The sequence below is a fragment of the Vidua chalybeata genome, chromosome 4, assembly GCF_026979565.1.
Source record: "Vidua chalybeata isolate OUT-0048 chromosome 4, bVidCha1 merged haplotype, whole genome shotgun sequence".
Taxonomy (NCBI): Eukaryota; Metazoa; Chordata; class Aves; order Passeriformes; family Viduidae; genus Vidua; species Vidua chalybeata.
In genome coordinates this window covers 26,648,147-26,792,325 of record NC_071533.1, presented here as the reverse complement: position 1 = coordinate 26,792,325, position 144,179 = coordinate 26,648,147, and the positions used below count along the sequence as shown (strand labels likewise).

General features: G+C 41.6%; 1 protein-coding gene across 1 annotated transcript; it reads left to right on the top strand.

Annotated features, from left to right (window-relative positions):
* The first annotated feature begins 69,282 nt into the window (after positions 1-69,282).
* ELOVL6 (ELOVL fatty acid elongase 6) lies at positions 69,283-143,681 on the top strand. The gene is made up of 4 exons (XM_053941100.1): positions 69,283-69,539; positions 118,387-118,518; positions 139,237-139,388; positions 141,275-143,681. The coding sequence occupies exons 1-4, from the start codon at positions 69,451-69,453 to the stop codon at positions 141,697-141,699; spliced, it is 798 nt and encodes a 265-aa protein (XP_053797075.1). The 5' UTR covers positions 69,283-69,450; the 3' UTR covers positions 141,700-143,681.
* The last annotated feature ends 498 nt before the right edge of the window (positions 143,682-144,179 follow it).

Below are 144,179 nucleotides of genomic sequence, written 5' to 3'. Positions count from 1 at the left end.
GGCCCCCTACCAAAAAATTCTTTGGGACATTAATTTGAGAAATATGAAACTGGTTAGAGTGTTGTTCCACCAGGTCAGAAACAAATATTGTCAGAAATTATTCCCTTGTCTAGTGTTTTCCTGTGTCTGTAATGACTGATTTTGTCTCTATCTTTTGGCTTTGACTCCTCCATTAGTCATTAATCCCCTAGAGTTCACAAGTCTTAGTAATTACTGGCTTGCAGTGATACTTGTTCCACTCACAATCTTTTCTATGACAGTTTTTATCTCCAAAACAAGTTCTTTTGGTTTCCTGTTGTTTTGAAGTGCAAATATTTTGAACTGACTTGAGAAAGTCAGGATTTGTTTGGCCATAATTGTTTTCCCATTCAGATCTTTAAAATCTGGACTCAGTTTGTGGGATGCTGTTGGATGCAGTGCTTTGGGAGGACTGCATTATTTCCTGCTGCAGACTGGCAAGTTCTGTCTGTAACACACCAGTTGAAGTGCAGTGCAGCCCCACAGTGCTAGAAGTATTTATCACTAGGGTTGAAGCTAAGGGGAGTTACCTCAAAGCCTGTTCTCAGTGAAGTACTATGAGTTACTGTTAGCAGAGGCTCTGCCTCCTTCCTCTCTTCTTTTCATGTTTCAAGTTCCTGGATGCAGATTCTATGCCTTGAAATGTGAATGCTGTCTCTTATACTATTTATGTAAATAAAGCAAGTCAAATTGCAATCACTTGGTTTGCTCTATCATATGTTCATGATAAGATATCATGTATCTTACTAAACGAACTTACCATAAAATCATAGGATGGCTTGGGTTAGAGGGGACCTTAAGGATTATTCCCAACCCTCCTGCCACGACCAGGGACATTTTCCACTATGTCAGGTTGCTCAAAGCCCCATCCCACCTGGCCTTGAACACTCCCAGGGACAGGGCATGTCTCACCAACCTCACAGTGAAGAGTTTCTAATATCTAGTCTCAGCCTACACTGCCAGTTCAAAGCCATTACCTCTTATCCTATCCCTACCTGCCCTTTTAAGAAGTTCTTCTGCAACTTAATCATGGTTATATGGTTTGATGTGTTATTTTATCATATTCTATTATACAACTTCATTTTCCACTGCATTGCTACCAAGATGAGATTCCTTGTGTTCTTCCATTCTAATCATTAGCCTTTAATAAAAAACCAGAATAGTCTGGATGCGGTGAATACAGTTCCAACTTCCCAATTCTACCATGTTTTGTGATTTTTACAATTTTGTACCCTTTTTCTTGTCAACATTAGCCATTAAAATAGTTACAGTTCACGGCTGTGCACTCTTCACCTTCCAATATCTTTAAAAACATACCTGAGGAGAATTCTACTGTATCAACAAAATATGATTTAAATCATACAGACAATTTTTCCAAATCACTCAACACATATCTTGTTTGACAAATTCCTAAACAAAAGTGAGAAACAAGCTATTACAGTGTAACTTCCAGGATACGTTGGCATACCAGCAGATCCATGGGAAAATGAAATACTGCATTTTAGAAATTCCTTCATGAACTTTTGGAGGCATTTTATCCTCTAGAATGAGAAACCTGCTTTCCACTCTCTTCACTTTATTTTGTGAGTGAGGGTGATGTCTTACAAGACCTCCTCTCTCCACTTGCAATTCAAGACACTACTTTTAATTTCCCTCATATGAGCTGCAGTTCCTTGAGATGCCGCCTCTGCCTTCAAGCACGGCTGTGTCACTCAGTATGCACTTGTATTGATGCATTTCTATGTCTAGAAAGCAGAGCAGAAGAAGGAAAGCATTTTGATGGAGGAGACGTTTAAGATTTCCTTCCTACCTTGACTGGCCCCAGCCTGAAACCGTTAACCTTCAGAGCAAACTTATTTGTACTTGCTTTCTCCTTTGAAAGTCAGGGGAAGATCAGAGCCAAAGGAGTGAAAACGAATCATCAGTCAGCCCAGTAGTGGTGTCTGCTCAGCATGGAACAGTCAGTACTAAATCCAAGTGTGATACTGTCTTCATTGAGCAGGTAATGGAGATTACTGTGGAAAAGTGTTTTCAGTTGAATGCATGTTTTCACTTACAGTAAATTGTGGGTTTCTCATCTTACTAGAAAAGACACAGTGGAAATAAGAGACATCATCAAACTAACTGGTAAGACAGAATAGAAGAATCAATCATCCTTTTAATCACTAAAAGAGATTAAAAGACTGAACCTTTTACTCTTACAACTGTATGCACCAGGGGCAAGTCCATAACAGTCAATAGCAAACTATTTGAGAAACTGAAAAAGAGCAGTAGTATATTCTAACAGTGTAAAAATAATGTGTAGTTTAGGTTAAGATAGCTTGACTAGTAAATTTGGCACAAATTAGAAGGAAACCTTTCAAGTTATTCTGACATCTATCTCATTCATGGTAGCATTCATAGTGAAGGGTCATAGATGCTGTTATGAAGCATCTTATGCCAGCCACTTAGAAGCAGAACAGCAGACTGAGAAGATTTCTGATCTCTTCTGCTGTGTAAATTCACGTGATCCTTTGCTGCCGAAGCTGCACCAGAGGTTATTCCAATTTGCAGAATAAATAATTGCTCATGTGATTTCCAGCACTAGGAAAGTCTCTTAAATGAAACCAAGTTAGTGAAAGAGGATACAACAGTTTAACATTTTTGCTTGATTGGAGATGTAATCTAAGGAGAATTGTCTGCCAACATATATTTACTTCCAAGTCTGTTACCTGTTTCATTTTCTTGGCCAGGGTGATGAAGCTGATGAAAAAGAAAACAATTGCAGTTGCATAAACTGTTTAATTTACTATTATATTTAAAAAATCCTCTTTTCCCCATTTTACAACAGGATTGTGGTTGTATTAAGGCATTTCAAAATAAATCAAGAGATTGGAGGATTAAAGAAAGTCAAAAATTATAGATATGGCTCTCTTCCCTTCCTCCGTCCCAGTTGAATCTCTTTGAATGCAAAATGGAAATAGAACAAGCTATGTCTTTGGGACTTCCACCACATTTTCTTCATCTGTTTTGCCCTACATACAGTATGTCTCCCTCTCTTGGACTAGCTCTATTTTCATCAGTCCTTACCTCCCCATACCCACCAGCAACAGGTGCTGCAGTGGCTGGGGAGAGCAGGAGATAGACAGAGATCAGTGGACTGATTCCCAGGCAAGTTCCTAAATTGCTCCTCACACACGCTTTCACAAACGGGTGTATATGAGGCATGGTGAGGTGTATGCACTGGGAGTGCCAGATAGCACGTTTGCCTGAAAGAGGTGTCACATGAGGAAGAGGGCTCTGAAATGAACAATATTTATTTGATGTAATTTGGGAGTCATATCCTTCACTGCAGGGCTGTCTAATGCTTCTTTTCTGTTTTAGCAAACCCAAGCTGATCTGGGAGTACATTTTTTTGGCCAACAGTAAGTCCTCATATTTAAATTATTTTTTTTTATGACCAGCAGCATTTAAAATAGGTGTTCCTACACAAAGATAAGGTCATCTTTACTCTTCAGGTATATAACTGATTACCTTGAGCTTGTGTGCAGCAGAGAAGGTTGCCAAGGACATAAATAAACAGACCAGCAAACATTAGCACTTGACCAAGATTGCACTGAAGAAAAAGAGGCACAGCAAAATCAAAGAAACACAGGAATCTGAGATCTTACAGATGATGAGTATTTAGTCTTCTTTCTAAAACCAAATAAGGACTTGCATCCTTTATATCCAAAACCAAGTGAAGCGAAGGAAGCTTACCATTGAGGAAATTATTAGTGTCTTGGGCTATCTGGATTCTATTTGAGGTTTTAACCTCTTGTACAAGACCTTCTCCACTGATAATTCAGATGCCAAATGAGATTGGATCATATGCACCAATTCACTTTTAATTATGGAGGATTGCTGCCTCTGCTGTCCATGGAGAAGTTTAAATGCTGGTGTTTTACAGGATAAACTACAGGATGTACAGCCAGGTATTTCCTGCAGAACCTTCTTTCCTTTCTTACTATAACTTATGGTTTTATTTTCCTTTTCCTCAAATGCCAAAGATAGACTTTAACAGGAACCTACCTTTACTTCCTTCCAAGATCTTCTGGCAATACAAACCGCAAAAAAATAGCAAGAAACAGAAATGATACATCAAAATAATAGAAATTGTGGATACATGTCCATCATTTATATCCATGGTATATATGAATAACGCCATATTTTCAGCCTTTGTCCTAATGTCTTTTACAAACACAGAACACAGTTTGTATATGCTGTTTTTAGGCTGTTTCTGATTCTTTCTGAAGTTGAGAATATAATTTCTATTCACTGCAGAGAGACCAAGAAGTAAAGCAGAGAATTGCAGGCCTCCATTTATTACTAGATTTAAGGGCTACGTTTAGACATAGAATGTTTGATGCTTCTTCCTCACAGAACTTTTTATGTATGTACATTCAAGAGCAGCCTAATGGTTTTAGACAGAGCAGAGGCTTGGTCCTTGCCCAGAGACTGTATCTGCTGGTTTTAGAGAAAAGTAGGACACTGAAAAATGAAAGGGGGAGTATGAAATGAAGTGTAAGGACACTTACATCAGCATAGCCATGTGGGCAGGTAGGTATGTGCTATTCATCGTGCTTATTTGTAATCCAATACATGTAATTTGGATTACACATAATTCATATTACTTGACAGATTCTCATTCTGTTGGCTTCCTTCTCATAATGACACAACTTTAAATGAAGTTCTTTTAAATTAAATAATTCCATTAAAATGTCTGCTGAGCCGAGAAGAGTGCTTCTTGGACTCTCAGACAAAGCAGTCGCCAACTGAACTATCAGAACTCATATCTATGCAGTCGACAATGTTTTTCAATATTGAAGAATCTGTCTAAAGATTAAAAAGTCAAGGGACAAACAGTTCAGCATAGTTTTACAATGACCATATCTTACTTCTCCAAGATTAGAAGATTATTTCTGAAGCATTTACTTAGGATAACAGTAAAGCAAAGTGCAATCTATTGAAAGCCTTCTCACACCTTTAAGTTCAACATGACTTTTAAAATTGGAAATAAGTTTTTTGAGGAAGATACACTACTGCAGTGGTATATGTCAACAAAAACCTATCTCAGAGAAAAAACTGTAATAATTTTCTTAATTTTATATAAAATTTGTACATCAAGTTGACTATAAGGGCATCTCTGTACAAGATCTGAGTCTGTCTACTCCAGTTGGAGGGTCAACTATTTTCTTCCTAAAGCTATGCCACCCTCTTCTTTTCATGTATTTTGGTCTGTAATATCTCTGTTACTGACTTGGATGTTCATATCTTCACATGTGGACCATAGGAGAGAAAAATGGGAGAAGAAAGTAAAGCTAACTACAAGTTATGTAGTGGCTCAAAACAAAGCTGTCTTTGTACTGTCTTTGTAACAAAGTTGTTAATGTAAAGGAACAGTGAAGTTTATTTTCATTCCCTAGTCCTTCCTTTTTAATTTTCCAATTGTCCATTGTCTCAGTGCATCTGAATTGTCGATATTCTGGGAATATTTTACCTAGATTGCAAAGGCATGCTGCTGACTATGTTGAACATTTTAATAGTGCTGTTTTATCTATACCAGGTAAAAACCTCTCGATGTTCTAGATGGAGAAATAGAAAGGCCTTTTTCTGCTTTGCCAAAATGGAGTTTGGCTTTCTTATCTTCCTGTAACAGACAGCGGCACATTTAGTACTGCAGAGAAAGCAGAGTTCAGAGCTTTGCCTTCAGGCAGGCTCACTGGAGTTTAACATGCTGCACAAGCTGTTCCCTATTGTCCTGTGGCACTATTTTGGCACACACTCATCTGAGACTCCCAGATTCACATGAACCATTTTAACAAGCAGCCCTGTTTTTCAAGTGCTTCCTAGTGAACTCAAGCATCCAATTCAGCACTGAATCTCCAGAAAAAAAAAAAAATTAAATAATGACTCCCCCAACAAACAAACAAACAAACAAAAAAAAAAAAAAACCCAAACCCCCAAAAAAACCCCAAAAAACCAACCAAAACCAAAACCTCCAACCATCAAAATAATGAAATTGTAATTTAATTTACAAGAAAATGTAAGTAGTGGAAAGAAAAATCAGTACATGCTGATTCCAGTAGATACATTTCAGGGTTATCCTGAAGGCTTGTATGTAGTACATGTTGCAGCTTTGCACTCCTGGAATCCTATGAAACACAGTGTTGCTCCCTTGACTAGATCTAGGCTTACAGCCTTGCAGCCTCATTTTAACAGAAATACTCTGGTTATGCTTCTCTGATCATTTGGATTACTGCCATTGCCACATTTAGCTAGGTGTCTGCATTCACCTTGTGTCAGTCCTTTACTGCAGTATAGTAAGGCTCAGGACTTTTTGTCTCCTGAGATATACTGAAATAGTCCTGAAGAAAAAGAGTTGTTATTTTACTTTAGGTCATGCACGTGACCAGCAGTGGTGTCCAAGCAAATTCTCTCGATGCCCGTGTGCCTTTTACCTGATGACTGTAAATGCGGGGCTCCATCATTCCTCCAGAAAATAAAATTTAGCACTAATCCCACAGCCTCACCCAGGGCAGAGCAGCCAGTGTAGCAGGGATTAGAGCAGTTCTTTCAGGCAGTGCTGATTCTACATTCAGCCCTGTATCCCAGGCCCTCTGATTAGCTAAATGGGGTACTGTCTGTGCCAGTAAGCAATACTGTCTGGTCATACTCTTTGCTAATCAAGTGCTTGGGAACTAGCTCAATTCAGACAGACCATTGTTTCTACTATCTCTGATTTGTTTCTGCAACACTAAATATAATGTCTTCTCAAAGCATTTGCATTCCTCTTTTGTGGTCAGTAAAGCCCCTCACACATCAGTGCCTTTATTAGGGGAAAATTTATAAAATTCACCCTCTCAGGTGTTTTCCAGCACAGGTTCACAGCTTCAGTAGTGTCAGAAATCACTGTAGCAAGGGAAAGAAAGTGCTTTTATTCAGCAAATCACTAAAGCCCCCTTCCGCCTGGGAACAGCATGAACTAGTCTCTTAAATGCAGTTCTAAATCCCTTGATCTGCTAGGATTTACAGAAAGAAAGAGGTGAAGTCAGGCAATGACCAGGGAGCAGAGGAAATGGCCTCAACTGCTCTGAATAAAAGTGCTGGGAAGAGAGTGGTCAAAGGAGGTGATGGCTAAAGGAACTTGCTTTCTAAGGTCACTAAGATTTCTATATATATGCACTGGATGATGGATATATGTAAAAATACTTCCCTGTTTAGGCAGTTAATGAAGAAATCTGGTTGGTTTTGGTTAGTTTATTTTTGGCAACTTCATGACTCAATGACAGATGTGTAACACTTCTGATTCAATTTCCTCTTGCACGTGCAGCCTCTCATGTCCATCTCCCATTAACGTAAGAGCAGCCAGGACCAGACCTGTGTTTATGCCTGTCCCAGAGCTGTGTGATTATTTCTACGCCTTATATCAAATTCCAAAAGTTGTGAATTAAGTAAGCAGCATTGGAAATATGGCTCTGAGGGATTTTTATATCAGATTATGATTTACCTTCCTGTTCCAGAATGTGGCATTCCATGCTGCTTTTGTGAGCTGCCTATCTTGTAAAGGTACTTTTACTATTCTCATGAGGACAAACTTCCATTGTCTTACTTTGTGGCAGCTTCATTGCTCATTTATAAATAGGAACAGATGTTTCACTTTCATGCCAATGAAGAACAGGTGTGGAGAACAAAATTATTTCCTCCTGATTTAGTATAATTTCTCTTTCTTCACACTAGCTTCACAGTGAATATAATCTGCTCCACTGTTGGCCAATCACTCAGACTGGAGTGGAAAAGCCAGGCTGTGCTCCTCCCATCCATGCTGCCTGAGGACAGATGGACTTAACTCTCCCGTTCTCTTCTCCTGCCCAGAAGTATGGAACAAATGAGTTTGCAGCTGTATGAAGGTGGCAGTGAGGGAATCCTAATCAATGTGCCTAGTTATGCAAATTATGTCAAGGTACTGTCCTGTTTTAGACTTGGGCTGATAGATTTGCTGTATTTTGCTGGCTCTAAGTGCAGAACATTGCTTAAATGGAAACTGTGTATTCATTTTCAAGGGGGTGTCTGTACTATAATATTGCAAGTAGTTTTCCAGATAAACAGGTTAATAGTTTACTCAGGATTCAGCAGTACATTTTGAAATGTTAGAAATGGTTCTATCATATTACATCTAGTTGGACTTTATTCTTTCATGAGGAGTGGCTTTAATGGTTGTTAAATTGCACAGAAAGAGCATTAGTGTTCTCACATATGGAAAAGGGAGCTACAATAAAAAATAGACTAATATAAATGTTTATTACCACAAAAAGATTTTGAAAAGTGTCCTTAAGCTAAATAACCTCAAAGTTGTAGGAATGAGGCCCCAAGTTTCAAATGCTGTTTTGTTTGGGAGATTGCCCAGCACGTGCCTGATAACTTCTGTGGGTTTAGGTACATCCTTCAGTGCTGTTTTTTTGGGGTTTTTTTGGTTTTTTTTTTTTTTTTGTTTTTTGTTTTTTAAAAAAAAAAAAAAAAAAAAGCAGCACCAACAGGCTAAAATGACAAGCTCTTTCAATACATCTATGTGACCTCTCCTGTTCATATGAGAACTTGTGTTCTCATATGAACAGCAGAATGATGATGTTTCCCTGCCATCCCATTCTGAATTTAGGTGTTTTAATGGTGCTAATACTTAAGTGCACTCAGCTCAGTCATTCTGGTCCCCAAATGTACTTTTGTATGAATTGATCTATGGTGCTTCTTTTTACGTAGCTGTTTTTAGAGCCAGACTGCAACATTTCATTACTACATAACTTGAACTGTGCCACTGCTTGTGCCTGATATCAGTAAGTTACTTCTCTGTAATTTAAAAGGGCACATGTCTATTGTTCACAAAAACCTGATGTACAGAGAGATCATTTACAAGACTATATATAGGCACCCAAAGTTTAGCTGTTCAGGGCCTCACTATTTATTCTGGTGCTCTCTAAGAGAAGAGCTGCACTATCCAGTACAGGACTGTAAGGTTCCATTTCACCCTTTGCTGACTCTGCTCATTTTTCTCACCGCAGTGAGACTTACACTTACTCAGTTGCTTTCTTACATCATCTGAAGCTGTTTTCCTCAATTCTGTTATGCCATGACTGCCTTTGTTCAATCTCTGAGCCCTCATCAACAATATACCTGTACAGGACTTATTGTCAAAGCCTTAATTTTGTCTTATTTTTTGTGTTTTCCAGTGGGCAGTGTTAATGCTTCTTACATGAGCTTTCAGGAAGGAGCACTTGCAGAAGCAAGTTGTTTAGTGGAGATGCTTAGAAGCATTTGTCCATGCCCAGGGCTAAAGTATTGTCTTTAGTGGCAGCTTCTGGCTGGTGGGCAGTACAATGATTAAACTCTCATTCATTTGGGAGCAGTTAATAGGAAGAGCCTGCAGGCTTTTTTTGTCAGACAACACATAAGGTAGTACAGCTTGCCCTGTCATGAAATGCTGGGTTCCAAGCTGGCAAAGCATGCTGTTCCTCCGGGTTAGCAAATCAGAAATATTGTAAGTAGATTAATTTTCTACTGGAAGAAGATGGATTTCAAATAAAAAAAGATTCATGTTCAAACTGACCAGCTAAGAGGGTACTGAATGAGAGTATAGCCTGAGCAATGAGCAGAAGGAAGGAGTGCCATGAATAATGGCAATGTACATTTTATAGAAGCAACATGTCTTGCACTCTTTCAAAGAAGTAATGAAATGACTTGATGAGCCATTTTTTTTTCTAAAATCATGCTAATGGTGGTTAGAACAGTGCTTATTTTTCATATTCTTGAAAAATATTCTTCAGTGAAAAAAAGAATCAGTTTGCCATAAGTTTATTGACAGTTATTAGAAAAACATTCACAATTCAGGAGACCTGGATACTGTAACCTCTTAACAAAAATTAAATCCAGTGCTCCCATAAGATATTCTCCTGTTATTGCTATGCTTGGGTGCAAGGCAGATGTTACAAGGCTTCATTTTCCATGACCAGAAAGTTACTGGATTAGTATTTAACCTCATCTCAATATCCTTCACTGGATAACTCTCTGTCAAAAAGGGCATGAGAGCTCCCATTAATATTATAAACAGAGGAATCAACATCCTTTGAGCCATTTGTAAAATTGGTGCAGCATGTGACTTTTGAATTACTATGTTCTTCCATGGTATGTATGTGGCAGCCTCACTGTTACTGGCATCTTACAGCTCAGAATATGAAAGCTTGTGCTGAGATTAGGTACTTCTATGCAAGGCACTTAAAAACAAGCAAGCCAATGAGAACTTCAAATTCTTAAGTAGTGTCAACTGAAGACGAGGCATTAAAATGTTATATTGTGGAATAAAACAGAGCATAGCCTTGGAGTTTGACTACATGTTAAATATTCCTGGAAATATTTCTTCATCCTGGAAGCATCTTAGATTTAAGATTGAAATCTCGGTCCCTACTCCATCTCTAATGGAAGGTTTGCAAAACTTTGTGTGGCCACAGAACAGATATTTAGCACACTTCAGGACTAGCAGTTTTTCCTCAAACCCTAATTATTTCCTTTGCCACAGTTTTGTACTTCAGAGTAGGCTGGTTTTGATGTCAAGGAAGAAGCTGCCATTCCTCAAAAGGAAAGTCATAGACTTCCTGGTTATAGGGCTAAAAACTTATCATCCCTTGAGGAATGTCCCCACCCTTAAAAGGGAGATTTCTGAGAGAGCACCAGAATACCACCTGGGTGCTAACAGTAGTGAGGCAGGGCTAAGATCTGGCTGGGAAGTCCATCCAGAGTTTGAGAGTCCTTGGCCAGGGACAGGCTATGACAGAGCTTGAAGAAGGGAATAGGGGAAAAGCCCAACCTGACCCTAAATAGGGCCCCAAGAGATGTGGATGGGGATCTGAGGTGGGCTGGTCAGGGCCTCAAAGGCCAGGTAGTACACTCAAGGCCTGACACAGAGGTGGAGAAAAGGTTTTTGTTTCTTGCAGAGTATTGAAATGGCTAATGTGTGTTATAGCATGTCATGGTGATGCAGGTGAGATTCAACATTTCTAACATTGCTAAGAGGTCTTGAATGAGAATTGTATTTGAGGAGCAATAAAAAGAGAAGCTTTGCTAAAATGCTGATTACTATGATCAGCAACAATGATTTCAAAGCAAGGATGGTAAAAATGAAGTTGCAAATAGAAATGTGCTTAGCAAGAGATTCCCTTAAGGAAGTCAAAGTACCTTTAGCCTGGCAGCACCTGCGAAGATCTAAATTACAGATGAGACACACACCAAAGATAAGAAAAAGCAAGGACAGTAAAAGATGTGATATGCAAATTACTTAGATAAGCGTTTGAAAAAGATATGATAGTTATAGCATGGTTATTGCATATATGGAACAGCATAGCAAGAGAATTGAACTCATTACCGATACCAATACCGTAGCTTGGGAACCAGCACTCCCCCTTTAGTGATAATTTGTGGGGGGTTGGACACAGCTGCATTGGGACACTCAAGCCAGTTCTGAATAATGTGGTGGTCAAAGTCACCTACTTAGTATGCTTTACTAGTTAACCATTATATTATTATTATTATTATTATTATTATTACGGAATTCATTAAAACATAAATATCTTTCAAATTAACTACTCTATCATGGCATAACAATGCAGCCAGGAGAGAGATGTCCGAGTGAGAATAAGAATTCAGAATTCCTGCTTTGTAGCCTTGTGATCTTCGTAGATCTAGAAATCAATATGAAGTGTGCTTTGGCTTTGATTCTGTAAGAAAGTTCAAAGAGTTGGATACAGCAGCTGAGCAACTGACTTGCCAGCTTTGGTACCCAGCTCTGCTTTTCCTATCAGTGAAGCTGAAAGAGTGTGTGAATTCACAGTGCAGTTTCTGTTGGGGTGCAGAAGTGGCTCAATTGGCTCACAGGAATAGCTGCTCATCAGGGAGCCTTGGAAGCTGCAAGGATGTTGAAAGCATGTGGAAGACATAGCTACTGCAGAGCTTCTGCGAGTACACCACATAACTAGAGACATCTGTTCTGGGGAGGAAAACACTTTTTAATCTCTAGGGTATGTTAAAACCTCAAGGCCACAGGAAGAAAAGCTGCACAGGTGCAGTAGGACCTGTTGAATTCTATGTGTGGGGGACATCTTTGGGGGAACTGTGCTGCACACACTGTGTTAGCAACATGACTTGGAGAAGAGGGAATTACTCAGCTCTTGGTATGTGCAGGAAGAAATGACTATATGGATCATTTGTTTCAAAGGAGCTCTCTGAGGGCTGTGATTCTGACACCCAAATGCAGTAGCCGAGGGAAGAAGAGGAAAACAGATCCTGCATGATCCTAAGGGTATTTATTTGACCTCTGCTGTCTGCCTAAGAGTTGAATTCACTGAAAATCTGAGCACTCAGAAGAGTGCTGAGTTTGTGTGGCTGGGAAGGGGCTGAGGAGACTCTTTGCTGGTGCAGGTCACTATCCAAATGGGAAGATGATCTCTGAACAGAGGTGAGTGCCACAGAGATACAGGAGCTTTTTGCTTCTTGCCGACAAAACTGAGCTGCTGATTATTTAGTATGGCTGTGGAGTAGCACTGAATGTGCTCCTTTGGAAAAGGTAAAACTGGGGGTCCCTCAAGAGATCAGAATAACCCATTGCCCTTGTCTATATGTTGTGTTCCTCTTGAATGCTACCCTCTCTCTTACACTAGACCAGCTGAGGGAAGTGTTAACCCTGAATCCAAATGGGTAGCAAGAAAATCTGTGGAGTCACAGCTTTGAATTTTTACAGTTGTTGCCATACTAAGGCTTATCGTTAGATTCTTTAGACACAGCACAATAAATACAGAGATATTTGCAGATGCAGAAGGATATTTTCTGTATGGTAGGAGGTTAGATATATACTCATAGCATCAAGTAAATTTTTCCGTACTGTCTAAACCAAGATGTATTCTAGGCTGAGAGGATGCAGTGATGTTTGATTCAGATAGAATATGTCCTGTTTCTTAGATATTCTTGTGTTAAAGATCATTATTATTGGTAATACAGGTTAGTCTTACAAAATTTAAATGCAGTTATAAAAACTTTAACAGAAGTGCAGGAAGTTCATCTTAGGAATAGCCTGTACTATTGTAAAACTATGAAATAAAGAGGGAATGTTGAGACCAGATCAGAAATTAGAGATTTCATCTGTAGTGTAATTTGCTGCTGACATCAACTGGCAGGGAGGTAATCATTGACAGGATGAATGCAGTAAAGATTATATGATTTATATGATATTTTATTGCTCTTCCTGTAGTGTGACAACCTTTGACCAACTTCCCCTGGTGAAAACCAATTTAGATAAAAGAGGATTGCAGCAAAGTTTCTGAGGCAAGTGTCTATTTCTTTTTCAATCCACTTTCTTCTTTTCAGTCTCTGATTTTGCAGCCTAAGGGCTTGCACAAGTTTCATTCACATCACTCATTTTATAGCCACTTTCTTTGTGGTCATGGCCTGGTGTAGAGGCCAGCCTTTTTATCATCAGTCATGGGTTAATCTAAAAACCTGGAATCCTGATAACAGTGGTATGAAAGGGTCAGAAAAGGAATTACAGGTATATTTTTGCTTTTGTTTCCACAGACCTCAATAAAAATTATTCTCCTTATATTCAGAGGGGTTATTAGCACCTCCTAGGCTTCCACATCTTTAGTAGGTATTCCAGATGGACTCATAGGGGTATCTCCCTAAAATAGGCAGCACTGTGACCTTGTTAAGAGATCCAGGTCCTTTAAATACTGAAGAGGAGCCAACAACTGATGGTGCATTGTCAAGAAGCTACATTTTAAAATTGTCGAAATGCCAGGAATTCTTCATTCTGCCAAGAGTCCCTTGTCACAAAGGACTGAGCAGAAATCTTGTGTATCCCCAGATACTGCCAGTTGAAGATACTGGGTTTCCCAGCAGTGCAGAGACAGAAGTGGTTAATGCTGTACCCGGTGCCAGTCTAGACCTGGCGGTCATGTAAGATATGAACTTCTAAAAGAGTGAGGCTAAAGGCCTACTGTTACAATAGCAAAAATGTTACAATTCTAATACTGGACGGAATGGATTTCATCACCCTCCATAGCGAAACTTTATATATGGAATTCCCTTGCTGCTAATCTGCAGACATATAAATGAGGTGAGAATTTCCCCGAGAACTCTGAAAGACCCAGTAAAAAGAAAAATGCTTTTGTCACAGATAATGCCTCTTCCATCAGGTTATGACAGCAAGCATGTCCTAAAGCAACCTCTATGGCATACAGTGGTCCGGACATAATGGCATATTCTGGCAGTCTACGCGGCAGTGCATACTTAGCTGTTGGATCTCTTGTGGGTGGACTACACAGCCATACCACTGGAGGCAGACTAACAAGAATGATTCGTAATACTTATTGTGACCACAAGTATGTAGGGTGGCACTGAACATTCCTTACTGTTCATGAAGAATAGAGCTATCATAGTCATTTGTTGGTCAGTACACTTTGAATATTATGTATCTCCTATAATAAGAAATATTCCCACATGAATATTTTAAGAAACTGTTTTCCTTTGGTATTGTATGACATTTGCATAATTTTCACTGAAATTTGTGGCAGATTCAAACTGTCAAGCCTATTTACATTGCAGTGGAAAAGTATTTACTGATCCATACAAATGTTACATTTGCATCTGTAACAGAAAATGCATACCTCTTCAATTTGCTAATGAGAAGAATTATACATCTGGTTAAAACTTTGTCAGAGGCAGTACCAGAATTTTCCATATCCCATTAATGTATGGGAACACTTTTTTTTTCACTTGGAATTTCAGCTAACTCTGAGAACATGTTGTTGAGAAAATTGAGTGGTGCCAGGATTTATATGAAGTATTAAACCCCAGGCTTCCGAGCCGTTGACTTATAATAGTCACGGTCTTATTTGGCTGGCCAAGTAACAAGTACAGCATTAATACAGGATTTAAAACTAGAGGAACAAAATAAATGGGACACTGTCCTGTTCTTTAAAGAGCTAAACATTTGAGGCCTCAAAAACAGTGTCTGAGAGAGGAGGTGCTGAGTACCTGACTGAATTTAGTACCAGGACACTCAGCTCTCCATTGCAGTTGCTAAACCTGTGACTGATAAATGAGATGCAAACCTGCACAGAGCATCTCAGGTCCTGTCAGGCATATTAGCTGAGCCTCAACAGAGATCAAATGAAGCAGCATTGGTGCAAAGCTGGCTTTGAGGGACCATAATCTCAAACCTGGAGGAGCATGGTGGAGCTATACCCAAAGGGCTCTTCAGAAGCCTGAAAAAGTCCGGATAGATTTGGTACATGTAGGTTGGAGCTAGGATGCCAGCTGTCAGCAGAGAGATTCAGCCTTTGGCTTGTGCTCTTGTGCTAACTGCACAGGAGAAGAAATCCGAGGACTTAGTTCCCTGTCAGTCCAAAGAGAGAAGCAGTGGGACACTAGCTGCAAATGAGTCCTTGGTTCTGCTGGCTGCAGAATGAAAACAATCCATTCTGTAATTTAAAAAAGAGACTGAATTACAAGAATTAGCCTGAAGAGGCAAATGTTCAAATCTCAGGGTTCAAGTTGCAACCAACATGGGTCTGGCTTAGAAAAGATTAGTGTTTTGAGGTATGTTAGGTTCTCTTTGTCTTTGGAAACTTCCAGGTGTACTTGAATTCCAGACTCACTCCTTAAACTAGGAAGGCTAAAGGTTCAGTCATACAACTGAACTTGACATTCTTGTTATCAGGAACTGGTGTGCTAAGTAATGCATCAGTATCTATGAGACTTGAAATAAAACCAACACCACATCCTTCTGAACTGACAGCCCTGCATAGTCCTAGACTTCATGCTCTGCTTCATGCTCTGGTTGCCTTTAAATGTCTATATGATGCCTTTAACTGGATAGGTCAAAGATAGTTATCAAAATGCCCTCGTCAATTAATAAAAAAGTTGTGATATAATCAGAAATACTTCTTTGGTATTAAACTACTTCAGAAAATATTCTTGTTAAGGAGTTTTATTTTGTACCAACCTCTATGCTAAACTGAGATGTTTGATCATTTCACCTTAGCTCTCTTAACATTTAAAATTACACCTTAGGTATTTTCCTTAGTGGTCTTCAAAGTAAAAATTAACTCAAAATGTCCAAGAAGTAGATAACTAAATTGTGGAAAATGTCTTTGTAATAAATACATAGAAGGATGAAGCTACTTCTTGGCCCCAAACACCTAATAAGCTCCTTTCTTTCATTACTCTTATTTTTTAATAAATGCAGCTACATCATTCTAGCCTTTCTAGCCAAGTCCAAGTGAAGCATTAGTTTTTTTCTATACAAGAATATATACTCAAACAGTTATTTCTGTTACCTGTGAAAAATCCTAAAATTTCATTCTTTCTCTCATGGCTAATAGGGCTTTTAAGTGTTCTTGTCACTTGCACACTACACCACTATATTTTTATCTTTAAATGGTGCCTATAAAATTGCATATCATTCATAAAAATTAGAACCATAGGGTCTGGGTTGTAAGGGATGTTAAAGATCATCTAGTTCCAAGCCCCCTGCCACGGGCAGGTAACATTTCACTAGAACCAGGTTACTGAGAGTCCCAAGCTCCAGCCTGTTCCTGAAATGGATGATTCCTGGGTCCAAGTTTTCATCTCTTTCATGTCCCAGACAAGAATCTTGAGCAGTTGGAACAGATCAGTGTTTCTATAGATGTCCAAAGGAGGCTATGTGACAACTGTGACTTGAACATGAATGAAGAAATATCAATATTTCTGGGGGTTCAGCTTATTTTTACAGCAATGTGCCTTAGGCCTTCAGGAAAGGCTTCTGACAAAACCTGTCTAATAAATAAATTACTTTGTGCAGAGACTTTTCTTCAGATTCTTTAGTCAGTAGCAGCTCTCCCCTCATGGCCCAAAAATTCAGTGAAACTTAAACTCACAAAAAGAACCTCTGGCTTCTCTGGCCTTCAGGGTGTTGGGCCACTGAAGCAGAATTATAACACACATAATGCAGCATGCTAAGCTACAGATGAAGAATGAATGGCATGAAAGAAGAAAGTGTGAGGATGAGCTATGCACAGTGGGCCACGAAGGTTAACAATGGACTCTTGCACAGTGGGGGTGTGCAACTGAGAGTGTGACCTGAGCATGTATGAAATGGGACAGGACACTGTCTTAGGTGCCTACAGTACCCTTTTCAAAAAGGTGTGGTAACTGCTGTCCAAAACCAGAAGGAAGTCTCCTATGATTCAATTGTGCTTTTATTTGTATTAGCAACCAAAGGGCCTGACTGAAGAATTCCAGGTGTTTAGAGCTTTTCTGATTATCCTAAAACTTCCTCAATAGCTTTTTATTGTAGGGGTCAAAATCCTTGATTTTTTTTTTTTTTTTTTTTCTTGGAAAGTATTTCTTTTGGTTCATTTCTAGGGTCAGTATTAAAGCCACCAAATATGTAGACCCTAAACCAGAAGATATGGAAAGGAGCTAGCTTCTGCAACAATGCAAGTGGAAAGCTATTTCATCAAATGTAGGTTCTAGAGAATTAAATGGTTCAGCCATGCTCTGAGAAAGCAAATTTATGGTCAGGTTGCAGAACAAGGTTTGGTTTAATTGACTGTTGTGATTTTCCCACACCCTTTGGTCACCAAAATCAGACACGGTTCTCTGATGCCTGTGACATCACACCAGACATGGTCTGAGCTATCTGAGAGCAGTTGAAGCTCATTAGTGGAACTTTGTGGTGTGCTTGTGTTGCCTATATCCCTCTTAACCAAAGAGTTACATTTAGCACTTCAGGAGAAATGCTGAGGGTGTGGCTTATCTCTCCAAATTGCCTGAGTGACAGGTGTCTATACTTTGAGGACCTGACTGACCTGGAAGCTGAAGCAAGGTTAGCTTGAAAACATACAGATTTTTAAATTCAAATATCCTTTTCCTCTATGCTTGCAGGACTTTTTAAGAAATAGTTAAATACATTTATTGCAAGTAGACATCAAGTTTGTATTTGTTCTGGGAAGTCTAAAGGTAGAAAATGAGGAAGTGCCCAAATACAGAATATTAGTACACTTTTAGTTTTCCTAGGATGCTGCTGTGTTTGTTCTAATATAGACTTGCCAAAATTTGACATTTAAATGCTGTACTACAGTCATAATAGACAAACAAAATAAATCTGGAGGTACACAATGCTTAATGTTTTATGCATGTACTTGTTGCACATTTTCTTTTTAAAAGTAATTTCAGACCTTTTCAGCAGAATTTTAACTCATGTTATAAATCAGCAAGTTTCTACCAAAATTTTTCAGGGAGAATCCTATACAAATATATAGTATATGTATATTTTAAACTGCTATAGAATGCTTAAAACAAAATATTGCAAAAATGTAAACATCTGAAAATAGTAAATAATTAGTTTGAACTTAGGTTCTATGATTATTATCTATCTGTCAATGAAATGTTTATAATCTACCACTAAAATAGAGCAATTAAATTTCCCATCAAGAAGTATGTTCCATTAACTCCACAGCATTTTTTTTTTACTTCCACTTAATTTGATGGATACCATTATTTAATTTTCCCTTCTAAGCAAAGCTTCTCATCTATTGCTAATGCTTCATGGAAACAGTTCAGTAAACTGACCTTGCACCTAAAAACCAAACCCAAGAAGGTTCAGTCACCTTTTCAACAAGATCAAAAAATTCTCTTGCCCACTTGTCTGAGCGGGTCAGAGTCCAGCAGCGTATGAGCCAGAGCACAAATCCCAGGTTGTCTTCTCTTGCTGAACTGCTCCATCACCCTACTGACTGGAAAGTGATCAGTATTTCCATAATCTCTCACTTCTTTCTACTTTTGCTTTTTGTATCAGCCCAGCTTGTGGCTAGGAAGTTACTGTAATGATATCATGCAGGCACAATAAGGATGTGCCAGAATATGATATTTAGGGTATAATTGCAGTGCCTTTGGCAAATCACTGATTTTAAATGTCAGCAGGAATGTATCTCTGCTGTGAGATGAGGCCCACCTCTTACATATGTGTTGAACTCATTTTTCTCCACTTCCTGCCTTCTCCAAGCTCAACAGAAAATCTTTGAATCCCCTTCCCTTCAAATGCAAATTAAGATGTAGACCCAGAGGCCAACATTCCTGTATTTCATTTTTCAAAACTTGCAGAGCACAGGTGCCCTGGAGGGGGTGCTGCTCAAATGCAGAGAGCAGCTTTAAAGTGCCACCTGAGGTGGAATTGTACTGGACCTCAGCCTGGGGAGCTTGCCAAGTGGAACACACTGAACTAGTGTCACCCTGACTGTGCTGCCCTCCAGCCCTTCTGCCTGCTTCCGAGGCTCCAGGAACCATGGTGTGCAGGGAATGGCAGGTCTGCTGCCCTCCATCCCCTCCTGACTCTTGGTTCTCCCTTGATTCCTCTGTACATGGTGTCTGGACAGTTCTGCAGCCTGAACTGCTATTTTTTTTCTCCAGTTGAGGAGTCAAGCCCTGTCATGAGTAGCCTCACAGGCATCTTTTTTTACAGAAAAGTAACTCATGGCCACAGAAACCTAAATGATCAAATCTACACTTCTCTCGCAGCAAAGGGGAAGAATAGGGCACAACCCCTTGCCAGCAGAGCCACCCCACAGGGAATGATGCTTCAGTGCAGTGAAGACCTGTCCCAGGTCAGCATGGACTGGCATCAGGGGCCAGAGGAACCCTGAGGAGCAATTAAGATGGTTTAAAAGCACGAGTGTCTTTCCCCAAGGCCAGGACTCACCCTAGTACAGTCCTAAGCTGACCACATCATTTCTGTCGTCCAAGAGCATTTACTCAACATGCTGATGTTTCTGTACACTTATGTCTGTGTTGGGAAAACCAGGACATCCTGCTGTGCTGCCAGTCACCTGAACATGCAATCCTGGTTCCTCTCAGATAAATGCCTGCTGCTAAGATCTTTCTCCTTGGTGACAAAGCCAACATTGTTCAAACTTGCCCTCTCCCAAGAATGTCAAATAAATTCTTCCAGAGCGCCTCTACCAAATCTCTCACTGAAGCTCTGTATTACAAGGAATTTGGGTGCTTCTATCCTTGCTTTATATAGCTGTCATAGACTCTGTTTGACCTGTAAGTGGCAGTGTGTGGCTTAAAATGCTTCCTTCTTCTATGGCTCTTTATCATCCAGCTCAGTGACTTTGAGAGGGAAGGATAATTGAAGAGCTGACTGAATTCCCCTGACTAGGAGCTTACTTAAAACAGTCTGCTTGTCTGAATGGTGTCACACTGCTTCCTATTATTCCTAATACTGCTCAAGCATAGGAAAAGATTTTGAATTGCTTACTTTTCTCAAGCTTTTAAAGCTGCTTTTTACAGTAGTCAAAAGATTTCTTTCCCTGTGCGTTTTGAAAGCTTATATTTCCTATGTTAATTTTAGAATAGCCCTGCGTGGCTCATTTCTACATAATATTTGGGTGTCATCTTAAGTATATGTAGAGAAATAAGTTCATTCAGTCAAAAAGAAAACTTAACTTGTACACACGATTTCCTTTGCAAAGCTGGTGTTAAAATTCTCAGCAGGGATCAATTCTGCTAAAGGTTTCCTGGGTTTTATGCCAATAAAGTGGTTCAAGCTTAACCGATCAAGAAGAGAAAAATAGACTCCTCTGCTTTCTTTTGAGAGTCATCAGCCTGATTTGTTTATTTTTGGTTGTCACCTAAACTTGAAAATAATATGAGTGACACCTTGCAAACCTCTGTTGTGCAGATGGAGTAAGAAAGCAGAATTTATACATTCTGGGTTTTATTCTGCAATCTCAGCCATGAGTCAGCCCTCTTGAGGACTTGAATGATAATCATAAATGATGCTCTTCTCTCTGCTTCCCATCCTCCCTCTGCTTTATGCGTAAAGGTGCTATGCTTATGCCTTGTCAGCTGCAAGTCTGGTGCTTTTTCACAGGCTTTAAAAATGAATCTTAAAAGAAACTATTCTGTTCTGTTTGGCTATAAAGGACACTGAAAGTTTCATATATAGCATATCAAGCATAAAAATAATTGCTGGAAGTGCAATGTACAAGTACTTATTGTTCCCAAGTAAAATCAAGAAATGCCACAACTAAAAAATATTACTCTGGAAAAAAAAGTCCTTGCTTTAAAAAGTAGAGAAAAACAGCTGTATCAGGGGAAATACAGAACACAGAGAGGGTTTTGTTTATAAGTCAGCCCTTTTATGGTACTCATCAGAATCCCTTTAGTACCTCATAAATATTAGTTAATTTATGCTCATAACTCTTCTATGAAACAAGGAAATACTCTTTTCTTCAGTTTAGAGAAGGGAAAATGGGCCAAGGAACAATTAAATGCATAGCCCAACATCATAAGGATCACCTGTAGTAGAGCAGAATACAAATGCAAATGCAGGTTTCCAGAGTCCAGGCCACACTTTTAACCATTGAACAAGCTTTCTCTCAAAGATGGTTTTTGGTATCTATCACGGGGGAAAAATATCAGCCCCACTTTCAGGAAAATAAAAATATGGGGACATAGATGAAGTGTTTTATCTGGAAGTCTCTTGAGATTCAGAAGCATTTAAATGCTAGTTAAGTTTCCAAAGACTGACTTTAGATTCAGCTATGCTCATAAGATTTATAAAAATAAATTAAAACAGTCCGTAAACAATGGGAATTACAGATCAAGAGGGGAAATCATGAGCTCAGCTATTTTTTGGCTTTTCAAATGTACATGAATATCCTATTTTTAACACCATGGATTTCCCTCTCCTGTCAGTTTCATAATCCTCGGTTTCAGAGATGATGTAAAACACACTCTTCACTAAGTACACTGATGGTTTCATTCCCCTGCTAGGGCCGCCTAAACCCCAGTGTTGTGAACTCAGCAAAACCAGACCTGAAGTCTGGAGAATTATACATATTTCTGGTTCATTTTCTCCAGTAATACCAGGAGTTCTCAAGTAAGAAAAGGCCTGCATCATGCTGGATAGAAAGCAGCTGACGCGAGACAAAGTCATGGATCCTTTTCCTCAGTGCTCTCTGGCTGCAATTAGACAGTTGTGACATTAGGAAAGGTACAGGGAGGCGTCAGGGGTAACACTGTGACAACTTCAAAGACAGCAGAACATCCCAGAACTTTACCTCACTTAATAGATCATGACTGCATTGCACTGTAAATACTGCTAATGTGTTTTGTTTGTCTTTAACGACAAGTAACCACCTGGCAACAGCATGCAAAGAGTTTGGAAGGAGTTAGGTGTGCCTCCATCTGCATGACACTATATCTAGTAACATATATCTCAGTATGCCTAAGGTGGGAATGGCTTTAAAACAGGAAGATGTATTTTCTGGCCTGTGCCCTGAGCTCTTCTTTCACTTTTAACTTTTCCTGCCCTTTCCCTGCACAATATTGTTTTCAACTCTTGGACTTTTGCAGTTGCCTACTGACTTGAAAGTTTGGTTTGAGACGCTACATAGGACTTTTAGACTGGTTACTTTCATCTCAGTGGTTTAATATTGGACATAACAAAATTTTAGCTTTAAGACGACTTCTGCACCTGAAATATGAGGAATGACTATGAATCGGAAGTCTCCACATTGATATTAGTGGGGAAATTAAGTAGAATGCAAGGTGGAAGAGAACACGTAAAATCTACATAAAAAGCAGCCAGTGATGTATGTGATGGAAGCAGAGGGGGAGAATGTTATACCAGAAGAGTTGCATTGCCACTAACAAAATGCTTCCTGCTATGCATTGCATGGGATGTGGTGGCTGTCCCTTGCTGAGTGCTGCAGGAATTTGCCTGACTGACCAATCACAGGGGTCACCAGTAATCTCTGCAGCTACATCTAACTGCATTGCTCTGCTGACCTCTCTGCTCTGCCACTTCAACTGAAACGAGTTTCAATACCAAAACGTTCCTTACTCTAATCTCTTATCCCAGGCATGTGTATGGTGTCACAATGTCCAACAGTCCAAGCATAAATTTGCCTTTGTGTTACCAGGAATGATGGCAGCCTACAGATATTTCTCATGTGTGTCTGTGTGTGGCAAGAGAGACTAATAGATTAGGAAGTCTGTTCAAAAAAAGCTGTTTGTTCTTTCACAACAGCTCAGTACAAAGCCACTCAATGCCTGCTTGTTTTGCTTGTTTCTGCACCTACCTCTGCAAAATGCTGTTACCTGACAGTCTAGGAGGCAGAAAAGGGACTTTTAAAGTATTTTATTCCTCTGAAACCTGACAAGTCAGACTCCTGCTTGAAGATGAAGTTGTGCTCAGCACTCAAGCGGAAACTCTTTTGGAAGCAAAAGACTCTTTTGGAGGCAAGAGGTCATGTGGCTGATTTCTTGCAGCACCAACTGCTCAAATCTTAAAATAATTAAGTAAGAAGCAGTAGATTTAATCCTACTGTGGTTTGTTTTTTTTCCCCTCTGACCATCTGTGAACCGAAGTGTTTCTTCCTCAATGCTGGAACAAGGGAAGATTTACCAGCAGTAGAGACTACAAAAGGAATGACAAGGACTTGGGTCCTGCTGGGATGCTCATCACTTCGGGAGAAGCAGAGGTATCTGAAGAAACACAAGCAGTACCTGTTAGCTCACGCTCTCTCTTTCAAAAAAGAGTCAACCTGTATTGCCTCTCCTCTGAAGGGGAATAAGAAAAGAGCCACAATGTTCTGCACCTGTGGGGAAAGTGGGAGGATAAGAAAATGCATCTTGTCTTAGAGAAGAATGATCACAGACACTTTGAACTGCCAGGTCTAACACAGCAGCCTGGAAGAATAAACCCGCAAGGAGTCTTAAGGACATTTAAAAATGCAAGCACAAAGTGGAAATAAAAGAATAAAAACTAGATTAATAATAAGGGGAAATTATGTCGAATAATAGGGGGAAATGATATAAAATCATATGGGGCTTAGCAGTAAAATTAATGGTGGAAAGAGGTAATTACTGAAAGACATGCAAATAAGCAAGAAAGAAGAGATTCATTATAAGCCTTGAAAGAAGATTAGGAACAGAAAGTCAGTGTCTCCCACAAATATTTTTGGAAGCTTTTTTCCTTAATTCAGTTCCATATCCTAAGACCTGACCCCATCTTTAGAGTTGATGGGTTATGCCTTTTTATCAAGCATATTTTCTCAGCTGTGCTAACAAGTTTTTGAGCAGGAATGCAGTGCTGTGTTTAAGATGGAAAATAGAAAAGCCTGCTTTAAGACTTTTAAGCTTCCTGAAACTCCTGCTTTTTGAAAAGCCATTTGTTCCCAGATACAATCTCTTGAAGAATAAACTAAGGCCAATTGCTTGCTGTTCCTCACTGTTTTTATAGTCAGGAGTTGTGTATGGGCCTATTTGCTGAGAAGTGTTAAATGTTGCTCAGACTCTTTTTTTGGCAAAAATAGGACTTCTTGCAATTTGTGCATTAGCACTTCAATGCCAAAAGCATAAATAAAAACCACGTAGTAATATATAAAATCTATATATTTGAAAGCAATGATCTTAGACTCTGCTTTAAAGCAGCTCTGAGAACCTGTTACAGCAAAGCAGATTTCTCCAAATTGATACCTCTCTCACCACAGGTAATATTCTTTAAAAGGGTCTTCAGCAAGTTATTCCCAGTGCATTTGCAAAAGAGAATTTGCAGTTCATATCCACTGCTGTTCAGAGAACTTTTAGGGCATGAGGTGTACAGGGATGATAAGCAGCATTAGCTGTCACCAGAAAACTGACTACAAGAAACCCAAGACTTCAGCTTTATCACAGATATAGATGTGGGTATTTTTGCAAGTGATAGGATGAATATTGCATCACTGCAGCGAGCTCTGTTCCCAGTTAGCAGGTGTTGAAGCTGACAGTGTGTGCCTTGCTCGCTCCCATGCTCAGGGAGCAGGAGCTCTGCCAGCTGCACTATCCTGCCAGCTCGCCAGATCACAGCCTGCAGGGACTGGAGGGATGGCACAGCACAAGAAACTCATTTACAAATGCCTGAGTTTCAGCTGCCTGGCTGAGGAATCAAGAACTTCTCAAGATATTTCAGGGTCTTTTCTGAACTGGGGACTCAGACAACCTTTACAAATAGAAGGGAAGCACTTTAAATGCAACATACTAAAGTGAGCTGCAACTAGGGCTGACATCAGATTTAAGTTGGTACCTTCTAATTCAGAATATTTTATGATTCTAAAATATATTATAGCAGCATGTCTGCTGCCAATTTTGCATGTGCTGATGTATTTTTCTCTGATTTTTCCTTTCTTATTATGAGCTCACAGCCATTTCTCCTCCACATTGAGACAGCTTCAACGAACACAGAGGATTCTGTCTGTGCTCCTCAGGAAGCAAAGGCCTTGTTCATAGAATCATGAAATATTATAGAATATCCTGAGGTGGAAGATTCATCAAGTCAGCTCCTAGCCCTGTGCAGGACAACCCCCAAAAATCCCACCACCATTTCCAAAAGCTTCTTGAACTCTGTCAGATTCAGTGCTGTGACCACTTCCCTGGGGAACCTGCTCCAGTGCCCAGTCCCCCTTTGGGTGAAGAGCTTTTTCCTAATCTGCAGTTTAAGCCTCCCCTGACACAGCTTCAGGCCATTCCCTCAGGTCCTGTCGCTGGTCACCAGAGAGAAGAGATCAGTGCCTGTCTCTTCAGTAGCTCCCAGAATATTCTCTATAATTTTGCCAGTCACTGAAATGAGACTGACAGGCCTGTAGTTTCCAGGGCCATCCCTTCTGGCTTTCTTGAAAATTGGGAAAATGTTTGCTAGGTTCCAGTCCACTGGGATGTGTCCAGATTCCTAAGACTTCAAAAATCATTGAGAAAGGTCTTGTGATGACATCAGCCTGCTCTTTGCATACCCTTGGATGAATCTGATCAGGCCCCAGAGACTTACAGAGAGGCAACTGGAGTTGCAGATCCCACACAAGTTTGGGATTGACTAGGAGTTGATAATTTCACAATGTGTTTCTTTCTGTATTGTTGCTAAGTTCAGTGGGATATATTTCAGAAGAGGATAGCTCTTGCAGCTGCAGACTGCAATCTGACTCCATGAAAAGCTTTGGTATCAAACCTGATCTCAGTGAACTATGAGCAACCTGAGTACCTGAGTTACTGGGTGACTTTGGCTCTGAGAGTGCAGGGTGGGATTATTGGCTGGTTGGATATAAGCATATGAGTTTTCAAAGAAGCAGATGAAAGTGTGATGTAAAGAAAAAAAAACAGTCTGGCAAGTCAGCTGTTTTGCAGTGTTTAGGGTTAAATCCTCCTATCCTTGCTTCTGCTGAGTAGTTAATTAGCTTCCTTAATATGCCTCCAGGAGTATTTAAATAATAGGAGAATATAAAGATGTCAAAAACCCTTCTCTGGGTTTTTGCATTGTCTTGCACCAGGAGTGCTTGTTCAACACCAAAGGTGATTGCAAGTTATAAAATCTTGTGTCCCTTCTGACGCTGGGAACCTCGAGACAGACGTGGCTTCAGAGTGACCTATGGTCAGGGCATGGCTCCCTGTGCAGACTTCCCTTCAGGTGTGAGACTCACTGGCATGGAGGTCTTCAGGTTTTGATAGGACTTTCTTAGAAGTAAAATAAGCTGCTTCCTTTCAAGATAAAGACAAGGACATGTTGAGGCATCATGACTGGTTCCAGGTGATAGTGACCATCAAGCTTTTCCATTATGATTAACCAGTTGAGTTTAGGTTTATGGGATATGTAGAGCACAGCACAATCCAGAAGGCAAAGAAATATGTGTAGCACAGTGTGGCACAGCTCAGCATGTGCCTGTGCATGCTCTGGCTAACCAGTGCATGGAACACAAGCTCCTCAGAATACAATAGTCTAGTCAGAATAACTACATATTTTCTATAGCCTTAAAGTGGATGTGACATGTCCTAGGAGGAGAACACACAGAGTTCTGGCAAAATTTGTAAATGGCTTAGTTTTCATGGCTGATTTTTCCTGGGGGGAAATGTATGAGTAGTATCAGCTTTTCCAGTGCTTTCTGTGTGGAAGTGCTTATATCACAGTAATTAAAAGGCCTGTAATTGCATGGGGAGGAGCATTTCCACATCATTTACACGAGTTGTGTGTTGGTGAGAAGTCACAAACAGGAACAGGACTCAGGCAGCTGTGCTGGTAATTCCCAAAAGAAACTACATGAGATCCATCTTCTCTGCATTGCTTAACCCTAGCAGAGCAGAAACAGCTTTCAGGGATGAGAGGACTGTTTTCCCTGTTCACTTCAGTGATCTTAATCAGTATGGACACTGCCAAGGAACAACACTCAACTGGTGCCAAATCTGGGCTGTGAGAAACAGACCTCAGCCCACTTGGAAAGCTCCACAGCCTGCCACTTCTAGGCTTGTAGATGCCTGGGATGAACTGTCTGGTCTGACAATGCCTCCTTTCTCCCACTTTTGGTAGAGTGTACTGCCCTCTTCACACCCTGAAGGGGCCCTTGCAGCAGCTGCTCCCAGGAAGGCAATGCTTTTCCTACGCTGCTGGAGCTTTCCTGAGCTACAGAGGATCTCCCTTTGTAGCCCAAGCCACAGGGGACCAAACTAGGCCAGACTGAAAAACTGGCAGTGTCTAATAGAGGCTTCTTCTTCAAGTTCTGACCATTTCAGCCAAGAGTATGAAAAAAAAAAATATATGGATGCCTATTTTGCCTCTTTTTCTCTGCTGTGCAAGCCCACATCATAAGGAAAAGTCTGGGCTGTGCAGAAGCAGGTGGTAAAATTCCTATTGATTTCAAGAGAGCCTAGGTTTTACTTCAGCAATAAACTGCAGAGCTGTGCAATAAATTAATTCAGCATCCCAGATGCAAACTCATACATTTTACTGTTTAAATTGTGCTACTCTGAGTGTATAGTGGTGCTATGGGAGTGTAAATTATTCCAGTGCTTGCCACGTGTTATTGAAAATCAGATGCCAGACTTAATCTGCCTAAACTCCCAAACTAGTGACACATAATTCAACTACAAATTGTGTGCAAAAATGTGCAAGCTGACTGAAAGTAGGTTCAATCAAATACATGCCTGGGGGCTCAGTAATGGATACCACGTTACACTTGCTAGTTCATTGCTGTCTGTGCTTTCTCCATGCATACATCCTTGACTTACATTTTAACCTAATGGTAGGCCCATTCCTTTCTTCCCAAAATACTGAGAAGGGAACTGAAATGAAAAATTAAAATCATTGTCTAATTTTGTACCGGCAGGAGGTTCTTTGGCACAGATTTGCAGTGAAACAGGCATTATTGACAGCTTTGTCAAGTTTCCCATATGGACAGTTTATGCTGATTTCCAGGCAGTTACAAATAATCGAAGTTAAAGATCTCTGTAGCTTGTCTGACAAGGCTGAAACAAGAAACATGTATATGTTTGATTTTGGAAAGTTTATCATTTATGGTACTGCTGGTTTGCTTCTCCAAGGAGCTAGCAGGTTATCTTCCATCACCAAACAGCAGAGACTTATTTGGCACTGCCAGAAATGATCACAAAGTGACTTTCATAAAAAATCAGACAGTGCAGCCTGAAGAAAGCTGGGAATGTCAGGAAAAATGGAGCAAACCCTTCTGTTCAGTATGTGTTGAGCAAGAGTCCATTTCACCTGTCTTTGCTGGCTATGATCACATTTTCAATATGCAATAAAAACAGTTGTAATGAAAGAAAAGCTTGCCAGCCTGACAGCTAGACATCTTTTTTTTATGGTGAAGATGTCTGTGGCAGTAAAAATCCATTTATTAAAGTCTCTGAATATGTGTAATTATAGGGTACTGTGTGATAAATAAAGATGAAGTTAGGCATGAAATAAATGGTATTTTAGATGCTTGTGGTAGTTGTTAGATGCCTTGAAAGCATCTTAGATCTTGATGACAAAAATTGGCAAAATTACCAATGATCAAATCCAACAAGCAGAATCACCAGAGTCATTATTCCTGAATTTTTGTGTGTATGACAAGATTTGCATTGTATATTTTATATGTTTGCCCTACTAAAACAGTCAATAGGGGCAGGACCAAGAATCTACTGATAACTGGTGTGTGTTGTAATTATGCTGGGTCTGGTTTATGTCTAGTGATAAGATTCCTGTGTTTATATAATTTAGACACCTGAAAAGAAAAATGGGAGTTTGGAACCTCAGGAACCGAGGGAGTTTCTCTTTCTGCTGATTCATGGAAAATAATAGTGCTGAAGGTTGAGAGGTTATCTAGTCCATCCTCCTAAATCAGTGTAAGCCAGTGCCTTTTGTGAAGCCTCTGAGGAACCAGGAGCTGATGAGGAGCATTTACATATTCCGAGGCTACTCTCATGCCCATTCTTCAGTGCTCTTTTTTTAGATTGCTGCTCTAGTCTTTTCTACACCAGTGCTCCTGACCTTTTCTTCTTCCTCCATAAGGTTTATTAGAGGAGAAATAAAACTCCAGAAGCACCTACTGTTCTTGAAAAAAAAGAACTCACAGTTGATCTTTTCAGTGAAAATGAACACAGAATCTTGGGTTTATTCACCTTCAGTCAATAGGTTTGCCCACACGTCACAATGATGCATTTATGGAATGTCATAACTTGTTGCCCTTGTTAGAGGCCTTTAGGATTAGCTGGTTTTCTGCAAGAAATAGGAACTTTTCATCTTCATTGATCTATATAAGCAGTCAGTGAAGTTCAGGCTCATACCTCACAGGAAAATTTTAATGGGAGTCCATACTAGAAAAGTCCACCTCCCAGTTGTACCAGTATGGTGCATTTGCTGACTTTGGGAATGTTCTATCTGAAAGAAAATCTCTGAAGTATTTATGGTTGCTGCTTAACTTCAGGAAGATGTAGAACAATGTGTAGGTCAGGTATTGAAAAATGTGATGGGATATTCTTCTGCATTTCTATCTAGCTAGAGACATGTTACCTTTTGTTTGTTCTGTTTGTTCTGATAGAAACACTGAAAATCATGAAACTGAGAAAAATACTATGCCATTTGCCAGGTTTCTGTTTCCCTTCTCAACCCCTTACTATTGTACTGACTCAATTGAGCTGATGTAATTTAAGAAGTTGAAATTACCTCTGAGTTTTGATACTGCTCGGTTCTTTGCTTCATTAAAAAAAAAAAAAAGTTGGAGTTTAATGAATGTGTTACAGATGTATGGTACCTCCAGCAGGAATTGCTTCAACTAGCACTACGTAGGATTTACTTTGGACAGGAAATTCTAAGAGATTCTGTACAATCTAAGACTAGGTGTAGTAAATAATAGTAATATTTCTTTTTATGCCTACAGTCAGGATCTCCCTCCCCTTCTTGTTGCAAACCTTGGCCTGGAGATTTTCTTCCAGCAAATTTTGATCATGACTTACTGAAACCAGGGAAAAGTTTATTTCAATGACACAGCAAAGATGTGGTACAATTGTCTTTAAACTACTCTTGTTTTGTGTCTCCTTGTTGTTGTGCTTAGCATTCTCAGTGTCACCTCCTAAGCTTACATAGAGTTCTCTTTTGGCAACAAAAGTACTGATTTCCACTAGGATTCCCAGGGCTGAATTTGGCCCATTACTTCAGAGTGTTCTGAGAGTGAGAGTGATTTCCTTCTGAAAATTTTGATTGTCCTAAAAATATTGTTCAATTATCTACAAGCCTATTTGTCAGACTCTTAAAAGACAAGCAGTGATGTAGATCTCCAGAGTTCATCCACTGGTTGCTGCCTGAGTTCAACACCCAAACACCCTGATCAGCTGTACCAGATTGATGTTTGTATGTGGACATTTGTATGTGGACATTTATAGCACCAGCACACAAAATATCACACTGCATCTTTTCCTCTTCCTCACAAGTACAAATAGTTTAGAATATTTTAAAAGTATTAAAGATGCAGAGAACTAACAGACCCAGTTTTAATTTTAAAAATAATGGTCATTTTAAAAAGTTCCCTTTGCAAATCTATTAGCTCAAATCCTCCAGTCTCACACTTCTGCATCCCAACATTTCATCTTAGTGTCATCACTTTCCACATAAATAGCTACAACCAAGTGTGTAATCCTTAATAGTTATGAGGAATTTCTCCCTTTCTGACTCTGAATTTTACTTGTGAGGAGCTGGAATTAAATTCTCATCCACCAAGTGTTCTGTCTTTCAAAATAACTACGTTTTCATTTACCCACAGATTACCTCCATGAGTATATCATCCTCAGGACAGATAAGTCTTTGATGTCAAAGAATTAAAACATTAATCTCTCGTGCAAAGTCAGTGCGCATTTCTAGAACTCTTTGGGGTTTTCCTAATTTTTTATCAATTTATGTCTGCATTTTACATTTAATGTGTCCTTTTTTTTCTCTTCTCTAAAACTTTGTACTTCTTTGTCTGCTGAGTGTAATTTCTTTCTTGTCTTTTCTTCACTTTTTGCTTCTTTGAGGAAATCAATTCTCAAATTTTTAATTAATTACCCTAGAACTGTCTTTATATTGGGCATGACCTTTGAGATTTTACAGTTTTGGCTGATTTAATTGGCCAAGTGACACCCTCCTCCTGTTTACTGAATTCCTCTCCTTGCTGTAGAATCCCATTTGTTACATCTGGGTGACAGAGTTCTCTCAGCTGCAACACTTGAAACTATGTCAGAAGAGCTTTTTCTTTCTTATCATTCTGTTCTTTCTTTCAAAATAAATTCTATTAATTAGTTTTTAAATCATAAGTTTGAGGATCTCTGTGTAGTCTCATTCTTATCTCTCAGTCCTTTACAGTGAGGCTGTCCTCAATTAGGTTGTGATGGCTATTTATATCACTCCGGAATGTTCATCTCCAATTATAAATCTGTACAAAAGGCCAAGTCTGAATTTACACGGAGCATACTTCACCAGTTCTCATAATATAACTGACTGAAGTGTGATCAAAGAAACTAAGAGAGACTTGTGAAGACAATTTAAGGTTCTCTTGGAGTCATTTAAGTTACTGAGGCCTCTTAAAGTGATGAAATCAGGATTTGATGCCAGAATGGAAATTTTACATTAGATTTGGTATCCTATCTGTCAAGCTGTGAATTTCTTTTCTATTATACAGAACAGAAATAAAAGCAGATCTCTTAACATCATTGCAACTAGTTTACAAAAATATTTTTGTTCCTCTATACAGATATAAATTTTAATATTTGTCTTGGGATTGTTTTTTTTTTATAGCTATCTAAGCTGGAAAAAAAAAAAAAAAACCACCTTTCTCTTTTGTCCCAGCTGAATATCCATTAACTTCAGGTGAATTTCATATAGTCTGTCTTTCTCATAAAACATTTATTTTTAATTGTAAATCTTGTTTTTAAATACAGTACAAGGGAATGGCATACTACATTTAGTGTAATAAGCCTCTGGGTAAAAGGTAGATGCAATCAATAGATTGAACACATGTGAAATCTAGGTAAAGACATGTGGGGATATTTTTCTACTGTTATCCTTTCTTTGTCTTTCCTTCTTCCTCTCTGTCTTCTTCTAACTTCTCCTCCAAATATATTGTAAGCCAGACTAAAAGATCCCAGTCAATGCCTCAGTAAGTGCCTTGTGTATGAATAAGTTAAAGTTAGATAAGTTTACATTTGCTAAGTTAAAGTTCATGAAGTACCTTACTTTGTCTATATGTTGTTTTAAAACTTGCCAAGTATATCATTCTACCGTAGTGTTCTAAAGTTTGCAAGTAAAAATTTGTCACTGAAGCTTCTGAGAATATTGTTGTTTCTCCCACACATCACCCAGAGTGAATCAAACAACCTTCCCTTAAACCCACTGAACAGACCAGGGCATAACAAGTTGTTCAAAGCCTGTCATTCACCTCTATGATCCACCCACAGATGCTTTTTTCCTGCTCTTTTAATGGGTTGGAATATATTCTTCAGTCAGATTCTGTTATGAAGGCTGATTTTAGGATTTCTACAGCAATCTAGAAATATCTACTGCACTGAATTTTAGCTAGAAAACTGCTTATTCCTGAACCCTTATTTCACTTGGGCACTCTGTAGAGTTGGTTTTCTCATCTGTGTCAAGACCAGGGGTGAAATATCTATGCAAAAGCAGTGCCTCCAACACTAAGTCCATTTTATCCATTCTTTTCCCTCTTTGAGACCTGTGTGCTTCCTTGATTAGTCTCAGGGTGAGGAAATTAGTCTAACTTAAGTTGTAGTAACTGGAAAGCCCCAAGCAGTGGTTGATTTTAGTGCCTAATGTCATTGGGATTACACCACTGATGAATTTAATGCAAGTTTAACAAACACAGTCCAACTATAAAAATGTCTTGTATAAAGCTGAAAATCCCTTCACCCAGTTCATTAAACAACCTTCGTATTGGAGAGTAGTTCAGTGACACTTTTTTCCCGTTTGTAAACATTTGCTTCTTGCTTTAAAATTCCCAGTTATAATGCATCCAGTTGTAGATCTTATCTACAGTCTAGGGAGAACTGTACAATAACACCCTTTAAACACTGCAGTGTCTTCCGTCTAAGCACTACTCTCTGGACTGGTTCTATTGTGAAAGCTCCTGCAAGGGCTGGGACTGTTTTCTTCAATACTTTTCACTAGATCACAGAATCTCTCTCCTGCTTTCCTGCTCACCAGGACCCTGTCTGGGCTAGCATTGGCACGGAAGATAACTGATTCCTGCTAATGAGGGATCATAAATTTGTGTAGAATTCTTCCAACAGCAAAACTCTCTGGGAGTTCAGGCTTCTTCATAGTAGCCCCAAAAATATTTGACTTTCTAAAGGCTTATTGTTCTTGAAATTATAGACTTCATGTGAAAAATATTGTTCTATGAATGGCAGAAAAAAAAAACCAGCAGCTGCACTAATAACCCTCCTATTTCTTATTTTCCAAGTCAATATTTTTCAGGCAGTATGTTGTGGTCACTGGGGATCAAAGAAGAGGAGTCAGAAATCTTCACAATTGAGTCTAATATCCACCTTGGTGTGACTGATGTCCTGTCAGCAGTTAAAAGTAGCTCTTATCCTGCCTTGTGTAAACTGCAAAAGGAGATGCATCTTCAAAGGGTTTAAGGAATACTGCTTTAGAGTTTGTATAGAAAATGACTGTTTCCTGAAAACTGGTGAAGTGTTCACAGTCTAAACTTAAAGTCTCAAATAGGATTCATGGAGATGAAGAATCTGATGTTAATTGTGAATCCTCAGGTTCTATCTGAAACATCCTGTTTGAAAATGTCTATTTTGAAGGAACTACACATGTATTTTCCTTTTCTCTGTGAAGACCTATAATATTTTGACTCAGTATAGTTGACTAGATCGACACACTCTTGCAAGTTGCCTTGCAAGCTTTTCATGTCTTTTCATCCTTTCACTAGTTTACAAATCAAGCAGGAAACTTTCATCAATAGTTGCCAGCATTTTAATTCTGATTCCCACATCAAAACTAATGACAAAACCCTTTGTTTTCCTGTCAGCAGATAGGACAACAGAGCTGAGGGAAATAAATTTAAACAGACCTGAGGGAAAGAAGTTCAGTGTGAGTGATTATTATGTCTTTCTTTCCATTGTCCTTGTTTCTGTCCTTTGCATGGAAAAGCAAATGGATTGTGAGACTGGGAGGAACTGAGAAGAAAAGTTGTCCCTTTTTGCTTGGTGAAGGACAGAGTAGCAGGTGTGAAGCAAGATATATCCAGCCTACTGATAGCAGTTCCCATTTACCAGCACACTTTGGCTTGGAATGCACTGTGTTCATTTTGTACTTACATCTGCAATTGATGCACAGATCCTGTAGAGCACTGCCTTGAGAAAATAAATCATCCTATATTCCTTTAATGGTGTATTTGATTTCCTTTATTTGGGCTCTGTTTATTTAAAGCTTTCTGAGCATTGAATCTCTAGTATGTAAATAACCTCAGGCAGTCCAATCTATTGGGAAGAACATCTCCAGTTATTTATTGTTTTTCTAAAATGGCACATATGCAAAAGCAGACTGTGAAAAATATCACTGCATAATAACATTATATAGTTTTGTATATCATAAAGAGGGCAATGTGCTATCTACTCTTAATTGCCACTTCCACTGTAGTATTTTGAGGCACAGATCTCTTCTTTTAGTAGTATACTTATTTATGGAAGCAGTAACTCCCTGCTGGATAAATGGTGCTGTCATCATTATAACAACTTCATAGTCACGTCCTATGTGCAGTATTGGGGCAGGATTTCAAATTGCTTTGTTTATCCACATGTGTTTCCCTTGTTGTGGATATCTGTGTTTCTGGGAATAGCTAATTGAAAGTGATTGGCAGCATTTTGATAGTTTTTGCACTGACCTCCCTTCAGTTTTGCAGAGGTCTGCCTATGGGTGGCTCAGTGCAAAGTAAAAGCTGACCATAGGTGTTAAATATTACTTACTCTGTATTTTTAGTAGTATATGCACAGTGTGATCATCTGACTGAAAGAGGCAAAAGAAAAATGAATTCCAAGGAAGCAAAGAGCAAACTGTGCCATGTAGGAGGCCATTCCAAATCAATTTTCTCTAAAGACAAATACAGTAAAATTCTTCTTTTCGTACTTGTGTGAAACAGAAGGTGAGCCTGCATACTGCTGAGCTTTTTTGCTTTTCCACATCCAGCTCTCTATTGGCAAATATAGTTTAAGTGTTTGGTGCAGTGGACTAAGCTCTGTCAGTACCTCTCAACAGAATCACAGAATTACTAAGGTTGGAAGAGACCTCTATGCTCATGAAGTCCAGCCATTAATCTAGTACCACTATGTTCACCATTAAAGCATATTGAGTGCTACATAGAGCCAAGCTGCCCTGTCCCAAAGGCAACAAATTTCAAGCATACCTAGAGTTTCAAGGGGTCCCAGGGAGTGCTGATAGTGTGTTGTCTTCCCTCTGTAGATGTTATGTTTGCAGGGAAGTTTGATTTTCTTTACCTACTTACCTCCTTTTGGTACCTAGTGAAGTGTATTGGGAGGCTGAAACAAGACCCCAGAAAAAAATCATTCTATTAGCTGAGCACCCTAGCTCTGTTGAGGAGGAAAAGATGTTTTGAATGAAGATTCCTACATGAGACAGGTCAGAAGCAGAGAAGATAGAAGATCAGGTAGAATCTGCAGGATGGGCAGCTATAGCCCTGAGCACTGAGATCTTAGTTTTGTCTGACCTGTATTCCATTAAGAGAAGTTTTGAGGCATTTCAGAGTTCATAGCTGATCCTAGCCATGGGGACAACTGAGAGGGAGGAGGTCATTGCTGTTGTGCAGAAGGATATTGGCAGGGATAGCTCCTGCTTGTTTAGTGAGAACATCTGTGTCTGCTTCAACTCTCAGCCTGTATTTATAGGAGAGGTACTTCAGCCATCTGATCAGCTCTCTGGCCTCCTCAGAACTCCCTCCAACAGGTCCATGTCCTCCCTGTGCTGGGCACCCCAGAGCTGATGCAGCCCTGCAAGTGGGGTCTCACCAGAGCAGAGCAGAGCAGAGGAGCAGAATCCCCTCTCTGTCCCTGCTGCCCACGCTGCTCTGGAGGCAGCCCAGGACAGGTTTGGCTCCCTGAGTGCCCACTGCTGGGTCATGTCCATCCTGTCACCACCAGCAGCCCAAATCCTTCTCGGCAGGGCTGCTCTGATCTGTTCCTCCCCCAGCCTGGGTTGGTACTGGGGGTTGCCTCAGCCCAGGGGCAGCACCTTGCTCTTGGCCTTGTTGAATCTCACGAAGTTCGTATGGGTCCAGGTCCCTCTGGATGATATCTCATCCTTCAGGCATGTCAACCATACCAGTAAACTTGTTGCTGGGAATTTTAATTTAATTCCGTTTCTTGAATAGTAATTTATTCAGCTGAGACTAGATCTCATTAAAATACCTAAAAAGATATTGACTGTACTTTTGCCCATAAAGAACTGTTATATTTCTCTTAAAATTTGACAGTACAGTGCATGTTTTCAAATGGAATTTAAGCTTCTTTCTAAGCTGGATTCTTTTGGACAGACACAGAGAGATTTGGGATTTCTTCAAATGGAATAAAACTGTACATGAAAATATCATCTCATGCTAGAACACAAGTTGAGTTAGAAAAATAGTATATTTTACAAATAGTGGGAATTAAACTTTAATTGAATAAAACAAAGAAGGACTTGCCAAGTGTAATATACGTCATTAAATTCGCAATATGTCTGGCAAGGATACAGTATATTCTGGAATATCTTTGCAATTGTCAACTATTTTCATTGTTGTTTCATTAGCAGCAAGGTCAAGAGAAGTAACATTTGATCAAAGAGTAAGGGTGAAAAGAGGTAGGAGAAAAAAGTGAGTTATGCAGCAGCAAAAGAAAGGAAGGAGGCTTCCACCCATTCAGCTGATTACACAGCAGCTTGAAAAAATAAATTCAAGCTGTGAAAGGCCGCCTGTTACTGGCATCATCAGTGGCCTTTGAAGACATGAGGGAGAAAGCAGAAAAGCTGTTGTTCATCATCCTGTGCTGTACCAATTCATATCTGCTGCTGAGGACAACCCAGCTGGCAGTGGCAGCTGCCTTGGTGGTGAGGAGGTGCTGCTGTGCCTTATGCCTCTGCCCCTCAAGGCTGGCAAAAGGAGCTGTACAACAGTATCTGTGTGACCCTGGGTGTGCTGGAACAAGGAACTTCCTTTTCACTGAGTGCAAAGTTACCTTCTCATGCGTTTAACCAGGCTCATGCCGGGGGGGCTTTTGAAGCTTGTGGCAAAAATAGGTCATTGTAGAAAACAGCTACTATGTCAATTCTGTGATACTATTTTTGGATACCAAAACTCTCAGAGTTACTTTTCAAAAAGGAGATGAGAGAAGAAGAGCATCCTGCTCCTGCAGGATATGATCAATTTTGCCATCACACAACTTTTTTCTTATTAATGTTTTTGATAAACTCATTTACAAAGTAGTAGTAAAAGTGAATGTTCAATGTATGGTTTGAATTGCAGTACAGTCAAACCACTACTTTTTTTAGCAGACTTGCAGCTACTTTTCAAGTGTTAGCATCAAAAGTTCAAGTCAAGTGCCAGAAAGCAGATATTCAAAACATGTATTGGGGTCTTTTGTAGGCTCTGCAAAAGCAGATGTAGCAATATCAGGCAGAGGTGACCAGAGAAGCTCCTGCTAGCATGCTCTGAAGCCTTTCTTGAGCAGGTCTGCCAGCTGGACTTCCCATCCACTCTGTCCTGCCTCCTTTGGGGAAGTGTCTGTCCTTTGTCATGTGCTTCTGGTGTCCTGTGGCATCCCAGAATCACAGAGGCTTAGAATATCCTGAGTTGGAAGGGACCCACAAGGATCATTGAGTCCAGCTCCTGGCCCTGCACAGGACACGCCAAGAGTCACACCATATGTCTGAGTGTATTGTCCAAGAGCTTCTTGAACTCTGTCAGCCTTGCTGCTGTGACCACTTCCCTGGGGAGCCTGTTCCAGTGCCTAAAGAGCCTCTGGGGGAAGCACCTTTTTCTGCTATCCAATAACATTTTTTCTAATTTTCTAATTTTCAATTTCAATTTTCTGGTATCTAATAACCTAAACCTCTCCTGACGCAACTTCAGGCCATTCCCTCAGGTCCTGTCACTGGTCAGCACAGAGAAGAGATCAGTGTCTGCTCCCCTTCTTCCCCTCATGAGGGAATTGTAGACTGCAATGAGGTCTCCCCTCCGTCTCCTCTTCTTCAGTCTGAACAAACCAAGTGACCTCAGCTGTTCTTCATACAGCTTCCCCTCAAGGCCCTTCATCATCTTCACTGCCATCCTTTGAATGCTCTGTAACAGCTCAGTGTCTTTTTTTTATACTGTGGTGCCCAAAACTGCCCCCAGCACTCGAGGTGAGGCCACTGCAGAGCAGGGGGGACAATCCCCTCCCTTGCCCAGCTGGCCGTGCTGTGCCTGATGTCCTCCAGGACAGGGCATCCTGGCACCCAGGGCACTGCTGACTCATATTCAATTTGGCATCCAGCAGGACCCCCAGATCCCTTTCCACAGTGCTGCCTTCTATCATCTCATTGTCCAGTCTGTCCATACACTCAGGGTTGCCCCATCCCAGGATGCAGAATCCAGCACTTTCCCTTGTTGAACTTCATACCATGGGGTATAGAGATATAACTGTGCTTCATCTGGAGTTTTGGAGGAAGTCAGGGTAGGTAAGCAAACTTCAACTCCAGCACTTTCATTTAGGGGTATTATCACCTCTTATCTCTAAACTATATTAAATCTAAGGGCCCCTCTGCGTTATCTGCTACCAAATAAAAAGGGAGTCCAGATATTCTGACAAGGTTTATAGGCAGGCTGTCGGATAAAATCTGAAGAAATACAGGCATAAAAAGACTACAGACATCATATTACTAGCCCTTCTTTTTATTAAGTGGCTTTACTGGAGAAAATGGTTTCTTTTAGGTAATAGACCATCTTTTCTCTGTCTCTGTATACTGCAGGCAGACAGTGGTAGCTGTAAATGCCATCCTCTTCCTTCCAGTGACTTAGCAGAATGGCAGCATGTCTGCCAGGCAAGTACAACAGAAGAAATTGCTAAGATGGTTTTAAAACATTGAGTGAGGTTGCAGAACCTCAATCAATGCTGGAATGTCAATGCTTCTGCAGGTCCTTTAGCACTACCTTCCTGCTTCACTCAAATAAATTCATACATTCAAGTCTGCTCCTGTATACTGTGCCCAGTGATTGTACCAGAAAGTCTTTGCTACCTGCCTACATCCATTTTTAGCAGGAGTACCTTTCTATTTTGGGTTGGTTTTTCAAGTGGGAAACAGTCTCATGAGAAGCTACAGCAATGTGAAAGAGCAGTAAGTTAGTTAGCAGTCATGAGATGCTGCTGGGAAGAAATGTAATCCCCACAATTTAAATATGCAAAACACAGCCCTGCCTTTTTGATCAGAAAATAATCTTTCAATTCTGATTATGCTCCATTCAGACAGCAGGTCTCCAGGCAGAGCTGCAGTTTTGTGTTAGCAGAAGGCAGAAAGAAACAAAGCCGAATATTTTACCACACTATTCCCATTGCTTTTTTAACAGGTCTCCATAGGTTTGCTATAGTATGGTTGCTGGAGCCACCCATGCATTTAAGCCAGTCCTATAAACCTGTTCAAGGAAACAGAGTAGACCAGATGTATTTTTTCATACCTTTTGCACTTAGTTGCCTAATAGCAAATAGGATTTGCCACCTATTTTTATCTGATTGTATAAACTGAGCTTGGTAGTACTGCTAGGCACTGATTTAAAGCTGAGATAGTCAAGGTCACAAATCCACCATTTACTTGTGAGGTCTGTCAAGTGTTGAGGCATATTTATGGGAAAGTGTGGGAGGAAGTTTGTGCATTTCCAGTGACTTGCTCAGACTGTCGGTCAAGGTGCTTTGAGCACAAAATTAATTTTATGTTACTTTTTATCCCATTCATTTCTGCCACGGCAGAAGGGTTTGTTTCTCAGATAAGGTTTTGAAACAAGCAGTTATACCAAGGGGAAAACATGTGAGGTGTTTGCATTTTTTCTGAGACCATTGACCTCCCAGGCTCCCTGTCAGTCACACCAATGGAAGTGTGCAAGGAATTAACCCTGGTTCAAATTTCCATCATACTTTGTCGACTTTTTTTTTTTTAATGAAACCTGGAAGCTGCTTAGCCTCAAATATCTTAATGACCTGGAAAAAGAAAATGCACCTTCTAACTGATTATGGATAAAATGTTATGATAAGCATCTCTGGGTTTTTTTTTTTTTTTTTTTTAAAGAGTAAGATTGATGGTCAACTTTTAAATGGAAAGAGTTGGCTGAGTCAGACCAGCTTTGATGCCAAGTTCTATAATGGAAAGAGAAGATACTCTCAGTTCCAAAGTATTACTACTTTATTCCTAAATTGACAACACCATGCACATGGGTGAAATCCATGTTTCCCATCAGGACTATATAATAGGAGTCAAGATGTGGTTTTGTCAGGACAGTGGAGTAGGAATTATAGGAGCAAAAGGGTTCTTTGCACACTTGAATAAATAGTAAATATACAACTGACCTAAAGCAAAGAAGGTACTCACTCATACCACAGAGCATGTTCACTCTGGGAGAAGAAGTGTAATTGATTTAATTTCAACTAAAAATATTTAACTAACCAATAGTTAATAGTTAATTACAGCCCACTTAAAACACTGTAGAAGACATTGGCATGAAACTGCATTTAGCTATACTTGATCTAATGTACAGTGATCTAATACAATATCCTTCAGCTGTATACAGCATCCAGCCACAAATTGGGATTTTTTAATTTCAGTGTTCAGTTTGGTAGGAGAAAAGTGGTCAGCAATTTTAGAAATGTAATTTCCCTTTCATTACATGAAAAGGAGTCAGGCATAACCAGTACTAGCACTCTCAGAGACAGATATGAGCAGCTAATTCCATTCCAGCCCCAGTTCTGACTGTTAAGTTCAGCTGTCAGCATTAACTGGGAAAAAAACCCATAATTTTGGAGTGGAAGTTGGAGCACAATATACACCCTTTGATATTAATTTTAATTTTTTTTCCAGAAATTGGAATCAATCTGGGCCAATAACAGCAAAAATCAGCTTTTTGTTTAAGAAATTGCTATAAATGGAGGTGTAAAGTATTGGGTATATACATTTTTAAATAGATAAGGAGCTGTGCTTGAAAGAGCATGTAAGAAGGGGCTGGGATCTCCCTTGGCATACTGCTCTTGGCAAAGCACAGATGGAGCTCCATGACTCAGCTTCCTTGTTCTGCTGAAAAGATAGGACAAATCCTTGGTAGATCCAAGGTGTTATCCTTCCTGTGCCTAGACAGCTCCAAAGACAAATTCAGTTTGGTGGTACATGCAGCCTTCTGCCCAGACTACAGTTCTCTCTCCCTACCTGCTAGCACAGCAGATGGAATGCTGTTGGCATTATGTTGTATAACTGTCAACATATTTTTCCCATACAGCTACTGCCAAGGTAAAATTGCGTCTTATCCAGAGGCTAAAACTCTAACTCATAGATCTTCATGTCCCTTAAACTCCTTAAACTGCTTGCTGAAAATGAAATATACAGTCTGTATGGACACAGGCATTTATGACTGTCTGGTGATACCAAGTCTTCAGAGAGAAACATTATGCAAGCAGATGGTAGCTGCTTTCAGCTGCCTTTAACCAGGAGACGAAGGGACCAGCTGGAGTCCTACTAGTGCTTGAAAAGCAAAGGCAGCCACTCATTGACATTTCCCTCAGCCACCCAGTTTCCAGAAAAATGATTTTTAATGTCTTTTCTGCAGTGCAGTGCAGAGTTCTAGCCAAGAGTTACAGCTCAGCAAGTAGAAAAGGAAGAAGAGGTTTTATCAGCTGGGACTGATACTGATGTTGTCACTGGCTGTGAGAGCAGAAGTTGATTGCCATGCAGGCATATGAGAGGGAGCCATCTAAATCAGGAATGAATTCTTAGCCAGGCAACCCACTGACAATGGTAAAGTGCTAATGGGGTTTCTACACTGAAATGTGCAGTAGTTTAAATGTGGACAGCATGTGCACCCTGAAATCTAAATTTCCCTAGTGTATGATTGCTTTCTGGTTTTTCAGACTGAAAACTGGAATCAGCCTGTTTATTTTATATGTTACTCAGGAGTTTCAAAATTTCTCTGATATAAATGTTTAGTGCTGATTGCAAACTATGCTATGCTGCATATAAATGGCTGGTTACCATATGAAAAAAATACAAGGAAACTTGGATTGCTTGGAATTAAACCACACAGGTTATTTCAATTATACATACATATATATATATATATATATAGAGAGAGAGAGAGAGAGAGAGAGAGAGAGAGAGAGTGTGTTTTTCTCCTTTCAATTTGGACAGTCCTCTCTCTTATCCAAGCATCATGGATGCCAGGGCCAGCCTAGGAGCAAATCCCAGGCCCTTTCCTTTCTGCTTGCAATCCTTCGAATGACTGCAGGCAGGATTTTGGCTTCCGTTGAAGCACAAATTTTCAAGTAATAGAATGGATAATTTTGGAAAACAGCTGACTGAAGTTCATATGTATGCATGCAAGGGCAGTGAGCAGATATTGCTGGTTTGGAAATATTGCCAGCATCCTCTTCACTGCTGCCTGGGGAGCAGACTTCTGCTCTACTCTCTCAGAAGCTGTGTAGCAGGGGCTGGAGGAGCTCTGCTGAAATGCTGTGCTTGTCTCAAAAGCCTGTAGTGTGTGCACTTCATCACTTGCATAACCAGTGCCCAGTTGACCACCAGATGGCCTTTGCAGAAACACGAAGTTAAGGTCAAGATTTTTATTTCTGATTTGCGGGTAGACGCTGTTTCCAGACATGCATAATCAGATTCTCTGTGCACCAGCTAATTTCCTAAGGCATAATGTATTTAGATGGGTAGAAAATTGCTTACATTTTCCCAAAGCACTACAAAGGTAAGCAACAATCCTCAGTATCCTTCTTGCAGGGAGGCAGGATAGAGACATGAATTGTTAATCACACATGTTCTCCATTCACTCCCAACAGGTATTGCAGGGTTGTGGTGCCTCCAGCTGGCTCAGGAGGGCCTAGTTTGCAACAGAGTGGGTAACATCTGTCTGTTGAAAATGTTGAAATGTCTGCAGAAAATGTTCAAAATGGGTTGGAGAAACTGAATGAGCAGTAGGGTGGGTGTTTCAACACTGAGTTTTACAGCTGCAGCAGTAGCTAAGGAGTTTTTAACCTAGGTACATCTGCTGTATTCTGTCATTGTGGCAGCAGAGTCACTGTCAGGAAGCTAAACACTGAGCTGTGCATTGGTAACGATAATGAATCTGCACCTCAACCTTTACCTCTGGCGTAAATGGAAAATAGGAGTGTATACAGGACTGCACTGGAAGAAGTGATGTCTGTTTTCTGGGAATTGGATGCTGAAAAGCATTTCCAGGTGATTTCAGTCCCAGTTAGAAATTGCCCTTCCTGTGCCAAACTGACACAAAGCTCCCACTCCTCCTTCCACATGTCCCCTCAGATCTACGGAATCCCAAATCATGCTCTATTCCCATCTCACTTTTGCTTCTGCTGCAGCTCCAAGCCATCAGTCTGTGTGTGTCTGTGTGTATGGTGTGTGAGTGTGCAGTATTGCCTCTCACAGCAGTCCAAGGTAGTCTAGATGAATAGGTGGGCTATTTCATTATTCAGTTTTCTCAAGGACTGTTTCCTTCTTTCTCATTCCAGGTGAGGCAAAGGATGCTTGTGACTCTGTGTTTGTATTGCACCGGGTGCTGCTGAGGGAGGGACATGGCATTTCTGGTTAGGAAAAAATGAGGATGCCTAGAGTTCCCAGAACTATCTCCCCCTTGTTTGTCTTTTTCCTCAATGCTGATGGGTTAGCAGTCACCTTAAAGTCTTCAGAGATCCATAGCAAAGGGTGGGCTTGAAAATACACTAAGGAATTAGATTCAATTGTTGTTTTTAAATTAGATGGCTGGAATAGTCTTCATATCCTCTTTCAGGTTCAAGGAAAAGTCCAGCCAAAATACTGATGAATTTGCCTTTCACCATCAATATAGATTTATGAAATGCTCTTGTATGTCCTGTGACTGTGAATTTATTGAAGTAAATCACCACCTATTTCTTGTCATTACCAGACATATGCCACGAAGTGTGAATGATTAGGACTGCTTGTGAACTTCTACATATAGAATCATGGAAGCATTAGGGTTGGAAAAGATATCCAAGACCAAGTCTTGGCCTAAATACCACCATATCAATCAGACCATAGCACTAAATGCCATATCCAGATGTTTCTTGAACAGTTCCAGTGGTGATCAGTCCCACATTTCCCTAGGCAATTTCCGTTCCAAAACTTAACCACCCTTTCAGGGGAAAAAATTCTTTCTGACATCCAGTATGAACCTCCCCTGGTGCAGCTTGAGGCCATTTCCTCTCATCCTATCACTGGTTGCCTGGGAGAAGAGACCAACACCCACCTGGCCACAACATCCTCTCAGGCAGTTGTAGAGAACAATAAGGTCTCCCCTGAGCCTCCTTTTCTCCAGGCTGAACAACTCCAACTCCCTCAGCTGCTCCTCATGTAAGTTATTCTCTAGATCCTTCACCAGCTCCATTGCCCTTCCCTGGACATACTCCAGCACCCCAATGTTTTTCTTGTTGTGAGGGGCCCAGAACTGAACAGAGCATTCGAGGTGTGGCCTCACCAGTGCCCAGAACAGGGGGACAATCACTGCCCTGGTCCTGCTGGCCACACTATTGGTGTGGGATACAGGGTGGGATGGCATTGGCCTTCTTGGTCACCTGGGCACAGCTGGCTCCTGTTCAGCCACTGTCAGCCTGCAATCCCTTTTCCTCTAGGCAGATTTCCAGCTACTCTGTTCCCAGCCTGTAGCACTGCCTGGGGTTGTTGTGACTCAAGTGTAGGATAGGGCACTTTGCCTTATTGAACCACAAACTGCTGGCCTCAGCCCATGGATCCAGCCTGTTCAGATCCCTCTGCAGAGCCTTACTAGCCTTCAGCAGATCAACACTCCCACACAACTTGGTGTCATCTGTGAACTGACTGAGGATGCCCTCAATCCCTTTGTCCAAATCATTGATAAAGATTAAACAGAACTGGCCCCAGCACTTAGACCTGAGGAAGCCCCCTAGTCACCAGCCACCAACTGCATGAAATCCATTCTCCCCCACTCTGGTTGCAACCATTTGGCCAGTTTTTAACTCAGAAAAGAGTGCACCTGTGTAAGCCATGGCCTGCCAGCTCCTACAGGAAAATGCCATGAGAGACAGTATCAAAGGCTTTTCTAAGTCCAGCTAGATACATCCACAGCCTTTCCCTCATTTACTAGGTGGGTCACCTGGTCACAAAAGAGCAGGTTGGCCAAGCAGGACCTGCCTTTTCTAAACCTCTGCTGGCTGAGCTCAATCCCCCGGTTGTCCAGTACCTGCTGTATGATCCCACTCAAGATGATCTGTTCCATAACTTTTACTGGCACTGAGGTCAGGCTGACAAACCCATAGTTCTCCAGATCCTCTTTCTGACCATTCTTGTAGCTGGGTGTCACCTGGTCAACCTCCAGTCATCTGGCACTGCCACAGTTGGCCAGGACTGATGATAAATGATGGAGAGTGGCCTGGCCAGCTCTTCCACCAGCTCCCTCAGTACTTTCATGTGAACCCCGTCTGGCCCCAGAGATGTGTGAGTTTCTAAGTGGCACAGCAGATCAAGTAAGGATGTCATGGGTAGTGTTCTCATTGAATATACCCTCCAAAAAAAAGGGAGGGCAGAAGGCTATGGAGGAGTTGCCAGTGGACTCCCACAGAACCAGGAAGAGTGCAAGAAATTCTTCTCCTAGATATACCACTGTCACAGAAAAGGAGAGGATTGTGGTGCATCTTTTGAGTGAAAGTGTTTTTACAGTTTTCCTTACCACAGAGGTTAAGATGTCAAACCAAAATCACAACTATTAAATGGATAAAAGTGGGAATCCAGAGCAGAAGCTATTATAATGGCTGAATTCAAAGATCAAATCTGCTTAATTCTGTGCCATCACTAATTGTTGCTTCATAGGGTGCAATCAAGCTTTGGATGAACAAAGCCACGAACAGGGGTCTTACTTGTATAAGCTATTCATGTGCTTTTTGCTGGGTGGCAGACGAAAACTGTGGGAGATGTTTACATTTTTCTCCAGCTCAACTTGGAGCTCTGTTTTGGCACAAAACCAGGACATACCTCATTCAGCCAGAAAAATTCACCTTTTTGGCCAGCCAGGAAAATTCACCTTTGGTTTCTGACCTGCCACAGTTCTCATTTCGTTTCCTTCTCAAAGCCAAGTTTCAATTAGTGCATTGAGAGCAAAGACTCAGGCCCCACATGACAGTGTTTACCTCAGTGTGGAAACCACAGGAGATTGCTGAGCAACCAGGACTGCTAAATAGTTCTTGGGAACTAGTGCAGAAAGAATAATTGAGGAGCAGATGAGGAGTTTGTGTGGAGCCCGTTCACACAGGCATACACAAGCCTGCTCTCAGTTGCAGTAGCTGAAGTTGTGCCTACTAACAAGTCTCAGCTGAAACCATCGGTTTTATACTTGACAAAGGGTGTTTGTGCAGTGTCAAATAGTTGAAACATAACAGGTTTGGGGTTTTTCTCCCCCATTTTTATTGTACTATATGTTTTGTGAAAGCAATCACTTAGAAATCTCCATTATGTAAGGCTGTTTTAAAATGTTCTTAAGCTACATGAAAAAAAAATCTCTTTTAATTACATGATCAATTTCTTCCTTTAGCGTGCCTTTTCTGCATGCTACATGCCTTTCTTTCTACCACATTATCTTCATGGGAGGATAAAGAATAGCACTATTTACTGTTCTAGGATTACATTTTCATAAATAAAACATATTGTGAGAATTACCACATCTAAATAGGATTAGTATTATTTTTCTACTTATTTTTAGGTGGATTATTTTTATACAATTTATTCACATCCATCTTTTGTGTAGCAAAACAGCTTTAAGTGTCTAACTCTCTTCTTCCCTTCTTCTGCCTGCTGAATGTTTTCTTAACATAGAAGTTGCTGAATAAAGCTGGAGGCCAGGTCATGTATGAAACAGGATCTGAACCCTTTTTTTTTTTTTTTCTTAACTGGAGATATAAACTTAGAAATCTATATCTGTCTTTCATCGTTCACTTCTCAACAGAAAGCATCTACTAAATGGGGCAGTTCAGGAGGGGAAATGTACCTTCCCTGACGTTGAATTTCTAAGAGGTGTTTTATGGGTTCTGCCTAGAGAATGCTGCTGGCAGGGCTCCACACACCCTTAGCTGTGGGGACAGCTGGGTCATAAGCAACTCCTGGAAGAGTGTCCTTGCTAGACCTTGGCCCCAGCTGTGTGGACAAATGCTTTAAGGAGTGTTGCTTGAAGCCTTCACCTCATTTTAAATCCAGGCTGGTGGTAATCTGCTAGGGACACTCCAAGTAGGAATGTCCTCTGAGGATAAGGGCAACAGCTAGCTCCCATCTCCTCAAATCAAACTGAAAAGCCCCCAGGAGCAGGTGTCTCTGCCTTTCACCCTGCAAGTCACCTCCTGGAAAGGGCATATGGGAGCTCAGAGTCCCCACTGAGCTTTGTGCAAGAAGCAGGCTCAAGGGGCTGCTAGGAGATGCCTGGAGTGTTTACCAAGATGACACCTGTGAGAGCTGCTTTTGCAAGTATGATACCCAAGCAAAAGTACCAGTTTGACTGTTCAGAAGGGATTCGTAGGGATTCAGAAGGGATAGTAGTGCTTACAGGGGTAGGTGGCAACTGAGAGAAATCTTGAGGGCACCTGCCTGAAACATGGAGCCATCACTGATAGTTTTGTTAGACAGTCTGACTGTGTTCTCAGAGAAGTCTGGGACGCATTGGACAAAAACTTTGTTGAAATATCAATTAAAATGAGAGAAAGAGAGTATTTTGCTTTCTCAACAGCCAGGAGTTTTAAATGAGCTGGTTGAGGACCTCAGTATTTCTAGGATGAATTTAAATAACTATTTAGAGACAGAGGCATCTTCAGCTCTATGCCAATGTTTACAGTCAGAAGATGGCATGATTCAGATGCTTTTAACTGCTATTTCTCATTCTAACATTAATTTTGTGTAAAATATTTTAAATGGGATGTAATAATAAAATAGAGGAGAGAATTAATGAGTTTATAATTATTACTTCTTGCTATTTATTAAAGAGCTTAAATGGATGCTTCATATTTGAAATAGATTGCTAGATAAAAGGATAAATTTGGCTAGCATTGGGGGATATAATGTGCTCAAACATCTGGTAAGAGTTTGAGTAGATCTTACATAATATTTTGATACTAAATAAGACTGCCACAAAACTACCAAAGCATATCTTAAAAAATAAGATGGGTGACAAGTCTTCAGTACATATAAGCAGGTAACCATGAGCAAGCATATGTTCTTCCAGAGTGGTCAGCTGGTGGCTGCTTCTTGATCATTGACTAACTGCCAGAAACCAAAGAGGTTTACAATGATAGCAATGCTGAGCTAAAAAGCCACACAGAATAACCTGGTACTCTGAATAAACTGAGAATAAGCGAAACAGTGTAGGTCTTAAACTGAAGTTTTTTGCTCAAATACATGGTCTGGGTGCAATTTATAATAATAAAAATCAGGGAGGAAATCTTCCTGCATCCCAAAGAGCAGCATCTCTGTAAAGGATGGGAAGGGTAATTCGAGCTGCTGGGGTAATAAGCTTCTCCTTGACAGGATAGGGTCTAATGCAGCCCTTGGGTGTATAAGCAGAGGTAGTTCAAATAGCAATGGAGCAATGATATTTGTGTTTGGCACTGGAGAGAGCACTAATGGAATCTGTGTCCAGTTCTGTCATTTAAGAAGAATATTGGCAAACTGATATGGGTTCAGAGAAGAGTTAGAGAACAATTAAGAAGCTGGAAAATACTTATTATGGGCAGAAAAGTCACAAACCAGGAGCTATTTTATGTGTATTTTATAAAAAGAAAGTTAAAGGGTGCCTGATCCGCAATCCATGAGTTTACAAAGCTTTGGTGATGGTTTCCTGCAGCCTTGAAGCCAGAAAAAATGGGACTAGAAGCATGGCACAGGATCTAACAGTAAGGCTCTCATTAAAAGTTATGGTAGAAATTGTAAAACTTTTTCTTGTTTTTTTTTCTTACAGCTACACTTTAATGAGAGTCAACACAGGGCTTCAAGAGTCATCCCTGTTGGCTTTGGGAGCCACAAATCTAAGAAAACTACTGAGAGTATCTCAAACAATAAGTGAATTTAAATTGCATGAGCATCCACATAGAGCCATAAATACAAGCATGAGGTCAGGGTCTTACCTGAAACCAAATGCTTTGAATATTGAGAAAATTGTTCCAGACTGTTCACATGTACAAAGAAAACAATCACCTTATGTCACACTGGCTGTCAAGAGAGAGGTAAGAAAGTTCCAGTGTTTGAGGCTGAAAAAGGAATCCAATATTGCAAGGGAAAAGGGTTGGTTGGGCAAATAACATGCGTAAGGTGTGGAGCAATGAGAGCAGCAGAGAAGCCAAGTAACTCCCTGCCATGAAAGGAGGTCTGAGAAGAGTGGGGTTTTATACAAACACATGAGGGTGAAATTAATCCTGAAAGGTATTATGGATGAGGTAGGGATTTGTGTTAGGCTCAGTTTTTATGCCGGTGTTCTCATTAATGTGAGAGTAAGAGGTACTGCAGATGATGTGAAAGAACAAGTAACTGCCCTGGAGGAAATATAAAAGATACAAAAAAGTGGTAGAGGATAATAACACAGGCACAGAATAACAGTGTGAGATTCAGAGTGAAAATATGTAAATTAACTCATTGAGGCAGAGGAAAAGATGGAATTAATCCAAGGGAAGGGAAAACTGTACAGAGCAGCTATGCTGAAAGATAAGAAATGTGCAAAGATGGAAATACAGAGCCAGTGAAATGAGTCTGCAGTGTGATATGGTAGCTTAAAAGACAGCATTAGTTCTGGATTTCACATGTAAAAACACAAATTCAGAGTGTAGACCTGTAGGAAGATCTGCTGCCAGGCCCTAAGCACAGCACAAGGTGAAGATGTCTTCCTAATGTTGCTTTCTTGGGAAGAAAAATACCATGCTGTGAGTGGAAATATCAATAATACAGGGCAATTTTGGAGTAACTGAAAATAGCTCAAGCAGGATCCAGACATGGGTCAAAGGGCATTTGGATCAAAATTTAGCTGAGGTATTTTGATATTGACAGGCTCTAGCCAAACTCCCATTTTCACACTGAAAAGTGACACCGATTGGATTGAGGTATGTTGCTCAGGAAGCTACAGGCTGAAACTTGGAGAAAATTAGTTCTGAAACTGACCTGGAAATCTGAGTCTTCCTGGGTTGTCAGACAGGGCATTTCCGTAGAAAACTTCTATCAACATTTTCACCATCTTAAATACAGCACTTGCAAAACTGTTCCATAAAGAAAAATGTTTCAGAGGCAAGGAGATGGATTAGAATGCCCACTGGGTTTTTCCCACCTTTGTGATGACTTTATGAAAGCACTTTGCCAGCTCTTCACTAACTACTGTGTACTTAGCTCTGTCCTGTCAGTCTATGGTTTGGGAAGTTAGATTTAGCTATAAATTCCAATCTGTCTCTCTGAAATCTAAAAATAGAATAGTTGAGAATGTATGGGCTGAATTATGGATCAAATGTGTCACTGCAGAAATCAAGGACAAAATGTGTGGCATTAAACTGATGTAAAAGAAAAACTCTTTACTTGACTATTTCTGTACTCATAGAGTACATTTTTCATACACAGAGCTCTGTGAAGACATTAGCTAATTAATCTTCACAAGATGTCAGGGATCATTACTCACACTTTCATTTTTTAGGCAGAAGATAAAGTTTAGAGAATCTTTCCATCTTCCAACTGGAATCAGCAATATGAATATCTTGCCCGTTGCCCCATGCTGAAGCCTCCAGCCCATGCTGCCACCTAATGCCTGTCTAATACATGTGAGAAAATGCAGCCTTGACAAAACAAATTAAGTAGACATTTTCAAACTATTCACAATTTTTAGTATTTAAAAAAAATTATATGATACACAAATTGGCTCGAAGGAGGGAAAAGCAGGAGAATTTGAAATATGAGGCTGAGGGTAACTGCACAGGGAAGCATTGTTTCCTCTTGTGAGAGGTTGCAGGCTACCTTCCTGTGCTGGTTTGGTACAAATGGGATCCATAGCAGCACAGGCACAGCTTCTGAACATCACTAGTGTATCACTCTGATAACTCCTGGCTGGGGCCAGCAGTGACTGGAAGGTGTTTCCTCATCACTTATGGGGCTTCAGGATGGATATAACCTTCTATTGCTGAGGCAAGCCTTGCTGTATGAATTCCACCTTTCTGGTAGAGGGAGAAACTAGGCCAGTCTGTGATTGCAAGTCTTCCAGAGACCTCAGGAGCTCAGGAATCCCCAGCCATCATTTGTGATTACAGCAGCTGCTTTGCCCTACATACTGATGAGGCCAAAACTTATCATGGGACCACAACGCTGAATTGCTGCTCCCTCCACAGCAGTAACATCTACCACATCATCAGTCACAATTTCTTCAGTTTTCAGATCTGCCATTATTATTCACAGATCCATCCCCAGCACAGTAATATTCATAGCCACACAGGCCTCTGTGTGCTGCCCCTGGATTGTTTTTAGCTGCTGAGGCACACATGGACACGTCCGCCCTGGCACTGGACCAGGGCCACGCCGTTTACGCAGCCATCCACTGCAAGATGCCATCGTCCTTGAAACAGAAAGAGGTGGCACACTTGTTGTGCTGAGTTAACATTCCTGATGTACCTTGCTAAAAAGATATGCTTGTCACTACAGCATGCAAGTAGCCATAGCCCAGAGGCAGTATCAAGCAATTGTAAATCTTCTTTCTCAAATTCTCCAACAGTTAGAATGTTCCATTAACAATAATATTTGCATGGTCTTTCTACTCACTGAGCAATTTTCCTGTAACTATTAGGTTTAGTACTGGTTTAATGAACCCTGATGTTTTATTGTCCCAGCAATGCTGACAGCATTGCCACCGGAAGACAATAACAAGACAAGCAAGGGAAGCATTCATAGTGAAAGCCAAGCTTTTTCCATTGGAGAACATTTCTGTCTTTCTGACCATCATTCAGAAATCCCTTTTTAATCTAATGAGTGACTTGTCCAAAGGTACAAACCTATGCACAGAAATGTAATGCTATGCCTTTGAGGATTTAGAGATTACACTGTTTGCTTTTGTCCTAATTCAAGTGGAAAAGCAAAATGTTTTGAGTCCTTTATGGCAGCACTTGAAGGCATCCTTACTCTTGACTTATGTTGACTGCATAGCAGACATTGCTAGAGCCTTCAGTGCTAAAAGTACCCAAAATTTGTGCCTGCCAGAGATCTGTGCACCAGGCAGACTAGATTACCTGGCATATTTTCCTTTTGAAGAGAGCTGCCAACTGACTGGGAAATGGGACAGGCAAGAAACCTGCTGAAGAGACCTTGTTTGTTTTCTTTCTCTCTAGATTTCACTGGCACAGACACACATTTGCAAAGCATTTCAGGTTCAGTTAATTCAGCAACTTGTAGTGAAAAGAGAGTTTTCTCTGTTCTGCCCTCCCCACAGTGGTTCAAATCTTACCAGAAGATAGCTAAAATTACTAAGTATTAACTTTCATTAGAAACTGTCAAAGAGAAAAATTCATAGACTGATTTTTAAAAGGTAATGACTGCAAACTTTTCCACTGGAGTGCACGTGCTTGAAGAAATTAGGTTATTTTCCTGTTTCACTATCTTTCAAAATAAGCCAAATTCACCTTGGGAGGAAGTAATTTTATTTATTACAGGAGAACTCAGTTTTCTGGGAAGTCAGTGGTTTTTGTCCAGGAAAACTTCTGTTGTTGTTACTATTATTGGCAGTGGTGTTTTTTCTGTTAATTCTGTATGGCAGTCCCGTTATGTTATGTAATATAAAAGAAAAAATACTCCCTACCTCAAAGAAAATAGATCTCAGGAAGAAAAGAGCAAAGCAAGGAAAAGAAAGGAAAGGAGAGAGGAAAATTGCAGTTTCCCCATAGGATCACATGTATAGGCCTTACTGTTTCTTATCATTTTCTAACTTTCCCCCACTGCCACTAGAGTTTAAAAAGGAAATGTTTTTGATGGCACCCACCCCCATCTCAGCACCACAGTGTCAGTGCTCTGTGCTGGGCTTCCAAGTGCATTCCCAAGCAGCCAATTAAAGCAGACAAGATAGGTACCAAAGGAAAAAATAAATATTCGTCAGCTGCCACCTCGTTATGGAATGCAAGTGCCTGTCTCCTGTCAGAATCACTGGAAGGTTTTTGCAAATGCATAAGTGCATAAATTGTGTCTGGGAAATTGCAGCTACCATTGCTCCCGGAGAAGTGCATCTTGTTAGCTTGCTTTTTAGATAATATAATTAAAGACATAAGTGAGGCTTCTGCAAAATTCAGACATCCTGAACATGGACTTTTGCAATATTAATAGGGCTTCCATTCTCCACATACCTTGGCAGATATCCTCCTTTGCCAAATATTTCCATTCTGCTGTTTACTAGACATGGGACAGGCTGAATTCAGGAAGATGCAAAGCCCTGGTTTTGCCTAAGAGGGCAGACACAATTTCTTGCCTGCAGTCAGGTACATGTAGTAGCCACTCAAATGTTGAGACTTAGTATGTTAAGATACACAGAATTATCCTTCAGAAGAATAATATGCCTAAGAGGCAGCAGACATCAATTTAGATTATTTATCATGGATCAGCCATAATTAGCCTAAGGAGCATATGCTAGGCTTGAGCATTTTAGTGCCAAAGTTATGTGGGTACAGTATTTGTATAACAGGAATGCTATGATTTTTGTTTTGTTGTTGCTAAAATCAGCACATTACAGTGTTATAGGTACTGAAATAGTGGCTGTGGAGAGTAGACCTCCCCTCTTCCCTTTGAGCAGAGGGTGGGACAGAGGGCATTTTGGACTGTGAATTCTACCTTTAATTGCTACTGTTTTGTCCTTAGAGGTAGGTTAGATAGAATATGTATTTCTGAGCCTGATAAAAGAAGCTGAGATCAAAGTGTTGATCTTTTTCTTCTTAGTGGATTGCTGTAACTAACTAAATTACTTGGGAATGGAAAGATAATGAATACAGAAAATGGATTGGAAATTTTACCAGAATATCTTAATGAATTAAAATTTTAAAAAAGCAATTCAGCAACACACTGATTGTCCCTTACAAAGTCACACATAACAGTTAGTGCACAGTGCAAAGTACAGGAGGAGGAATGGCCTCCCTCACTGACCAGCTTCCATTAAGTAATAACATCTAATGATGAAGGTTTTGTCCTTGACTTCACCTTTGATGAGCCTTGGTATTCTCCCTGACTTAACTTATGAAACTTTAGGTTTTTCAGGTCATTTTAGGGGACAACAGGAGTGAAAATCTTGCCATTGTAAGTTGTTGGTTTAAATATAATCCCAGTTGCTAGTGTCCAGAATTCATCACTGTGTGACAGCTGCTTGCTGGCACACATGACCATTGCTGGCATCCAGGCTCTGGTAAGATAAATGTCCAGGTCCCAGAAATCACCATGACTGGCTTTACTTGCATTTGCAAGGAAGGGATGTAGCTGGAAATAGATCTGCATTTCCACTTCTGGAGGCCACCATGATCATGCATACTATACTGCTTTTGATATTTCTTTTCTGGAGGCAGATGATTTGCCTTCAGTCCTATTTGAGGCTCTCAAAGACACCTCACTGCCTTGCTGGAAGGGAATGGCTCATGCAATAGAAAAGCATGTTTTCCCACCCACACTTTTAACTGTCTGACTCCACATAAACATAACCCTTACAGACTGAGTACCTCGTAATAATGCAGTAGGAGTAGAACAGGACTTCAACTCTGTCAGTTCCCAGGTGTGTTCAAGTAGCTCTTAAAAGCCTGGCACCTTCAGAAATAAAACCCTGCTTTGTAAAATCTGAGTTGCTGTGTTTCTGGTGGAGCTGAGGAAGTTGCTGGCATCCAAGCTGCACAGAACACCTTATTGTTCTGCTTGTCAGCTACGATGCCGGGATCATTGCCTGCACGCTTCAGTGCACATCTCACAAATTATAGCTGTACCTGTATGCAGGCTCAATTAGGTTCGTTTGTGTACAGGGGAGCTGAGACATTTCAGTGCTGGCTCTGCCAGTGCCTATTCCCAACACTCTGATGTGGAAAGAAAGAATAAAAAGACTCCTTTTCACGAGAGAGCAGAAAAAACAGAAAGGAGACCTGCAGTAACACCAGTCACTGCTTCCCATTGTCTATTATCTACAGAACAGGCTGAAAGATCCAGGGTAGTAGCAAGGGCCTGAGATGTGCACAGGCAACTGGGAAAGCAGGGAAGGAGCACCAGTGATATTGTGGGGAACCCAGGCCAGACCTTTAGAGCCAGAGAGAGATCGGGAATAGAAGCAATAAGCTTGAAGTTGATTTATAATCATCTGTCTGGGTTTTTTTTTTTTCCTTACCTCTCCTCCCCAGTTAAAGAATGGGACACCAAATTAATATTTATCTAGTTTTCTGGTAACTGAGGTGTTTAATTTTGCTCATAAGCTGAAAAAACAATTAAAAAAAATAATTTTCAGAATGAAAATTTGAACCTTTAGGTTTCAAAAGCATTGAGATGAAGTTTTGGCTTATCCTAAAATATGTTATCGGGGCAGAGGAAAACATGGGATCCAACCTAATTCAGCTGAATTCGTATGTGATCATCTGAGACTGAATTCTCTATTACACTTAGCTGTATTTGCTAATAAAGTTTAATCCAGTCTTGTTTTTTCTTTTTTGTTTAATAATTAAAGTTTATGGTACAACTATGCTCATGCTGTAACCTAGAGAGTTTCCACATGTGGATGTCTGGCTGTAATGCTATTTCTAATAAATTTGGACTCCTTTTTATTTTTTGTTTCTTACTATTTAAATTAAAATTATTTCTGATATGAAATAGTTCTAGATGTTAAAGAAAAGGTGCTAAAAATGACATATTGAATGTTTGAAGATTTGATTTCAGTAAATACATGTGGCTTTGGACAAATTAAACATATCTTGCCAGAAGATCCATGAAATATTTTTTATCTAGGTGGTGAGAGATGCTTATAATTTATATAGTAGGACTTGCCCTTAAAATGTCTTTTACAGTTAAGGTTCTTATGTCACCTGTATTTATGAATTATTTGAATGAAAGGGAAATCAGCCAGTTCCTTAACATGTGACTGAGGGGAGGATTTGTCCGCCAGGCTCTGAAAATGTGAAGATAGTGAAGAAACAGATGTTGGAGCAAGGAGGTGATTATTATGGCCAGCAGGAGGACAGGGGCCACAGATGTGCTACTAGGCCTGAAACCTGCATTTTCATCATCATGCTTGTACTTTGACTCATTCTTCCCTGCTGCTTGAGCTACAGTGCAGCTTTTTGCAGACAGAGTTTGTTCTGTTAGAAAAAGAGGGTGGTGACCTTCCAGGCTGGAATTACAGATGAATGCCTTTGAAAAGGCAGCAGGAAAACTGTCCTTAGTTTCAGCTGTCAAAAACAAAAGGCATGTATATGTCAGTCATGCTACATATAGGCACACACGGTTCTGACTTGATCTCTGGTCCTACTTAAAAGTTACAAACAGGTTAAAATACACAACATGCTATTTTGTTGCATGTTACATTGCATTTTACAAAATACCTAGGAGATATTTTACATTGGGGGTTAATGTTGTTTACCTTCAATAATGTGTATGGTAAAGAAAGGTGCATAGTAGCTTAAAACACAGGCATAAAAAAGAAATTTATTTTTGCATTATTTCTATAAAAAAAAAAAAAAAAAACAGTGCTGACAAAGTTGAATGTGTATAATTATCTAACACTTTCCCAAAAATAGTTCCCCTTCTACTTCAGTTTCCTTTCTCCCCACTCTTTGTAGACCCTCAGTAGTTTTTGTCCCTGCTATTTTTCTTCTAGTTCAAAGCATGGCTTCCCTGCAGAGAAAACAAATGAAAGGAGTTTTGCCATTGATTTGAAAAGGGACTTGATTTGACTCCAGATCGTCTTCCTGGCCCTCACAAAAAAGAGTGAGAGCTGAAACACACAGCCTAGGAGCTTTGATGGAAATTCAGGGGTTTATTCTGAATGCACTCAGGTGCAGCGTTTCACAGGAAATTTCCAAAGGTTCAGCCAGATGATAGAAATCAAAAGTACAGTCTCACAGCCAGTCTGACCACTTTGCCTGAGACTGAAAATCATGAGGATCTCCTTTGAGCAGCACTGATCCCAAAAAGTGCATCAGGCCTTTGAGGTTAAATGTATTGAAAGGCAGTCATTAATGTCACTGGAGTTAAAGCAGGGATGTATTTATCCTGAGAGAAATCTGTGGTGTAGAAGTACAAAATGCCAAGCTCAGTTGAAAGGTTTTGGGGCATGTGTGTGCAGATGGGTAGAAAGATGTGATTTCTTTCTGCTCTGCTTGGTATTTGGTTTTTTATTTTATTAAATTTTTTGAGTAGTAATTTATTCTATGCAGCATGTAGTGCTATTTGTTATCCTTATTCCTTCAACTATTCAAAAATCAAGGCTTACTAGTTTTAGGTGGCACATTTCAGGTCACTAAATCGGGAAATGAAATGAAACTGGAAAGCCTGTAGAAGTAATCCACCAGGAAAAACTCCTAAAGGACTGCTATTAACAGAGCACTGAAGAACAAATATGGAAAAAACATGCCTGTGTTTCCTATTTATCTGAGCAAAACAGTGACTGTGACCTACATAAGTTGTGGACAGGACAAGGTCTGTTTGTCTAGACCCCAGCCACAACATGGACACATACAGCACTTTCTTCAGGGCTCCTGAGGGAACACCTTAGCCTGTCCACAGCAAGTCTGTCTAGAAGCTTTCATTTATAGATGCCAGAATGACAGCAATGTGGGAAGGTTTTCCAGTTTTGCTCTGCAATTGGAGAAAATCTCTCCCATCACTATGCAGAGACTATAGTGACTCTGTGGGTGCATGAATATTAGCTTTATTGGAGCACAATCTCCCTACCAAGGAGTGCTTCAAAAATGCCTTATTATTCTAAGGTAAATTACAGGTGAACCCACAACCCTTCTTGAATGTGAGGGCAGAAACTATCTCCAAAATGCAGATCAATGAAAGTGTCAATGAAGGCATCTCAGAAAGAATAAGTTGCATTTTATCATTCATTTTGATCTCTCAGGGGTCTTTGCAAAATAATTTAATGAAAATGTGATTTGGGATGTTTGCACTGGAGGCTATATAGAGTCCTTCTCTACATTGCTGCTGGCAGAGGAAAAAGCTGTGATGGAATACATAGTAGACTTGAACCAGCTGATGTCAACAGCCCTACCTCCACTGACTTCTACACAGCTAAAACGGTTGACCCTCATTAAAAATCTGCCCCAGTAATTCTGGTCCTTCTCTAAATCTGTCTCTTATTAGCAAATGAGTTTCCTGAAGTACCTTCATCCATCTTGTGCCCCTCTTCCTATCTAGTATTTTCCAGAGTAAGACATCCTTCGATAGAATACATTTCACTAGGTTAATTCCCCTGAGGTTTATAAATAATAAGTCACATAAGCACAGCATCTTATTTGCTGTATCTGCTTCATTTATTTCAATACAATTCAGTTGTATTTCCCTACATGGAAACAGCAGGAAATAGCCTGCAAGTACCTAACAATACACAGGACAGTACAAAAGATGGTACTGAGTAACAAGCTCAGCACAGCTCAAACATCCAGTGAAGCTGTGACAAAAGCCTCTCACAGACCACAACTTACAAAGCCAACCTCCAAATTACCTCTTGGTGCAAGAGTCTTGATTCTCCCTGCAAAATAGAGAAGGAAGCAACACTAAAAGCTAGTTCAGCAGCTGGACCCACTTATCAGGGTTTCTCAGTCCTAAGGCTGGTGCTTGCCATCCCTCATTCAGTGGAGAGAAATGGAGCTGGCAGTGGGGAAGAAAGCCTGCTAACATGCTGGAAATTGCTGTATAGACTGCAGGAATTAATTAAACTTCCACTGGAGCAGAGAGGAACCAATAGTGTGAGCTCTTGTGCTCTGCAACCAAAATTTACCTGGGAGCAGAACACCAGAGCTCAGGTGCCTGGCTCTAGGGTTTATTCGGTGTCTATCCCAAATCCAAGGGACACCATTGCAACCAACAGGACTTTAAAACCAACAGGGGAGAACTGTTACTGGCCCCATCCCTTGAATCAGCAGCCTGGGAAAGCCATCAGGGGCACATGCTGCTGGGAGGGGGGGCTGTGGAGGGCTTACTTGGATTTTAGCACTGACTGACCCTTTTGCCCAAGCCTGGTCATTACCCAGTAGTGTCCAAAACGCAGGCTCCAGCAGAGGGCACAGCCACCCAGCAGAAGCAGGGAGCTGGGCCAGCAGCAGAGGCAGCACCAGCAGCAGGATGTTCCTGGGAGCAGATATCACAGAATCACAGTATCTGCTGAGTTGGAAGACACCCACAAGGATCATTGAGACCAACTCCCAGCTCTGCACAGGGCCATCCCCAAGAATCACACCATGTGCCTAAGAGCATTGTCCAAACACTTCTTGAACTCTGTCAGGCTTGGTGCTGTGGCCACTTCCCTGGGGAGTCTCTTCCAGTGCCCAAACACCCTCTGGGTGAAGAACATTTTCCTAGCATCCAACATAAACCTCTCCTGACACAACTTCAGGCCATTCCCTCAGGCCCTGTCATTGGTCACCACAGAGAAGACATCACTGCCTGCCCCTGCTCTTCCCCTCATGACGAAGCCGGAGACTGCAATGAGGTCTCCCCTCACTGTCCTTTTCTCCAGGCTGAACAGACCAAGTCTGTTCCTTCTAAGGCTTCCCCTGAAGGTCCCACACCATTTCCATTGCCATCCTCTAGACACTCTCTAACAGCTAAATGTCTTCCTTATGTTGTGGCACCCAGAACTGCCCCCAGCACTCGAGGTGAGGCTGCCCCAGTGCAGAGCAGAGCAGGACAATCCCCTCCCTTGTCTGGCTGTGCCTGATGTCCCCCAGGACAGGGTTGGCCCTCCTGGCTGCCAGGGCAATAACTCACATTCAATTGCCATGGACCAGGACCCCCATCTTCCTTTCTAGTAGTAGCAGTGCTGCTCCCCAGCCTCTCGTTCCCCTGCCTGTATGTGCATCCCAAGTGTCAAATCCGGCACTTTCCCTTGTTGAATTTCATATGGCTGGTGAAATCTCAATGCTTAGCAGAACTGTCTCCTGCTGACTCCACATGCACCCTAAGAGGACAGCATCTGCTTTTAGCACCAGAGCATAGTGCACTTGGTCTGGGCAGGTTAAAGGTTAAAAGAAGGTATCACAGCCAGAAAAGAAAGGGGTTTTTTTGGTTGTTTTTTTTTTGTTTTTTTTTGGTTTTTTTTTTTTTGTTTGTTTGTTTTTTGTTTTGTTTTGTTTTTGTTTTGTTTTGTTTTTTTTTGAGGTTTTTTTTTTTTTTTTTGGATATGTACATCAGGTAGGCTTCCTAAGCTGGCAGCTGAGGTTTACCATTTCTAGATTCAGGGGTATTTGACAGTTACCTGGTTAGAAATGTACTTATCTTGCAAGAAACAGAAAACCCACCAGCTCTAACCTGTAACTAGCTTTTCTGCCTAGTTCAACAGGGAGCCATGGGCCTGAGGTGAAGTGGGATATGGAGACCCTTCCTCTCTGAGCTGGGACAACTCTGCTTCCTTTCCCCTCTATTAACCTGTTCAGCATTTCAAAGGGACCAAAGCAAAGGGAGGGCATTCCTCCTTTTCAGCCAATATGTGAGGAGAAAGTGATAAAGGTGCTTCAGGGAGTTACAAATCAGAAGATGTGCCTTCCTTGTTCAAGGGAGAGCTCAGGGACCACTTCTTCCTGTGATGCCTCCCAGTGCTCATTTTAGCTCTGTATTCTCCCCAGTCAGGGCTCTCCCTCTGCGGCATGATTAAAAGCACACTTGAGTTTTCTGTTTGTCTCAGTAGAGCATCATGGCAAGTGCAATTGTCATATTATACAACATGGCAGCAATTAACACCTAGCTACAGCACTATGGCATCTAGGTCTTTCTTCACTGATGACCACAAATCACAGCCAAGCATTTACACTATGAACAGTATGAATAGGGTACATTTTAATTATGTGAACAATGTATGTAACAGATATGCAATGTAACATTTATGCTTTGTACATAAAATAACACTTTCCTTCTAAGGCTCTCCCTACATTTAAAACTCGGTAATGAATTTAGCCTTCTGTATCAGCTGTGATGGGAGGGTTTTGCTCTTTAGGAAGAAAATGAAGCACAGAAGTGACTTGTCAGAAGCATCTTGGAAACTCTGCCATTGACCCATTTAGTCTTAGTGAATAAAACCCATCAAGTTCACAGGTTTGGAGTGTAACCATAAATTGTGTTTGCACTTGCCTGCTTCTGCAGCCTGACTGAAGCCCAACAAATATTCTGTTGATTCCTGTAATAAAAATCAGCTTTTTGACCTTCAGAGATCATGCCATGACACAAGTTATAAGAAACAAGTGATGAAATTTCCGGTCTTCTGGGTGTTCATTTGAGCAGATGAGGGGTTCAGATAGGAATTACATTGATTTGCTGTCCATCCTAAGGAAGCTAGTGAAGAGCCCCATATGGAAATGCAAAGAATCTTCCTCTGGTCAGTTCCTTGTGCTGATCAGTGCTCATATCAGATGTATCCGTATTCAAACCTTCATCCAATAGTCATACAAACATGTTGGAAAATCCATCTCTCTTCTTTGGACTGTCCTGGACAAGGTAGAGAAAAATGACAGGAAAAAGGATCTTGGGATCAAAGATAGTGATATATTTCTGTATCTTCCTATGCAAAGGCAATTCTTATCCCTGGAAGGATCTTTCCCAATATCTGTATTTTTGAAAATGCTGGAGAAAAATCCCATTGCTGTAAGCTTGCAATGCTGTGGGCTTATCCTTGGACAGCACCTGGCTGTAGCAATACGCATTTCCCAGTTTACAGATAGGTAGAAAGATGACCACTGAAGCAGTAAAACAAGTTTAAAACAAGCAGATAGCTGGAACTGAAGAACAACCTGTCTGCTCAGTAATGTATAAAACCCAGAGACAACTGACACTTCACACTTTAGCACCCTTGCCATACTTAGCAGGTGGTCTTTCTTCCCTGCCCATCCCACAGCCCCTGGAGATGTTTCGAGGGTTGGCCACTACAACTTGCTGGCTCACTCGGCCCCTTTAGAAGAGTGCAAGGGAGCATCCCAATTCCAGCTGCACCACCAAGCACAGTACTCACCTTTTCTATGGGCCAGACCTGACCTTTCAGGGAGCCAACGCAATTCATTGCACAAGCTATTTACCTTTCTTTTTTTAGATGAATTACCCACCCACTGTAGTGAGCAGCATCAGCTGATGGAGGGGCCAAGGGAATGCCAGGGTTGCAGAAGCAGGGGGAATGCATGACCAACAGGAGAGCAAGGAGCAGAAACTCCCCTTCTGTGGCAACCAGGCTGGTTCAGCCCTTCCACCCAGGCCTTCCTGCCAGTGTGGCAATCGGTTGGAGTGCAGAGAGCAAGATGACATGTTATTTTGGAACACTCACCAAATAGCATTCATCCTCCAAACAACTGTAATTCCTGTGGCTCTTCTGTTGGAATGCAAACAGCTTGAGGCACACAGGCCTGGTTATGTGCCCAACTGCAGGTGATTGTGTCCACAGGTAGGTAGGCTAGGGTATCTAGCACATTTCTGGGGCTGGTACAGAGGACATGAAATTTAGGGGAACAGCTGCTGGAGCCCAAGGAGAATACTGGAGAATATCTCAAATAGCAGTACCAGACACCTATCTCTCTGAAAATGAGTTGAGACTGAAGCAACTTATGTTAAGGGTCCTCAGCTATAATGTAACATAGCTCCAGCTATACTGATGAAACTGCTGGGATATAGGATACTCCAAGGTTTGAGTAGCAGGGGCAGAGCCTGCCCACAGACTTCCCCAAACCTCTGAAATAATGACAGCAGATTTAACATACAGCTGGGTACAAAAACTTACCCTTGACCCCACTGACTTCCTACAAAAATCCTTGTAGTTTTATTAGCATCATAATTTGTTCTTCTTTCTTGATGTAATCAATTTAATGCTATCATAGACCACTTTTTTAAAGACAAGAAAAAGCACTTATGGATCAAAAAATACATGTGCAGAAGATGTTCAAAGATGTGTTTAAAAATTAAAAGAAGTCCTTTAAAAACAGCTTATCTGTGCAACTGTGCAACTGTTTCTATAAAGCTTTTCTTTCTTGTACTTTAAAGTGCATGCATCTCTAAAATGCAAGTAAAGTTCTTTTCTATACTATTTTTGCACAGATTCCAGATGGCACAGAGCAAGTGACTTTGCTATTGAGAACTAAAGGTTTTAGAGGAGGTGACTATAAAGATTTCTTCATCTTTTGCACCCCCTTCCTCATTGACTGCAGGGTTTAGTCTGACTGATGACATTGAAAGAACAAGACAAAAGCTCAGCAATCATTTCCCATTTTCAGTCTTGAAGATTCAGCCTAAGCATTATTTGAGGCACCATTACTTTTTTGATAATTCCCTAAAAGTGAATATGATCAAATATTTGTATGGTTAAATGTCTCATTATTACATGGAAGAACGAGACCTTCTTTTTCCTCTTTCTAATCAGTGGGCCTTTGTGCATACCTGTATGATCTCATCAGCAGCAGGAAGGTTATGCAGCATACCTATGATTTAGTTCTGTCCTTCATTTTGGTAATCTCTACATGGCACTTGTGTAGCACATTCACATTTGAGCTAATAACAGCAGTAAGTAATCATGACCTTAACAGTTAAGCAATAATTAATAGGAATTAATCCTGTTCCTGCTGTGAAGGAGCCCGAGTGATAATTTTCATCTTCAAATAGGAAGCAAGTGGGCACCGTTTCCAAATCCCAGCAAGTGTGCCACCACATCTAATCCCTGCTGAGACCAGCAGGTCTTTCCAGAGCCACTGCAAGATACAGCACAAAACTCTGCAGCAGAATTGCAATCTGTTTGTACTGCAAGCTGAAACAGTTGGGATAGAGCCTGTAAGCCATTTGGCAATGCCACTGTTGCATTATCAGGGTTTTTTTACGGAAGGGAGTGAACTGATTTGTTCAGGAGTGATAGCAGTATCAGTTGTGTTGGCTCTGGAAGCGGTTAAACCTGAACAGAGCAGAAGCAGGTGAAAAGTCCAGGCCTGTTTGATGACACTTTCCTAATCACAGCTGGCAGGCAATCTCACTGCTTGAGGGTGAAATCATGAAGGAAAAAACCCAACCACAAGATTTTCAGGGTGCCCACTATTTTGCTCTGTGGCCACTTTATCAAAGCACCTGTCAGCTTTTTGCTCACTTTCCAAGATCGTGAAATATGCAGAAACAGGCTTTCAAGAAATCCAAACTATAAAAAAGCATGGAAAGTAAAGGTTGAAGTACACATACTTGTTGCTACGTTTACATCTTTTCACTCTTTACCCAAAATACAGGTGTACCTACCCAGACACCCGTAATAACAGCACTAGGAATCTGAAGCCATATTTTCTGCTTCTATCTCTTTTGTACTGTAATGTAAAATTAAAATAGTCTGTAGAATGTGATTGCACAGACCCCATTACTTCAACCATATTTCCCATTTTAAATTTAGTTCAATTAAAAAGTAATACATAGGAATGTCAAGAAAATACATGGATTAACATCAAATACCATAAGTCAGTTCCTATTCCAGTCTCTGCCATAGACCTTTATCATGGCCTTAGCATGGAAACAGGTAGTTCAGCACAGCCATCCAGCTCCAAAATTATGTGCCCATATTTGAACTTTTTCTCCTTTTGTTTCTGCATCTTGCCTCCCTGCCTTACAAAACAGATTCTTTTTGTGAGTTCTGCACAATGAAAGTCAATTTATTTTCTCTCCCATTTACTGATACCATCCTACCCAAGGTTGAAGGGAAGGAAGGACACTGTTGGTGTTGTGCTTTCCCCAGCTTGTATGGATGAAGCACTCCACAGGTCTGCAGATGTACTGGCAGATAATGCAGAAAAAGACTCGTGTCTTTTGCCTATGAATGAATACCATCTGGGATATGCTGAGAACTGCTACTAGTGTGTGCAAAGATAGCGAATACAAATTTGGTGATTTATATGGAAATGGCTGTAAGGAGGGAGATCTTGCTGTTGGATTGTGTTTTATATACAAGTTGTCATGTGATCTAAACCCACAGATATTTTCCACTTCTTGCCACAAACCACGGGCTAGAGCTTCAGCTCAAACTGAAGAATGCTTCTGGTTCTTATGGCTGTGAAGGAAATACTGAGAGGGGCTGAGGAGGTGAACCATGTGAAGACAAAGATAAAATTACCTCACTTTCAACAGTAAGCTTTTATCGAGCCAGTCTAAACCATAGTCCTGACAATGAGGAGGGGCAGATTTCCCTCTGAGCTACCCACAAGGCCTGCACCCTGGAGCTGCTGTCCAGGCCTAGCACGCACTCTGCAGCTTGTTCCTGCCCATCATCTTGTCTGTGGTAACTGGCATGAGCTGCACTAAAAATATTTCAGAAGAGTTCAGATCTAGGTGGCTTCTAAGCCACCTTAGAAGGCTTCTAAGCCTTAGAAGTCACACAGGTGACTATAAAAAAGCATGGAAGTCACACAGGTGACTTCTAAGCATGTGATCAAGCTGAAGTCCGTGGGTTCTGTAGCATGACAGAAGGGAGTATATTGAGACATAGGCTATTTTACAGACCTTAAAGATGACACAATAACCGTAACATTTTAATTTAAATTTCCTTGTAACATTGTAATTCAGGTTAATGTTTACTATTAATTTATTATGTGCTAACTCTTCCTGTGTACAACAGCTGGTTCATAGGGTTACTTAGACTTAGCATGGAATCCATTCAAGCACCTTCCCAGTTGCCCATGGTTGAGATCAGGAGAAATGTACTGGCACAAACAATTTGCAGGCCTGAGTTGCCAGGTAGACTTGGGCTGGACATACATGCCCTTTGTCCATTTTTGGTTCATTGCCTGGCACTTGATGAAATCTTTCTCTTTGTTAGGACCATTCATTCTTGATGTTAACTCCCATAACCTTATCCAAGAGCATCACCGAGTTGTTTTTAAATTATGGGGTATATAGAAGAACCCAGTTTTCCATGGCCTCCATTATTGCATGTCAAATCACAGACAGAGAGATTAAATCCTTTGATGCATTAATTGATACAGCTGGAAATAAGCTCTTGAGCACACAGGCCTCCTTCAAGTCTTTGTGTGTTTTAGTAATTGATGTCACATTTAAATCACAATGTCAACTCTCATTGCCACTTACTATACCTTATGTTGACTTGTCATCAGTATAGCATCTCATTTCCCAGCAGCTGCTAAGAGTTTAGTTGAGACCTAGCAAGACAAACTATTCAAAATTACTTCTCACAGCAATAGAAGCCTAATGGTTTTTGCAATAAATTAACTCTATGACACAGAGGGAAAAGTATTTGCTTAGTAGCAGAAATTATAATGGTAAGGTGCCCAACCTGATTAGAGAGTTATCTGTAAATCCTGAATGAAACTGCTTGCATTATTCAACCAAAAGGTCTTGGGTAAACGGAAATGGTATAAACATATATCATGTAGAAAATGTATCTTTTACCTGCTATGCCTTCTAGACAGCCTTAAGAGACACACTAAATAAAGGGAATAAAAAGTATTGCTCAATAACTATCCACTTGCTGAACGAGATGAGCATCCCATGAAAAAACACGAGATGGGCACATAAATAAGCACAGAGGGATTAACGTTGTTCTCCCTATCTCTTGAGACCACATCATTCTCCCCACATCGCTTCCCCTGAGAGACATTTCCTACTTTCACTTCAAGTTTGTCCTTTTGTGTGAGAACTAATTAAAATACCTCAAAAATGGTTACATAAAAGTTATTTTCCTTTAAAATGGACTATATGCTCTATATGTTTTTGTTCACTGTTCTTGACTGTGATCAGTATAATCAACCAGAAGCAGGTCTTACAAACTTCTCAAGGCTAAGAAGGCTTTTATGCTCTTCTTCCCCTGTTCACACAGATTTTGCAAGTGACCCCAAGCTTGAGGATTAACTTGTAGAGAGTAACATGCTGGGGGAAATTTTCAGGTTGAGCAGGACAGGAAAGGAAGTAAGATTCACTACAGATTGTTTGACCTATGCAGAAGTGCTGAGAGCTACAGAAAACTTGTAAAAGTCCCCAGTGAGTTTTTGAGACTCACATGAATCTCAGTAAGGTTTAGTATTTCTGTGCTGTTAATGTATTTCCTGAAACTGTTACAGTAAATTTTCAAGTGTTGCAGTGATTTTACCTGATATCTTGCACTCTGCAGTGAAGGCTGAATGCCACACGAATGTTTTGCAAGATCAGCTGGCAGCTGAGCTCTCAGGTAGACAGAAACCCTGTGGGGGCAATAGTCAACCTCATCTGAAGCCCCATGGCCATCCTAACCATAAAGGAGCCCTTGTGATAACATTTCGTAACCTTCAGCTTCATCCTGTGCACTCCACCAGCTCTGACACCAACTTTAGGGAGCTGCCAGTGTAAGGGAGCAGGTCTTCAGACCTTTGGGCTAATGTGCTGAAAAACATGACTCTGAAGAGCATGGTAGTCCAATTGCAAGCAGGATAATCAGACTGGTTAGCTGTTGATGTCTCATTACTTGAGGGGTCTCTTTTTTCATTTTCTCAGTGCTTGGGTTTAATGATACTATAGACTTCCAATGTCAATGAGAACTGAAGTCCAGGGAAGTCAAGAGCGTGCTGACCTTGCTGGACCTGCTTGCTTATGTTGGCTTCTTTGACCCTGTTTTCCTTCTGCCTTAAGACTGCAAGTTCAGTGGGGGCTGGGACCACTCTTTTAGCTCGACTCATACTGTGATGCACATCCAGGATGCTGCTGGAGTTGGAAGAGCTCAGCTGGAAACATCAGCAAGTGGCAGATGAGACGGGAAGGAAAATTAAGGCTACATAAACACCGTGTGACCCCACTGCGAGAGCAGCTCAGCAGGTGATGGTTAGACTTAGGGTCTCTGCCTCATGCTCCATCAACCCCATGCATACTGTAACACCCAAAAGCGTGTCTGTGCACAGCAGGGAGCTCGGGGCAGCCTGACTGCAGGACGGTGCCCCTGCATGGGGTCACCCAGCTGCAGCCCCTGTTCCCGCAGCAAGCTGGACCCGCTGGGCAGGGGGGCAGAGAGCCCACTGCCGCGGGATGGAGGCACTCGCAGCAGGTGCGCTGGGATCTAAATGTAAAAAAGGACATGTAGGGGGTCTGTAGGCTTCTTCTGGGGGAGGGTACGTTTCTGCCCTTCTGGCTAAATCCTAGCTTGTGCTTTTTAGTTCCCGGCTGGCCGGCAAGGGCACGCAGGGCGCTGCGGCATGGATTCAGCACAGGGGTGGGGGCTTCCTATTTTTGTAGCTATTTTTGACAGCCTGTGGTGTGTGGGGGGGTTCCTCCCTGCCAAGATCGCAGCCCCAGCGCGGTCCACCGAGGAGCGCCAGGGCTGTGCGAGGGGCGGCGGGGGGCGGGTGTCCCGGGCGGCGGCGGCGGGCGGGCACTAAGACCGCGCCGCCCCCGGGCGCTGCGCGGCGGCCGCAGAAGAGGAGGAGACCGGCGGGCCCGGGAGGAGAGGCGCGGAGGGGAGCGGAGCTATGTTAAACCCGGGGTACCGCTGAGGCGGGGCGGGCCAGGCCAGAGGCGGGGGCTCTCCGGCGGCGGGCGCGCAGGGCCCCGGCTCCCGAGGCGGCGGCAGGCAGCATCTCGGCGCGGGGAGCGGCTCCGCAGCCACCGGGCCAATGAACATGTCAGTGTTGACTTTGCAGGAATACGAATTCGAGAAGCAGTTCAACGAGCATGCGGCCATCCAGTGGATGCAGGAAAACTGGTGAGTGCCGCGCTCGGGCCCCGCCGCCCGCCCGGAGCGGGGAGGTGCTGAGCCCATCCGGGTGCGCGGGTTGCGCCCGGCCGGCGCGGTGCGGCTCGGCTCGGCTTGCCTCGGCTCTGCGCCGCCGTGCACGGGCACACGGGCGCTGCCGCCGGGGCTACCTGCGCGCCCGGGCGGGGTCCAGCCCCCCGGGTTACACAAGGCCGGAGCATCCCGCCGCGGGCGCGGTGCGGTGCGCTGCGGGGCCCGAGCCCCGCCGCGCCCCGGCCCTCCGGCTGGCCCGGCAGCACAGAGCCGCACACGTGCCCCGGCTCTGCCCTCGGCCTTCCTTGCCTCCATCCTTGCCCGACCCTACCGCTCCCCGCGCTGCAGCCTCGTTCAAACAAGTTGCGCGTTTGCCCGCGCTCCCCGCGGAGCCCATTTGCCTTCCCCCTCCCCTCCCCCAGCTCGTATTAAACTTCGTTTGCAGCCATGCGGTTATTAACTTCGCCGACGTGTGCGTGCGGCCGGGGAGCCGGGGCGAGCCGAGCCGCGGCGGGACCGGGGCTGCGCATGGACCCGTCGGGGCTTCCCGGATCGCGGCGAGCCGGAGCCTGACGGCCCCGCAAAGGCACACACGCTCACAGCCTGGCCCGCCGAAGGGGAGTGGCTGTGCCGGGAGGCTGCTCTCTGCCAGGCACTGCCCGGGGGCATCCCTGGGCCTTGGCCGGTAGCAGGGAGACGAGGATGGAGAGAGCGCCCCAGCTGCCCTTCCCCCCTCCGCGGGGCCCTCTAAGCTGTCCTCGGGGCCGGGATCCCTCTCTCGATGACACTTGCCCACCATGCCCCAGCCCTTGTCCTGGCTTTGTCCATCTGCACGGGCCTTGTGTTCACAGTCTGCCCCTACTCACCTGTGCCTTGCTGGTGCACTGTCCCTGACCACCCTCTCCCAGTGCCCAGTCTTGCCCTTTCTGCTGTTCCTGTGGTCTCTCTCTCCAGCTAGCCCCCAGCTTTCACATTGCCTGCATGCCCTCCCGTGGCTGTGTGCCCTTTTGAGCTCCTGAGTGAAGACTTTCTCCATGCTACCCTCATGGGACAGTGGTAGTGTAGGACTGCCTCTGGGCCCAGGCTTTGGTGTCTACATTTGTACGGCAGAATGGTCCAGGATCCTAGGTGGATCTCAGCCAAGGATTTGCTAGAAGCCTTTAGTGATTTGTCTAGGGAATTTTAAGGGCAGTATAATTAAAATGACCATTTAAGTGCATGTATGTCTCCCTCTGTTCTGCAGGTGAGCTCATCACCTCTTGAAGGGTGCCTGGTGTCACTCATGTTTCAGGAGAAGGGAGACCACATAGATGTTCTTGGGCTGGGAGTATTGGATGCTTCCCATTCTGTCCATGTTCCAGGAGAAAATTGGCATCAGAATAGGATATGCTGCTGAAAGAGGATAGAGGGGGTGATACATGAGTATATATAATAATCAAATAACCCAGGAGAGATACAGTTTATTTTAAAGAACATGCCTAGCAACTAGCACTCCTGCATCTTCTTCTTGACTCTCCTGTGCTTCATGATGTGACCTTGGGAACATTACATAACCCCTCCTAGGCCTCAGTTTCCCCAGCAAAGAAAGACCAGGGGAGTGGGGCAAAGTAATGCTGAAATGTTCCTAAGAGGTGCTGTAATGACTTAAGTAATGTTTACCGCGTGCCTTGAAGATGTCAGGTACTGCATAAATACTGAGCAGTGTTATTGAAATCTCTCTGGCAGTTTCATGTGCTGCAGAGGTCGTCAGCTGGGATTCTGTAACGCTGGGCTCCCACTTGCCAGGTTCAGAGGAGGAGACTGTCGGCGTTACACTGCTGCTGTACAGCTAAAGAGGCACAGTCATACAGGTCCACATGCTTTTCAGTCTAGTTTCACCTTCTCTGAGGAAACTGATGAATTAATGTCTTTGATGATCTTCCTGTGCCCTGGGAATGTTTTTTTGAAATTAAGTAGAGCTGTGGCCTCTGAGGTATCTGCTGTGGCAGGCTTTTCCTAAAAATGCTATGAAGACTCTTCCAAGTTTCAGGTTAAATTGTGCATTTTTATCTTGAAGAAACACTCTTGCTTAATGAAACAGGTCCTGTTCAAGTGTTTGGGTTTTGCAGGGAGCTGAACTGGTAAAATATAGCAGCTTTTTTTACTTCCTATCAGGATGACTCAATAGATTTGTGTATGCAGACATCAATGGCAGAGTACATGGCTCCTGCACTTTGTAGGTGTAGCCTTAATGTACACATCCTTAACATAAAAGCCATCCAAGATGAAGTCGTCAAGTAGTAGTATGTAAGGATAAACATGTTCCTTCTCTCTTTGAGCAGGAAGACAGACTAGGGGGACTTGCTTAAGCAAAGATTGTGCCAGGATTTTATACTGTAATTGTTATTTAAATTAGGGTGTGATACTATTACAATGTCTAACATGAAGGTAAACAAATTCTATAGGTGTGGCATTTACTATTTTACCTCATCTCAGAACTATGTCTTGTTGCCTTACAACATGCACACACAAAATAAAGGCTGTAGGGTGTTAGGGTGCATGAATTGGCTCTAAGGAGTTGACTCTGACTTTTGGATTTTGAAATGTCTGACTAGGTTGTATATGAAGGTGTAGCCTAGTTTGAGGATGGATGTGAATCCTTTTACATATCCTTTAAGTTCTGAGCTGGTTAAAGCACCATCATGCCCTTTTAATTAAAACTGTGTAAGCCTAAAGCTGGAAAAGCTTGAACACAAAGCCTAGGGGTAGTGGCATACACCCCTAGGTACTGGTATGGTTGGTTGGGAAGGATCATGGTGCAAGGTCTGGTTCTGTTCAGCTGTGGCTTGCTCCTCTTTGCCTTGGTCCTTTGAGCCTGCTCCAAGCTTCATCACTCCCTGGGCATGTCCTCTGCTCTTACCAGCAGCTGGCACCCAGTCTTTTCTTTCCCATCCCAGGGCTTGTTTCCTTACTGCCATTTGCCCCTGAAAATCCCATCTGAGGGCATATTGGTCTAATGGCAGTGAATGAGCTCTTCCTTGCTTCATTCCAGATGTTCCTGCTTCACTATATGGAGGACCCCATCCTGAAACATGCATGGCACTGAGACCTCTTTAAAGCTTGGGCCTGGATTAGCAGTGCTGTAAAGATGGTGCTGTCTTTGAGGAGAAATGAATAGTCTGTTGCCTGATACTTATGAGGGGATGGGTTTCCTGCCTCCCAGGATGCCTGGTGCTATATTTATGCACACCTTTATGGTATAGCCCCCAGACTGCCTGGTTCTCCTTCAGGGAGGCAGGAGTGGCAGAGCAAGGTTGGAAACTGCAAAGATGGACCTGCAGTCTGCTGGTCTCTGATGATAAGAGCTGCCAATTAGTGGACTTCCCTAAAATAACAATGGCAGGATTTCAGGAGGTTAAAGAACAGCAGGTCCATTTACTCTCATGAAACTCCTTACACTTTATGTTGTGAAAAGCTGTTGTTGATACATGTTTAAGTATAGTGCCATCGAGTAGCTTTGTGTATAAAATACAGTATCACTTTAAGATACTGTCATGTTGTGCTCAAATCATGAGAGGTGTGATTTCAGTATGTTCAGGATTAAGTCAAATGTTTATTAAAATAATTGCTTAAAATGATTTCTCAAATCAAACTCTCTCAGCAGCCCCCCCAAACTTCTTCAAAGAGGGAAGTGATATGAAGTAAATAGTCTGCAAAGGATTTTTTTTTCTGTAAACTGCTGCGTGAGAATTAATGCAACTCTAATCCTTTATTTCTTATGGGTATGTATATTAATATTTGTGGAGAAAATTCACAAATGTTCTGCCAGACAGGCAGCAAAAAGTGTTGTAGCACTGAGATCCTGATTCCCAGCTGCCGCCAGTGAGGCAGCAAAAAGCTGGCCGGTGCTCAGGAAAGGCAAAGTGACAGAAATGCCTGGATGGAGTAATGACCACCAGAGTCCTTCTCCATCATGCTGCAGAGCACCAGGTTCAGGCATCAGCACGAAGTGACAGTCGTTCCTGTTATAATTGTCTGGCCAATAATAATTATCTTCAGATGTCTGCTGACGAGGGGCTCGCCAATGGGGAGGCAGGACGCCTGTGCTGACTGCGCTGAGATTATCTGGGAGAGCTGACGTCACACCAGGGCTTGCCTAAAATCACAGAAACTTTTCCTCTGCTGCTCCGCCGGCTGCTGCAGCGCTCCGGACATCCCTGCACCAGTCTGATGCCCCTCTGCCAGCTGCTGCCCTGCACAGGCTCTCCTCACTCCTCTCACTCTCATTCCTCTCCTGTTTTGCTTCCTAAAAAGCCAAGGTTTAACCCTTGACATGCTCTCAGGTAGTACTGGGAGGAGGACGAGCAGGATGAAAATGAAACTCGCTATTCCCTAAGTATGCTGTTGGGTTCTGCCGCAGAAACTGGCTAGTTTTGTTATTGTTACCTGAAGGAATGATTCAGTAAAGAGAGAGGGACTGCATAAGGACTGCTGGGAATTTTTTGGTTTTAAGGGGATCTGACAACTCAATTCTGAAATCAACTTAGTGGACCTTAGATGAGGATAACTGTTTATGTATTTGAAAGAAAACATCTGTGCAGGAAGTTATTTTTAACCTTTTGTTACCAAAACTTTTATGTGACAGAGGCAGAAAATGGAGCCATTGCTGGGAGAAATTTGTCCTTTGGTGCGATTTTTTTTCGAGTCAAAACTAGAGATAAATGTGGAAGGGCAGAGGGTCAGCTAATTTGGATTTGTAAATGCACTTGCCTTTTAATAATTCACACAAGCACCATTGTCCTAGACAGGTTTGTTTCCTAAATGCAGAACAAGCTCTCCTCATCCACTTAAGCTACACTTACCTCATGCAGAAATCAAGAGTGAGAGGCTGTGAGTGTATCTCTCCAGGCATATGTGCGTAGCAGCCAAAAACTGATGTAAATTACTCACCCCCACCCCCCTCCAAGCTCTTGCTAGATGCCAAGTGAAGGGTGTAGAGAGGGATGCTGCAGTCACCCTTTACTTTCCTCTGTGCTGCAGCAAGGACTCAAAGGGAAGATGTGAACTGGTTCTTTTCAACAGAGAGACTGTTTTACTTGAGCAGAATTCAGTTGGCCCAAAAATTTAGCCTACCTCCTCCACATGTCATTCTCCAGATGGGATTTTTCCTGCTCTCTTGTGCAAACTGGCCATAAAGCTGACAGGGCCACCAGTGCATGGCAGAGATTTCAAGGATCCCACTTTTTTGCCTTTCTTTCATCCTGCAGGCCTTTCTGAGCCAAAGACTGAGGCTTTGGAGGGTTTTAAACTCTTTGAAAATAAAAGGATGGAATCTATGAGGAATAACAGTAGATGTCCTTTCAGAGTTCAGGTGTTTTCTGTCTGTGTGGGTCTGGGGAAGAAAAATTTTTAAAATATGGTAGACACCAAAATGTCATCCTGAAGGTAAAAACATCAGTGTCTTCTTGATTCAGCCTACCACTGAAACATAGGCATTGGCCTTTTGTTTACTCTTGTTACTTTTGTTCCTAGAGTATGAATGTATCAGTCATCATGTTGCTTCCGTGATTTTAAACCTCTTGAGAGTGACGGCTTCTCTTCTACTTTGTGAAACACCACATACTTCTGAGAATACTGAGCTTATAGGAGTGGAGCAAGGAGTAATTTAGGAGCTTGCCATCATCTTCAGAAGTGAATATGACATTTGGGATCGTGGACATTCCAAAACACTTTTTGGAAAGCTTTGTTAAGAATTTAAGTGCTTTTTCTTTTAATGGAAAAGAGCAGAGATTAAAACACTATTTGTAACTGTAAATTCGTCTGAAATATAAAATTAATTTTTCACTGGCTTAGGCTATACCAACATGTGAGATGTTTGTGTAACCACATTACCTGTGTAAGCTACCCAGTAAATTTTTTCTTGCCAACAGTTTTGTCAGCCCACTTGGGCCTTACCCTGGGTTGGAATGGTAGGGTTTTGTCTTCAGCTGTGCTGCCCCATCATTGACCAAGGTGTCCCAGACTGCTGCTACTACAAGCCTTGCTGTTCCTGTGTGCATCCCAGCATCACGTCTCCTGGGGCTTCCTGGATTCACTGGGGAAGGCTGGCGCAGCCCCATGGGGAGCTCTGCAGGGGCAGCCAGGTTAACATTTCGCAAGCTGTCAACAGAGCAGGAAACAGTGAGGCTGTGGCTGCACCCAGGGTAATAGAAGGAGAAAATTGTATCAGTTTGTGTGCAAGGTTTGCAAATATTATGATTGCTTTCAGAGCCAAAGTAGCAATAGTACCTGATACTGCCCTTCACGGTGTGCCTTGTACTATGTGCTCTGTTGCAAACTGTCAGTTGCAATACTTATTGACTTTTGTGAGGACACAATTTTTATTTTTGCTGTGAATTTTGTTTACATACTAGGAGCAAGGTGGAAGGACTCCAAAACCAACATGACCTCAGTTTGCCTAGAGAAGGGACACAGGTCCCACAGAGCAGACATGCCATGAAATGATGGGCAGAGCTTGCATCTGCTGAGCAGTCTTTGACCTCCTGTGGGAAGAGTTGATATTCAGAGTGGGGAGGAAGAGGGGGAGATGCAAGTCAGTGGTTTAGCTCATGCCAGGGGAGTTGGGACCTTGCAGAGCACATTCAGTGGTTTATGGGGTGCATGGCATGCAGGAGAATGATATCTCTGAGGATGTAGGGAGCCTGATTTCAAACTGAAGGTAGCCATAGCCACTTTTTAAAATTTGGACATCAGTCAGGTGCCCATCATTTCTATGGAAATCAAGGACCTGTGTCATGTCTGAAAATTTCTCTTTGTGCCTTAGTTCCTCTGCTGTAAAATAGGGAACAGTTCCTTTCTGGGCGTATTCAAAGTTGGTTTTCTGCTGTGTCGCAAAGGTGATCCTGAGGTAGTAAGACCTGTATATACAGTGTAAGACCATTATGTTTTCTGTACTGTACAGAAAACATAGTGGTCTTACACTATTGCTGTGCACCTTTACACTTGTACTAGCAGCAAAGAATACTTCATTCTTGCCAAGAATGTGGGGCAAAGTTTGTCTCCTTGATTGTGGTAACCAAGGACTGAGAAGAGCTGCTGTAATATTAGAGGCAAGACAGTTTAGTGTTGGTGTCATGGAATTAAACTGCAAAAATCCAGACCATTTTTAATTGCAAATTTATGAAAGGAATTGTCCTTCAAATAGTCCAATAAAACTTCAGACATCAACATCTGATGATAACTTTTAAATATAATTTTTAAAATTTGTTGATAATTAGTTTCAGTATGTGAAGTCTGCAAACTGAGTAAAAAATGAATTGTATGTCATCCAGGTTGGAGCTCGTCAGATTGAATGTGTTGATTTTGATATCTGATGGCCTCAGCTACCCCTGGACATAAAACTTAAGGTCAGTCAAGAGTGTTATTAAGGCCAAATGTCTGCTCTATATGTCTTGAGCCATAAGTAATATAAATACATCTGGAAAGAGCAATCCCAGGGAGTGCCAATTAAGGGTAAGAAACAATGGGCCAAGTTAATTTTTGAAAAAAGAGGAGTCTTATCTTCTGACTAATAAAATTTCCTGGGTTTTAGTTTTTTTCTGAAAAAGAGTTTTTTCCTTTTTTAAAAAATTTATTTAGAGCCATTAAGAGCTACTTAAGATAGCAGTAAAATCCCCTAAGTATAAACACAAGTGGGATGCCAAAGTTGTTGCACTGTGCCATTCAGATAGTGGGTTTATTAACAAATGCTTAGAAAGTCTGTCTTTTTCCTTATGTGATTTTCCTTTTAGCTTTAATTTGGAATTTACCCTCTAGATCTCCTCATGTGATTCTTCGGAATGCGGGTCTTCTGTAAACAAAATTGGGAATTTTGTTGTTGCCAACATACATCATCTCCAGTAAGCTGAAAGCTGTGGCTTTTCTTCCTTTTTGTTCTCCCTGGAGGAGCTGGCTGTCCAGCTCCTTTTCCATGTCTTTGCAGGTCACAAGCAGAATAAATGTTAGTTATTAGCAGGAAATTATGTAGATACCTTGCATTTCAATTCCTTCTTGTTTCCTCACTCACCTTGGCTTGACAGCCAAGCAGAAAACTCCAAGCTGTTTTGTCCACCACATGGATGTCTAGATGCCCTTGTCTAACTCAAGTTTCACAAAGACTTTTGCTCTGCTGGCACATTAGCTCTGGGGCTGCCAGCTGCCCTGGACCCTGTTGCACCTCAGCCCCGGTCCCGGCTGTGGATAAGGATCCATCCTGTTCCATGCTCACGAGCATCCAGCCCAAACCCAGCCAAACCCGTGGGTGATTTCACTGCCTTTCCTAGGTAAAAGCAGGAGCTGTGCTAAGTGGAACTCCTGATGAGAGTGTGCAGCAGACATTTCAGACTCATGATGAAACATGTTGTTCAGCAGGTAGAATTATTTCAGGATGCATAATGTTGTCTTTGCATTATTTTGTGAGTGCATTTAGTTTTTCATAAAATATTGCTGTTGGCATTGTCTGAAATAAGATGCTGCCTAATTCAACCTTTGGTTTGACCTGGCTGCTCCTCTGTGCTTAAATATCCTATTTTGATCACATGCCTGATAAAGAAAATACTATTTTTGGTCACACGACAACTGTCTGGAAGTGACATTGCCTCTTGAAATGGCAGTGTACACAGACGATCAGATTATTTTATTACGCCATTATTTGTTGTTTTAGAACTCTGTAAATACTGTGGAGTTAAATACACTTTATTTAAAATCTTGCTTGGGAATCTCACACTAGGCAAGATTCCTTCTGGGCAAGGCACTGCCCATGGATTCAAATGAAAAACTCTTGTCTTGCTCCTTTGGGTTTAGTTTAAGACTAGTACCCCAAGCAGACAAAACTCACTATTTTTTAAAAGTTAGGTAAATTATTGCTTGGACTATGACAGCCAGATCTGTGCAGCTACATTGCCACTATCTCTGTGACCCAGTGGGGAGTTTTGCTTCTGTTCCATTGGAGAGAGAATGGCTCCAAACAGCCAAAAACCATGAAGAAAAGTAATGTTATAGCGCTGAAAGGAATCCTCAGTGTCCTTGCTCGCTAACTTCTAAAATCAGGACTGAAATGCATATTTTTCATTTTTAAGAAATTCACATAAGCTTTCCAGCATTTTCCAAGAGCTCCTCTCCTATATCAGTGCTTAGATCATGGACAAATTTCAAAATTTTGTTTGAAAGATAGGATCAATACCAGCTATTCCTATTGCAACACTTGGAGCCTGATTGTCTCAAGGCTGTTGTACCCAGGATGCTCACACTTGTTAGGAAATAAAGGAAAACATTCCTGGTTTTTGTGAGAGGTGGTCCTTTTGTAATGGTGCCCCTACATAAAGATGGTAGTTACAGTGGATGCACTTCCCAGATCCTTCCACATGTGACATCTTTTGATCCTGCTCGGGATGTTCACTCAGGATATTTTTATTACTGTCCGAGATTCTGGTATTTGATGATTACAGACAGTTTATATTACTGTTCAGTCAGTCAGGTCCTAGGAGAACCTTGCAGGCACTGGTGATGGCATTTGTCTGACCACAGATGCATGCTGTGTAAGATGTCTGAGTCATCAGGAAGTGGGCAACTGAGAGAAGTAAGTTTTGTTGTAAAAGCGCTCCCTCTCTTACCAAATGTAGAGACTCAGGGAACAAACTAGACCATCATTATTTCTCCTGATCCTTCTTCCTTCTTCTCCCTCATAATGCATTTTTTTCTTTTTTCAGGTACCTATTTGGTTTTTACTTTCTCCTACTCTTTTCTCATTCCTCTTTCATTTTCTGTATATCTTTTTTCCCCTTTAGGAGCAGTTAAGTCAGCAGCACAGGTGGCTGGGGAAGCCCTGGATGTTTCTGTAGAACACCCTCCATGGTGGGAAACCGGTGGCGCATATTTTGGTGTTGGGCTGGTGGAGCTGGGCAGCACAGGCCTGGCCTGGAGCTGTCTCTGGCTGAACAGAAAAAGCCCTGCATCAGGGTAGTCCCACTGCCATCTTCTGATAAAATCACTTGGTTTCTGGAATAAGGCAATAGTAACCAAGGAGGAGTGCTTGCTTGTACCTTTCCACAGCCCCATTGTATACTGATGTAAAAGGGCTCTCTCTTTTAAAAGCCACTTCCCAGTCACTAAGTGGAAAAATCCTAAAGTCAGTCCACGGTAAAACGGCAGTTGGCTTCAGTGTAAAAGATTTAGTTCCTAAACTTATGTGTGTTGGCTAAATGTAATGTAGCATCTGGTATGTAAAACAATTATGACAATTCACATATTTTGAAATGGTCATTACTGTAAATGGAATAATTAGAAAAGATGTTAGTAGAAAATGAAGAGAAAAGAAGTTGTGCCTACATTTAGAAAAAAATACACCAGGCTGATAATATGGGCAATCCGGAGATTAGAGAGAAATCGTAACTGGAAGAGCTACCACAGTTTTTTATTGTGGGGTGAACCAGCAGAGCCCCTTCCTCTGCTTTCTTTAGTGACATGCCATTGATAGAGAGGAAAATGGGACAAGGGTAACAAAACAGGATCTGTTCACATCTCTCATGTATCGGCATTAAAGCTGGGAATGCAGATTTTGACCTCAGGCTTTCCGTATGTTCTTGGCTTAGCAGTCCTTGTGACTTCAGCTCTTGGGGTGCCATGGAGCATTTTCCCATATGAATTCTGGTGGCTCCAGGGTAGGCATGCTAAGTGTGTAAGATACTGAGGATGGTCCTTTGATGTGCCTCAGTGAACTGTTGCAACTACTGTGAGCAGTTTTCATTGCTTCCAATAAAATTGCATATACGATTGAGGGACATTTTTGACCGACCACAGGTATCTTGCCTGTGCTTTTATGACTGTGGTCCAGCATTTTGTCTTTACAGGCTGTGTCCTGATGACCTTAGTTACAATCCATATTTATTGCTGGCAGAGTTAGACTCCTTTCCATTAAACTAGATAGTGTTGTATCTGTTTACAGGGGATACGAATTTGGCTTCAGACGTCTTTAACCCGCTTACCTTGTTTAAATTTTCAAGAATGAGTCTTGACTCGATGGAGTTTCAGGTAGTCTTGTGTTGTAAAATAGCTGTACATCTTGAAAGAGGGACACTTGTGTTCACTGTATTGCCATGAAGAGTTATGGTATTTTAAGATTCCATTTTCCCTTTGCTAAGATCAAGACAGAATCCCACAGTCACATTCCTGGTGAGTTAGTTGCTTTAATGACAGAAGGTTCTATAATGTAGCATTTCTAAGAACAGGAAGGATGCCTTGAAAGTGGTGGATCGGCACAGCCATGAGGGCTGCTCTGAGAGCTGCCTGAAGCTATTGCAGCTGGAAGTCTTACCAAATGAAAACGACCATTTCCACTGCCTTTCAGCAGAGGTCTCTCATCTTAGCTCCCAAGTCCTGTGTGACATTAGAAGAAAGCAAGACTTTGGTTCCCAAAACTTTGGAGAGTCTCCCATTGCATGTACAGACATAAACTTGGTACCATCATGCATTTTGCCTGGCTGCTGGATCAAATGCTCCCTCTTGAATGTCAACCAGTCTGTGAGGCAACAGGGACAGTGTCCCAGTCAGCCAGGTTGCGCAAGGGGATGATATCAGGGTGGGGTGCCTTGGGTTTGCTGGCAGTGGAGTAGCTTCCCAGGGCTGAACTTTGGCCCCATGCTGCACACGTGGAAGCACTGCCACAGCTGGGTAAACTGAGCTGCCTTTCATGGCTCCTTCTGGGACTGTGATCTCCTGTGGCAGAGTGGAAGGGACCAGCAGAGGCAGTAAAGTATCACACTGCTCCAGCTGCCTTGCCTGGAGGCTGCCTGTGTAGCTGTTCTGAAAGCAGTCCTGGAGGAAGCACAGCATGGAGGTGATGTGTCCTAGGTAGTACCCATGGTGGCATCTCTGCTCAGATGCTCATGTGCCCAAACGTTGCACCCATGCAGTCTGATTTGTTTCGTTATGGCTGCATGAGTGGGGGTAAGCACTCTTAGGTTGTGAACTGAACAAACATCCCTCTCTAACTGAATCCCATGGTCTGCTGTGATAATGCCCTGTGGTGTGGTTCCTAGACTATCCTGCTCGACCTGCTTCATTCAAAGAGTGGGTAAGGCACCCTTCTGGAGACCTAGAGACTGCCAAGGACCTTCATTATTTAAAACTGGGGCCTGGGATTCATCCAGGTCAGTGGGAGACATATCCATGATGGGAATGGGAAGAGGATGTAAATTTTTGTGGATGAGTAATGACATGACTCTACCATTACCTGTAGCTTTGGTGCAGACAGAAATCTGAGTGCTGCTGAAGTTGGACTAAGCCACCACCCCACTACAGGCTTCCTGCAAAAATACCAATGAAGAGTTTTAAATGCAGGATCTGGCTGTGAAGTAAATGGTTACATATGGGAGATCACTAGGAAGCATGAAGACTAAACTGAAAAGGGCTTGTTTCCCAGAGACAGGCTTAGATACAATCCTCTCTGTGCAAGTGCTCCTCCTCCAGCTCCTCCAAAACTACCCAGTGTTGAACGAGTTAATATGTGCAGTGGCTTAGGCTGTCTTCTGCTGTGCTGTGGGGTAGTGGCTATACACTGCAGAAAGCCTTACAGAACAGAAAGGGGAAAGATGTCGTTTTAAGTCAGGCTGTGTTGACTCATAGGAGACATTCTGAAGGTTATGGATATATGTTAAGCAGGTATTAAATAGCTCTTGCTTTATAAATATCATTTACAAAAGCAAGTATCCTTCAGGCACCAGAGTATATAAGCATGTGAGTTAATTAGAGCCTGCATTTTCAAAGTGGCAGAACAGAAGGATTTAGATCAGAAAAACTGCAAGTAAGTTTGCTGATGATGTGAAATCCAGTGACTTCTGTAAAACTTCCTGGCTTTGTGCCTTACTTTTTCTTCTCCCTCACTGCTTTCTGCAGCTGTGTCCCTTGGACTCTGTGCAGTGGGTTGTGATGTGTATAGCCCCAGAGAGGAGCAGTGCAGTCCCATTCCCCATGGCTGTTGCACAGGTTCAGTGCTGATGGGGACGTCTCAGCAGTACTCTGAAGAACTCAGTCACTTTTTTGCAGAGAAAGCAGGCTGGCAGGAGGAAGAGCCAAGCCACAGGCTAAACAGGCTCAGTGGAGCATTTCATGGCCTGCAAAGTGACCTGGCTAATCCTGGAAACCTGCAGCCTTTATCACGACACCTGATACAGCAGCACAGCCAGCCTCCTCTGCTTTACCAGATTTCCATGCTCACATCTCTGTCTTTCTAAACATGGCACAGATTTTTTTCCTTTCTCAGGCTTAAGGATGGAGGGAGGGTGGGGGCAATGGAAAAAATTTACATTAAAGCCTTCCCAAAACCAGTATGAAAATTTAGAGGTCCCCCTGCAAAAGGATGGGGGCCCTCACACCAGGATGGTCTTCCAGGTTATCAGGGATGTGACTTTGCAGCGTGAGCAGCCTGGTGGTGCATTCAGAAATGCTTGCCTGACTAACATATTGCTTACATTTGCTGACTCACTCTTGCACTGCCTTTTCTTTCTTGTTCCCTGGATGTGTTGATTTTTATCTCTGTTACTAGGGCTGTGTCCCAGACACTGTATAATTATCGTGTTTGTGTTTGGCTCCTGTGTCGGTGGGAGGTATTTACTTTTGGATACAAACGTTAATATCATTCACCCACAAGTGAATAACAGCAATGAAATACAGGGGTCTGAAGACCCCTGGAATGGGAAGGAGGGCAGGGACATTCTGCTTTTGGGCAGGGCCATCCTCAGCATCACTGTCTGGCATTTCACACCACTAGCTGCATTTGGTTTTGCTGTCTCTTCAAGCCCTGCTTGCCCAAACTGTTTTGGACAATGAATTTAAATTCAGAATCACAGAATATTCTGGGCTGGAATGGAACCACAAGAGTCATCAAGTCCAACTCTTCAGTGAATGGCCTATAGGCAGCTTTGTGTTTTCACCTGCAGGGGACTCTAACACAGGCAGCCTGTGTCTGAAAGCACTTTCTAAGTGGGAGCTGTACACGGGCATGGCTAAGAACCTCGGCAGAGCTTCTGGGTCCCTACTGTTCTGCTTTTCTAGGATAAGTATGGGTGATCAGAGGCCCTTCCCTGGTTGTAGCTTGCCCCTGAAATGGCTTCATCTGGCTGCTCTTCACCAGCTGTGCTGCAGCAGCCCTGCATCCTCACAGCCCAGCATGCTTTCCCACTTTGATCTCTTACCCAGTGCCATTAAGTGTCCTTGTCTCTTGCCACTTCAAAGAATGCCTGTTCTTGATATGCAGTGTCCATATGCTTCTGGAGGTACAGCTCATTTCTGACATGTCTTTTCAAATACTAGTGATCCTAAGTGATGATCCTAAAATATTTGAGGGTCCAGGTTAGTATGCAAGGACATTATGTCTTCAAGTTCTTTCCCTTTAAATCCCAGGCTCCTAAACTTTTTGTTTGAGTAGCACAGACGATTGCAACTATCTTGTCTTCTCAATGGCTTCTAATCAAGCCACTATTTATTTTTCTTGTCCAGTTTGTTTAGGTCTAGTTTGAAGCCCATGTCATTAAGTTGCCATCACATGATGCTCCTTTCTCTTGTTTTAATCAGATGATGTCCGGTGTATTCACAGTAGTCCTCATGCAAGGACACTGCATGGCCAATTACCAGGGAACTAATTAGCAGCTTCTTCCTCATGCTTCAAAGAGCATTATGTATGCATTCCCGTGAGATCATACCACACAGCATCACCTTGCAGCAGCATTGCTGTAAACAAAACATGCTGTTTCCTTCTGTGCCTTCTCCTTCCTGCTCACCACTTTTGTGTCAGTCTAGGTGCAGACAGACAGCGCTCTCCAACATCACCAAGAGGAATCCAGCTTCCATGGTGCCTTTGAAACCCTCCCTGAGTTGAAACTACAGCCTCTCTGTGTTGGTTCTGCACATCAGTAGCTGAACAGAACCAGGCTTCGGAGTGCCTGGACACTTTGAGGAGCTTTAGCCTGGACAGGGCTGCCTTTTTGTTTTTTCTTAGGCATGATTGTTTTTCTCAAGTTAAACAGTATTTATAGGATTTCTTATTGCAGGTTTCAGTATTCCAGATTCAGTGACATCAGTGATATTTAGCATTTGCAAACAGAAACTTCAGAAAAATCTTGGCATTTTTGACTGTGACTTTTGTAAGTGCTGGAGGGAGTTAAACACGCAGCTTCTCTGGTGTCTTCTGTTATCTCTTTATTCATAGTGGAAATGATTCTCAGCTTCTTGAATCAAGCTCTGAAAGCCCTCTAGGCATTTCAGTGGCAATGCTAAGGACTTGTGCCCAGCTTTACTCACTTTAGCATTTACATTTTTGTCATTGATTCTGAATACATAATGGACCAAGTATATATTCAAACAATATCAGAACAATGTGTGCTTGTACACATACTTTTGTATACTTGTTAATGCATTTTTCTCAATCCCTTTGACAGCAGAATGCGGGCTACAGTCTGCTTTCACTTGGAGGGGCATGCAGTACACCTGAAATCCACCCCAGTAGTAGAAATACAGCCCTACCATCTGCCATGGACTTACCCAGACTACACCAGAGTGGGATAAAGCTCTGGAACACCTGCAGTACATTGATGTTATCATTGTCTGGGGCAATAAAGTAGAAATTTTTGAAAAAGGGAAGAAAATTGTCCAAATCCTTCTGAAAGCCACTTGTTTTTACTGAGTCTCAAAAGCAGTGCTGGTACCTTGAACCCATATGATGAGAAATAAATGATGAGCAGAGCTTTTGTTTTACATTAAATTAGCCCATCTTCTCTATCCCAGCTTCCTCTGAATTTGTGTTATACTTACTGGCAAAGAGTACCTGGCATGACCTATTTCTAAGTCATATATTTAGATTTATTTTGCCCAAGTGAACAGAAGCCAGTTTCAGAACAGACAATAATATGAGGGCTTTAGTAAAGATGTCTTATCTATATCAGTTAGTGGTAGTACGTGTTCTGGTGAGGTCTGCTCTACTGAAATATTTCTTCATTTCTGTTGCCTAAGGTGAGCAGTAAACTTTTTCTTCAGTGTAACACACTCTTAAAGGACCAGGTGAGCAGTGGTGCTGGAACAGATGAACTCTTCTCCACCTCCAAACTGCAGCATCTGCTCCCAGTAATGTTTTATGTTCCTTTGGGCAGCTGGACGAAGAATTTCTGGGATGAAAAGCTGCTTCAATGCAGAGTTTAAAATGGAAACCAGGACTTTGCCACCCAGCTTTCAAATCCACACCCCCCCACCCCTCCCCGTAGGGACTTGAGGAGAAGGCTTTTTTGCCTTACCAGAGTACCCAGTAGCCTGGAAACCCTAAGTGTGCTCCTACCCTGATGGGCCTCTAAACTGCTGACTCTTCAGCTTTGTGCCATATACCTTCCCCAGCCCAAAGCTGGCCACTTGACTTTTTCTGTAAGATAAAGGAGGAGGTTTGCACCTCTGGAAGGAGATTTAGGCTGCAGGCAGAGTCAAGGAAATATCCATATATTAGTTATATGGATAGTTAGATCAGATTTTCCAGCTGTTTATTTTACAAGCCTGTTGCGACATCATAATGCAGTTAGAGGTTATTAAGTCCAAGTTGTTAATTTTAATGATTTTAATAGACCTGTAGCATTCCTGTTTAATCCAGTTCTACTTATTGGCATATGTTGTATGTTGATACTTTTTGAAGTGCCAGATTTGGCAGCTTTCTGAAAGAGTACCTGTATTTCCCAGATACTTGGATTAATTTCTTTCTGCTGCTGTTAACATAGACTTTGTAGCTGCATTGGGACTAAAATTTTAAGCCACCTGCAGAATGAAGCCTGATGCTGTTATAAGGAGCATCACTAGCTGATTTTGAAAATGTGTCTGCCAGGCAGAGGCATTGGGTAGAAGTCTGATTGAGAGAGAAAGAAAAAGATTTGGTTTGGTTCAAATGAGGCATAAAATATTGTACCAGCCAAGGAGGCCTAAGAAGCTGCCCAACAGACCATGCAACCTTGTTCACTGAAGTGAAGCCCAGCACAAGATGCTTTCAGCCCTCTTCAGTTTCCCTGGGAGAAACATCCAGCTGGCTATAGCACAACAGAATAAGTATCAACCACCACTTTTTTCTGTGATAGTTAAATGTCTTTTCTTTAGACTTAAAGTTTCAAAGTTTCTAGACTACATTAGCATTTAATCTGCCTTCTACTAGCTAGCAATTTCTATCCTGATTTGCAGTGATTAAAAAGTAATCTAGGTAGGATTTGGTGGTACTCCAGGATTCAGGCATTTTGATCTTTTAAGTCAGATTTTAACCTAAATGTACATTACATGTACACCTTATTTAAAAAAAAATAGAATCAGAGTTTCATTTTTAATGTAAGGACTATTGATGATTTTCTGATTTACTCAGAATTGTATACCTGTAGCCACACAATGAGAGAGTACTTTTCATTTGACTGGTGACATCTTTTGTGGCTGGTATCAGAAAAGTACAGAAGCGGTTTGTCTTTACCTGTGGCTGCTATGTTTTTGCTCTTGTGTTTCAGGCAGCAAACCCAGGCAAAGCTTTCACTAATGCCATAAGGACAAGTCTTTTCTATACCATGAGCAACTGTAAAAGAGTGCTAACTCAAAAAGAGAAGAGACTCGAGACCATATGAGTACTTGTTTCTCTTACAGAGATTATCCCAATGTGACTTTCCTAAATATTTTGTCAAGTTTTTCTGTCTCTTGTTTTCTTTAGCATACGTTGGCACTACATGTCTGCTGACTTTTTTGGATCAGCCTTCATTTTTTAATAACTTCAGGTAACGTGTGCAAATCCTGGAATTTATTTGACTGGTTTATGAGAAAATCCATTTCAGTGTTTGTTTAAATCTGCTTGAGTCTTAAGCGATGAGGATGTTGATACTCTACAGATGTGTTGCAGGTACGTGCACATGACAAATTTTGTTTAATTGCGACAAATTGCCAAGTGGGAGTGCTGATTGGGGTACATGACGTGGACCTGTTGGAGTGAGTCCAAATGAGGCCATGAAGATGATCAGAGGACTGGAACACCTCTCCTGTGAAAATGGGTTGAAAGAGTTTGATTTGTTCATCCTGGAGAATTGGAGTTTCTGGGGAGACCTTAGAGCAGCTTTCCAGTACCCAAAGAGGGGCTATAAGAGAGCTGGAGAGGGACAGTTTACAAATACACTCACATACGGTGATAGGAGAAGGGATAATGGCTTTAAACTGAGTGTAGATTTAGATGGGATATAAGGAAGAAATTCTTTACTGTGGGGAAGATGAGGCACTGGAACAGGTTGCCTGGAGAAGCTGTGGATGCTCCATCCCTGGAAGTGTTCGAGGTTGGAGGGGGCTTTGAGTAACATGGTCTAGTGGAACATGTCCCTGCCCACAGCCAAGGAGGTTGGAAATAGGTGATCTTTAAGGTCTCTTCCAACAAACCATGCTGTGGTTCTATGGTTTTCCATAAATACACCATAATTAGTATTAGTGTAAATTCTTCCTGGCTGTTTCTTAGATCATAAAGGGCTACACAGTGCTTTCACTGGTTAAATTCAGTGATTAAGCATGTATGAAGAAACCATCTAACATCTAACCAAAGCTGTAGGCTTTGGTTCCTGGTATCAGTGCTTTGTCCATACGACTTTCATGTCTTGCCTCTCACTTTTTCATGTTATGATCTGTTTAGCTTAAGATATCTTTTGATCTTTGGCTTGTAAGCAGAAGCAATAAACACTTCTGTAATGTGTCAAGGCTTTGTAGAGAGAGGAGTCTGTTGTGCCATTAGGTAACTGTCTAGTGAAATAGCTTATCCCAGTAGACACTGAAATGCATTTAAATGGTAATCCTATTTCTAACCCAGGTTAGGCAAATAACTGTATTTGGACTCTTCCTCATCCAGTAGGCTGCAGTCACACTAATGTCAGACATTGTTTTTATCACCTTAAATAGAAAATAGTGGCATCCTTGAGTAGCATCGTGCAATGTCGCAATTTTATGGTACTGCTCAAAAGCAAATGTAACGAGCATTGTTTTCGTTTTATTGTACCTGCAGTCACTGACACATGGGGATAACCCCTGTTTCCCTTTCACTATGCATGGTGTGTACTCTTGTGTTTTACATCTTTGCATTTTACTTGGTACCATCCTGGACTGTGGTCCTGCATTAGGTAGCACCCTTTCTCTCACTCTGGGAGCTGCTTCCAGTTCAGGGTGAAGATGCAGCAAATCTACATACAAAAAATGAAACATTCAGGCCCAGGTTTCAACTATATTGGAGTTTCTGAATATTGAAAATATTTGATTTACATTCTTACTACTTTTCTATAGTGAATGTGAGCTAGATCTAAAATTCCAACATGCTGTACATTTTTTAGTTCATAGAAGTTCATTTCATTGAATTCAGAGAAGATTTAAAACCTTTTAAGGTTACTTTTTTCAAGTGAAATATAGAACAATCCTGTTACTGTTCTTTTGTATATAATTCTGTTCTGTGACTTCTTCGGTTATGTACAGTATGTACAGTACATTTTTGGTATTACTTGGGTAACACCCCTAAGTCTGATAAGAGGCTAATTTAGAAGACATAATTCTTAAACTTCTGTCATTTTAGCAATGTGGTCTGGAATATATTAACAGAGTTTTCAGCATTATAAATTTGTCATCTTCTGCAAGTAGATTTGTAAGTCAGAACCAAGTTCTAAGTCAGTAAGTAAGAAATAAAGTATCAAGTACAGAGTTCCAGAATCAAAAAGCACAAAGGTTCAAGAAAAAAAAAAAAAAAGAAAGAAAAAAAAAAGAAAAAAGCACAGGCTTTAATAAGATGTAATATTCTTACCTTGCAGAAAAAGTTCTCTAGAGAAAGATCACTGTTGTCTTTAGGTTATTATCTAGAGTCATATGTTTTTCTACTAACAGCTAATCTCTAATGCAAGTGCTGTTCAAATATAAAATAATTTTCCTTGAGACACAAAGGCTCTCTTATTTAGTGTTTCTAGTTTTTGCTTTTCACAGGGGGGGCCATAATAACTGTCCTACTATACAACAGACGTAGCAGACCAAATACAGGCAGAGCAGTGTTTTGCCAATTTTCCAGTAGATCAAATATGGCAAAATCAGGTAGTCAAATTTCTGACAGCATTGCAACTTCAACATGTGATGCGTGGGAATCTGGATGTTCTGCACAGGACTTCACATTGGAGTTAACTATGGAGACAGACTCTGTATTTAAATGGTGATCTTTCAGAAGGTGATAAAATAATATCTTAACATTTACGTAAGCTATTCCTCAGTAACAAAAGGGGATGCAGGACCCTGCACAGGTTGGTGTGACTAGACTAGAGTGTCCAATACAGAATGACAATAATGCTGTTCCTTTACTACCTGTTATCAGTAGAAGAATGGTGGACAGCCCAAGCTGCAAACTCATGTAGACACTGCATGCTCTTTCCCCATTCCCATGCTTGCAGAACTGTGCAGAGATCCATCTGTTCTTCTCTGCACTTCAGTGTCTATGTGGGGAGAGAAAAATCACAGGTTTGCAATGTTTTTAGGCTCAGTTACAGTCTTCACAGAAGGCAAGTTTTGAAGTCATTTTAGAAGATCATAATGAATGAATCAGCTAGCCATGTACTTTTCAGTTGTTAGAATGATTACATAATTCTATATTAGATTTAGTTCAATTCAGTGTAGTTTAGGCAGTTAAAATAGCAGGGAAATAAGCAGTAGGACTGGAGAATTAGTTCAGGGGAAAAAACCTGGTCAGCATCTCAAAGGCTTAAAAAATTAGCTTATTTGCAAAGAGCTTCAAGCTGCCATTTCCTGTAAGGCCGAAAGAAATTTGCTGTATTCTGTCTTTGGATCACTCCTTATGGCTCCAAAGTGTAAAGGTGGCTAAAATTAATTTTTTTTTTTAATGTGGAAAAGGTCTATGTACTTTTTAACCTCTTCTTTCAGTCCAGGGTGGAGAGAATTAGGAAAAGAAGTAGAGAGCAACCTATGAAGCATGGTCTGGACCTTTCTTTGCAGACCTGATTAACCTGGGGAGCTCTCAGCAATTATGGGGTTTGTCTTTATAGGGTCTCTTCAGTGCTGGGCTATGTAAACAGGAAACAATTGGAGAAGAAATGCTGTGCTCTGTTTCCATTGCATTTCCTGTGCAACACTGTGGGCTGAGCCATTTGGGAATTTCCCTTTAATTGCAGCCTTGGTTGTGAGAGGTGTGTTGATTGAGCTTCAACAAGACCCAAGTTCTGAGTCCCAGACTTCATCCACAATAAATCTGGGCAGTGCTACAGGCTGGGGGGAAAGAGAGGTTGGAAAGTGGCCCCCTGGAAAATGACCTGGAGATCCTAGTCAACAGCCAGCTGAACATGAGGCAGCATGTGCCCAGTGGCCAAGAAGGCCAGTGGCATCCTGGCTTGTATCAGCAATAGTGTGGCCAGTGGGACCAGGGCGGTGGTGAGGTCCTCAAGTGCTGTGTCCGGTTCTGGACCCCTCACTACAAGAAAGGCATTAAGGTGCTAGAGTGAGTCCAGAGAAAGATGATGGAGCTGGTGAAGGGTCTGGAGAGTTAAATCCTATGAGGAGTGACCGAGGGAGCTGAAATTACTTAGCCTGGAGAAAAGAAGGCTCAGGGGGACCTTATCACTCTTTTGTACAATTACCTAAATGGAGGGTACAGCCTCATGGGGGTTGACCTCTTCTCCCAGGTAACAAGTGACAGGACAAGAGGTCCTTCATGCCATGGTCTAGTTGACATGGTGGTGTTCCAAGGTTCATGATCCCAGAGGTTTTTCCCAACCTAACTGATTCTGTGGTGGATTTTACCTCACACACCTGCCTACACACACACCTGCTTGGAAGTGATTAGGGCAAATTGCCATGTGTAATGAATGGTGTTTCAGCTCAGTTTGCTGTCTAAAAAAACTGAGGGCTGAATTCAGTCCTCAGTTATGCAAGATGAGTTGCAGAGAAATTGTGACCCTCTTGCCAGCCGTGGGAGGAGGACAGTATGGTATGTGCTGGATTATTCATCTGGATTATCCAGAAGATATAGCTGTGCTGTAGGGGTGGAAGCATGCATACATATAAACTTTTGAAGGGCAATTTTAATGGAAAAACTATGAAATGACACAGCATGGGGATTACTGCCAAAAAATGCTTTAAGCCACAGAAAGGTAAATAAAAAATAAATTCTTGGTCAAATTTAAAAGAAAGTCTTTTATGTTGGTTTGTTTGTTTGGCTGGCTGATGATACATGCAGTCTTTGGTAAGATGATTTTTCTTGGTGTGATTGAGATGTGTATGTAAAGATCACTGTTTGGATTAGAAGTTTCTGTGTGAAATGCCATTTGGCTTCTGCTCCCTAAATTTTCATTAAAAAGCATTTTAGGATAATCCAACATGAAATATGAGATTGGATTGATAATATATCCATAGCTATAGAAAAGAATACCTTTTCAATCTATGCACATGACGCAGAATTACTCTTTTTACGTAGATGTATTTGGAGGGATGGTATTTAAATTACAGCCTAGAATAATTACAGGAAAACAAACAATTTCATTCATGCATCTGATGTTTTAGAAGTTCAGTTTCTTAAATCTATTTGCTGAATAAATGTCACCTTGCTGGAACTTGCACAACTGGGTGATGTGTTCACTTGCACAATCCAGAGCAATTCAAACAAAGCAAGAGGACAAAGATAAACTTGGTTTTGTAATGATAATGCCAAAGGCCTTTATTTCTGTGCAATTAAAATTTCACCTCAAAATTGCGTAGTGAGTTGTTTACAAAGCATTTCCTTTGATTCTTCAGCCATCTTATTCCAAGAAAGATATGTAAAACATGTGCATCAAGCAGGTGCTGAGCTGCACTTTGTTTGGAGCTCTTCTGGGCTGTGGTGCTTGCTTCTGATGAGGTAGTGGTTAAGGTGTCAGGTGGTGCTTTTAGTTGTAGTCATCCTAAATTTGTCTGCTTTCATATTTCTTCCCAAGGGCTGAGAATAACCTCCAGTGAAACATTTGTCGGTAGCTTAATCATTTTGTAGTTAGTCTTGTGCCTGTCGGCCTCTGAGTGCTTTGGTATTCGTTTTTTATAGCAAGAAGGAGGAAATCCCAGCTTTTCTTGATTGTTTTTAATCTTTGGTGAAGTGCCTTGTAGAGAAATCAAGCACACACAGCCCATGTTTAAAGGTGCATCCAGTAGGCTTGGGGGTCCTCTGATTTCAAACAGCTCTTTTGCAGGATGTGCCCGTGCATTAGCAATTGTTGTTATAGACAGGTCAGGTTTTTCCTTCCACAGAACATGCTCAAGTCAATGTCCAAAGAGATAAACATGGAATAAAGTCAAAAAATTGTTTTGAATATTTAAAAAAAAAAATTGTATGTATCCAGCATTGACAGTGTTATTGCAAAGATGGAAAAGCTGTGAAAGAGCTGTCAGATGATTCAAGGACTGCAGAAGATGCCCTCTGAGGAAAAATTTAAGGGTTTATCTCATGATTTTATCCAAAATTGTCATGTTAGCACCAAAAAAGAAAGAAAATACTGAGCACTGAAAAGTTCTTCCATCTTGTAAAGGGAGGATGAGCAAGGGTCTGTGCCTGAGAGGTGAAGTCCTATGCACAGCATTTGTGGCTAGTAATAAGCCTGATTATACATTGGAGCAAATTAGTAACCTACATAAGGAGACCACTGTAAAATGTTTTGGCACCTAAGAAAATTTTGTCCTTTCCTTAAGTATTCTTCTTGTGATAATCACATCTTCAGAAAAAGCATATATTCTTATCAGTCCCTAGGAAGAAGCCTTTGATGTAGAGTTTCTGGAATTTCACTAGTGAAAGAAGGTTCAGAAATTGTATTACTTTAACTGCCATACACAGTTCTGCATGCGTACCACTTCATGTGTTCCCAGTGTTGATGGTGGCATTCTGGGACATAAGGCTTGTTGTCACATAAACAGCTGCTGGAGATGAGATGAATCCCTTTCTTTACTCTTGCTCACTGTTGTTCACAGGGTCAACTTAAATGTATGTTCAGTCTGTTACCTGTATAGTCTTATTACATTCGTTTTATTTATTTGTTGCTGTGGATGTAACAATATTTAGAGATACCATTGCCTTTAATTCTCCGTTGGATTATCATGTTTGTTTACTTATACCTTTGACCAAATCATTCAGCCAGAAGGTGAAGCTAAAATGAGGAAAATGAGGAAACCAAAACTACTGACTCCACTGAGCTTTGGTATGAGTAGCAAACCATTTTTTTTTTTTCTGAAACCAGAAAGTGTTTGCAGTGGGTAAAGCCAGGGGATGACAGAATTTTTGATCAAATACTGCTGCTCAGAACTACCACTTGGATTTCAGAAACCAAATTTTCAGATAAAATAGAACTAAATACTTGGAAAAAAAATATTAAACTTTGTGAATTAAGTTTGCATCAACATGTAATTTTCTGCCCCATTGCTGGAACTGAATTGAATGCTGCCTAATCTTTTTTCCTGTAAGGCACCAGTTCTGAGAGTTTAATGATAACAATTTAAAAGCATTCTTTGCTGATTTCTTTGTGGGCAAACATAAAAGAAGTGGACTGGGGACATCACACCTGAATGCTATCTGCAATCACAGGTGGGATGGGCTGGGTCTGAGAAAGCCGTTTTGGGGCTTGTTCCAATTAAATTCCCTCTCCTCCCCATATCAGTATGCGCACAGTGTGTATATAGGGCATGTGTAGGTATTGCTTTTGCTCAGTGCAAGAGACATAGATGTTCCAGATAGTAAATTTTGCAAGCTTGTCTTTCCTAAATGCTTGTGTTCATAAAAAGCCCATTATTGGCTGCTTCTGGAGCAGAGGCAGGACAGTTGATGGTGGGCAGGACAGAGGAGCCTGTCTCTTATGTAAAAGATGTTTCCCCAGTCCCGCTGAGCTCCGGGCGGTCCCTTCGGGTGCTCTGCCCTAGCAGCAGGTGACCTCATGCTCTCTGCAGGGACAGTGACTCAGTAGCAGACCGATCCCATACAAACACCGATGGGAGAGTGCTCAAACACAGCAGCCAGCAGGGATTTGAACCGTGTCTGCGCTTGACAAAATGAATCAGAGGCAATGAAAAAAACCACCCTAAATGGCTGGAAATTAAAAACCCCAGCAACCAAAACCAGACCCCACATAACAACTGTAGCGCACTGATCTGCTTATTGAGATGTGTGTGTCTGTCCTTCTCTCTCTCTCTCTTTCTAGTAATCTCCTCCACTGTTACTTGGTATGCCTGATTTTTGAAAGACTAGGATTGTTTTTTGTTAAGAAACTAACAAAAGCACTATGTCAATTAGTCAATTGTTGTGGAAGCAGGCTGCTTATTTTAGTTTATTGTAGGAGTAAAATATGCAGTTAGGTCAGCAGAGACTAGCTAAGCCTTGTAAAGCTGCTTATGTTGTATTAGAGAACCTGTAAAGTAAGGGGAGGCTCATTATTTCTTATTCAAAGTTATTTCAGGAATGTCACTCTGAAGTGCAGAAGATCCCACTTACAAAGAATCCCAAATATTTGGGAAAAAAAGAAATTATCGTTGCAAACAATAAAAAGATCTGTCAGTAGTACAGCAGTGCCATACCTTGCTGTTTGAGGAAAAATATAAATACAGAATAAAGTGCCCCATTTCTAGAGAATCAAAGGTTTGTGTTCAAGCAGTGCTGTTAAAAGTGCACAATCTTCCTGTCAAGTGTCTGAATTCAGACAGATTTGGTTTTGATACATTGAGGTAATTCTTCTGTTGCCTTTGCCTTGTAATATCAATATGTTTTGGAAGCTGCCATCCAATTTGTTTAGAATAACTATTTAAGACAATAAACAAATAATTTGAATGTGGCTGTAGTTAAGATGACTAATGGTGTGGCTTCCTAGAGTAAAGCATTAGCCACTCATCAAGGCACTCTAGTGTGTCAAAGGTTTTTTGGTTGGAGCCTTTTTTAGTGTTGAGGGTTTCATCTAGGAAGGTTGTCTGTGCATGAGTAGGTGTTTATGCAAGGACTGCAGGGGTGACTTCATATCCCAGCTGGAGATGAACAAGTGAAAGCACGGAGCAGCTGGGTTATTACTGAAGGGTGCACGTGTAATTTAGGCGAAAGCCATGTTTGTTTATGTGGTGTCAGATTTGGAGGGTTCGTAACTAATTAAAAAATTATTTGTTTGAATCGTAACACATGGCATTCGTTACTCTGCTGCAGTATTTGTGTGAAATCTGGAAATGGTGGCAGAAGAGTGCCTATGAGCGGGCCAGTAGCTATGGAGTTAAGGCTGCACCATGTCATATGAAAGTTTCCCTTTGAAATGCGCATGAAGTGAGATGCTTAGTCTTGGATATCTACTGTGTCTCAAGGTTTTCAAAGTGACTAATGGTTATAATATCTCCCCAGGAGTCTCCTAGTCAGAAACACTTTATGAGAACCTGCAAAAGGTACTGAGCAGCTCTGCTCTGAAAACCAGACTGGCTACCAAGATCTTGGCCACAAGCACTTACAGTCGCTATCCCCTGCGACATCTAAGACAACACTGCTCAAAAAGTTGTTCTTGGCTCTTTCATGTATTGCCAATTGCTGAGGCTCAGTCATATGTATATAAATGTAAATATATGACAACTTCCCAGTTAGATCAGTGACTGGTTTTTACCCAAGCTGCAATCCTTTTTCTTTTAAAAAAAAGGTATGGTAGAATTACTATCTTATATGACATGACTAAATGCTAAGTATTGATTATTATTTTTAAAAAATTCATGAAATAACAACAACACCCTGCAAGCATTTAATTTATCCTGCATCTGCACACATGGACATTGGAAGGCCATAGCCTGTAACTACATTTGAAAGAGTGCTCTGATCATATTGTCAAATCCACAGAGGACTGGGTGCCACTCAGCAGTTTTAATTTCATTTTCCATGGCCAAACAATGGTGAGGGTTTATGAGATCTTCCCACCAATAATCTCTTGCAGAAAATAATCCAGTCCAAATAAAACTATTCTTAGGAGACTAAAGAAGGGGAAAGCTGAGGTAAGCTAGGGAATTGCATTTATTGCATACATAGCCTATTTTGTCAAAATCAGTGCTTGAGGAGGATGCTTGTTCAGGTTCATTGTGTGTCTGTTTTGACTCCATGTGAAAGCAGGAGTTAGATGGCAAGGTGAAGGAACATGGTGCTGGAGGTATCATCCTGTCAGTGAGACACATAACCTCAGTCAAGCCCATGTGCAGTCATCAGAGAAGGGTTGCCAGCTTGAGTGCTTAGAATTTCTGTTTGAGTAATTATGGTGTGCCTACCCGTCCTAAAGTTCCCCATGAAAATGTAATAAGTCCCAGTTCATTTAAGTCCTTGAGCAAATAATTTTGTTGCATGTCCATGTCACGTTTTACTGTCTGTGAAGAGGTAGCAATATCTTTTAAGACTTGCACTGGAATGCTGTCAGGGTGAATTTATTAATTTTGGTACATGCTTATGTATTGGCTGAATTGTAGCAGTACCAAACAGAAAAGTATAAATTTTTAAAGGGGTAGACACAGTATGTGTTGGCTACTGCTGAAAGTTGTGTGTATTTTGGTTTGCTGGACTGACAAGAGGGCACAATATACCAGGATTAACATGGTTCACATCCCTAAATGCACTTCTGAACCTAATGAGTGACTAGCTAAACCTTAGACACAGTATGATCTTTTATGGATTTAGTATTTATTTATTTTTCCTGTTCTCTTTACAAGTGTGCTAAGAGCAAACAATCTGTGACAGTGAGTCAGAGAGGCTAATGGTGTCTTGCACAAAAAATCCACAAGCTTTTTCAACACCAATTATTGCTCTTTCACCTTCATTGAATTCATTGCTGGTGAAAGATGCTGGGTGAACAGTCCTAATGTCTGAAATTTTCTGACCACAGATGTGTAAAAGTAGCAGTGACCTTCCTCAGCTTTGTGTTTCTGCTGAGAGGAAATTATAAGGCTGTTTCTTGCTAAGCATGGGCTTAATGCTACCAGCTCGACTCGTGCAGATTATCAAATAGTCTTCAGGTAGTAATGACCTTTGGTCATGGTGGACATGGGCCAGATCTAAACTAGCAAACTGTGAAAGGATCTATATCCCATTACCAAGCCACTATCTGGTCTTACTCATTAACATTTTAGTGGCAGAAGTTCAAATGAGTTATTTCATTAATAGTCATGAAACTAATTACATCGAAGTGCATCTGTCAGTGGTAAAGACAGCTGACTTCTATGCATCTGAATAAATTCAGTCTGTGTTAGGAAATGTTATTCTGCTTCTAAATGAGATAAATACATTGCAAATCATGAAGATGTATTAAAAAGGAGAATGTGGATGTGCCCTACATGTAGATGTGCTTGATGCTGCAGTTCCCTAATGCAGTCAGTTAATGAAGTGAATAATCAGAAGTGCACTTGAGCAGAGGTGGGGTCTTGGGCAATATTTTGTGCCTTATTTCCTCCCACAGACACCAAAAAGTCTGCAGGATAAGAAGGGTAATGGGGCAGGAGTGTTGTCACTGACAACCCTGACATTTGGTAAGACCAAATGCACTCCAGTATCAAGACTAGTTTGGATATAGAGAGACCTGGGTGTAATGAGAGTGAGTCAGGGAGGAGAGAGAAAAGGGAAGAAGTCTTACATCTGTTCCTCCTAAGTTTTGCCATTGGACTCAAAAGCACAGGTAAGACTGCCACAGAAGAGACTCAAAAGCACAGGTAAGACTGTGGCCAGGCCTGTTTTTGTAACACAGTCTTCTGTCTGTAAAATGGCACTGGCCTGTTCTGTCCTGAAGTAAAAAAGCATATGAGAAGAATGTGAGCGGTAACGAGGTTACACAGGCATTTAAAGTAGATGGACCACCTTATATAATAATTATGGCCAGAAGTCAGCTGCATTTACCAACAGTCCACTGTTAGGAAAAGTATTGTATATGGGTAGTTGTTACTGTGAATCTGTCCATATGAACATGTCTTTATGTGTCTCATAATGCTGTGGCATTTTGCACAGGTATGAGAAGCTAGCAGAAAAAGATAGGTTTCCCTCTTGGCTTTATTATCTTTGATTTCTGTGTTGTAAGCAGGCTCCGGCAAACTGTTGTATTCCAGGACATTACAGGAGGTGGGGGGGTCTCCAAAGTTTTAAGAAGATGATGCAGACATAGAAAATATAATTCTATATTTATCTTACCTCTGGATAACTAAATTGAGATACTTCAAGTGACCTACAGTGAAGTCCATGAGGTGGTACTTTGATATGTAACATACATGCTGCATCCAGTAAGCTATTGTAAACCACAGATGAAACTCAGTTACTTTTGCTCCTGGTAAGTTCTGGTTTTATTTCTGTTCTTCAGACCTACTCTAGAGAAACCTCCACTATGGTAAGTGTACAGTGGAGTTGTACAATGCAGATTCACAATGCAGACAACCTGGCACCAATGCAAATTGCAGTCTTGTAGCACTGCCACAAATGCCAATTAAATGAACTTTAATGGGCACAGCTGGGTTATACGGGCCAAAGATTAATAGAAAGAGAGAAAAACTGGGTTTTTTCTTTAGTAGAGGGCAACTTGCTCCTACTTTATATGGAATGTTCTTCAGCAGTCTGGGGACTTCCAGTTTTTCTTGGGAAGAAGCTAAGCTGTAGTAGAACCAGGGATGATGCCACCTGTATTGGGAGTCTTGCAAGGAAGCAGGAAGGCAAGCCTGCATTGATGTCTGTCCCCTTCTGACTCCCAGCTAATGCCTGTTGTAAGGCTGTAAATGGCTTGGATTGACTCCTGGGGTTGACCACAGCAGGAACATGGCCAGATGTGTAGTTCTGCCCTTGAGATACCTTTGTTTAATTCACTCTTGAAAGCTGGGCCGCGTGAATTTTTTAGATGAGGAATAGCTTTTTGAATTGTTTCTTTTTCACTTACTAAGCAATATAGATAGAGTCAACACACCCATACAGGGAGTGGTAATCTTGCCAATCCAGTCAGGAAAAGGCAGAATAAAGCACTTCAGAGGCACTGCAAGGAACCCAGGGAAGGGGAATAGATGTTCAACATACTTTTGCCTGTGAGTAAGTCATACATAAGGAGAGATCACTGAAAGTTGCTAAGTCCCTTAAGAAAGTTTGCTTAATCAATAAAAAACATTGGGTAGGGACTTGAGGGACGAAGAATTAAAATAATGTTGTAAAAGCTGTTGAGTTTTGCTGTCTAACTTAGGGATGTCAAATAACAAAACCAGGGCCCACCAATTTTTCAAATTGCTCTGAAATTTTAAGGAATTTTCCATTGATGCCCATAAGCTTGGACCAGACCTAAGTTTCTCTGGCAGTCAGAGAGAGGTGAAATCTTTTCCGGCTTCTGTGCAGTTTCACCACATATTTTGGCAGTGTTTGGCATCCTCTATCTGTTATTTCCCACTGGGCCTGTGCAGATAAAAAGGACAGGATACAAATATGTTTGTTCTTTCACAGAGAGTAGAGCAGCTTTGCCTGCAGCATTTATGTTTGGCTTGAAGTTGCTGGGTTGTGTTTCTCAGATATAGAAATGTGTGCTTTCTGCCAGCTTACGCCTTAAGCAAGGGTTGTACCCTACCCTCTCTGCCCAGTAAGTTGCCCTAACTTATGAGTGTGTCCAAAGAAGGGTATGGAGGGTAAGTCCCATGAGGAGCGGCTGAGGAAGCTGGAGTTGTGTAGCCTGGAGAAAAGGAGTGATCTTATCACACTCTACAGCTATGTGAAAGGAGGTTGAAGTGAGTTGTGCGGTGGTCTTTTTTCACACAATGATTTATGTTGGAAGGGACCCCTGGGCATCATCTAGTCCAACCTCCCTGCTCAAGCTGGGTCCTTTAGCACATGTTGCTCAGGGTTGTGTCTGACTTTTGAATATCTCCAGAGTGATCTCTGGCTTTTGAATATCTCCAGAGAAGAGACTCCAGAACCTCTCTGGGCAACCTGTTCCAGTGCTAAGTCACCCTCATAGTAAGAAATTCTTTCTCAGATGGAACTTCCTGTGTTCCAGTTTCTGCCCATTGCCTCTCATCCTGCTGCTTGGCACCACCAAGGGGAGTCTGGCTCCATCATCTTTGCATCCTTCCCAGTTAGGTGATGGGACAAGAGGAAATGGCCTCAAGTTGCACTAGGAGAGGTTTAGATTGGATATTATGGAAAATTTCTTCAACCATTCTTCAGGAAGGGTTGACAGGCAGTGGAGCAGGCTGCCTGGGGAGTAGTTGAGTCACTGTCCTTGGTGGTTTTAAAAGTCATGTAGATGTCACACTTAGGGACATGGTTTAAAGGAGAACTTGGCAGTGCTGGGTTAATGGTTGGACTTGATGATTTTAAAGGTCTTTTCTGACCTCAGAGGTTCTATAATTCTGTTTTTTTCTTGATACATGCATGGTTACAGTTAGAGAATTATGTGGAAAAGCACACACTGGGAGCAAATACCAGCCTGGCAGCCCTTTGTCCACCCTTACAGGTTGATGAGTGCAGATCTCTCTTCATCACCTCAGCTGCGACCTGGGCTGACCTGAACTGAAGTGAGAGAGTGATTCAGTTAATTCCCTGTCAGCTCTTTTGGCATCGGCTGCCACAATAGCCGAGCTGCCAAGTGCTGTCGGTGCAGTGCCGTGCTATCCTTAAGGAGGTCTCTTGGGAATGGGGATGAAACTACAAAAGACTTGTCAACATCTGTTGGTAAAAACTTCCAAGACTTACCAAGTCTTGAGCTCAGATAAATATTGTTATTACTAAGAGCCAGGCTCCCTTTCCCTCTCCTTTCTGCACACACAGTGTAGGGCCAAACCCTGAAATCTTTATCCTGTTTCTATTCTGTGGTGATGCATAACAAATGCCACTGATCCAAACCAAGCCAGACAAAAATGTGCTCTTACTACAAGTGAAATATTTGCTAGGAATGGGCTAGCAAATAGTTTACTGTTTAGATCCCAGGAATGCACTACTGTCAGTCCAGCTAATGCACTGATGCAGCAAAGCATTTTGGCAAAACAAATAGAAGAAGGAGGAATCTGTGCATGGGTACTGCTCAGTGAGCTTTTTTGAGTAAGGGGTTTGAACATTTGGCTCTGAGTTGCCTTCTAAACTGAAGCCTTTTAAACTGTTTGTGTAGCTGCAGGGATCTGTGTTGAGCAAAGCTGGGCTTGGCTTGGGGAGGTGTGGGAGCCTTTTCACTGGTAAACTGTAGTTCTTCACTGTTCTGCTGTACTGCAGGCGAGCACACGGGGGAAGGGAAGCACAGGTCAGTAAAAGATTACATTTCTGCTATGAGTCAGCCCCAAAGGAATCTTAATTTTAATTTATTAGTTTTGGGTTGAGCTACCAGCTATTACCAGTGCAGACAAAACCCCTGGGTCTGCAGAGCACTGCGCTGGAGGCAGACTTGATACCATGACAGGGACCACTTTGGGATCCTTCCTGATCCCACTGCCACTGCAGCCACTCCAGCCCATCTCAAGGTCCAGAGTAATGAGATTTTCTCAAGCCTCATCCCAGGTCCTGGTCTCTGTGTCTGAGTGGTTTAGACAGCACTTGTCTTCAGGGGCCCTGGAGATAGAGACCATGCTTTGTCACTGGGCTACAAAGATGCAGAAGATGATGTAGTAGATGGGCTGGGCTGACAGTCACCGTGCAAGGGCAGATCTTTGTGTTTCTTAATACTTGCAAACTTACTTTTCCTTTCCTTCTTTCCATCTCTAGATTTCCCTTTCTTGCTGATAGCTCTGCAGCTCTCCTAGGTGTGCGGTTTATAGGAAGTTTCCTGACCAGAGGATGGCTGTATGTAACTTTTATGCTGTTGTGCTGTGCAGGAGTCTCAGTCAGAGTTTCACTGTGTACATCTTGCTCAACAAGTCCCAGCCTTGCAGCCTGGGGGATTTGTGTTGGCGCTGCAAGTGCTGGAAGGCAAAGGAGAAGCTTTTGCAAATTAAAGGTGCTAGGCTTTCATGCTTCTGTTTGCAGAATGACTCTGTTGTAGGGTAGAGGTTAGTCTTGTCTGCCACCTTCGTGCGCCACACCCAGTTGTACCCAGCAGCACTGAGCTTTTCCTCTTCTGGCTCGGTCTGTGTTCCCGGTGATCGCTTTCAGCACAGTCATACAGCAGGTGATTGGGTGCAGGCAGGAGTGCCCAAGCCCAGTTTAATTTTGTAAGGAACCTGAAGGGTCATGCAGCCCATCATCTAGTCTTTAATTATTTTTTTCCCCAAATTTGCCAAGCCCCATCTTTGAAGCAGGCAAACTTTTTTGCACTTGGAAAGCAGTCTCCAGTGTTTGGATGTCCTAATGACTGGGAGTCGTCTTCTGCCTACCAGCCAGTGGTGGCTGGCGTCTGTGGGTTTGTTCTGCTGCCAAGAAAACTGAAGCAATTATATACCTTCCTCACCTTCCCTCTTGCATGAGATCAAACTCAACCTGCCAGGGTTCTTTAATAAACATGAAGCAGGGAAGAGTTGTGTGAGCCTATGTAAGGCATCAAAAGATCTTTTAAAAAAAAAGTAAAATTAAAGCATGTGTGGTTAGTGCAGGTTGAGGAGCAAGATAATCCTTCAGACCTTCTGAGATCAGCCACCTGCTGTGTCTGTTGTGATAGATTAGCCCAGCCTTTGTGCTAGAAACTGTTTCTCACTGTTATTTTGTTAGTGTTTATCATTTAATATGTATGTAGAAATCCTCAATCATGTAAGATGCTTTCTTGTTCCCCCTTTCCCTCCCAAACTAAAGAAGGCTGAAAAGTAAGACTGTACTTAAGCAAAGGCAGCAAAACCTTTTCCTAATATTAAACATAGAAATGAATTATAAAAGGTAGCTGCATTTTTTGTTTGTTTTTCCTTTTAATGCAGGGAAGCATATTTCCTTTTCATGTGTTAATTACAAAAGAAAATTCACCAAGGAGAGTCTTGTTAAACAAGCCTGACATTGAGCAGGGAAGAAAGCAAAGAAAAGGACCTGCCTTCACTCTGGAACTGCTTGATCCAACTCACAGCCATGACCTGAATTTATTTTCCTTCAGCTTTTTGTTTCCACATTTTTCCTCCAGCTTTTTTGGTCCAGTATTGACAGCTCCAGGAAGGATGACAGAGCCCTATATTTTGCCCCCAGGCCCCACATGGAAAGGCTGATTTAAAAATTTAATCGTCAGGTACAGACTTATTTCATGCGACACACACTTGGAGCCCAGGGAGCCACGGGAGCAGTGATGCGTGCCCATTGCTGGCAGGCAGCTGCAGGGACTTTAATTTCCCAACCTTCTCACTGCCTGTCTGACTTCCTCAGACCCATCAGACACAAAAACTTCCCCAGCCCATTTTACCTCTCCATAAAATGTTTAATTTGGGGGAAGCAGAGATTTTTTTTCCAGACAGACTAAGAGGCAGTAGGTGTGGGAACACTTGGGATGAGCACCTTTGCAGGATGCTGACCTGAAGTCATGGAAACATCTCATGAAAAGCTTTTCACTAGTGAAAGGAAAGAACTGCAGCTCTAGGTCTAAAATTCTGCCCCTAGAGACACCATTCAGAAAGCTCACAAAGTTTGCTGGAGCTTTAGATGCAGAGAGTTTTCCAGAACTGCTCAGTCTCTCCAAAGTGCACTAGCATATAAGAATAAGCCATGCAGGGACATCAAGACATTATTCTGTCACTTTCCAGTTATATTAGCTGCAGGATGATTAGGTTTTGTACCAGGATTTGCACATTTTCATTTTGGCTGCCATATGCCAGAAGGCTGCTGTATGTGCCACCCCTATAGTTAAAACTGTATGGTTTAAAATGCTTCAGTGTACAATGGTGAGGAAGAGAAGCAGCTGCTTGAGAATGTTTTTGCACTGTTGGTCTTTTGGATCAGTGCAGCCACTAAATTCACATAGACACATTACCTGCTTTTTCTTGGTCTCAAGGAGCTCGCAAACCATTGTTTATTAACACATCCTATCATCAGTAGGTTTTAGAAGGTCTAATGGAATCAATTCATGAGCCTTCTCAGAAAGGTGTCAGCCTAGCACAGCCTGTGAGCACCAAATTTAGCCAAATCCTTTGAATACAGTTTTACTCAAAGTTTACGGTCTTTCTGTGAATGCAAATGTAGCACTGGGGTTAAGTTTCAATTACATGGTGTCACATTCTCAACTAGTTACCTCTTTTGTGAGTAAATCCATTTTCTTTTATTATTATTTAAAAGGCTCATTTAGCATGTTGCCAGTAGTATATTATCAGTAGGATTTAATTTTTATCCATAGTGCTGGTGTTATTTAACCAGAGTGAGTGAGGAGTAGAAGTGGGATGTATTCTTCCCACCATCCAAGCAAACAAGCACATGTGAGACATGAATAAAGTGTGTTATAGTACTATAGGGAATTTGGTGTATATCAGCACAATGTTTAAATACCGAGATAGAAGAACAAGGGAACACAGTCTGATTTAAGTAGTAACAACTGGTACAGTTGTGACTAAAGTCTAGTTATGTCCATCATCTGGTTTGTTGTCACGCTAATATCCTTGTTTTATTTGGAGCAAAAGCTACCAGGGGTGGGGCAGGATGGATGTAGTGGCAACTGTACCACAGATCCAGCATTTTCCAGAAATGTGGATGAGAACCTCAAAGCTGTATTTATGAGAATTCAGTTCCTAAAAGAACAAACTTCTGCAACTACAGGCTTGATATGTCTTTGAACAAGTCACCAGGGTCCTATGAGATTGCTAAATGTATAAGGTGGGAGTTGATTCTTTTTGCTGATAGACAGGTAGAGAGACTAAAACATAAACTGTAGGCTGAAATAAAAAAATGCAACGAATCACAAACTGACTGTGTTTTCACTTGGCCCAACCTGTTCTACCAACAGGACTGAAACTGCTAAACCAAAACTCTGAGCATGAATGTTGTTCCTTCTTGGCAAAGGAGAGAGGACTAGAATATTTTTCTTCAGAGGTTTCTCTCTGTCACTTGTCCCCTGTACTTGCTGTCACTTTGGTGATTCAGACTAGTGGGAAGGACCAGAATGAAGGGCTGCAATGGACATGTCCACGTGAGCTGGTGCACCCCTGCCCTGTGCTGACCATGTGGACACAGCAGCCTGGAGCCCCAAAGAAGCAAAGCAGAGCTTATGCCTGAGACCATTGCTGCTGGCTCTCAGTGCAGGCACAGGCTGACTGCAACACAGCAGAACCATGGCCAGGATGCGGGCAAACACAGGGGCACGTGTCTGCATTGGTGATCACTTGGTGGTGGTGCAGGTCAGGGTCTCTCAAATGTTTTTGTTTTTAGTGAGCTGGAGTCCCAGTGATCTGGAGAAATTGGGTAAAGTAGGAAACCCCTTGCAATGGGGCAGAAGGGGAATCACTGGCATAGCTCCTTAAAATGTGAGTAAACTCTTTCTCCTTGGTGCTTTCAATTCCAAGACTATCTTCCTTTTGGAAAACAGGCTGGAGTGAAGTGTCAGTCCAGATGGAGAATAATTGTGAAAGTCTCTAATACACATTTATAGCATGCTTACACTCATAAATCTCAAAGCAAGCTACAGCAACAGAAGAAGCAAAACCAAAAGCAGTGAACATCAGCAAACTGCCATTTGCTCTAGGGTATCGTGGAAGTGGAAAAGCTTGTTGAATACACAGCTGTGCAACTTTTTCTCCAGGCAGTTAGATTAACTGGGTGGCAAATGTGCAGTTGCATTGATCATTACCAACCTCAAAGAGATAGGATTTACCTTCTCAAGGAGGGGCTCATAAAAGGAGGCTACTGTTAATGTGTACTTAATGCCCAGAAACTGAAGTGCCCCACCCCTGGAGAGTGTGGCATGTGCTTGGATCATGCAGGTTTAGCAAGAAAGTGTTAGATATTTCCCAGCTGCATGTGTGGGTTTTGTGATGGGGCCACCAGGCCCCAGGTGCAGGGACAATGAGGATGACCAGTGCATGGATGTTGCTTTTGTTCAGCTGGTGGGCTCTGGTGGAAGAGTTGAAAAGCACTGGAGCACCTCAGGGCATCCTCTGAGAAAACAATGTCTTTGGGAAGATCACTTTATTCCCTCTTGCCCACCAAATCCTGCATGCAGGGGCCAAGGGACTCTTGTATGCAAAGGGAATAGAGCATCCTTGAATGAGACAGTGATGCAAATCAGTTCATGTGTCATCTGATCATAGCATGAGAGAAACAGTGGCAGATACAGGAGGCAGATTTGCTGCTGACTTTACAACAGCCCCACAAAAGAAGAGTGGTAAGCATAGATGATAAGAGTAGAGAGTATTCTACTATGGTAGCTGTGTGATACAGAAATTAATGTAGGACTAGCCTAGCTTTTGACTGGAACAGATTTTTTTTTTAACCTCTTTATAGGCAACCCATATGTTAGTAAACCTGCCATGGAGAGAAATTTGAGCAAAATTCACAAGTTACAGTGGTGTACAATCCAGTGAAGAAATGAACAGCAATTGGAATGTATTAGAAGATGTAAAATAAATTTTGGTTATGTGACTTGAGAACAAAGCAAGGTCAGGTAACTTAAATAAGTTCTCTACCTTCATGGGAGGCTGCTTCCTGTTTGAAAAGAATCTGAAGCAGGATCTCTGACATGCTAGCAGGCTCTCCTATTCGTTTGCAATGATCTGGTTCTGCTTTATGTCCCTTAATGACCACAGCCATTGAATTCTGACTGTTGATATATGTGAATTGTTTAAAAATGTACTCATATTTATGCCCTTGCTTGCTCCATTTGTCTGCCTGTCCAGAAGAGCTGGATGTCAATCACTACTCTCTCCTCATAATGCTTCTTTTCCTTCTCTTGGGTCATGTATGCAGCCACTTCCACCATAGTCCAGATTCATCACCTTGTTTGTGATTTCTTTCCTTTCGACATCTCCTGTCTTTCTACTGCCTTGCTCCCCTCTGAGCAAGGTTTAGCAGACACTAGGACAGGCAATTCTCTTTGTATATATAACACTTTCATGTTATACTTCCTAATCCTTCAGTAACCTGGTCTTATGCTGCGATGGAAAGTGAAATACAGCTAAGCAGTTTAGTATCCCATCTAATTAGGTGAGGGGATGGCTAAGGGCAGAATGCAGTCAGTCAAACCATCGTGTCTGGAAGCAAAAAGAGACTCAGACTCTTTAGTTGGGGAGACCCAGTGGGTCCTGCCACCCATTGAGAGAGACAGAGGGGCGTGTGCCAAGCATGACGCTGTAGGCAGAGGTGGAAAGCCAGAACAAGCTGTCCCACCCATATTGCTGACAGGATGGAGATAAGCTACATTAATGCCTTGTACTTTGTACTGCTTTGTGCCACTCCTGCTGGTTTATGCCAATTGTTTTGGACTGGTTCAGGAGTGCAAGTGGGATGTCTGCAGGAAATGGCCAAAAAACAGCGGGGCTGTGATATTTACTTGAGGAACAGGTGTTGGTGATTGTACAGGTTTTGCTACATTTGTTTGTCCCATTTCTTCCACTACAGGTTTAGGAATGTCATCCTGCTTCTTAAATTTTGTACGCCTCAGATTCTGAAAATTCTGACAATAATTAGAAGATTACTTCAAATAGTTTATTGCTTGCAGTATTTCTCATGGTGGTTAATATACTCCTCAAAGACTTTTAGTTGGATTCAGGCCAGTTTGCTTCTACCTTTGCATTTGAAAGGGTCTGCTTTAAAGATACTGCCTTGACTGATTTCAAGTAAAACAATTCTGGATTTAATGGAGAAGCTATAGGTCACGGTCAGTCACATGGGAATTCTGACAGGTTGAAAGTACCCAGAAATTTATTAGCAGATTATTCTGGGTATTGAAGCCTCCACTGGGAGTGAAAAGCAAGAAACTTAAGTAAGTAGTAGTGAGGTTTAGTTCACAAAAATGCCATTTGGTAATGACAGCCTAATCAGATAACGCTACCTTCCCTGCCAGTGGACATGTTGGACAAGTGGCAAAGCATCGTGTTGGAAGGAGGTAGCAGCATGTAAACCTGCCTCCTAGCTACTCCAAACTGCTTTGTGTCGCAAGTTTTGAGCTCTGCTGAAATACCTTTCTGTTTGTTCTGACCCAATTCCCAGTTGGTTAAGAAGCAGAATGGCTGTTGGGCAGAGCTCTTTGTTTTAGCAAGGTAATTGAAAAGATTATGAAAGGATTGCCCCATTTTTATCTGGATTTTGCCAGTTTCTGATTGGTCAAGAGTTAGGTCTGGCTTCACTGCAGCATGTCCATTAGCATCCTTTGTCACTTGCTCTCTCACCCATAGACAAAGGTCACATGTCCTTGAAAATTATTAAATATACATCAAGTAGTCCTTGACATCATGCATCAAAAAGTACTGTGGGACCACTCAGAGCAGGCAGTTGTTCTTGAGATGACCTGATTTTCTTCAGTAGGGGATGCTGGAAGATATTCTTTCATTTGCTTCTCCACCAAAATGTCCTTTTTTATGAGTTTGCTGCCTTCTCTTCCACAGGTTGCCTGGACATTGAGAAAGTTTGAAAGCAAGACATTTTATTCCACAGTTCCATTACTGCAATATCACTGGTACCAGTATCCCCTTTTAATCAAACCTAGGCCACCAAATGATATCGCTGGCTTGCTCTCATCCATGTGTATGGCTTTAGGTCTTCAGGTGGGGAAGAAAAGGGGAGTAAGTGTATACCTGACCTGGTTTAGGAATGATATGTGCCGGTTCAGAATTCCCACTAAAACCCACGCTCCTCTCACTCACTCCCCTCCTGGCCACTCCCCTGCTGCAGAGGAGAATTGGAGACACCGCAGACTGAGATAAGAACAATTTACTGGAAAGAGCAATGAGATGAGAAAACAGATGGTAGCAGCAGCAATACTAATGACAGAGGGTATGGGAAAGGAAGGATTCACACACAAAACCCCCAGCAGCCGACAGGACTGGACAGCTCCCCCTGCCATGCTCACTTGACCAAAAGGAACCCCTTCTTCCCAGAAGAGACTCCCTTACCTCCAACCTCGGCGGTGACATGTGGTGGTACAGAATAACCTCTGTGTCTGAGCCATGCCCCTTCCTGGCTACTGCAAAATTAACCCTGTCCTGGCCAGACCCAGGACAGTATTCTAAATTATGCTTTTCAAGCATCTCCTTAATTTGGTTTCCTCCAGGATAATTTAATGTTTTCTAGCACTGAAAAAGTTACATGGTGATGCTTTTTATAAGGTGATCAACAAGCTCTGGCCATAAGGTCTTAATTGTGTATTACTTTTTGCTGTCCTGTTTCTAACCTTGCTCTCTGCTCTATGGAAAAATCATGCACAACTCCTTTGGCTGAGAACGCTCTCAGGGAAATCAGAACAGTTTTATTTGTTTGTGTTTTGCAATCCGCTGACAGTTGTAACAACATCATTTTCTGAGGCTGTGTTGCAGAAGGCTGGAAGAGAGCAATGTCTGCTGGAATGTCCTTTAGGGTGGATAGATAGAAAAATAGCACACTGCTTGCAACCCCTCCATTTTCCATGCTTCGTCTTGAATGGCTGCTTTTCTTTTTACTTAAATATTTTTAAGACCCAACAGACACTTTCCCAGAATAGTTACAAATTGCCTTTGCAATGGTAGAGGGACCTGAACTTGCCATTGTGATGCTGAGGCTTTCTGCAGGTGCACAGGCAAAGGCAGCTTCAGTAAAGTATTCTTATTGATCTGTTACTTGAGTTGTGTTTTGTCCTGTTTAATAAACAAATATCCATCTGCTAAACAGTTTAAAAAAGCAACACCTCTCTATATAAACAACATTTTGAGTTTCTTAAGGGATCTTCCTGCTTTTTAAGGACTTATGTTGACATACTCCTTTAAGTGTAAAATTATGAAGTGTCATAACCATTGATTAATTTGATCAGATAAAGCAGATCAAAGGAGTAAGGCAGTTTGGAGATCTAGTTATTTTCATGCTATGTCTGTATGACACACCTCTATTAGCATCTTCATTAACTGCTTTCAGGTGAGAGGTAGAAACAAACAGAATGACTTCAACTGGGAAGGATGTGGGTTAGTAGTCCCCAAGTTCACTTGCAGTTGTGTTTACTAGCTCCAGGTTTTTATGGTGGAGGCCAGAGGTTTACATTTACATTGATGAAATTAAAAGTGAAAGTACTGTAGCTTTTCATCAGAACTGCAGTGCCTATGACCTACATTAGCTTCTCTGCTTTCTGCCATCTCTCCACCAACTGCCTGAAAGTCTCAGCAAAGCCTGGAAAAACCAAGTGGAATTGGGACACCCTGATTTGTCACCTGTTATAACCCTAAATCTTTGTGTTAAGAACTATGTATGTTGTCCGATATCAATTGATTTAGCAGAGGTTCCCAGTCAAGGAGTTTCTCTGACTACACTGAGCTTCTGTAAAGGCTCTTAACAGGGACAGGGATGGTCATCATTTTTCCAGTAGGGTCCTGTGGGGCTAGATTCAAGCCTTAGCACTGGCCCTGTAAATCTTGGAGGGGGTAGTGCAAAAATGGTTGTTACATATGAACAGTGTCAGTAACACTGGGGTCAGATGCCATCCCTGGGATGTGGCCCATCCTTGGGATGTGTGGTGGCACTGAGGATGGGGTGACGCAGGCTTTGACTGAGGCTGAACCGTGTTACTTGGGATGCCAACTGGGTAGGAGGGTATGGTGTGGCTCACCCCAGTCACCCAACCCACTGGGCTGCAACTTCCACTGCTGTCTGTGACAGGTGAAAGCTTCAGGGGTGGGTGTTGTCATGGCAAGCACACTCACCTGCCATCTCCACTGGGTGGGTCCCCTTCAGAGCTTAAGTGGAGGAAGTCTGGGGCAGATGCAGAGATGAAGCTGATTTTCCTTCAGTGATAATTTTGGCAACTTGGTTTCAAAACCCAAAGATTTGGACCTTGTTTTGGGGTCTTTTTCTGAAGTGCTTTTTATTTGAGAGGTTCTTTTCTCTTGTGACATAGCTTATATTTGGGATTGTAACTTATAAGATTTTTACAGATTTATGGTTTGTTCCATCAAGCCTATATGAGGCTTATAAAGAACAGGGGACTATGCTTCAGAGCTGAGTTTGCCCCTTCTATCTGAAGAAAAACCCCAAAATTGTTCCTGTTTTTTCCTAACTTTGTTTATTATTATTGTTTTTCCTAACTTTGTTTTTTCACCCTTATGCTTTTCTTATATTTTCCCACTCACAGAGAAAACAACAAAAGATTTCTGCTTTTTTTGTACCTAGCTGCCCACATTTGAAGTGTGTGACTAATACTCTGTAACACATATGTTTTACAAACATGAGAGTTACAAATTACTGGCAAACATTTCAACAAAACAGATGCAACCATCAGGGAGGTGCAGGACATGAGCCGCCTTCCCCCATGCCCCCACACTTCCGTGCCCTTGTTTCTCCCCTCTGTAATTTTAGGGCTGTTGGCTGCCCTGCCAGTGCAGGAGTGGTTTCCTGCCCCTGGGTCTGACTGAATGCAGTGTGGGCAGAGGCTCAGGTGGGCACAGCCTCTTGCTCCCCTGGGACAGTGCTCAGGCAAATTGACTGGTGGTGACCTGGGGCTATGTCCAATGGAGCAGAGCAGGCTATGAGCTGGTGAAATACCACAAAAAAATAGTTGTTCTGCTCTTCAGAGGTTGCTGCCCCTGCAGTTCTCACCTTTGACACTCTGACCTGGGCAGTGGGGTAACTGGGCTTCAGGCTGCTCCTCAGCTCAGCCACCAGCACTCGTAGAGCAAGAGTGTATACACAGGTCTTCCTCATCTTCCATCCTTTTCAGCAACATTGTGCTTGGGACAGTTCCCACAGCAGTCCTCCTCACAGCCTCCAGGCCCCATGTTTCTTTCCTTTCTGTGGGCTAGGGGGTCGGGGCAGTGACACAAGTGCTGTCTGGCAGTAAGGACACGATTGGGTGATGGGAGCAGCACCTCAGAGCGAAGGCAGATGTGAGCGACTAACAGTCCCTGGCCCGTGTGTGTTCCCAGGGCTCTGACTCCTCTTCCCTTGCTCTCAGACAGGAGAGAGGTGCCTGGAGAGTTGCTCCAGCTTGGGGGAAGCACAGACTTGAGCATCCAACAGTACCTGTCACAAGGAGGCTGAATGGCCTTTCGAGACATGGGCTTTAGAAATCAAGGGATCAGATGATTGGTCTGAGATACGTCTGTGGTTTCTCTCTGATAGCTTTTTACGTCAAAGACCATCACCAGTGAATCACCTACATCTGTGTGTGACTGTCATCATTGCTGTGCTAAATATAAATGTCAAAGGGTTTTGAGGTGCAGGAATAAATCAGACTCTGTTGGCATGCATGTATCAGACAGGTCTTCCTCTTCTGTGTGTCCTTCTCTCTCTATTATGAAGGCTGCTACGGGCAGTGGGAAGCAGCTGCAAGAACTCAAATCTAAGCCAGGAGTACAGGTTATATTTTCATACACAGGTCTGGCATATCCACATATTGGATCTCTTCTTGCTGGTTCTGTCAAAATTATATCAGTGAAGAGAGAGAGAAAGGTTTGCTTTGACAGTATTTCTGAGGTAGAAATACTGAGAGACTGAGTAGCATTTTCACACCCTTTTTTATACAGAAAGTGTGACTTTTAAATAAGCACCAGAGAGAAAGTGACTATGCCAAGGCTACCAGCCCTGCTGCCTGATCTGTGGACATGGGTATGGTGTGTGGTTCACATGGGTTCAGGTTAAGCACTTGAGCTAGACTCTCAAGGTAGCAGTTTCAATTATAAATACAAGTTATTGTTGTTATTTTCTGTTGAAAGCTGGGAGAAAGCAGTAGGAAAATTCCCTTATATTTCATATAGCCAGGCATTATTTTATTACTTTTTTTTTTCACTAAATCTGTTGGGGTTTTTTTACATCAATAAAATGGTGATGAAGATGGCCAAGAGAAAAAAAGTCAGGAACCTGAAACTTACTGTTTACTTTCCAGCAACACTGCTCTGCCAACTGCAGTGAGATTTTCTTTAACCTGTTGTACTCCCTTCACAACAGATGAAGAAGTAGTAGTGAATTTAAAAATGAGCTTTGAATGTGCAAAGTAAATACGTCTTGATTTTAAAAAGCTTAAAAAATCCTATAGAATGTAGAAAGAGGGGGCTCACACCACTTTACTACTACCCTACTGAAGTCTGTTGTGCAGATAATCCTGTATAACATGATAAAAGATAGTTAAACAATCTGCGATAGGGTTGTCCTTTGAGCATTTCTATAAGGACTTTCCTTAATGATTAAGGAAAATCCTGTGGAAATAGTCAATTTTAGAAAAAATACACACACACACACACACACACACACACACATATCTGTTTCAGTTTACTCATTAACATCAGAGAACTCTACAATAATGACTCAGTCTGCTATTTTCGGGAGAAAAAATGGCAACAGTGCATCTTGGCTGGAAACCACCTCCTTCAGCAGTACTGCAATATTCAGGGCTCTTTCACTTTATATCAGAGACAGGGGGATGTCTCACGCTGCTGCACATGAGGCTCACCCTCAGGCTTTGGCCCCTAATTTTAGAATACTGTGGTAATTCTTACATTTTCAGCATTTTATAAATAAGTGCTTCTGTGGAAGTCAGGATTTCTTAATCCTTAGCCATTTGTTTACAACTGCTTTCCACTTTGAATTATTTACTGCCCCTTCCCAATGTTGTGTTTTCCTGCCTGAGGCTTGGGTGGCTGATCTCTTCTTGTCACTCTGTGGTGCCTTGAGTGGGCTTTCCTGCGTAGGACTCCTTGGCTGGAAATGAGGAGAAGCTTTGTTCTGTCTTTCTTTATCATTCTCAGTTTCTGCCTCCCTCTTCTCAGCTATACTTTTCCTTTTCCTCTTTCCTGTCTCTGTTCCTCTGCCACAGGTGTGCCCATGGTTGCAGGAATCATCCTTCCAGCAGTTCCAGCACAGAAAGGACTTGCCTCCTTGCCTTCCATGCTGTCCCAGCTTCATGTCCATCTCATGGCTGCCAGCTCTCATCATTTGCTGCCATGCTTACTATTCATCCTTTCTCTTCTCTTTCTCCCATCATGTCTCCCAGCTTCTTCCTCTCCCTTTGCCTCATGACAGCCATCTCTCTGCTACTGTCCTGGAAGATCTGTCTCACATCTTCAGCCTGTAGCCCCTCTTGCCTCCCTCTCTTGTAGTAAGCCCAAATACAACTTTTAATGGGTTCTCCAGAAACCTGTAAAGAGGGGAAGAGCTGGCAACTTTCGTCAGAGGAACATGGAGTTGTGTTCAGTAGAGATAGTACTTAGTCCCTGAAGTCTGAAAATGTAGGAAGGTGGGAGACAACTGTGAGAAATAGGAATGCCAGAAAAATGTGGAGGATTTGGCAGCCCTGTCTTTATGTCTACTGTGTTATCCTGCAGAACAGAATTGAAGACAAACATATGAATGTGCTAACATTTGAGTTATTGGATGCAAGTCTGTTACTGAATTACTTTGAGGGTTTTTTTTTAATTTTTTTTTGTTTCAAGTTTAATTTTTTTTGGTCATTGTTCTGCTCTATATATTCAGGTAGTAATATTGAAAAGGTACATTGCTGCGGAACAGCTCCAAACCCCCGTCTTTCAAAATGCTTGTTCAATATTACTCTCCTTTGGCTAAAATCGTATCAGTCCGAATTGAATTCCGTCAGATTGCCACTGGTTTGTGTCACTAGCCCAGGATCAGACTGTAGTATGAACCTTTGGGAAAATCCATCATAAAAACACTAGTGGGAAGCTGGTTAATACCAGTCTAATGGAGTTTATCAGATTATCTTAAGAGTACATACCTCTGCAACCCCTTTGTAACTCTATCACCTGGCCTGCCCTGTTCTTTTAACCATTGTTAGGCTGCAAAAATGGGGAAAATTCAAAGTCCTTTGAGTGCAAAAAGTAGCAGGGATCAAAACGGTGGATGATTTCAATATCAGCCTAATCATTATTCAGTATTGTGCTTACCTCTGATTGGAGGAAACACTACTGTGTCCCTCCTTGTCTGAAGCTGCTTACAGCTGCTCTCTGCAGTTCACGTCATGTGTGAAGTCAAATCTTGCCCTGTCTGCCTCTGCTGATACAAAACCGCATACTCTGGGAGTACCATTTGCCATCATTGTAAATAATGCTGTACTCATTACAAAACTCTAAAGTGACCTAAAATTTATGTGTTCTGATTACTGTAATGTAACTATTGACCTCAATAAATTGATCGAAATCACAAAAGATAGTTTCAGTAATAAGAAGCAAAATGAAATGTTACTTGATGTAAATATATAGATTATCTGGCTCGGGAAGAAATGGAGACAGACAGAACATAGACCTGAACTGCTAACTCATTCAGACTGCTTTTTTTGTCTTGAACTGGAACTGAAGTTAAACCATTCCTTTGAAGTCTCGGCTGCATTTGATCTAGAACTGAACTGTTTCCAGCTTGCCTTCCTGCAAAGTGTCTCTAGCTACTGCTCTTGAATCCTGACATCCTCCCGTGCCAGCCTGCATGGCCCGTGCTGTGTTGGCAGCTGCATGGCAGCATTGCATGGCAGTCTTTTCCCCTACACTACTGGGGATGCCATCCTGCACTGCTCTCAGCTGCTTTGGAGATCCACGCGTGGATCAGTGCAAGACAGACCTCACCCATGCCCAGGGTGGCAGTGGGCTGGGCTTCACACTGCTGCTGAAAAGGCTGCAGAGGGAAGGAGATGGGAATGCAGTCCAGACTCACACTACGTGCCTGCTTCTATCTTTCAACCCATAAATCCTGTGTAAACAGTTAGGTGGTTCAGCACAAGCAAGCTTGAGGTGGTTCATCATTACCCAGACTGGTTAACAAATATTTACTGATCTCCAGCCAAGTTAAAGTGCTGTCACACTTTCAAATTGGTGATTCTGTCTCTTCCCTGACCAGTGAAGTAAAAATAAATGCTTTTTTTTCTGTATTATATGAATAAGGGCCGACACTTTGTCATTTTCAAAAGCTGGTTGTGATAACCATTGCCATGGCAATTAGACCATCTCAATGCACAAGGTGAGAGGGTGCTGGCTCTGTGGTTGTCCTGGTCTTCCTGGGGCTTTTGCCAGCATGGATGCTAAAGCTCACCCAGTGGATTACAGGCACTGGGTCCTCCCTTCTCAGAGCATTAGGTGTATTTTCATGCAGTTACCTGCATTTTACAACACAGAGCTATAAATACATCAGTAGAAACAGAGTTTCTCAGTGGGCGGAAAATGGCATGCTGCAGAATGCTTACTGATGTGAATCTGTCTTTCTTGGGTTAGTTTTTACTTAGCTTTCAAACTTATATATAATTCAATTCATTTATCTTGATTGAAGGTTGCATGTGCTTTCTTTGTATTTCCAGTCAGATGTGCTACAGCTTTCTTAGTTTTTCTGAACCTTCCAGGAAGACCCTTGGTCATTGAGAGTCTTGTGATCCATTACCAGCTGCGTTGAGGAGACACAGGCGCGTGCTGTGCTGTGCCACACTGCTTGGCCCTCAGGACCGTGCTGTGCTGGGCAGATTCCTTGCCACAGCGTAACCTCAGCTGGCCAATCACAATGGAAGGGCCCAGAGGTGGCATCTACTTGGTACCAGTAGTGACACCATGACACATACTTGTTTTTATCTTGATGTGAAGCAACATATTGTCATTTAAAAATCCAGTTGAAAATCCTATGAAAAGTCTGAAGACCTCAATTTGGTGAGCCTCTCTCCCAATGGGAAGCGTGGGCAGTGTGCCATGCCCTGATCATAGGCTTGTCTGCTGCTGCTGCCCTTGGGATTCTAGTGTCAGAAAGAACTAAAGGTCTTGTAACCTGCTGCTGTCTTTTCAGTCATCTTAATGAAGTAGTTACCTTTCTTGAGAGTATTTGTCATTCTTTCTTGGTACAATAGGAGCCAGAACTCCTGGTTCAAAACCGTAGTCCACCCTATATTTGTGAATGTAATGATAAATTATGTAGAGAAAATTCTGTTCTTGACTAGATGCCCTTCCAGTTAGGCCACCATTAATGGTGTACATCATTAAGCCTTAGTCAGTATAATATTGTGCTGTGTGGGAAGGAATCCCAGACTTGGTCTATTTTTGACCTCTAATGGTTGATTTAAAATGAGTTATAGTAGCAGAGTTCAAATATTTGGTGATTATTGCTGAGCTGGACTACTATCAGGCAGTTTTAAAAATAAAATTCACAATTTGAAGAGTATAATTGAAGTTCCTTTAGAGAGCCCTGCTTAACCTTTCAGCAAATGTACTGGATTTCCTGAACCAGCACTCATGGGCAGGGCGATGCCACAGGGCAATGCCAACCAGCATGGTCCTGCTGCTTAATGGGGCTATTGACCTCTCCTCACTGATTCTCTGCTTTTTGTGAGGCTCATCATGGTGTGACGCAGTGCTCATGATCTTTAAGTGTATTTTTAGGGGAAGCAATGGGAAACTAAATTTCCACATAGGGAAGATACTGCAGGAAACAAAAATTTGTATGAAAAAGATAAATGAGGCGCAAAATGTGATCAGCTGGTTCAAGTAACAGCCAGGTTTTGCTTGCAGAAGTGTGTCTGGGCTCTGCCATATCTATTCTATTCCTCAAGGAGGTTCAGTCTTCTGAAACTGGTGAAGAATGGGAGCCAAATTTGTCTGTCCTTTTCCAGAACTTCCCCAGGGTCAGTTTTGCCTGCAGCCAGCCCTGAGTGTGTGCAGGCAAGAAACAATAAGCTCAGCTAGGATGCAGCAATGTCTCCAGAAGAGTTTCCTTTCAAGGAAGCGCACAAGCCCTTAGCAGTGATGTCCATATGTGAGTCTGCTGTGTATCTAATACTAATTAAACATTTGACAGGTGTTTCTTGGTTTTGTTTTGCAGGAAGAAGTCATTCCTGTTTTCAGCTCTGTATGCTGCCTTTATATTTGGTGGTCGGCACCTAATGAACAAACGAGCAAAATTTGAACTGAGGAAACCGCTAGTGCTCTGGTCTTTGAGCCTCGCCGTCTTCAGGTAGGCTTCTTCACACCACCTGCCTTTGACATCAGGCCCTGAAGAGGTTTGGGGTTCTTCATCTACAGCAGCACTGCTAATGCAGCAACAAGCTCACACTGAAGTGGCATTTCCTTGCTTCTGCTATTCAGGGTTGTGTCCTGATCCACTCCTTAACATTGAAATTATCCCCTTTGACTTACCAGATCATAGAGCGTTTGAAGAAGGGAGAAATCAATAACCCTCTCGAAGAGCAAAGGTGAAAATACAGGAGGACATGAGAAAAAGCACTTATCATTGCAATAAATTTACCATGCAAGCTACAAATGGAAATAAACACATTAAGATGTTAGTCTTGTCTCACGTACTAGTAGTATTATATTTATGTGGTGTGTATATATGGAGTATTAAGTCAGGACTCTGATCTCCACTACAGTGAGGTAAAACAAAAGTCACTGCTTTGATGACAATAAATTTGACCACTGTAACTGATATCAGGAGCTGGCTTCTGGTTATTCCATCACAAATTGCTTGTGACTGTAGCAAAAAGGTGACTCCACAAGGAAAGGCTGTTTCTTAGTAATGCACATCTCTTGGCTGTGTGTTGACTCCATATTTAGTATGGGGAATGTCATGTTCAGATTGTTGGTAGTTGTTGAAGTCAGAAGTAAAACTGACCAATCTGAGCTCCACTTTATATGCTTAATATGCTAATTTTTAATGAGGCTAAAGATAAATGAATGAATAAACAAATGCTGATAAAAATAGCCCTTACAAACACATGAATTTTGGTACAAATTGCTAGTAACAAACAGTACACAGATGACCTGAGGACTATCCTTCATTTCAGTAACTATTGGGACTGTAAGTTAGAGCTCACTGAACAACATATAGACTATCCACAAACCATTATCAAACTCTTTTACTTATATTTTTCTAATTTCAATATAATAATTACTGATTATATTACTTCTCAACTACATAAAACACATTTGCTTACTGAGCAGGTGTGAATGGTGCATTGCTTTTCACAGGATGGAAATAATTTTTGCTGAAAGACTCTACAGAGTGAAATAAGGCAGGAATGGGAAGTTTGGCTTTTTTCATGGCTTTTCCTTTTGTTCTCCGAAATTGTATCACCTTGAAACTTTCCAAAACTCTGGCAGGGGAAAGCAAATTGTATTTCTAATAGCTAGGACATGATTACAAAAGAACTTCAATTTGGCTTAGTTTTAATAGTTCAACAACACATCAAGAATATCTCAGAGCAGACAAAACTCAGTGGTCTGGAGAACTTTGAGAGCAAGTTCTTACAATGTGGATATTTGTAATTTTCATTTGATTGCACTTGGTGCTGTATTTCTGGCTGTGTGTGTCTAACATAATTTTGCTTTAAGGTCCTGTAAGCAATTGTCATTGTTTGTTCCAGAAATGGCTGAATCTCAGCAGCTGTTGAATTGGTTCCTAGATGGCATTTTGGTTTTGGATCAGTTTGTAAAGTTGTTTGTAGCCAGCAGGATCCCAATTCTGATAGCACTTTCTTAATGAATGTGGACAGTAGGAACTAGCTGGCTTACACAAAGCATTTGTCATTTAATTTTCAGTCTGCGGTGGAGAAGCATGATTTTGGAACTCCCCTTTGTGGAAGATGTCTAGGGGGAATTTAAAAATCAAATTGTTCTGAGATGTGGCTGACATTCACTGTGTGGGGTTTTAAAGCAATTTCACTGGCTAATTTTCTCCCAAAATCTCAAGTGATCAATGTACTGATCACTGCCCAGTGTGGACCTTGAATACACTGCCCAGATGGACCTTAAAATCAACAGATTCATTACTTGCTGATAGGAGTTTCCCATCATAAGCGTATGAAGTAGCTAACTCATGGCCAGCATGAGCTGCTGGATGATATAAAAATGTGGACTTCATGCTTTGAAGCTACAAGCTGCCAGGTTGAATCTGCCACAGAGACCACCTCAGGGCAGGCACTCAAGGAGAGCTCTGCTTGTGCAGATGAGAAGCATTGGCCAGAAGGGCACAGTTAGGAGAGGGCTTCACAACTCCAGAGTCTGCTTCCTCCATCAACTCGAGTAGCACCACGCAGGGACAGGGGTTCCCAAAGCACTGCAGAACTCGCTCTTTCCTCTGTATGTTAGGAAAAGAGACAGCAGAGTGGAGGGCGTGTATGAGATGTTTGGCCTGCACAGAAGCACCGTGCATCACTGAAGCATTTAAGGTGCTGGATTTGCCATGGGCATCAGTTGATTATGCAGATTATATGACTATGTTTTGCTCTTCTGAAGTGCTGAGTAGTGTGCAGAAGAGTGAAATAGGGAAGGGGGAAAACCAACCCCAAATGTTTGCAGTAAGACAGCATGAAACCTTTGTAGCTTCCACAGCAACATGCAATTCCATAAAAAAACCCTTGACTTCTTGCCTGGAAAACAGAAGTGACAAAGAATTCATTAAGACATGAGACAAAGAAGTTTTGAAGTTATTATAGAACTATAATAACTTATGCTTAACACTTACAGAAGTGTTCACTGGAACATCCATTACCTATTGCCTCAGCACCAGTATCCTGTCTGGGGCCATCTGTCACAACTTTACTGACTTTCTCAGCAAGCAGCACTTGAAATGCTGTAAACTTGCCAAGTAACTTGGATTTGGTTTTTTCAGGCTCCTGTCATGACTAGGTGTTGCATTTATATATGCTTGGCCTGAAAGGCATTCCGGCTTCCTCCAAAGGTCTATTCAGGTACATTTAGAGGACTGTAGACTTACTACGGATCTAGAAAAACACTCCTTAAATTTCAAAAGACTTCTTCCTTGGCTTTATGGGATGCTAAAATGCTCTGACTTTTACAACACCTTGCAGAAATTCTAAGCAATGTATTTGTCTGCCATGACTGATTGTACTGAGGAAGAAAAACCTGCCTGGAGAGCCCTCAGTATTCTGCCTCAAGGTCAGTGTGAGGCTTTTTTCTGGACTCCTTGTTTATCTTCCTTGTAGCACTCCTACCATTTTACCTGCTTCAAATATCCTCAGAAATAGTAACACTTAGAAGAGGCTGAAAAGATGTGTTTCGGGCTTTAAAAGAAAAGGAAATTGCCTGCCAGGCAATCACGTGGCCCTTCTTCAGAACGTATCCTGTATGCCCTTTCGCCTGCCAAGACCATTTAAATGTGGTAGCTGCTACAGTAGGAAACTTGCCACGCTTATAAATAAACAAAACAATTACACCACCCTGCTGAGCTTGCTGAGCATTCAGGAGCCTGGTCAAGAGCAAGTTTTGTGTCAACACTGGCAGCCAGCAGGATTTCTGAGAGAAAAAGCAGCTTTATTTCCCTTCGAAAGCATTGACTAGTTTTGAATATTTTGTCACCGAAAACTTCAAGTAGGAGCAATGACAGTAAATCTTGCTTTTCACTTGGAAACCACTATGAAAACATCATCTCCTGAAATCTTTTTGCTGATAAATCAGTTTGAGATACTGGGGTTGCTGGGCCGGTTTGGTTTTCTGGTCCCTAGCAGGTTTGTTGACTTGTTTCAATCATTGAAGATTTGTCCTGTTTTGTTTTGTTTTTGTTTTCTACACTCTAATTAAGTGTGTTTACCCAGCCTGGTTATGTACTGAGGTCGTGGGGGAGCAGAACCATGTTGCTCTGTGGTAACAGGAACCTGCTCTTAGGAAGCTACACAAAATGTCTTTCTTCAATCCCATAAAACCCCAAGGAAACCATTGCTGTTTCACCTACACAATTAAAGTGACAGTCAGTCCTGTATTTCTGAATATTTCTTGGGGGCAAAATACATCAAACCTGAATTGCCAGTTTTATATTTATGATACTTGGAACATAAGGTCAGGGCATTCACTGAATGTTTTACTTGGAGTCTATAAAAGCTGAGGCCAGGACTCAAAAGAGGATATGAAGTCATTAATTCGTGATTTCATTACATCTCAGATGGATTTTTGTAATTCCTTTTATAGGCCACAGAGTCTGTGTATGGGTAGCTTTTCTTTCAAGGAGCTTGAACATGTTTGATCTCCTCATCTTCACAGAGGACAGCAGCATGGCACCATTTTCCTGTGCATCCTTAAGGGGCTGACAACAGAAGTTTCAGGGTCAAGGCTCTGACTAATAATAGTAGAAGGTTGTCTTCCCTAGGGAGTATTGTCATATCAATGCAGGAAGCAAAGAAGCTAAAACATCTAACGTGATGCCATCATTTGTAGGCAGAGGCTAAGCTTGACTGTGGCGGGTGGGTGCAGTGAGAGGAAGAATATCTCTTCATCTAGCCAAGCCACACCACTATAATGCTCTTATCATCTCCTGAGACCACTTAGATTCTAATCCAAACCCAGCTATGCTTTGTAGCTGTGGTGGAAATTAGTAGATGTCAGCACAGGATTTCCAAATGTCTTTCTTCCACTTTCTCTAAGCAGTAGAAATAGTATCAAATGTAGATAAATTTTGCTAGCTGCTTGCCACAAAGCTAACCAGAGCCTCAAAAGCAAAGTAATTCCCACAACAGGTGTTATACTTGAAAGACAAACCCAAAAAGACTCACTAAAGGAAGGTGACTCACTTTGCCTTTACAGAACTGGTGTTGACTGATTTGTTACTGAAAGCACAGCAGCACATGTAGAGGGGTTTGCACCCACAGAGGGCTCCTGACAAGGGAATCTGAGACATGCCTTTATGTGAAGAGCTCAGTTCTGAGCTGAATTAAACAGAAAAGACAAAACATGTATTTAAAGAAAATATTTCAGTTGCTTGGATTTGTGACTCTGAAATACATTCTAGTTATCATGTGTGTAAGTAGGAAAATCCATGAAAGATGATTGAGATTTATGTCCCATCGTAACTGCTGTTCACAGATACTTGCCATGGAGATTTAAACACAACTTAATTTCTCATGTTGCTGAGCAACCCATCAAAATCTTAAAATACTCTGAAATTTTATAAGGTCCTAACAGTACATTCAAAGAGAAAACTAATTACCAAAAAGAGGAATGTTTGCCAAATAACATTTAAATTAATAAGCACATTTAAGGTGAATTAATAGTCTTCTCACATATAAATTTAAAAGGAAATTAATTCAGAATGAAACATTCCCTATATTTGTAAAGCATTTGTAATGCATATCCTCAGGACATTTCTCAGAACCCAAATCAGTAAAAGGCTTAATATGCACCTACTTAACCATTTATTTCTATAGGACCATGTTCATCTTTACATACTTAAGTGATTTTCTTACATGACAGATAAAGAAACATCTTTTTAATTACCATTTTGGAGATGCAGTTGAATGTTGGGTGAACATTAGAAATTCAGAATTATTGGAGAGAAAACAAAAATCTATTGGATGAGATTTAACAGTTTAAGAAAAGTTTCTTTTCCATAAGTTATTTTAATTCCAGTAGGAATATACAAACAATGTTCTGTAGAGTGAATTCATACAGTGCAAAACAAATGCTAGCTGGCATTAAAAAAATAGTGTAGAGGTGATAAAAATATACAGACTAAGAACAATAAAGACAAAACAAAAACTGTCAAGAAGATGTATCTCCAATATCTACCTTACTTATTCTAACTATCCTTATTCCCAGATTTGTAACTGATGCCATGTGACAAAATGCTGTGCCCATCGTCTAAAATCTCATCCCTTTTTTCACTCTGCTGTTACTCCTGTGGATTCCTGTGTCCATCAAAGTAATTTTGAATGTAAGCTGATTTTACTGTTTTTACCTACTCAAGCCTATTTAAAAGTAAATCAAGGAGTCACTGTGAGACCTGGCTGATTCTACTTTACAGGAGATATGGATAGGACTGTCTAAAAATCATTATGAAAAATCTCTTTTCTCAGTGCTAAGCTGGGCCTCCTTTCTTTAAAACCTTTTCTTTTTCTCTGACTTAGCTTGCTTACCTTTATTGGTGGAAAATGAACATCTTAGCGAAGTGAATTCAGTACATCATTTGAAAAACTGTTGTTGTGCTCATTTTGCCCCTTTTCCTTCCCCTCTCTCACAATCAATGAGTGTGTTGTCACTCAGTGTATCACCTCGAGTTACACTTTTCTCATGAGCTCACCTGTCCCAGCCCACAGGAGCCCTCACAGGTCACCCACCACCCAGCATGAATAATACCCAAAGCAAAGCCCCTGAGAGTGAAACTTTGCCTCTCAATTTTATACAGGGATCAGACTGAAGTGCACATTTGAGAAATAAAGAACATCTGTCTGGTGGCTTAAGCAGGGAACTGTACTAGAGAGAAAGTATATAATTAATTTAAAAGGAATCAATCAAATCAATCAATCAAATTCTCTGCCCCTGTGGCGGCACTTCTGTATTTTACTCAGCCTCAACACTTGGTTTGTGAGTGTGGTAAAAGGGCATGAAATCCCTGGGGAACTGGTGTCTCCATGTATTTCCTTCTGAGCAAGTCCCCGACAGCTTGTGCTTGTTGGAGGCAGTGGGAATACAGCCCTGAGAGGTGTTAACTTGCATGACCTATCAAATCCAGCGCTTCGTCTGCAGAGGGGCTGTTCATAAACACTGCCAGCCCCAGCAGTGCTCGCACGCAGGGCTTGGCTGCGCACGGCTGTCGGCCGTGGGTTAGCAGAGTCACGGTTCTGTCACAAGTTCAGCTTCTAAACAAATGTGTCTCCTTGTGCCTGTACCATTCAGCATCCTCTCCCTAGGTTATTGAATTAAAAAAGAAAAATAAATTAATTGCCAACTGTAGGCGAATCTCTGAGATGTGTATCACTCCACAGAGGACAGAATGAAAAAGAAGATCAGTGGCTTCAGGCCAGCAATTGGTATTAAATCTATGGATCTGAGCAGCTCATTACAGTTGTATAATAACTTCTAGCTTCTTTAAGCCTCCTTTTTTCTGTCAAATGCTAGTGTTTCCCTGTAACTTAGATTTCTCTTACTTGGTTATCTGCCAGTTTTACAGCTTTACTGATGGCTGGCTTCATCGGTTGGCTTGATTCTTAGCTAAATCTTTTACTTAATTACTGTTTGTCTTTATTTGCATAAGATAATTTCAAACTCCTGAATACATACATTGCAGTGCTGTACATGACAGTTACTCTGCCAACTTGATACTTTTGATCCTGTAAGTATCTTTAATTTATCCTGCAGAACTAGATAATGCCACTTTTTTGGATTATCATTTAAATCACTGCAATTCTATACTTACTCTAAGATTGCCTTGAGATGATGTTGGATGCTGAGAATAATTTCAGTAACAGCATAGGAACAAGTGCAAATGCCCCTGGTGCATTCATTAAGGACTGCTTAAGAGGTACACTGGCCTTATGAATCCTCATGGGCTACTTTAGAAAGCCTCAGATGGATTCCTTAATTCCTATGAGATTTGGCACAAAATACAAGGCTTAAGTTGAAAATTGATTCTTTTTTTCCTTTTTAGTAGTTGAGACACAGTCCAAACTTGTCGAAATAAATATCCAAGAACTAGGAAATACTTCTTGAAAGAAAAATAGCTCATTGAGTAGGCAGCCTTCACAGGGTGCCAAGGAATTTCAGCTACAATAAAGTCCAGTTATTATTTAGTGATGGTATTGCTCGAGAAGTAACAGCTTTCATCAAGAAATATTGTTCCTGCAAGTTCCCACCCTCCATGTGCTAGATCACCAGGAAGCAATGTCAGGAAGCAGCATACTGAATAGGATAAAACCAGGTGATAGGTAATTACTCTTGATTAGCTTATGGACTCTTTGGAAATCAGAGGAGGTGCAAGGATGTGTGGGTAGAGCTGGAAAATAATTTTTCATTCTCTGTAAGAAAACAGGTGATTTTCAGCAGTGTATGGTACAAGAGTGTCCCTCTGGTGTTCCTCAGGCAATGATTGAGTGCAGCTGCCCTTCAGCCTGATGACTGCTCCCTGCTTATCTCTACCAAAACCCAGCGGGCCTCGTGTAGCTGCCGAGTGCTCTGGGTAAGGCTCTCTGTGCAAGCATAATTCTCTTCACTTTTACCAGTTATCTTGCCCTCTGTTTCACAGACTACTGGTAGGGATCTAGACAGACCCAGCTTTTTTTTTTTTTTCTTTCTACTGTGCTATTTAAGCAGCTCAGGTTCTTCCACCAGCTCACACAGCTTCACTTATTGATTTTTTTTTCTGCTCTGTTCTCGTGATTGCCTGAATATAGCTATTCCCAATCATAAGGAAGGCAGATCTGGAGAATCAAGCTACATTTATTCAGGCTCCATGAGGAGAGATTGGAAGGCAGTACCTGTGGTGGATTGATTTCTATCCACACATACAAATAAGCCTTACAAGTGGTAGTTGCAGCAATTGGCAGAATTGTTGAGTTTGCCACTTTAGTAAGGGAGAGTCAGATGGATTTTCCTCTGCTGTGGTGTTAATGTGATTAAAATCTCCAGATGACACTGTCCATTGCTCGGGAGCCCTGCAGAGATGTCACTGTTTGGGTATGCTTAATGAGGTCCCTGGGGAGGGAAAGAAATAAGTTAGGTCTGGCTTTCCTTCCAGTTTTGTCAATAAAAAGGACAAAGAAATGGTTTGGGGAGCCAGGTGAGTTGTGACTAAGAAATCTGCCGACAGAAGGGAAGTGATGAAAGGAGTGGCCCCCACACTGAGGGATTTATTGCCCAGAAGAAAAAAAAAAAAAGGCTGATGCAAGATGCACAGTATCTGCCCTCACTTGGAAACCACAGGGCGAGCCATCACTTTAATAGACTTCATTACCTTCCCCAAAATTTATCACATGGGATCCCAACACCACCCAGGCATGTATGCATATGCTTATGGGTCTATAAAGCTGCACAAATGATATATTATTTCTTGAAGCCATGTAAAATATTTGCATAATTTCTAAATCAGTCTGAGCTGGCCTGACTTCAAGTTTTGGTCCCAACTGAAAACTCAAATTATTTGCATTGAAGGACTTTCTAGAAAGGCATTTGGATCAGTGCAGTAGACAGGAATAAAAAGCAAGGCTTGTGTGCTTGGTTCAGTGGTAGGGGTCTTTTTTAGAAATGGAAGAGGAATTCTCTCAAATTTGCTTTGGGATTTTGATAGGACTGAGCCCAAACCTCAAAGTATGCATGATTTTATGCAACAAGAAGTTTTCTGACAAAAAGACTAATGATAACAGCAAGGATCAGCACAAGTTGTGCTCACACACATGGTCCTGAGAGCCAGAGAACCTCATTATAAAATACTTCCAGTACTGCTGACCAGCAGGTTTTAGGATAAGCAAGCACCATATTGAAAAAAAAATGTTATTCCTCATCTTCCCCTATTCCTACCTTTTTTTTTTTTTTTTTTTTTTTTGACATTACTGTGGCTTGGACTTCACCCTGAATGAGTGCCCTTCACCTTCAAGTTCAGTAAAGGAGGACTGTGTGGGTGAACTGCAAGATTGATTTGTTCTCCTTTCCAGATAGGAAATGGTTAGGGGTAGAGGCTGAGGAGCAGCTTGGCAGCAAAACATCAGAAGGAAGGGTTTCACTGTCGGGGCTTGTTAAATTCTTGGTGTTCTCATGCCTTTGCATTTGTGTATGTTTTGGAGGGACCCATTTCTGTTATTCAGAGCAGTGGATTATAGAGATAAGAGTTTGTTATAAACATAATGGTACCTAATACAGCATTGGTACAGTTCCTGCTGCATTCTCAACTGTAGCCTGTGTATTTCTGAGCTTTTGAGTCACTCCTGGGATTTTCTGTCACCCTGTAAAGGAGCATATTTAAAACAAGATCCAGCAGAGATGCCAACCAGTGTCTTGAATTCCTTTTCAGTGGTTTCCTAGAGCAGAGAGCTGCTCAGAGCACGGCACTACGTTTTGAATTCTCTAGTGCCAAGGTTGGCTGGAAAGGCTCCTGCCTTTCCCAGTCTTTGTTTTCCCCACTATGAATGAAAGCAGTGAAATCATGTAATTAAGAAGTGGAGGAGAGACTATTTTAGCTGCATCATTCACCAGTCCAGGTAAATGGCATGGCCATGGAGCCAGCCAGAGCAGCACAGCGGGGTGGGCAGCAAGGCACTGGAGGCAGCACCTGCTTGCAGGATGGGTGGAGGGGTCGGAGAGCTCCAGCAGCAGAGGGCTGGAGCTCACTGTGGGGTGCATGGATACAGGAGCTTAGAGCAGAGCCACAGAGAATGCCCATTGCTACTAGTCACATTCACCTCCCCAAAGAAAGCAAACATTTTCAAATAGTGCATTCCCTCTCCTCTCCCAGCTGGAGAGCTAAAATTGCAAGTGGGAACAAAGGCATTAGTCATTACAAGCTTTCAGAGAGTTTAGGAAGTTAAAGACATTTTCTAGTCAGAAACATTTGTGAAAATAGTGCTCTTTACAGTGGCATAGTAATTTTATAGATACCTTGTAGCCTTTGAGACACATGGGATGAAGAGGATGAGTACTGTCTTCTTTTTAAAGAATGAGATTAACATAAGTGCTCTTAAATGACTGTTATGTTAATTTTTGAAAAAGTGCTTTTAAAGGTGTTCAGTTACCATAAGAAAAAAGTGTCTCATGGAACCAAGGTGCTTATTCCATTATTTTTTCTTTTTCCTGCCTGTTGTAAGAGAATAAATAATGGTCCTAGATTATTTTATATATAGGCTAGGCCTTGGAGGACACAGGCATGAGGGAATTGTTCCTGTGCTTTCAATTATCAGCTGCAACTGAATTGTAGTAACTGAGCACATGGTTGTCTAAACACAGTTACTAAGGTGTTGTCTAAACACAGTTAACAAGGGGTAAAATATGGTGACAAAAACTTCCTTCTTTGTTTTTACAGTTTTACACTAAAACTGCTAGATATAGAATGAGCATGTTACCATAGTTCATCAGCACCAGAGAAAACCTGGTAACATTTTTTCACATCTGTGCCCGAAATTACTTTTCTTAAAGGAAAACGTGAGAAAATTATAGCCAGTGTGACTTTTTTTCCCCCCAGTGAAATGCAAACAATGTACAGCAGAAGGGAGTTCAGCTTAGGTGCTCGGTAATGTTATGATAGTCCTAAATCCCAAACATACAAAAAGAAGCCTTGCAGTCCTCCTAAAGATTGACTTTGAAATAATCAGATTTTTTCATTTTACTAGTGAAAGGGTTTTGTTTAGGGTTTTGTTTTTGTCCATAGTTGACTCACTGCTTGTGTCTTCAGGCTTTTACTTCATAGACTTGGCTGGATGGAAACCTTATAAAAATAGATTTCTCACATACTCCATTGCTGCTGAATGGGATTAAAACTCCATTTTTGTAGTTTTATCAATTGAAGGCATAAGTAAAGGAGAACAGGAGTTTTTAAGAATATTGGCATTGAATTTTCCACCTCACTTTTGTATCTGCTCGTGTCACAAGCAGTTAAGCACCCCATCATGGATTGCTTACCTTAAAATCAGGATCCATACCTGATTTTATTCTGGAGCCAACTGGTGCAAAACAACGACAGTAGTTAAAACAACTGCAAAACTTCCATGAGGGAGAAAATCCAAGTATTTTCTGCTACAGTTCAGGCCAGTTGCTGCAGTCTGGTCCTGTGCAAACTCAGGAGGTGTGACAGTGGGGAGGAGGTAGAAGCATGGATGCTCTTGAAACTCACTTTGTAGGTTCCATACTCTGTCACTTCTGTCCACCTGTGTCAGGCCAAATCTACCCTGGTGTTTGGGTAATGTATTTTCCTAAGGGAAAACAGAGGGAAGGCAAGGGTCTGACTGCGTCTGTGGAAGGCACATCTGGTGTTCAGGCTAGGTCAGAATGTTTTCAGCTGTTGGTGTTTCTAGGACAGCACAGCTTTGTAAATTTGCACTGTATGTCTCTTTACATCATTCTGTATTTTTAGATCTCGAAAGTGTGCTGCCAAAATATCAAATGTACAAGCAATTAAGCGTTGTTAAGAGGTGTGCCAATAGCTTTTATGTCTATAAACTATTTATCTTGAAAGGTATAGGTGTACCTTGGATAATTAAGATGAAGGACTTTGGACTTGAAGGTTTAGAGAGCAACTTCAAAAAGTGAAAAGAAAATCTGCAGTAGGTCAAAGGACTCTGAAGAAAACTCCTCCTACTGGAACGTGTTTACTGTTATTTCAACTATACTGTTTTCAGTGATACAGAGTGAGGTCAGACCTCCTTCTGCTTACATGAAACAGACCTCATGAGTAGGCACTGAACCACACTCACAGCTTCACAGAATAACCTGAGTTGGGAGGGACCCACAAGGACCATCAAGTCTAACTCTTAAGTAAATGGCCCATATGGGGATTGAACCCACAACCTTGGACTCATGAAATTGTGCATCATTTCTTATCCCAACTCAGATACAGATTTTTGACAGGACAATTCAATTTCAGTTTGCCTTACCTCTCTTTGAAATGGTTTTATGCTTAACCACCTTACAAGGCGATAGCCTTTACATTAAGTAAAGGACATAAAGTTCTGTGAGGAATTCCTGCATAGAATGTTAAGGGCCTTGAAGATGCCAACACAGACAGAAGTCTGAAGGAAGTTACCTGAATAGACCCCAGCTCATGAACAGCTTTGTTCCTAGCAGCTCTTCACACAGGAACGTCTGACCTAAAACAGCTGCTGGCCTGAATATTATTTAGGTTGGTAACTCTGGGACAGCCCAGGCTGGAGGTGGTAGGTCTTAGCTGTTGGAAAGAAGACCAAGATTTTGGCAGAGAAAGGTCTGCTCTGTGGACAGAATGGAGATGTTCTTTTCATCTGAAGTGGATTCAGTAAGGAGGCAGAGCCTTCTGGGGAGGTACCTGGATCAGATCTAGGTGGTAAAACAGAGAAATTTACAAATGTCTTAAAACAACAGTCTTTTTGCAGGAACAGGTCTCCCTTTTCATCACTAACCTTGGCATTGCTTGAAAGCACTTTGAAAATGTTGAAAGACAATGAAACAGTAGCCTACTTACATTAATTTTCTTTGCCATTTCTTACAAAATAACAGTTGGGCTGAGTTCATTAGCTGTGATTTGAACAAGTGTGTCTCTAGGATTTCAGTGTAACTCACTGTTAAGTCTTGTCTTTTAAAAGCTTATAAAACACCTCAAAAATATTCAGAGTTAAGAGTGACCAAATCCATACTCAGTACCATTCTTTTTCAAACTTTTTTGTGAGTACCATATCACTGTGTACCCTTCACGGATCAAGAGACTGATTAATTTAATTTGGGAAGTTAAACACTTTCCCACAAACCTAGCAAAATATATTTAATAACTAGGCACAGACTTACAAAGCTGGTTCTTCTAGTCAGTTATTAATACAAATGACTATTTCATATAGGCTGCCCTTGTGTCACATTGACCATTTAGGGTACTGGGTGTCAGATCCTTTTCCAGGCTGCTTTTTGTGAGTTTTGAGGACTCATTATTTTGCAGTGACTTAACAACAGATCTCATGAACTCTATGAAATCAAAATAAGAGCCATTAGTGCCATGTAGGTCATTACATAGAACAACAGTCAAATGATAGCTTTCAGTCATTGGTCACATTTAATTTGTGCTTAATGATCAGCTTTTCACCGTACAGTACAAATATCACAATTTTGCAATCAAAGGTAAGTCTAAAGAAACCATATAGTTTCTACACCAGTTTAAATACAGGAAGATCTGGGACTTAGGGTAATTCATGGGATTTATATAACCTAAATTTTATTGAATACTGTCAAGACAAACTAAGACAGGAGTCACATCTGAGATAACATTTAGGTGGTCTGACAGCCTTTTTGTGACACTATATATTAAGATTTTTGTAATTGAATCATATTTCAATAATTGAATCATTCTCTGTTTTAGAAGATTTGTTTCATCTGGAAAATCCAATTTTTTTTTTTTTTTTTTTATTTTTTTATTTTTTTTTTTTTTTTTAGTACTGCACCATCACATATTGTACATTGTCCAGTGCAATTGGTGCTGCTCCTCCCTTCCCCCTGCAGAGCTGGTCGGAAGTGGACAAATATGTCCATCAGTGGAAAAAAGTCACACGGAGATGTAAGAGGTGATTAATTAAAAAAAAAAGAAGTGGAGGAACAGCTACAATGAAATCTAACCAATCCACAAATACCCAAGAGCAGCTTGGATATCAGAAATCGAAACAATTACAAATTCTGGTGGGTTGTGTTGCCCCTTTGCCATGTTCCTGCACATGTCAACACCCTAGAAAGTGGGGTGCACAGGACCCACATTCTCTCTCAGTGATACCCTGTAAACAAAAGTTTAAGGGAACTTTATTAGGCAGGAAACGTATTTCTCACTTGTCCTTTGCTTCAGTACACTGGAAGGTTGGTGTGTGACCAGGATTTTCACCATCCCTTATCAGTGGATCAAGGAATGCTGTCTCTGTCGGACAGACTCTTAAGGAAGCTACTCTTGTGGTCTTAATTCATTTCCCAGCCCTGAAACAGTCTGGCACATCTGCCCACAAAAGTTTTTGGAACAGTAGTCTTTGAATAAGCACCCAGGCAGCAGTAAAAGTCAGTAAACTGTTGGTCCATAATTCTGATCAGCACAAACCAGACCGTAGTGTATCCTTTTGTCATTTGTCATTACCCAGATAAATGCTTTACCCTAGACATCCCCTTTTGGTATTGCTCAGCTTTAAAAAGAAACTACCCTCTCTATAGCCACATCATGGGAGAATTGAAAAAAATGCAGTTCCTTTTTTTTTTTTTTTTTTTTTTTTAACAGATGATGAGGGCAGAGTCCCATAAGCATTCTGATTTAACTGCTAAAATTTTGACTGCCTTCTCTTTTTGCCATTAAGGTTAGCAGTTTCGCAGAGTACTCTGCTCCTAGGGGACCTGTAACTACCACAAGATATAAAGACAGATTTTAGATTAGGAGCAGACCAGTGGTTCATTAAATCTTCCATCTTTCCCACTGGGCTGATAGTATAATCACCACAGCAATAGCAATACAGCAAGCACACTGTGATCTGACTACCTCACCTGTCTACACAGGTAATAGTTTAGGTTTATCTTTCTGCAATACAGCTGTAAATATATATTTTGTATGTGGTCGCCATACAAATGCATATTCCCAGAACTCCTGCCCTGTTTGCTAGGTAGAACCTGTCATCATCTCCTTCCTCCCTGGAATAGGCCATTTCCCAACACTAGTCTGCCAGCTTTATCTGTAGTCACCTAGGAAAAAGTAATACAAACTTGGAAAAAACCCTTTCTTCTGCTGGTTGGCAAGTGCTCCCTTCAATGCCAGCATCCTCTGGAGGTGCCCCAGTGCCTATTGCGTCAGCCAAAACTACTGTTTTTTCTCGTGTGGCTACAGCAGGGTCTATGGGAGACCAATAGAAATCTCCTACAAACACCTTAATTTCCAGCAACAAAATCTGTCAGTTTCTTAAGAAATCTGTCATCTAGCCCTGTCTCTGCTGTGTTATCTTTGTGGTGCACATCTTTGATGGGCTGGTACTCTGGGATTGCAGAAGAAGAGAGTGATTGGAAAGAAGCTCGCCCTCACCAGGTGGAGAAGAAAAGCTATAAACACTTCCAGAGAACTGCAAAACAAACCTACCACTCATGTTGAAAAATTGCTTTGTTACAAACTTATTTTTAGGAATGAGTTAAAAAGCACGGAAAGGGAATGACTGAATGATGTGAAATGTTCTTTGACATGGAGGTGCACCCACCTTGGTACATGGTGCTTGGTAATACCAGGAGTTCCTGGGTTTCTTCACTCTTTTGACTACTGGTCTGTTGGGGAGTTCAGCAGTGTTTGATGAAGCTGCATTTCTTTTCAAGAAAATTAGTTCTGAGTTGTTTCTGATACATGCTTTCTCCCTGCATTTTCCCAGTACCAGTTCATAATTTGTGTGTGTTCTGTTGCTTGGCTAAGCACAGAAGTACTCTGCTGCCCCTTTTTACAGATACTGCTTTCTCTAGGTGTGCTCTCAGGACTGTCCTGCTGCTTGGAACTGACAGACTGAGGGGTCGCTGTACTTCCCACGCTCCTGTGCTGAAGCAGTGCAACTCCTTCCTCTTTCCTGAGGACTGTGGGATTTAAATCAGAAGGGCACAGAAAGGCCATTTTGTTATGTTATGAGATAACTCTTCAGCAGCAGAAGGGAAGCTTGGAATGACCACCAAAGTACTGCTGCTGACCAGAACAGGAAGGTGAACATGGTTTGATTTGTCATGAAGGAAGGTGTAGGAAGCCCCACATTCTTCACCTACTGCCCTTTAGACATTTCAGAGTGCTCGCTCTGTAAATATTTCACATGCTAAAATAAAAAAAAAAAAAAACCAAACCAAACCAAACAAAACAAAACAAAAAACCAAAAAAAACCCCAGCGAGAGTCAACACACAACTAAAGGACCTGATTCCCACTTTTCTTGCTGTTATGGTACAAGCAGACTGCAGTCAGTGTGGTCATCTCAGCTGCTTTCCTCGGACCACTGTCTGCTCAATGTGGCTTTCACAAAGGAGGACGTTGTGCATTTTGCCTTAGCCTTGTGCTTCCAGGGCACAGATTTACCTGCCAGAACTCCTGTGAGTCACCATGTAAGCAGGTCAGGACAGAATTAATATCTTTTCTCTTTTCCAGCTGGTCCTCAGGCTGGGAACTGGAGCTGGACCTGTGGGAGCTCAGTCTGGGTGGCCGGATGGACTAGCCCAGCACACTGTAGTCCAACAGCTCAGAGACTGGTTGAACCAGCTGGGCACTGCATATACAGATTGCATGGTTTGTTTGGTTAAGTTTTTTTTAAAACCAGAGCAGAGACTTTCCACTCTGTGATTATCCTTTAGGATATGTTGCTATATTCCGTGCTGCACTTCTAAATTTGTTCTTGTTTGGAAGTCACGTTCCCTGCTCAGTTCTGCAGGGTTGGTGCTGGACTGGGAGCCAAGTGTGGGATGGGTCTCCATAGAAAGCAGCCCTAGCAAAAATGTGCAGTGACCTCCACTGTGAGGAGGAGTTGAGCCTGCTGCAATGCCAGCTGAGGTTGGACTGAAGGCTTGAAGTACCTGCTACTCACATGGGCTTTTGACAAACATATACTTCACTCCCTACTGGCAGGTAGGATGGAGACAGCAGAAAGTAGCAATAGCCTTCAGACAATAACACCTGCGTTGTCTTCCCATCAGCCAGCTCTCCAGCCCTTCTTAATTCCGCACCTAACTCGTGCATGAGATGTGTTTTGAGGCCCTCTAAGGACTGGATTTCTGTGGCCAGGTTTTGGTCAGGAGGACCATTCCTCATCCCCCTCCTCACCTCACCACTGGGGAAGAGGAGGTAGAGAATTCAGGAGTAAAGCTAAACCCGGGAAGAAGAGAAGATGGGGGGTGTTTTTAAGACCCTTTTTAAACAAAAGCTAAAAGTTTAGCTTTTATTTCTCATTATGCTACCCTAATTTGATTGGTGATAAACTCATTTCCCCAAGTTGACTCTGTTTTGCCCTTGATGGTAACTGGTAAATGATCTCTCTGTGCCTTTATCCCAGCCCAGGAGCCTTTTGATATATTTTCTCTCCCCTGTCCAGTTGTGGAGGGGACTGATAGAGCAGCTTTAGTGGGCACCTGGCATGGAGCCAGGGTCAACCCACCAACCCCTGTTTGAGAACGAGTTTGAGAGGGAAAAATATTCATTTGTATCTTACACATGGATATATTTTGATAATACTATGGACAGTAAAATATCAATTGGGCATTTTTTAGCTTACCAGAGAAGTCACTGCCTGAAGGGTAGTGTAGAATGTAGGACATTTTGAGCCTGAATAGATAAGAAAGCTGCATTAGATGATGCAGTTTCTGATCAGTCTCTCTAGTTGTAAAAGACTGTAATTGTACAGTATTTCACCTCTACCTTATTTTGAAAATCCCTGCAGATGATTCCCACCAGACAGACTGCTTTGGTAAGCAGTTCATTTCAATACCTCACAAAAGCTACAGCAGAGAGCAGGGCGAGGACAGAATGAAGCAGAAGTGATTTACTGAGTAAGCAGTGTCATCACTCTGCTGCACATCATGTCTTTGCAAGATAGAAATTTGTTGGTTGATTTTTCCTTACAGAACAAACAAGATTAAGTGGCAGAGGCACAGAAAGCAGTCTTAGTCCTCTGGCTCCAAGACAGATTTACAGGCATGCATTAGATCTTTTTTAGTCTCAGGTGGCGCATACTTGTTGGCAAGGCAGTGCTTTGGCATGCAGCACTTCTCATAAGCTTCTACCTGCTCATGGTGTCTATTTAGGTAATTGAATCAGTTACTTGGAGTTTGCTATCCTTCTTTTGCATAAAGCTTTCCTTGGTGAATTATGTGAAAATGTAACTTGGTTTCTATTGAGGAAAAAAATACAGATTAGTCTGACTCACGCCGTGTAGAGCTGTAATTGGGGTCACTTCTAGAGTCATAGAACTAGAGGAAGCCACCATCCTGTGGAATTGTTGAAAAGTGTGTGAGTGTTCCAAGGAGAGCTCTGCAGTAGCTGCTAAATGGAAAGACAGGCAGAATTACATCAATATCATCTCAAAGGCAGCAAAGGGACACTGTAATCCCCCCCCAGGCACAGACTCTGTGGCTCTGCTATCAGTCTAGGTTAGATCTCTGGGTGCCCATACCCCATCACAGTTGGATCATTGTTTGCCTGTTGCTCGAACAAGTGCTCTTCTCATTTGCATTTGTCTTCATGGCACAGAATTCTCTTTGGTTTTAAAACTTTAGTAGGAAACAATTTTTTAGTTGTTTCTCTGTAAAGAAGCTGTATTGCTTAATATGAAGACATATTGCTTGCAGCTATTTGATTTCATTATTTAAAATTTCTTTTTCTCCCCCCATTTTAATGTCAGCTGAGATACTTGCTAATGGGAGAAACTAGTGTATCATTAGGTATTCTGCCTGATCTTCCTCCACCCAGTTTTGCAACCACCCAAAACATAGGAGGAGGCAGCAGCATGCCCTGGCTAGCCTGAGGAGTTCACTGCCTCAGGAAGTGATCAGATCACATCTCTGTCAGGATCTCCTGTCTTCTTGGGAATGAGAAATGCAGCTCCTGAGAAAAAAAAAAAAAAAAAAAAAAAAGGGGGGGGGCATGTTTTAAACACCAAAGAGAAGACACAGAATGAGTTGCACCTCATTTCAAAACTCCTCCTGCAGGTTTTGGCACTCTCTGCTGAGTTGAAATGACCAATGCCTGAAAGATGTGAGAAAAGTGTGCTAAGAGAGCATTTCTGGGAGGAAACAACCCCTACATGGGTATGACCTGGCTATAGAGCCCCATCTGTGATGCCACTGACAGCCCAAAGAGCGGCAGGTACTGTGGCACTCCATTGGGCTGCAGATTCCATGCAATGGACAGGGGAGAGCAAGCTGCATTGTTCCTTAGCAGCAGGCAGATTTGACTGGGATCTGCAATGCTGCAGATTTGGAAATCTGAATACTCTGCATATTATGTATGTTAGGTAAGTAGTTTTGATGTGCAGTGGGTTTACTAGAAGCATCTAGTCTGACCAAGAACCATAAAAACTGCCATCAAGCTCAGCTTTTGAGGCTGCCTTGATGATTGTAAAACATGTTTTTTACACAATACTGACTTCACAAGACAAGGGCAAGTAACAGAGAATCTACAGCTTCAGAGGAACTGTTCCTTCTTTAACACACTTTGCATAAATGGTAGCTTGCATTGCACACGTGTTTATACACCAGTTTTAGGTGGCTTGTTTTGCCTCTGCCATGTAATAGTCACGAAACACAGTGAGGTGGAGTTAGGTCTTGGTCACAAAGAAGTTAGAGGGGAGGTAAGATGGAGCTGGGTAGAGGGATGAGGACATACGATGTAGGCATAAAGTAAGATATACTCAACCCCAAAATAGATTGTGTCTGTCTTTGCTCTATTTGTTTTTGAAAGCTACTTCCTTCACCTAGTATTCATCACAACACCAAGCTACAGTAGTAGACAATGGGCAGGCATGTTCTTGCCATAAAACAATGAGACAAAACTCCTGCAGAGCTCCTTGCTGGTGAGACAGAAGCCTTTGTTCTTGATATGAGCTGGATGTCAACCTATCCCCTCTGTAATTGCAGTAATTAATACTGTTACAAATCTGTTGAAGTTTCTCATTTACAGAACACTGTTACCTTGCATCTCACTTTGATGAGGTGAAGGTGAATCTACTGTTTACAGCTTGATTTAACTACCTGTTTCCTCTGTGATCAGTGACCTGTTAAGGGATAAAGTCAAGCATGTGCACCAAAACTCCGACTGAGATTCCTCATCAAAATCTATATGCCCTACCTGGGTATGGCTGTGCTCAGAGCTCCTGTGGTTGTAACAAGTACAGGGAGAGATGAGAGAAAACTCTGAGGAAACCAGAAGAGTGAATTGGTCCCGATTATATTGCTAATACAGCATTTTATCAACTAATTTCTTGTTTCCCAGCCATCAGCATCAAAACACTGCATGTTGTTTTGAGCTGAAATAGAATGTTTCCCTGCTCCTGAAAACTGAAGGATCATTCCTGTGGTAATGAAATAAAAAACACTGATGTTACCATTCCAGACTTTCACCAGGGGATGTAGCTGCAGTCCAGTTTACAGGTCTGAGTTCAGAGTAACTTCCTAGAAGCCAGCAGAGTTTCTTCAACTTTCAGGCTGTCTCAAACTTACTATTTCAGCACAATTATGGCCTTTTCCTCATAATGATTTGAAGTGATGGCATATAGATTTCAAGTGTCCACTGACCTTTCCTAATTTTCTCTTTTTGTTTTAAAGTATATTCGGTGCTGTTCGAACTGGTGCTTATATGCTGTACATTTTGATGACCAAAGGCCTGAAACAGTCAGTGTGTGACCAGAGTTTTTATATTGGACCTGTCAGCAAATTCTGGGCATATGCATTTGTGCTAAGCAAAGCACCCGAACTAGGTGAGTACCCTCTCTCTCTTTCTCTCATATGCATTTGTGTATTTTTAGAGAAGAAATGTCCATGCAGGAAGTACAGGAAGGGTCTCATCACTGTCAAAATCCCATTTAAGTCTCAGAAAAACTGAGGAAGCATAACCAACCCCAAACTATATGTTTTAGCCCAGGAATAAACTGCAGTGATTTTACACAGCAGGGAAGTCAAGAAGTAAAAGCAATCTGGTCCATAGCTTTTCCTGAACTACTTGCAGGCAAATAGGAGTAGCATAATCAGCAGTCACACACCCCGTGGCTACAGAAGTGGAGGGTGGGCTATAGCAGCTGTATCAGCAAGAAGCTTTGAGTCAGGCTCTGCCTCCATTCTGCAGCTTTTGTTCTTTAATACACATGTAAGTGTACAATTATGAGCAGTAAGGTGCTTCCTCCCTAGACTATGAAAGCTGTGGCTACCTGCTTCCTCCAAGTAGAAACCAATTTCCCATAATATCCCTAGCTTCTCCAGTCTTGATTTTCGTAAACTTATCTCTCCAGCAGTTTCTTGATAAGGATACTTACGATATCCATGTGAAAGCCAAGTGGAAAAGTCAGGATTCATGTGTTCTCATCCATGGTTGATTAGTGTAAGAATGGGTTGTTTTAATAGAAAGGAGCAGCCCTCCAGCTTTCATTTCAGAGGATGCCCTTATTAAACCCCAAAGGACTGCAGCTCTCACTGTGTTCAGGTGTACAGCAAAAATGAGACTTTACCTTTCAGCAGGTAGTTTAATTCAGTAAATTAGAGGACAGCAATTCATCAGCATTAAAACTAGAATGAGACAGACACCAGTTGCCTTGCTGTGTCAGAATCCCTGGGTTTGCTGCTGTTCAAATTGCTACAAACCCACAGAAATTTAGGTGTTGAAAATGAGGAACATCAGCTAGAACTGCACAGCAACTATACATTGAACATATGATTACTTACTAAAATAAGAGTCAACATCTTGCAGTTAATGAAGTGAACAGCAGTGTTACGGTTTATTATTGACCCTGTGAAGACAGTGCAGTTTTGCTTCCATCCATGACTAATATTCAGGACTTAGATTTCCTGGGATACTTACACATCAAACTAAGTCCCCAGGGTCAGATCTCAGGATCCTTTTGGAAACACTGTGTGTATATGGAAAACAAGTAGCATACATATATACCATATATCTAATTGAGATGCTCATTGCAATCATGAAAAGCAGACAGAAAAAAAAAAAGCAAGAAAGAGGAATAATACTTAACTTTTCTACAATAGTAAGACTAATTTGCAGAAAAGGGATGTGTGTTTCAACATAACCCAAATTTCTTTCTGGAAGCATCTCTTTTAGTATGGTAGGTTTCATATGCAACAGCTTTTTTGTGTATTACCTCCAAAGGCTTTACAAATTTTAACTACGTTCAGTTTGCACGTAGACATTTGAATCAGAGGACACTGTCCTGCTTCCTCTAGGTTTTCTGCTTTCTGTCAAGCTGCATTTCTCTTCCAGTCACAGTATAGAATAATATAATGGGCAGTCTCACAGTAAGAGACAACACACATACAGCCACCTACCTCACCCCAGACTTTTGTGGATGTTTACAGCAAAGGGCTACCAAATAAAGCTATGGAGTTTTGAGATGGGGTTATCCATACAGGAAAATGTAGATGCATTGGTTTGCTAAAGATTGCATAGAGATGAAGGGCCAAACTGGCTCTTAGACAGGCTCTCAGATTTAGAGCTGAGGTGGATTTCATGCTCTAAAGTAGTGTATACTCCAGCAACAGCAAAGGGAAGAGAGCACTACATTAATTATGGAATTGTTTGATATGTTTCTCATTTCCTCCCCTTTTTTTTTTTTTTTTGTGTGTTTTGTTCTCATTACAGGTGATACAATATTCATTATTCTTAGGAAGCAGAAGCTCATCTTCTTACACTGGTACCATCACATTACTGTGTTACTTTACTCTTGGTACTCCTACAAGGACATGGTGGCTGGCGGTGGCTGGTTCATGACCATGAACTACGGAGTGCACGCCGTCATGTACTCGTACTATGCCTTGCGGGCTGCTGGCTTCAGGGTCTCGCGCAAGTTTGCCATGTTCATCACCCTGTCGCAGATCACTCAGATGTTGATCGGCTGCGTGATCAATTACCTGGTCTTCTCCTGGATGCAGCAGGGCCAGTGCCATTCCCACGTGCAGAACATCATCTGGTCCTCTCTCATGTACCTCAGCTACTTTGTGCTCTTCTGCCATTTTTTCTTTGAGGCCTATATCGGCAAAACCAGAAAAGAAAGGAAGGTTGACTAGTGGTAGAAGCGAGAAGCCATAGCTCAGGGTCATCAAGAAAAACAAAATTATAAGACAAAAAAGGCACAAGGAAACACATATATGTATGGTGCAGCTAAAACTTGGCAGCTTAGGGAAAGTTAGCATGGTTTAACCCAGTAAGTTTATGATCCTATCATGGTGAGGACTCACTGAATTCTACTCTATCTCAAAGGACTGCTGATGAAAGACAACTTCCTTCTTGTACCTCTCTGCTCTAGAAAAGAAGGAGAAAATAAGAGAAAAATCAAGGAAAAGAAAGAAAAAAGGAGAGAAGAAAAGAGAAATGGAATAATGATAAGGGGGGAGAAAAAAGTACATTAAATAAGCAGTGTGTTTCCCCAAGGTGAAGGAGAGACTTTTATTCAAAAAAAAGAAAAAAGGTTCCTAAATCCTTTCTAATAATTTCTCTGCATTAAACAAATAAAAAGGCAGAGGTGAAAAAAAAACAATCTGTCTATAATAACAACAAGATTGCAGAATTAAAATCTTTTCCGTAGAAGGTTAATACCTTTAGCCAAAATGAAGCCCAAAAAGATGTTTCCTGCATGGAAACTGGCTGAACTCCACACTGTGGTTATGTATGGAAAAGAGAAGAGATTGATTTCTCTGCATATGTACTCTGCCAGGAGAGCAGATCTGGGACACAGAGTGACCTCCCTCAGAAGGTGGAAAGGAGCAGTATTTTTACAAGAGTTTAATGTGAAAAGATGCACTGTTGCAATACATATCTCAGAGAGTGCATTTTCCAAGTGCATTTTTCAGTTAAAGGCAAGGAATTTCTGCAGCAGGATAAGTCATAGAGGGTTAAATCAATCAATATTTGCTAAATTACCAGGGGCTAATAGTGGAGGGATGTTCAGGAAGGAGAGGGAGACAGCTCCCCTCACAAGATTTTTAGGAATTATCCATTACTCTTAATTTAGCCCGCAGCAACACCGAATTAAATGGGGAAAATCGGGAGAAACCGCAGTTAGTGAGAAGAGAGTGATTTATCTGCCCACTGTTTTCAGAACAGAGCCCTGTGGTACAATCTGGATTCTGTGTTCTTGCAGACACAAGGATGCCTGCCTGAGCTGGGAGAGGCGGCAGGACTATGCGACATTGGGTATCACTGTGCTTCTGCATCTGCCTCCTGGGCAGTGCAAAGATGTTCAAAGTGCCCTCCTCTGGTCATGTGGAGATACTACTACAAAACATAACTGGAATAGGTTTTTCTTGAGATTTATGTAGAAAAAATTAGTCTAAATGAAGTAATTTTGCTGCAACAGCTTGACTCTAAAGTCCAGAGAGAGTTATCTTTCGCTAAATAAAAATATCTCTGCACAATCTGTACTGTAACATCAGACTGACCGCTTAAGAAGACACTCTTTCTTCTCTGAAGTCAGCTACAGATATAAGGAGAAATGTATTTCACTCTGAACTTTAGAGAGTTAGTTGAGAACAGCCATATTCTTTCAAAGACAAGTAGATTGCATTATCTGTGATATTCCAGTCCTTACAAAGCCAAATAAAATGTGTAAAAGTTCCTAGTATTTCAAAGACGCAAGTATGTAAACTTGATGTTAAATGTGTTAATGTAGTATTCTAAATTGTAACAGCTAGGTAGTTTAACTAAACAATTAGAAGAACTAGATCAACAAAATAGGGACTGCTGTTCTGCATAGAATATACACACACCTATAACTACACCCATATACACATTCTGTGAATTGTCAACAAGAAAAAACAGCCCAGTGGCAGAGAATCACATTTCCTGGCTAATGCAAAAGATTGTCATTATCTTTCTTGCTTTAATTTGAGATTGTACAGTACAAAGGGGTTTTTTCAATTATGATTTTTAGCTTTAATTGTGCTGTCATTCATGAAACAGAGCTGCTTTAGTATCCTGTTAAGAGATGACAAGGGCTTTCGGTGTCTCATTATATACAAAAGAAAAACAAATAAAGTTACATTCCATATTATGTGAATGGTCTTACAAATCAAAGGCCTTTTCAGGCTCAAATCGTAATTATAACAAGCAGAAAATAAGTTTACATTTGTGTTATTTAAGTTATTGATGTGCTGACATTATTTTATGGTACAAAACATCGCAAAATGTGATACGCAGTAATGAAGCTATGATATTCATTAATAGGACTACTGTATACGTGGAAATATTAGACAAAAACAATTAAATGTGTAAACCATTTTGTTATACAGCTTGGGAGTAGATAATTATAATACTGAATCAGCCTTTTTCCTCATGTTTAATTTTGCCCTGGCTAAAAAGCAGGTTAAGAAGACCGATAAAGAGTGGAAAAGGCAAAATTATAGTTAACTGCAATTAGCTGATAAAGCGTTAGTAGAAGCCCACCATTGTGCCATTTAGAGCCTCAGTCCCATGTGTCTTAAGTCTCTCAGACAGAGCAAGAGGGGCTGGAAGTGGTCCAGTGTCTGGAGCTGAAGCTGGAGCAGACCTC

Coding starts and splice junctions, on each gene's coding strand:
- ELOVL6 (XM_053941100.1), top strand. CDS start 69,451: ATGAACATGTCAGTGTTGACTTTGCAGGAATACGAATTCGAGAAGCAG. Junction 69,540..118,386: donor CAGTGGATGCAGGAAAACTG/GTGAGTGCCGCG, acceptor TTTGTTTTGCAG/GAAGAAGTCATTCCTGTTTT. Junction 118,519..139,236: donor TTGAGCCTCGCCGTCTTCAG/GTAGGCTTCTTC, acceptor TTTGTTTTAAAG/TATATTCGGTGCTGTTCGAA.